This window comes from Tenrec ecaudatus, chromosome 10 (assembly GCF_050624435.1).
Source record: "Tenrec ecaudatus isolate mTenEca1 chromosome 10, mTenEca1.hap1, whole genome shotgun sequence".
In the NCBI taxonomy this organism is placed as follows: Eukaryota; Metazoa; Chordata; class Mammalia; order Afrosoricida; family Tenrecidae; genus Tenrec; species Tenrec ecaudatus.
In genome coordinates, this window is record NC_134539.1 from 146,313,588 (window position 1) to 146,457,766 (window position 144,179).

General features: G+C 51.1%; 1 protein-coding gene across 1 annotated transcript; it reads right to left on the reverse strand.

Moving 5' to 3' along the window:
- Positions 1–30,014: 30,014 nt before the first annotated feature.
- Positions 30,015–96,381, reverse strand: RGS9 (regulator of G protein signaling 9). Its single transcript, XM_075559430.1, has 19 exons — positions 96,325–96,381; positions 82,265–82,361; positions 76,607–76,657; positions 75,795–75,901; positions 75,533–75,584; positions 75,205–75,263; positions 74,786–74,862; positions 71,408–71,489; positions 67,011–67,073; positions 58,153–58,182; positions 57,035–57,096; positions 55,638–55,751; positions 53,433–53,548; positions 48,351–48,438; positions 45,628–45,766; positions 44,905–44,990; positions 41,325–41,442; positions 32,391–32,866; positions 30,015–30,156 (listed from the first exon to the last, which is right to left on the reverse strand). Exons 1-19 carry the CDS (start codon positions 96,379–96,381, stop codon positions 30,015–30,017), a joined length of 2,016 nt encoding a protein of 671 aa, XP_075415545.1.
- Between the last annotated feature and the right edge of the window lie 47,798 nt (positions 96,382–144,179).

Below are 144,179 nucleotides of genomic sequence, written 5' to 3' on the forward strand. Positions count from 1 at the left end.
GATTTCTGGGGAGGGCCCGATGAAGAATTGTGTAAGATCGCATTGTCTGAAGATTGTGCAATGTATTCTTTCCCATATGCTCTTCTAGAATCTAGCCATTCCTTCTCCTCTTGAACGTTGGTGGGCCTGGTGACTGGCCCACCCATAGAACGCATCAGCAGGGATGCCATGTGACTTTGAAGGTCATACCTTAAAAATGCTCGTACTTCTGCCTTAGTCTCTGGGGACGCTCACCCTTAAAGCCTGTCCAGCGACATCCATGAGTGTGGCATGCCCATTGCTGCACTTCAATTGCTGTGAAATGAGTTATTTGGTCGGAAGCAATGTTGCATGGGATACCACAGTGGTGATGGTAAGGAATCGTGAATGTCCATAGTTGGCAGATTGGGCAGAAACTTTGCGTTCTGAGAATACAAATCCATACCAGTAAGTGTCTCACCCCACCATCCACTGGCCACTCATATCAACCCTATAGAAGACCCAAAAAGAGTAGAATTGCCTTTGGGGGATTCTCAAGGCTGTAAATCTTTTCGGGAGCAGAAAGCCTCATATTTCTCCCCTGGAATGACTGGTGGGCTCAAACTGCTTGTAGCCCAGTATGTCATCAGAGTTCCCAGTGTCTATCCCAGGAAGAACAAATGGTGCTCTTTTCATGAGGGAAGCGGTCCAATATAATCAGCCTGCCATGGGGAGGGAGGAGCGGGGCTGACTGATTGGCCTGAAAAATGGCGCCATATTAGAGATTCAGCGTTGGTCGCCTCCGCTAGCAGTTTAGGCACTCCACAGTGAATGTAGTCAAGCCATCCTGCATTAGCAGAAATCCATGTTCCTGGGCCCATACATCACCTCCATCTCTGCCTCCACAACCACTCACTTCTTGAGTCCATTGGGAAATAAAGGTTGGTGTGGCAGTCAACTTGATAGAGTGACGGGATGAAGTTTAGCCTGTCAATCAGGTCACAGCCTGATGATGCCTCCTGGTGGACATGACCTTCTCATGAGGATTCTGGAAACTTCCCCCATACTCGCTCTCTGCCTTGGTCTTCCTGCTGACAAGTTACACTGATGGCAGGCAGAGCCCTGGAGATGCATCCACCACCTTTGGATCCACAAGACTTCACCCACCAACCTGTGATCTTCCTGGATTCGGCATCATTACATGTGCTACATGAGTCTGAAGAAGAATTTATAGACTAGCCTCCATGGTGGTCTAATTATGTCAATAATTTTGTGCCCAAAGAGGTACATTGTTTGCATAAAATTTATTGTTTTATATTGTAGGCCTATAATTATTAAGAAATTACTCATTTTAATCTCTCTAATAGGCATTCCAGGTATGATAAACTTTAATACACAAAATCATAAATTATAATGTAATAAATATAAAAATAATATATTTTCAATAATATAATCAAATAAAAAACATTTCAATCTTTCAAAAAGGGTGCAACATCAAGAGTGCATTCAATAAAAATCCTGGGTGTGAAAAATTTTGAAACACAGACTGCACAAAGTCCGACGTCACAATCAGGACAGTGGAGCCTGGTTTCCTCTCGTGTTCTCTTTCCATGGCCATCTCGCTTTGAGCAACAAACCACACACCCTTGAATGTGCTGACTTTTTTTCGGTTGGTGGGATATAGTCCATGAAGTGACGACCAGTCAGGCGTCTGGATTGGCAACATCAACAGCGCGACGTCCAGGTCTATTCACAGCCACTGATGGTGTTTGGTGGTTCACAGAGAGCCGTTCAGCAACTTTCCAAATGAAGTCAGAATGAACCACAGGCTTGTCACTCTTTGCTCTGTGCAGAATGTAAGCATTCCACAAGCACTGCTCGAGAAGACACCTGAAGAGCTTCTTGCAGAGGTTCTTTTGCTGTTTCCGCGTTGCTGGGCAGAATGTGAGTGGTTGGCCGGCTCTGTCGACACCTCCCCTGGTTTGATTGTAGTCGCTACTTGTGGCTTCATGACTTCTTTCCCACCTTCCGTGTGCACCATAGCAGTTGAGATATTATCAACTGTACTCATTAGGCACACATCATTCTTGTCACTCCATCTCAGGACCATCACCTTGCCTTTCTGCCAGGCAACCATTTCTCCAGATTTTATCTTCTTCTTGCCAAACATTGCTGGCATGTCATGCCGGTTAGCCCTGACGGTTCCATAGGCATTGGTTTTGCTTTTTATAAGAAACTCATAAAGTTCAGGGGATGTATAAAAGTTGTCGGTTGTAACGCAATAGCCCTGCTTTAGCAATGGCTCAATGAGTGTTAGAACAGAAGATGTTGCCATTCCATAGTCGCTGTACTTTGGATTGAATTTTGTGCCTTTTCCAGTGTATATGACCGAATTCCAAATGTAGGCAGTTGACGATGCACAGAGCATGTAGGATTTTATGCCAAATCGTGCTCTCTTTGATGCAATGTGTTGTGTCCAGCTGAGCTGTCCCTTACAGGCCATTAGACTTTCATCTCTGCTGATGTCTCTTTCTGGCACATAGGTCTGCTAGAAGTTCTTGACAATCATTTGAGATACTTCCCCAATTTTCTTTAATTTTGGTGCAAGATGGCTAATTTCATCAAATTCTTCATTGTTTGTGAAGTTAAAAAATTTCATAATCAGGGAAAATCTGTATTCTGACATGACGGTGCCAAAAATGGAGTTGCAAGTAATTTATTGGTGCTCCAATACCATTTCCACAGAGGTTCCCCCACCACTCCCTAAAGTATTATTAGGCCCAGCAATTTCCAAATGTCATCTTTGGTCCCTGGTTCCCACTTTCTGCTTCTTGAAAACTTATGAAGCAGAGTAGCGGATTATTGATCTTTGTACCGGTTTGTCTCCGTAACAATTTTTTCAATGACCTCATCGGTCAGAAATAATTGTAGCAACACCAAAGGGTTGTTGTGGTCAACGTCTGCTTTCCTACCAGGTGCTCCAGTCAACGGGAATCTTGGGGGAGCTGCCTGATCCATACCACAGACCAAGTTCACACATCGCTGAGCTCAGGTGCGGAATCGTCACTGTCGTCACTTATCTGATCAATGTCAGTGTCAGATGATGAATTTCCCCATGAACCGCTACTGCTCTATTCTTCAAGTAATTCTAAGTCGCTGTCGCTGTCATTTATCTGGCCGAAAACTCCTTTAGTGTTAAAGTGACACTTTCTTGATGCCATGGACAAAAAATTCCAGGCAAAAAATTTTCCAAATGACAGTAAAAGGGCAAGCAGGACACTGGAGACTGCTCTAGGGACAGATATGAGGTGATTTGCTTTGATACAATGTAATCTTCAGAGGTTACACTGTATCACTGTGTTTGTGTATGTCTTTTTTTATCGTTTTATCAAGGGCTCATACAACTCTTATGACAATACATACATACATCAATTGTGTAAAGCACATTTATACATTCATTGCCCTCATCATTCTCAAAATATTTACTCTCCACTTAAGCCCTCCCTCCCCACTCCCCTCTCCCTCATGAACCCTTGATAATTTATAAATTATTATTTTGTCATATCTTTCCCTGTCCAACATCTCCCTTCACCCACTTTTCTAGTCTCTGTCCTGAAACTCTTGAAATGCCTGCTTCTTGAACTGGGACCTGCTCTCCTGAGTGTATTCACCTGGTGAAAGTGCACCAGGAGGTACCCTGGCTGCTGGCTGCTTTTCCATGACATTGTCCCTGCTAAAATACGCCCTGACCCAGAGAGCCCATGCCCAGGTACGTGCTCAAAAGGCAGGACCACCAAGGGAAGCCAACACACCACATTATTCACAACACCTCCGTATGATCTATCCGTCCGGGGGAGGAGGATCACAGCACAACGTGGTATACCATCCACTGGAATCCTGGTCCACTCTGAAAGAGCCAATGTCTCGACATAGATGCTGACACGGATGAGCCCGGACAGTAATCAAACTGAATGAAGTCAGTCCATCCAGGAGCACAGAGAGTACACGTTCCCCCTTACATGAACAAAAAGGCAAACACCCAGAGACCAAGGCTTCCAGAAGTGGGAGGCAGGGATGGGGATCCTCACTTCAGGGAGCCCCGAGTCTCCATGAACGGCGGTGGGATCACGTGAAAAGATCCCAGTGATGGCCGCATGTGAGGGATGTAGCCAATGGCACATGGAAAATTTGTTTTGTTTTATGTGCTTTCACCAAATTAAAAAAAAATAGTACTGCCCAGTTCAGAAATTAATCTGAGTAGGAGCCCTAGTGGCACTGCAGTTAAGTGCTTGGCTGCAAACCAACAGGGTGGCTCTGAACGCCCCCCCCCATTTGCTCTGCGGGAGAAAGGGGGGGGCAATCTGCTTACACACAGATTACCGCTTTGGGAACTCTCCCGGGCAGTTCTACTCTGTCCATAGGGTTGTGTTGAGTTGGAATCGACGTGGGCAACAGCTTTTAAAACCAATCGATGTTGGTGCCATTCACGTGCCTCTGTCTTTCAGCAGTTTGATTTTTTTTTTTCACAAACACTTCCTTCATCGTGGCATCAGCGTAGTTCATCCCAGAGCCCATTGTTTTCCTTCACACTGCACAGACAGCCGTGGCCCTCGGACCACACACTGGCCAGCCTTGGGTCCGGGACTCTTTTGCTTAGTGGCAAGATCAGGTCTGCTCCTTGACCGTTCAGGTAGCGTTTCTAACCACATCCCTAGATGCTTCACTAAGTTTGTGTTTAGCGGAGAATTCCCCTAATGGCAACGGGGTCAGGTGCAAAGAACATAGCTTTGGAATCCAGCTGGATAAACCTGTCCTACAATCACACGTCCCTGATAGATAAGTTGCTTCGCTTGGCTGATCCCCAAGGGCACTTACAAAGGATCCATGAGATCACTGAGGTAGTTAGTTTATTGTACCAACCTGGCCTATAAACACATGTGGGGTTAATCGAAGGGCGGAGGAATAAATGGCTTAGTGAGCCTCGCCTTTGTAGTTTTTGGGTCTCTTGCTTTCTGATGGTTGGACCGGGGTGCAGCTGCCTGAGCCAGTTCCCTGCTTCAGCTGGCAAGGCTCACTTCCTGCAAGACATCCCTGAGGAGAAGCCACATGGGCCTATCCCAATGCAGCCCTGGGTGCTGGAGCACCCGTGTGGAGACCCCTGCCAGCGCTGAGATGCTTACACATTCACTTTCCTCCTGCAGTCGGCATCATTGGGTCTGTTTTGTGAGATGGAGGAGAACTTTGTGGATTGGGGTCAGACAGATGGGTTAATGTTGGACTTGTGGGCTTGGGCAGCCCTGGGTTGGAATGTTTTCTTAATGTGCACCGAACCTTTATATAAAACTCTCTTATACATGAGTTTCTGTGGATTTGTTTCTCTAAAGTACCCAGACGAACACAATCATATAAAACAGAGCCCAGTGCCTGGCTTATATGTGGAGCAGTGGGTGAAGCCCTAGGCTGCTAACCAAAAGGTTGGTGGTTCAAACCCACCAATGACTCTGTAAGTGAAAGTGGAGGCTGTCTGCTCCATAAAGATCTACAGCCTTGGAAAGCCTCTTTCCCCTTGGTCACCATGAGTCAGACGGATGGCAGTGGTTTGGGTCACCCATGCAAGCTGCACTTGTTGAAGACTCCTGGTGGGGCAATGGACAAGGGCTTGGCTGCAAACTGGAAGGTCGGCGGTGGGACCCCACCCGTGGCTTTGCAGGAAAAAAGGCCTGGCGGTCTCCTGGGAAGAGGAAGCCTGGGAAGCCCGCTGGGACGAGTCTACTCTCTCCTCCGGCTAGAGCATTGCTATGGACATCGACTGGACAAATTATTGTTGTTGGAGGAGGAAGAGGAAGATCTTTAAATAGCGTGATCTTTTTAGTTTTTTTTCCTCCTACTTTCAAAATTAGTGAATACCCCCCCCCCACCACCACCACTCCGCCCTGAAAAGCATCAGAAAGCAGCTAGTAGGAAACAGAAAATCATTGAGCAGTCACCACCGGGCCAGGATCTTGCGGTGTGCCCGGGTGCCCGACCGGTGTGAGAGTCTCGGGCACCAGTGCCCGTCCACAGCTTCACATGGGTGGGCAAGACGTCGAGCTCACTCTCCCCTCGCTCAGCTACACTCCAGTGGGGTCCTCACTGTGCGCTGCAGGCAGAAACTCAGCCTCCATCCGCATAACCCTCTCTCCTGGAACTGTGTCCACATTCCCATGGAGGGCTGGGGAGAGGGGAAGAAAGTTTGGGAGAAGTTGGAGCAGAGGGATCTGCAGGCCCTGGGGCTCTGACTCTTGGCCTCCTGGGAGCTCCTGGAATGCAGGAAGAATGTTCTGGCTGGGGTGCCACAGGGGAGTCCTCACATAGCCCTCCAACCCCTCTGGAACTGGGCTCAGGCCTCTCTGCTCTCAGGAGCCCTCTCCTGTCTTTGACACACACCCCCACCCTATCTCGGGCTTAGCCAACTAATGGACAAGGCCTTGAATGCTTTTCTCAGGGACCCCGCAGCCTCTCAGCCTGCCTCAACTCACCTCCATCTTCCCTCTCAACCCCAGGGCATCTTTTTATGCGGTGGAGCTGCCAGAAGGCCAAGCTGTTATCTCAGGCTTAACCCCTCGCTGCTTGTCAACCTCAAGTCCTGACATCTGCTGGCTAGTTCACAGCCCTGCTTTGAGGCCAGAGCGCCAAAGCACCGAGGTTGAATACAGAGGGTGGATTACAGGAGACACGCGTTTCTGGAAGCTCTCTCGTAGTGTCAATCTGCCCTCCGTGGGAGCCAGACAGGTGCCGCTATCTCCCATCAGCTGTGAGAGTTGACCAAAGGAGGTGCTGGTTGCTCCTCCTCTGGAAGCCACCAGGCTGGAGGGCTCTGGAAGGCTTGCTCACCCCCCAGAGGCAGGACACTGCCAATGGCTGACCGAGACAGGGTACCAGGGTCCATCCCCTCACCTGAAGGTGTCATCCATCTTCCAGAGCTCCCCCCAGGATCCGCTAAGCCTGGACTGCAGCTGGGCCCCCAGCTGTGCTTCACTCTACCTCTCATCGTCCCTCCTTCATTTCCACATGGATTTTTGGGGGGTCTCAAGAACCTCCCTCCATATACCACCTCTGTGGAAATCCTTGTCCCTAGCAAATTCATTCTAAGAAGACCCCCCGATGGAGACCCAATGCCCATCTGTAGACAACTGGACATCCCTGGCAGAGGGGTAGTGGGGAGGAGATGAGTCACTCAGGGTTCAGTATAGCAATAATGAAACTCACAACCTTCCTCTAGTTCTTAAACGCTTCCTCCCCCCAACTATCATGATCCCAGTTCTACCTTGCAAACCTGGTTAGACCAGAGGATGCACAGCGGTACAGATAGGAACTGGAAACGCAGGGAATCTAGGACGGATGAACCCCTCAGGACCAGCAGTGAGAGTGGCGATACTGGGAGGGAAGGTGGGGTAGAAAGGGCGAAGTGATCTTGGGGATCTACATATAACCTCCTCTCTGAGGGATGGGCAACAGGAAAGTGGGTGAAGGGAGATGCCGGGCAGTGTAAGATAAGATAAAATAATAATTTATAAATTATTAAGGATTCATGAGGGAGGGGAGAGCAGGGAGGAAGGGGGAGGGAAAAATGGAAAATGAGGAGCTGATTCCAGGAACCCAAGCGGAAGGCAAATGTTGAGAATGATGAGGGCAACGAATGTATAAGTGTGCTTTACACAATTGATGTATGGATTGTGATAAGAGTTGTATGAGCCCCAATAAAATGATTTAAAGAAAAAACCCCTACAGCAGTGGGTGAGGGGTCTTGCGTGCTTCTTCGTGCCCCCAAAGTAGGGGGGGGCGGGTTGCTGCTGCTGCTGTTGTTGAGGCTCCACAGGACCAGCAGAACCGACACCAATACAACAGTGCGGACATGCCCAGTTCCTCAACTTCGATGACATTGTTCAAGTTGGGCCACAGTTCTCACCCTCCATGAACATGCTAACACACACTCCCTGCCCCGCCCCTTGGGTTCCTACTCTGGCCATCCTAGAACTCTCTTGCTCAGAATCGTGGCATCTGACACACACACACACACACACACACACACACACTCACTCACTCACTCACTCACTCACTCACTCACTCACTCACCCAGCAAGCCGCTGGCTCCTCAGGGGCAAATGGGCCTGGGGCTGCTCGGAGGTTCATTGGCCAACAAGCCGGTGAAGACGAGGCTTCCCGTCCTTCGCAGAGAGAGGCGATGGGAACCGTGACAACAGGACCAGGGACACCAGAGGTGGGCAGGGGTGGGCAGGCTGACGGTGAACAGACAGGTCATTGCCCTTTCAACCAGTTCACAATAGAAAGGCTTAATCAATACATAAAAGTAGCTTTTAAAAGGTTTGTTTGTCATCGTTGTGATTGTTAGGTGCCATTGAGTCCATCCTGACTCACAGCGACCCTCTGAATCAACAGAATGAAACACTGGTCCCACGCCATCCTATGATTGTCCTTAGGTTTGAGCCCATGGTGGCCGTCTCTCTGTCCATTCGTCTGGTCCCGGGCCTTCCTCGTTGTCATCGCCCTCACTTTACCAAGCATGAAGTCCTTCTCCAGGACTGGTCTCTCTCGACAACATGTCCAAAGCTGTGAGACAAATCCTTGCCTCTAAGGAGCGTTCTGGCTGTACTTCTTCCGAGACAGGTCTGTTTGTTCTTTTGACCCTCCCCCTGCTCCCAATTGTACATTCAATTTTCTTTGCTGGTAGCATAATTCAAATGCACTGGTTCTTCTTTGGTCTTCCTGTTTCAATGTCCAACTTTCACATGTATAAGAGGTGATTGGGTCGGGGACACGTTTGTTCTCAAAGCAACACCCTTGCTTTTCAACATGTCCAAAGAGGTCTTGGGCAGCAGAGACAGTCCCAACCCAGGAACTAACCTACAAGGCTTTGCTTGTAAGGTCACTATGCATGAGAATTCACTGGACAGCAATGTGTTTGGTTTTCACAGTCTGGGAATCGAACCAGGGTCTCCCACGTGGAAGATAAGAACTCTATGCCTGAACCACCGCTGCCTCCACCAAGGTTGTTCAGACAACGTACAGAGCTGGGTCAGGGTGAAGAGGGACGGTCTGACCTGGTTCGTGTACATCTCTTTAACAAAGGCATGAGATGATAAGCAAACCACCTGATGCTTATAGAATAGGTGGGGAAATAAAATGAAATAAAACACCTGGTACTGCTTTGGGTTGATATGTCAATATCTTTAATCTCAATCTCTCTCTCTCTCTCTCTCTCTCTCTCTCTCTCTCTCTCTCTCTCTCTCTCTCTCCCTTCTCTCCCTCCCTCTCTCCCTCTCTCTCTCTTCCCCCACCCCTCTTGGTGACTGAAGTCCCCACTCTGTGCGGCCTTCTGTTCAATCCAGGCTGGTAATAGTGACAAGACTTTGATGTTGTCCTCATTCAACAGAATGTTGTTTAGTTCAAAGTGAAGAACAGAGGCAATTCGTGGCTTTTAAATGATTAGCTCCCTAAGTCTTCTGTAATGATATAGTTTGACTGAAGTGTGCAGTTTATTAACTACATAAAGACGACATTATCAGAGCTGAGAAAGGCCGCTGTGAGTTTTGCCTTTCAGCCTAGCAGCAGGGGTTCCTGATACTTTGATCTCAATCAGTGCTAAATGTCTTTGTGTGATAGAGGGAGAGCCGAAATTATCTTTGGCATGGAAGCAGCATCAATTATTCAAGCCCTTTTACTGATGAATAGAAGTGTTCTTCAACTTCTACCCCACTTGTGGCTTGGGGTTCTTTTTTTCTTTCTTTCTCTCTTATTGTTGTTTTTCCAGTCAGGAAAAGGCTCTTGGAATCAATCTGTAAGTGTTCGCTAATCATATACTCCGGCTGACCTTTGAAAATCCACAGCCACTCCTCCTCTTCCTCCTCCCTAATTACTCTCTCCACCCTCGCTCCCAGCGCTGGTCTCCTCCGAGGTGACCCGAAGGCTCCTTCAGAGAAAAGAGGGCATTGTTTCTATTCGACTCTCTGCCAAAGTGGTCAACAGAGGCCAGTGAAATAGCCCCTTGACAAGCAGTGTCCGTTTGAAATCGGTCAAAATGGAGGCACCGACGGGCTGTTAAACACCGCCCCAGCTGGCCTAGCTGCTGCCCATGCCTCTCCAGAAGCAGCGTCCCTATCCCGTCGCCCAAGCGGCCAAGACGCCGTTCTTCTTAACAGTGCGACCTGCTAGGCTGAGACCACCAGTCTTTGGTCACGATCCATGAAGGGATGTCGGGAAGACTAGAGGAGAGTGCATTTGCAGTCTGAAGGGTCAGTATTGGTTCTGGAGCGTTCTTCTTCACTTTGGGGTGCATTGGGTGCTCACCAACCTCTGTACTCCCAGGGAGACATCAAGACAAGGATGTCAGGGCAAGCCCTTGGGTCGTACACACAGGGAATGTGCTTGGTTGCCAACCAAGAGGCTGGAGGTTCAAGTCCACCTAGAAGAGACCCCCCCACACACACACACACTCTTCGCCAGAAGTGTTCTGCCTCCAACACTCTACGGAGCTCTGTTCTATCCCGGCGCACGTGGGGTCCCCATGAGTTAGAATTTTCTTGATGGCAACTAGTCCTTATTTTGCCTTTCGATGGAAATCTATTTTTCATGCAGCAAGTGGTCCACGTAAAGGTGGCATCCGCGAAACACGAGGATGAAGGTAACGAGACTTTGGGAGCCTGAAGATTCCCAAGTTTCAAGGTGTGGATTCTTGGATCTAATTGAGTTCGGTTTTCCTTGGCTTGGGTAGATGTTGACGAGCTTTTAAGGGGGCCTGTGGCACAGTGGGTTAAGCATTTGGCTGCTAGCCACAAGGCCAATGGTTCAAACTCACTATCCACTCCACAGGAGAAATATGAGGCCGTCTATTCCCTTATAGATTTACAGTCTCAGAAGCCGTAAGTGGCAGGTCAACTCTGTCCCGTGTAGAGCTGTATGGGTTGGGATCTACTCAGTGGTGCCGGTTCTACTAGCTTTGACTTCCTAGATTAAGCTATTCCCTTCAACAGTGGGAGAAAGAAGAGAGGCAGCTGGTTCGGTTAGATGAGTACCGAGTGATTGCCAATGGGCAGCTCTGCAGCAAAATACTACTTTGCAGTGTTAAAACACACACACACACACAAAACACTTGGGTGAAGGGAAAGACAAATAAATAAGCAGATCTCGGAGAAGAGAGTAAACACATAAATTAAAATATGTCACCGCACGTTCCTGGAAGAGGCTATTATGTTTGGCACAGTAGAGGGTCAGTGAGAAAGAGGAAGACCCTCGGTGGGGTGGATTGACCCAGCAGCTGCCGCAATTGGCTCAATCACAGGAATGATTGTGAGGATCGGGACTGGACAGTGTCAAGGCATCAGAGCTGACTCAATGGCCTATCAACAACACAATCCATAACACTGCCTCAGCCTCGTGGAATTTTGTTGACTTAGGCACCAAGCCCTTTGACTTCGCCTCTTTCATGCCTCCAGAGTGATTCCTCCTTTCCATATTACCTTGCCTAGACACATCTAGACATCTAGACAAACTAGACACATCGCTGAATTCCCGCCCACCCCCTTAATGATCATCTTCCCACATTGTCAAACCAAAGACCTGACCATGTTAATTCCCTGCTTGAGACCCCTCTATGGTTCCACATGAACTCCACCCCAAACTCTTGGGATGACATTGGAGACCCTCCCTAGCCAATCCCTTCCCCGAATTCCAGCATCCACTCTTTCTTTTTTTTCTTTTTTTTAAAATCATTTTATTAGGGGCTCATACAACTCTTATCACCATCCATATATACATCAATTGTGTCAAGCACATTTGTACATTCATTGCCCTCATCATTCTCAAAGCACCCACTCTTTCTATAGCTCTCTATTTAGGCAACTGCTCGCATTCCCTAACTCCATCCTGGCCACTTCCTCGTTCCAGAGGTTTCCTTTTATTTTTGTTTAGTAATCGATGGGTTCTCTTTTCCTAGAGCTAAAGTTGTCTACAGTTCTCTCAGCACTAAACTTCTTCAAAGCTACAGTCAGCCAGTGTAGGACAGAGTCCAGGGGAGAGGGCCATGAGTGAATGGGACTGGAGATACAAGATAGGCAGAGAAAGTCCACTAGGAAGATGCTGGGAGAGGGCACTTGTTTCCCCCTGTGCCCTCAGAGGACGTTACGAGTGGATCTGTGGACAACCCAGAGGCAACCAGGTTGGGGATGTGGATGGGGAATGACACTAGATGGAACACCAAAGCCCCCACTAGAAGAAAAAGCTATCAAACCCCAAACAGACCGGGAGCCTCTCTCCTGGCACCTTAGAAATGGGGCGATAGTAAGGGAGATAGGAGCAGAGTGGAGACACGTGAGAGGGTGTTTGGGGTCTTTTTTTTTTTTAATTAAAAATATTTCCTTTTTGAGGCGAGCCAGTCAGGGTGCAGTAGAGCACCAATGAAACATACAACTTTCCTCTAGTTCATTAATGCTCCCCCCACACACCCACTATCATGACTCCAATTCTACCTTACAAATCCAGCTAGACTAGAGCACATACACCAGTACAGATAAGAGCTGGAAACACAGGGAATCCAGGACAGATAAACCCCCAGGACCAATAATGAGAGTAGCAATACCAGGAGGGGAAGGGGAAGGTGGGGGTGGAGGGAGAAAGGGGGGACTGATCACAATGATAGACATATAATCCCCTCCCAAGGAAATGGACAACAGAAAAGTGAATGAAGGGAGACATCGGTCAGTATAGGACATGAGAAAATAGTAATAATTTATAAGTTATCAAAATTTCAAAAGGGAGGGAGAGTGGGAGGGAGGAGAAAACATGAAGAGCTGATACCAAGGGCTCGAGTATAAAGAAAATGTCTTAAAAATGATGCTGGCAACAAATGTACAAATGTACTTGACACAATGGATGGATGGATGGATGGATGGATGGATGGATGGATGGATGGATGGATGGATGGTGATGAGAGCTGTATGAACCCCCAATAAAATGATTTTTTAAAAAACAAAAGAAAAGAAAGATTCTTTGTGCCAATGAATGTAAACTTCTCCTTTTGACTTTGTCAATATCAGCATAGTAAACCATAAGACTGTGTGATTATAATATATATATGCATATATATATATTTCCTTTTTTTTAATGTGTCTTTTCCTTTGTATCTGGATGGTTTATATCACTATAGGCTAGCCTGGAGTCCTTGTTTAGAGAGGGCAGAGGGAAGCTAAGTTCCCCCCAGGGTCTCCTATCTCTGGCCCAAAAGAGTAAAAGGAGACAATCTCTTCACTATTACCCAACTTGAGTGAAGTCAGTCATTCAGATCTCAGATTCTTGGCCCAAACACTTGAAAGCCCTCAAATCTTTGGATGATAAACTGCAACTCTCAAGGCTCCCTGGGTCAGCCAAAAGAAGATTGATGATTGTCCACTGAAAGGGAGCCGATCCCCCATAAGCTGTTTCACCAGTTTCCTCAGGTTCTCCATCCTACCCGACTGGCCAACACTCATCTATTTACTGCAAGCATGCCATTTTCTGGAAAGATTTTATATGCCCGTCTTTTCTTCTCCCCACCCTCCTACTTGGCCTACCTGATATCTCCTTCATGCCCAGATCTCAAGGTCAACCAAGGCAAGCCTGTCATTCCTAGTTGGCCATCAATATTAAGTGGGCCTTCTCTGTAAGATTTATACATTTTGTGGCATGTGCATCTTGCTTTAAAAAAATCATTGAAAACATTGATGTTGTTTTGTCAGGTGCCATGGAGTCAGTTCCAACTTACAGTGACCCAATGTGCAACAGAAGGAAACACTGCCCAGTCCTGCGTCACCCTCACAATTGTTGATTTTAAACCCTCAGTTGCAGCCATAATGTCACTCCATCTCATTGACGGTCTTACTTTTTCTCATGACCCTCTACCAAGAATGCCATCCTTTTCCAAGCACTGGCTTCACCTGATAACGTGTCCAAATTATATAAGATGAGGTCTCACCATTTTTGCTTCTAAGGAGCATTCTGACTTCTTCCAAGACAGCTTTGTTTGTTCTTCTGTCAGTCCATACTACTTTCAGTATGCAGAGGCATCCATTTCCCCACAGTCTTCTTATTCATTCTCCAACTTTCACATCGATATGAGGTGACTGAAAATGCCATGGCTTGGATCAGGCTTACCTTAGTCTACAAAGTGATATCCATACTAGTCAACTTTAGGGAGGTCTTGTGCAGCAGATTAGCCCAATACAATATGTTGCTTGATTTCTTGACTCCTGCTTCCATGATCATTGATTATGGATCTGGGTAAAATGAAATCTTTGACAACTTCAATCTTTTCTGTGTTTATTATGATGCTGTCCGTTGGTCCAGTTGGGTTTTCTTTACATTGGACTATAGTCCCTATGAAGGCTGTAGGCCTTGATCTTGATCTGCAGATGATTCAAGTCTTCCTTTCAGCAAGCATAGCTGTATCATCAGCATATCCTGCATTGATAATAATAATGTTAACTATAGAATCCAAGTTGTGGGGGTGTGCATATTTGCTATAAACTTCTTTCCACCTTTACGTTTGAAAGTTTTCACAACAAAATATTGGGGGAGGCATTTCTAATGCCATTGGACCTGGTTCTTGATCTTAAAATAAAGGGGATGGATGTTTCTGTACCTACTGACCGCTCAGATTCACCTCCACACCAACATTTTATGATGGAGTGATTCTATCATTAAAAGGTCTCTTCTTGGCCTATGTTCATAAGATTACAGTTCAGTCACACTTGTGACTTTATAAACTGTGGCTTTCTGATGACACTTTAAGTATATATGTTATTAATTAAACCCCTGTGTGTAACACTGTAGCGGCCCTTCATTCATTAAAAAAAGGCTGTGTACATGGTTGTGTGGTTGTGGTAGTTATGTAATCTGTTGTCAATTTGAGACTATTAAGAGCGAAGGGGTGTGGTGTGGTCTATCAATCAGGTCGCAGCTTGATGACCTCATTTAGAGGCATGACAGAGATAAATAGCTCACCAGAGCCGGGACACACTCAGTCCCTGTAAGACATTCCTGTTTACAAGACATATGGAGCTATGCTAGAGCCCTGAAACTGGAGAAGCCATGTGGAGACCTTTTCCAGTGCTGAGATGCTTCCACTGCCACTGGATCCACAAGACTCTCCACCCAATGGCCTTGATCTTCCTGCATCCGGCATCATTGCATGTGTTGCGTGAGTCTGAAGAGGAATTTATAGATTGGTATCAGACATATAGGCTGATCTCGGACTTAAGGACTTGATCTGAACTGGGCTGAGATGTTTTCTCAATATACAATTACTCCTTATATATTAGGCTTTTTCTTGTTCACGTATGAGTATCTATGAATTTTGTTTCTCTAGTCAACCTGGACTAACACAATGTTGGTAAGCTTTTGAGTCACCCATTTATGAGCTTCAGTGGTGGCACCACCACTTACAAACTGGGAGATCTTGGGGAAATGTCCTATTCTAGCTCAGCCTAGCAGTCGCTCCCGTACCTGTATCACTGGGAATCTCGACCATAATCACAGAATCCTGTCACGATTAGGTGATATTTCCGTATTAAGCACTGACCACAGTGCCAGCCCTACATCCAAGTCCGTTTATGAACCTTGACTTCTTGAATATCTTGTCTGGGCTGAATGCTGTGAACACTGTGAGACATGTAGCTTACCTGTTGTATTGGGGTCAGGTCCCATTGAGTCTGTTCTGACCCTTACGATGCGATGCACAACAGAACGAAACACTGCTTGGTCCTGGGCCATCTTCACAACGGTTCCGAGCCACTGTGTTCCAGCCACTGTGTCAATCCATCTCCTCGAGGGCCTTCCTCTTTTCTGTTGCCCCTCTAGTTTACTAAGCATGACGTCCTTCTCTGGGGACTGGTCTTTCCTTGCATGTCCAAAGTGTGTACGACAAAGTCTCGCCGTCTCTCAGGAGCATTCTCACTGTACTTCTTCCAAGACAGATTTTGTTTGTCCTTTTGGCAGTCCACAAGGACTTTCAATATCCTTCGCCAACACCACAGTTCAGTGTATCAAGTTTTCTTTGGTCTTCCTTATTCCATGTCCAACGTTCACATGCATATGAGGCAATAGAAAACGTCATGGCTTGGGTCAGTTATACTTTGGTCCTCAAAGTGACATCCTTGCTTTTCAATACTCTAAAGAGGTCTTGTGCCGCAGACTTACCCAATGCAATGCATTGTTTGATCTCTTGATGGCTGCTTCCGTGAGCATTGATTGTGAATACAAACAAAACAAAATCCTTCAACGTTTTCTCCATTTATCACGATGTTACCTCTTGGTCCAGATGTGAGGACTTGGGTCTTCTTTACAATGAGTTGTAATCCATCCTAAAGGCTGCACGCCTAGTTCTGCACCAGTAAGTGCTTCAGTGCCTCCTCACTTTCACCAAACAAGCTCGTACCACCTGCATACCACAGCTGTGAATAAGCCTTTCTCCAATCCTGATGCCACATTCTTCTTCATACAATCCAGCTTCTCTGATGATTTGCTCAGCATGCAGATTGCATAAGTATGGCGAGAGGATTAGACTCTGATGCACACCTTTCCTGATTTTAAACCATGCGGTTTTCCCTTGTTCCAGTCACACAACTGCCTCTTGATCCTTGACAAGTTCCACAGGGCACAGTGAAGTGTTCTGGAAGTCCCATTCCCCTTACGGTTATCTAGAGTTTGTTATAATCCACACAACTGGATGTCTTGACGTAGTCTATGAAACACAAGTGACTGTCTTTCTAGTATTCTCTGCTTTCAGCAAAAATCCATTTGATATCAATAATGCTATCCCTTGTTCCAAGTCTTCTCCTGAATCTGCCCTGAAGCTCCCCGTCAATGTATTGCTGCAACCATCGTTGGCTGATCTTCAGCAACATTTTATCTGCCTTTTCAGAGCTTCCAGCCTGGTGGATGAGGCACCTAAATGAATAATTACAGGAAATGTGTTGAGTATCATGGGAAAGAAAATCGAGCGTGTCCTTGGATGACTAGAAGAACAAGCGAATCTGTTTGGGACGAAGCCCACCAGAATGCTTCTCATCAGCATGGATGGTAAGACTTCCTCTCGAGTTTTTTGGGCATATTATCAAGAGAGACCAGTCCCTAGAAAAGGACATCGGGCTCAGTAAAGTAGAGAGTGGCTATGAAAAGGAGGAAGATCGTCAAGGAAAATGGATTGACCCAGTGGCTGCAACAATGGGGTCGAACATAACGATTGTGAGCATGGTCCAGATCTGGGCTGCATTTCATTCGATTGCCCATAGGGTTGCTGTGACTCGGAACCGACGCCATGACACCTAATGAGAACAGTGGGTAGTTGGCCAGGGAATGCTGAACCTGGTCCCAAGAGTCAGAAAAAAAGTGATGTTTACATGGAAGCTAGAAGGGAAGGCAGCAAGGGGCCTTGGGAAGGGAAGTGGAGAGACCTTCCAGGCCTAAAGAATCATTCAGCAGTCCAGAAACGGAAAGTATAGCAAGAGATGGAGCTGAGAAATGTGCTTGTGGACCAGGTGCCAGAAGACCTGGTGATGATGATGTTTATGGAGCCGTTGCTATGGGCTGAGCTCTGTGCTCAGCCCTTCATGTAACGGAACCCCAATATAATTGCTGCAACAGCTCTATGAGATAGATGAGATTATTCTCCCAACTTGACAACTGAGGAAACTGAGACACAGAAGTAATGAGTTGAAAGGCACACAAGTAGCTCAAGTCACTCAAGTCCCCCAGCTCTTACATCGAGTCATTTCGGCCGCTGCGCTCTTCTGCTGCGCTGCCGCTAGCTGGCGTCGAGTCAGCTCTGGCTCCTGGCAGTCCTTCTTACCACAGAACAAAGTGTCAGCCAGTCCGGTGCCGTCGTCACAATCCGGGGTACGCTCAAGTCCATTGTTTCAGATACTGTGTATTTTGGATCCCTCTGAACTGAGAGGACTCGTTTTCCAGTGCTTTATTGAACAATGCTCTGTTGTGGTCCATGGGGTTTCCTCTGGTTCGTTTTTGGAAGTAGATCGCCAGGCCTTTCTTCCTAGCCCGTCTTAATCTGTAACCTCCATTGAAACCTGTCTACCACCGATAACCCTGTTGGTATTTAAAATTCCAAGGGCATAGCTTTCAGCATGATCGCAACACAGCTCAACCACCTGACAGACAGGTAGTAGGCTGACAAACCTGAGTGTGAGATTTATCCTAAAAGGAAAGGAGACTTACTGGGGATCTGAACATGCTCAGGTCTGTCTCTTTTAACACTGGGGCTGGAGACATTGTCCAGAATGGCAGGGAGGGAGCAGGGCTTGCTGCAAGGAGCCCACACGGTAGGCAGTGGCTGTGGGTTTGATCTCAGATGGCAGTGAGTTCTAAGAAGACCATGGGAACCGAGTTGAAGAGAGTCCTTCCTGCCTCTCTCTCTTTTCACTGCAATACCCAGATGGCTTTGTTCTCCGGAGCTGCTCTATCAGAATCACCATGAGTGGGCGGCTTTAGCAAACAGAGCATCTCTTTTCTCACAGTTTAAGAGGCTGGAAGTCCAAATGCAGCGTGTCAGCTTGAAGGGAAGGCTTTCTGTCTGTGAGCATTTCCAAAGGAAGGTCCTTGTCTCTTTGAGTTTCTGCTTCCTATTTCCATGAGAGTCTCTCTTCTCTCTCTCTCTCTCTCTCTCTCTCTCTCTCTCTCTCTCTCTCTCTCTCTCTCTCTCTCTCTCTCTCTCTCTCTCTCTCTCTCTCTCTCCAGGTTTGTTGAATCTCTTGTTATATCCAGCACCCGCTAGCTCGACTTTATTAGCATAACAAAGAGAAACCCAGTCCCAACCAGGATTAGAACCACAGGCATAAAGGTCGGGATTGACAACACATATTTTTAGGGGACATAATTCCATCCGTAAGACTGATTAAACACGGAACTTAATCCCAGGATTAGATGAAACCATCTGAGAGCTCTTCCGTCCGACCACATTGCCCTGGCTGTGTGCCACCCACTTATGGAGTTCATTAAGACGATCCTTTCTGGGCAGCTGTGGAGGAGGTGGCTCTCTACCATCCACAGAACAAATGTCTCTTTGCACTCAGTGCCATGGCCTCTTCACCATCATGATGGTTCTTGTCTTTTCTTAAATCTCACGCACACCGTGAATCATACAGCCGGTCGTGGCTCTCATTTCACATCGACTTCTGGGGAGATTAGAACCAAATCTTCCATGAAGTGCAGGGCCCCTTATAACTCTAGAAAAGAGAGTGAAAGGAGGTGGGTTTTCATATCAGCAGCAATGGCTTAAGTGGGTTTTCCAAAAGCAGACCCTGAGATGAGGATTTGCTTGCAAGCAAGTTGTTAATAACCAGGGGTGGGGTGGAGAAGGCAGGACATTAATTACATAGCCAGTCATGAAGGGGAGGAAGCCACGTGGGATGGGATCAGAGGCTACAGTACAAAGAGTACCTTCAGTCCCCTTTCCCAGGGTAACTGGAGTGCAACTGAAGCCTCACTGGGTTTCAGATGGGTGTGTAACATCCCAGTCATTGTCAGCACTCTACGCATTTGGGCAAAGCCGCCCCCCTAGCCTGAGGTCAGGCCGCTAACAGGAGTCACAGGGATGGCCATTAGACACAACTGGTGAGAGGGGTCCGAAGAATGATTCTCAGTGGGATGCCCCAGCACCCACTACCCAGGGATGCCGTCTGAGAAGTAGGCTTGTATTCGACTATATTAGCCACATTTGCAATGTAATTTGAATAGATGATTTTATAAACAGCCTGAAGACAACGAGAAAAAAGCAACAAAGCTAAACCATATTCTTCTCCCGACCTTTTTTTTTTGGCTAAGCTTCTTTTAAACGAAAGTCTACTTGTTACAATGATAATGAATACACATTGTCCATGAATCTCATTCTCCCCTAAGGCGATGCTGACTCATAGTGACCCAACAGGACAGGGTAGAAGTGCCCCATGAGCTTCTGAGACGGTAACTGTTTTCAGGAGTAGAAAGCCCCGTTTCTCGGGAGGAGTGACTGGTAGTTTTGAACTGCGAACCTTGCAGTTAGCAGCCTGATGTGTAACCACTATGCCACCCTGAATTGTGTATGCAAAAATGTTGAAAGGGCAACTGCCTTGTTACACATACATCCACCACAATAAGAAGTAATTGTTTTCATTGTAGAAAGGATAGAAATACAGACGCATGAGAAGTAGAAAACCAGCACACTTTTAATCCCGCCTCCCAGAAATATCCACTGGAAACACCATGGAGTAAAAATCTCAGAAGCATGTGCATCTATGTGTGAGAGAAAGAAAGGAGTCGTGGAAATCTTTGGGTTTTAAAATATCTAGATAAACTTTTATATGCTTTGATACTTGTTTGGGGGAATTTTTTTTTTCATTTGCCCTGCCATGCATACTTTTCCATGCCAATCACTATTCATCTCAACATCTTTTATTTTTTAATGAAATTGTGTTTAATTGTAGATCTAGACTATAACTTATTTAAGCAATCTCATTTTGTTGGATATTTGGGATGTTTCGTGTGTGTGTGTGTGTGTGTGTGTGAGTGTGTGTGTGTGTGTGTGTCTTTCTAGGTTGCTTCCTTAGGAAAAATCCCTAGCAGTACAACTGCTTGGTCAAATGTGAGGGAAATTCCGTGCTGGCCATTTGCTTTCCAGGAAGGTTGTAGACATTGACAGTACCCACTTTATCCACTCTGGTTTTATTGATTGAATTTAGTCCCTTCAAAATACGTGTTGTAATTCTCTAGACTGTGGTTGGAGACCTGGTAGTGCAGTGGTTACCCACTGGGTTGGGATGCATATAGCTGGCAGCTTGAAATCGCCAGCAGCTCCTCCAGAGAAAAGCTGGACCTTTCTACTCCCGTAAAGAGTTACAGTATCAGCAACCCACAGGGGTCACTATGAGTCAGCATTGACTTGATGACCAAGAGTTATACTGTGCTTATAAACCTATTTGGGAATGTATTGTCTTGGTTATGCTAATACAGCAGGCTCAGTTGGAGCTTCTGTCTTGAGACCATCTGTTTTGAATTCTGAAATAAGATAAAACAGCCTCTTTGGCTCCAGAAAGTCTAATCTAGGAGAATTTGAAATTCTGTTCTACATTTCCCCCTTTTGATAAGGTGATGTTGTTGGGGAACTCTTTGATCAGAATGTTCAGTAACGGCAGCTGGGCACCATCCAGCTCTTCTGGTCTCAAGGCACAGGAAGCACACTTTGCATATCCCCCTCCTATTGCAAATCCTTGGTCCTCTGCTGTTCCAGACAAAGAGAGACCAATTGCTGTGCCTTGGATGGGCACTTGCAAGCTTTTAAGACCCCAGCACGACCCATCAAACTGGAGCTCGAACAGAAACATTAACCATACTATTGGGCCAATTAAACTAGGATGGACCATGAAACTGTGGTACTAAATTGCCAAACCAAGGAGCCAATTCCCAGGAGTAATGTGGTTGTACATAAACAACCTCAACAGCTGTTCTTCTCATCACTTTTTTATATGTGTCTGTGCCAAGTCAACCTTTAGCAATTGATAACTTACTGACAGCAATTACAGTAACCAGCTGTGAAAAATCGGTCCTTTATGTCATTCTTCCAGGACCACTAGCCTGCCTTTTCTCTCCTGTCCCTGGTGGCCGTTAATAGACTGGGTCTCCACACGTGTGCCATTTCTTGAGCTGTCATATTAGCAAAGCCAGTCAATATTTTCCCTTTGTGATAACTTATTTTGCTCAACATAGCATCTTCAAGCTCCATCCCTCTTATTGCACGTAACAAGACTTCATTTCCACTGGCCGTTTAGTGTATGTATGCACCGTATGCATATACCATGTTTGCATGTACCATATTTCATTTGTGCACTCTTCTGTTGATGAGCATGTAGGCTGTTTCCAGCTTTGGGCTATTGTGAATGGTGCTGCAAGGAACATTGGTGCACAAGTATCTTTTGGGGTCTCTGTGTTTGGAGTCTTTGGGGTATAAACCTCAGTATGGAATTGCTGGTCATATGGTAGATCTATTTTTGGTTCCTATAGAATCCATCCCTCTGTTTTCCATTTTGCATTTCTACCAGCAATGTCCCCGCCTCCTCACCCACATCCATTATTTTCTGGTTTGAGTTTTGCTTTGTAGGCTTAGCCATCTCATTGGGGGGAAAGTGGTACCTCCTTGTAGTTTTGATTTGCATCTCTCAGATGGCTAACAACACTGTGAAGGTTTTCAAGTGCTTGGTGGCCATTTAAATCCCCTCTGCCCATTTTATGACCGGGCCATTTGTCTTTTTATTCGTTAAGTTGTCAAAATTCTACATATTTTTCAATTATTAGATTCTTGTTGGATGTGTGGTTTCTAAAGATGTTCTCCGGTTCAGTTGTTTATTTTTTTCACTTTACTTGGTAGTCTTTTGATGAACAAAAGTTCTTGACCTTTTATGAGGTCCCATGTACTTATTTTGTTTTTAGCTATTTGTGCTTTTGTTATTATGTTAGACAATCCAATGTTGAAAGCTAAACCCAGCAGAGTTGACCCCTGTTTATTCTTCGAAGAATGTTATGGTTTTTCACTTGCACATTTATTTAAGTCCTTAATCCATTTTGAATTTGCTTTAATGTGTGGTGTGAAACATGAGTCCTGTTTTATTTCCCTGCATGTGGAAATCTAATTTTCCCTGCGACATTTATTGAAGAAACTGCTCTTTCCCCATCTAAAAAACTTAGCACCCTTGTCAAGAATCAGTTCACCATAGATGTGTGGGTTTCTTATTGGATTCTACTGCCTATCCACTGGTTTATGCGTGTTATTATACCAGTGCCAGACTGTTTTGATTACTGTAGTTATATAGCGTGCTTTAAAATCAGGAAATGTGAGTACTATTATTTCATTCTTCTCTTTCAACATTTCATTAGCTATTTGGGGCCTCTTGCCATAAAGTTAAGGATTTTTTTTTCTATTTTTATAAAGTCGGCTGCTGTTGAAATTTTTATCAGAACTGCATTGAATCTATAGATCACTTTGGCTACTCAAAAATTATATCTTAATAATGTTAAGTTTCCCAATCCATGAACATGGAACATCCATCTATTTATGTAAGTCACCTTTTAAATCTCTCAGCATTGTTTTGTAGTTTTCGTTGCTAAGTTCTTAGCATCCCACATTGGATTTATTCCTGGCTATCTTATTCTTCACCATGAGCCTTGGCTACGTAGTGGGTTACACAATGGGCTACTAACCATAAGGTCAGCAGTTCAAAGCCACCAGCCACTCCAAGGTAAAAAGAAGTTCTCAGAAATTCACAGGGCCAATTTTACTCTGTCTGGTTGGGTCATTAGGAGTGGGAATTGACTTGGGGGCAGATATTACTCGCCTAGATGCTATTGTTTCCCTGATTTCCTTTACATAATTCCCATGTCTGGTGTACAGAAACCCAACTGCTGTTTGTTTGTTGATCTTGTACCCTATAATTTTCTATTTGTTTTCCTGAGTTTTATAGTTTTTTTTAAATCCAATTTATCAATTATGTCTTTTATTGTTTGTTTTCTATGTATTCTCTAAGAAATATTCGCTTACCTCAAAGTCACAAACAGTTTCCTGTGCTTTCTTCTAGTAGCTTTATGGTCTGGCTTTTATGTTTGGGTCTCTGTTCCACCTTGAAATAAATTTGTGTATGATGTTAGGTTGGGTTTAAATTTGGTTTTCAAATAAATAACAATTGCTTGTGCATCATTTATCTTACATAGTTTTCATTTGTTTGTTTGTTGTTTTGTTTTTTTAATCTTACATAAATTAAACCATTTTTTAAACCCTCTTTTTCCCACCTAAGAATTTTTTTTTTACTTTTTTTTTTATCCTGAGACTTTAAAAAATTTTACGGATAGTTTCTTCTATTTTAATTTCCACATTGACCTGCTTTATTAATGCAGTTTTAGTTTTATTTGGTTGAGATGACTACATAAACAGGTGTTTTTCTTCTTCAAATTATTAATCATTCTAGCACCATTGGTTGAATATCCATCCTTTCCTTGAATTTTTAAATAAGTAACTGGATTACACATTAACTGCTTACCTGTTCCAGTAGTAGTGTTTCGGCTATTCTTTATTCTCACAAGTACCGCAGCATTTTCCAAGTTGTATCTTGATGGGATGCATTAGTCTGTGTACTACAACTCCCAACTGTCATGTCTTCCTTTAAACATATTTTAATAACTCTTATCCATGCGTTCGCGTTTTGTTATTTGTAAGTACCACTCCCATTTGCCATTCCTTTTGAAACATTTTAATAATTCTGATCATGTGTTGTTATTGTTGTCGTGATGCCATCAAGTCCGTTCCGAATCATGGCAGCCCGATGTACAACAGAAAGAAACGCTGCCCCGTTGCGCACCATCCTCCCAATTGTTCTTGTGTTTGAGACCACTGTTGCAGCCACTGTGTCCATGCATCTCATCAATGAACTTGGTACTTGTTCTTCGTATACAATGAAACCTGTGAGAGCCGGAACTCGGTGGGACTGCCTTGCATTTCCAGGTCTTACAAGTTTCCTGCCTTTGGCCATGTGCGACTTACCACCTTTCCATTGCTTTCTCTTCATGGGAAATATTTGGCTGGTCCCTCTCTGACAGCTTTCCACCTCATACAAGTTCTGGCTCCCACAGGTTTTGCAGCATTGCATTGGGTAGGTTTGCTGGGCCAGACCTCCCTAACTTGTCGAAAAGCAAGGATATTACTTTGAGGACAAAGGTGCATCTGACCCAACCCATGGCATTTTCAATGGCCTCATATGCTTGCGAGAGCTGGACACCCACTCGGCTGCTCGCCTAGAGGCTGGGGGTTCGAACTCAGCCTGAGGCACCCCAGAAAAAAAGTCCTGGCGGTCTACTTCAGAAAAACCAGTCATTGGAAACCCTGCTGTCACAGCTCTGCTCCAACACACTCATGGGTCCCCTTGAGTCCAAACAGACTAGAGGCAACTGAGCTGTTTGTTTTGTTTTGCCTCCTGATTTGGAAATTCCTTGGGGAGTTGGGGGAAGTGTGACTCCTCATGAGCCTGTCTTATGTCTCCCAGCATCAACATGTAGTAGGTTCTCAATAAACGCTTATGTGATACATGCTGCTGGGACTTCCTGAGCTCGACCACATCTCTTTATGAGCCGGCTGGCATCTGAGTTCGGCTGGTGAAAGCACATCCAGGCCCTCTGGTTCACTCTTTTCATGCAAATCCAGGCAGCACACGGGTCCCCTCAGTACAGACCCAGCCTCTGCTCCCTGCTCTCTCTAGACCCCAGATCTCTCACCCTGAGGGGCTCAAGCTGCCGCCCTCAGACTTCTAAGAAGCTCATCCTCTATCTTCCTGTCCTCTGCTCTCCACTTGTGGGACTGGCCCCAGGCCTGGGAGCAAAGCCAAAGCTTCCTCCCAAGGCAGTGTCTCTCCCAGAACCAGGTAAAACCAACAGCAGCCCTGCTTTCACCCAGATCAAAGCCCTGTGTGGCAGGATCACCCGGCTGACTGCCACACTGCTATGGCAACGTGCATTTTAAGCAGTGTCGGCAGAACCAGCCTCTTCCCATAGCCCGGGAGTCAGCATCTCCAGGCTGCCCTGAAGGGAGAGGGCAGGATCTGCCAGAGAGCCCCAGACCACTTTCTGGAGTCAGGACGGTCCTCCCAAAGTCTTGGGAGACAGGATGCATTACTGGGAAAGAGGTGGCGGCCCCAGCAGAGCATAAGGCTGAAGCAGAAGCCCATAGAACAAAATCAGCCTGGTTCTGCACGGCCCTCAAATTTTTTTTAAAAAGTACTTGTTTTGTTTTTCACACTTTTTGAGGGTTATAAACAAAGAAGGTCCCAAAGGAGAAGAATGTACGGCCCAGAGCATTCACTCCCCCAGAGTGTCATATATTTGCTCCCTGGCTCGGTTGGAAAATATTGCTGCCCAACTCCCACCCCCAACACCATGTGGAAGACGGGAGAAAAAGAGGAGAGGAAAGAGGTGTTGTTTGATCTTTCGAGACAAGGGAAGAAGCATTAGAAGTAATTACAGCCAAACACGAAAATTAGTCCGTTGTAAGGGACTTCAAATCTTAGTTATATTTGTTGTATCGTTCCTTGAACTTTTCTTGTGTAATTTTAAATTCCAAGATTTAAATCTCTAGCTATCAAGAAAATAATATTCCTTCCACTGGGGATTCAAAAACCTGGGCTGGAACCGAACGGGGTTGTCCCACCACTTAGAAGCAATGGAACCACATCTGCACAATGAGGAGGGTGATCTTCCCAAATCCACACCACACCCCATCCACAACCACCACCCACCACCCACCTCCACTCCGCAGCAGCCCCAGACTCCCTGCCAATTGAGTCCATTAGAACAACCCTAAACAGCAGGATAGACAGTAGAAATCCTCACATTTCTCCCTTGGAGTGGCTGGTGGTTTTGCAGCCCCCCAGCACTATAAAATCAAATGGAACCCAATGCCCTTGAGTTGCTTCCCCTCATAGCGAGCCTGTGGGACAGAGCAGAGAGGCCCCGTGGGGTTTCCAGGGCTCTCATCTCGACAGAAGCAGATTCACCTGTCTCCCGTGGAGTGGCCCCCGCCTTTCCATTAACAGCCGGACGCTTCACCACTGTGCCAACCCCACTGCCCTCAAGTCACTTCCCCCTCGGAGCGACCCTGCAGCACTTCTGAGACGGCCCGTCTTGGAAGGGGCAGCCAGCTTCCTCATGTCCCGCAGAGCAGCTGATGGGTTTGCGCTTCCAACCTGGTGGTTGGCCGCCCAACACCTAGTCCGCTGAGCCACAAGGGTTCCTTATTGAGTCCCATCCAAAGACTGAAATGCAAGAGAATTGCACTCTGTACAAGGAGGGGGAGGCAGGAGAGGGGGGTGGAGGAGGGGGTGCTCTTTAAAGCATGTCCGTTCGGGTTGCCAGAATCTCAAACTCCCCGAGATATGGTCCTTCGGGCTGAGGTGATTTAATGCCAACTTACAGATCAGAGGCTGAGACTGAATGGCTGGTTAGACTTCAGACCATGAACTTCGGCTTTTGTTCTCAGTAAAGCTCTATAGTAAAGATGCTGTCATTCTCTCCAAGGTCCGCCCGACACATCACCTTGGCCTCGTCCACCTTGGACCCTGATGGTTCTCGAGCCGGTTGGGACCACTTCTCCCTACACATTATGGGCTCAATGTGCTTCATTCACATTGAGCTTCGGGTCTGCTAGGTGACAGTTGTCTGTAGGCATGGGGGTTTCCCAGCCCACCTCGGAGTCACTGTGGTTGCTGGTTGCTGTTTGATTGCATGTGACCCCCATGTGCATGGCGTTGACCCCCATGTGCACAGCGTCGACCCCATGTGCACGGCGTTGACCCCCGTGTGTACGGTGTTGACCCCCACGTGCACGGCGTCGACCCCCAAGTGCACGGCGTCAACCCCCACATGCACAGTGTCAACCCCCATGTGCACCGAATCGACCCGTTCCACAGGCTCTCAAGGCAGTGATCTTCCAGAAGCACATCACCCAGATGGCTGCCCAGACTCCTCTGGGTGGATTTGTACAACGAACCTTTCTCGTTGTCAAGAACTTAACAATTCTGCCCCACCAGAGACTGCTGTCTGGGGGATGTCCCCTCCCACCACCACCACAGTCAGCACCGGGCAAACCCCACACAGACATACCACACCTGGACAGACCAAAGCATGCCCATGGGGCTGGATGCTTCCACTCCCACCCCCACCTCTGCTCCACACTAGAGGAGCTGTCCGGCCACCTGGGGGGAGACCAGGAGGCTGTTGGCTTCTGTTCCCAGCAGGCAGAGGTGGGCCCAGAAGGGGATGATCTAAGGGTAGGAAGGGGATTTCAGGAGTTTGGGGCAGAGTTCCCACCAGGAACCACTGAGCACAGGGCTCCCCCGCTTCTTGCCCCATCTGGCACAGGAGCCAGGAGAGCCTGCAGGATCCACAGGGACAAGGGCACCGAGCGAACAGTGAGACTTCCTCCCCCATCCCTGCCCTGGCAGGACAGGAGCACTCCTTTCTCTCCTCCGTGTCTCTCTCTCGGGGAGAAGCCCAGAGCCTCTCTTTGGGGATCCATGGGCCTCGGACTCCCTCTCCTGGTGAAGTGTGAGGAGATGCTGCTCAGCCAGGAGAAGGGGGCGGCGGGAGGCCAGGGCACCCCTCTGAACCCCAGCTCGTCTTCAGCACTCAGGGTCTCCTTGAGTGAGTGGCTGCCACACTCTCATTCGGGGATCCTCGCCCTTGGACGCCAAGCAAGGACACAGGGGGACACTCTCGGTGAACTCACAGCCTTCAGAAGCTACCAGGGGTCCTCTTCCTGCCAGGCAGAGGGGCAACCACCCTTGGACCCCTGGAGAAGCTTGCTTTCATGCACGCTCTCCAGAAGCAAAGTGACCAGGGTCTCCAGCCTGGACAATTGTAAACCCTCTGCCATGGAGGAGATTCCGACACGCAGGGAGCAGGACTGCCCCACGGGATTTCTGAGACGGTACGTCTTTCCGGGGGCAGACGGCCTCATCAGCCCCCTCAGAGTGACTCAAACCACCGATCCTGCCACTGGCCGTATTGATCCCACGTTGGGCTTCAAACCACAAGGTCAGTAGTTCAAAGCTACCAGCCACTCCGTGGGAGAGAGATGACACTTTCTACTCCTACAAGGACTATCTGGGGTTGTGTTGCTTGGTTTGATTTTTGATTGGGCACGTTAGGGGACATCTCAGGAATGTCATGTCATTGGGGGGTCACCCTCTTAAAGTTATGGAGTATGTTTTGGGGGGGTTGGGGGGAATGAAAACCAGAACCGATGAACCTATAGAGTCAGCAAATGGGGTACAGGTTTTGGGGGGAGGGGGACACAGAGGTGGTGGGGTGAAGGGGTGATGACGGCAAGGGGTCCAGGTACAAAAAGAATGTCTGGAAACTGGTTGTGGTAGCAAATGTACTGCCGGACATGACTGAGCTGTGGAATGATTTGATATATGTATTAATCCCAATAAATAACTAAGTTACCGTCTCAGAAACCCACAGGGACTGTTCTACCCTGCTCTGCAGGGTTGCTGTGAGCCCTTTGGAGAAGTGTCCCGGGAGACAGATTCCTTCTGTGTCCCTGTGTGCTGCTGCCCAGTGGCTGGGAACCAAAGGCCCTGTCCGCCACCTCCACACCAGGAGCTCTTGGTCAGCCCGACCCACAGCACCACCAGGAGCGTCGGAGCCAAACTGCGTCCCACTGGGTTTCCGATGGCCGGGGTTTCCAGAAGTAGATCCCCTGTCTCTGGGTACCTCAAACCTCCAGCCTTTTGGGTTAACAGCCAAGTGTGATAACCTCCCCCCACCTCCCACCCCCATCCCCCATGGGACAGGATGACGTAAATGTTCAAGGCCTCTTCTACCTAGAGCATTTCATCTCTCGTCTTCCCAGTGGTCAGCCCTGCGCTGTGGTCAGAACACCCAGCCTTCCCCTCTTAAAGAGGACCCCCACCCCCACCCCCATCTGACTTGGCCTTGCTTCTCACAGGATGCACACTGGACACCCTGGATACGAGCCTCCCTCCCCAGCCGCCCCGCCCCATCACACACTGCACCCCCCTCCCGCCCCCAGAGACCCCACTTGAGAAAAGCATCGTGTGCAAAGTGACTCAGAGAGGGAGGGGGCTCCAGGGAGGGGCCGCGCATCCCTTTAATCCAGAAAACCGAACATAATCACACCAGAAGCACACTGCCAGTCCAGTCAAAGAGACGCTTCCAAGGTAACCTTTTATCGGTTTTAAGGCAGCAAATAAGGCCTTCCGGTTCACAGGTCCTTCTTCTGCCCCAGGGAAGAGAGGTCGGGAGTGAGGGAAGGAGGTGGCCATGGGGACCCAGCCCAAGCAGCCTCCCCAAAGCCCACCTTGTCTCTCCGGCCCCCAAATGCGATCTGAATGCACTTGGGTTTGAGAACAAGCATGCCATGCCCCAGCCAGCCTCGGTGGACTGGGCACCAGCGGGAACTTCTGGCCAGTGGCCTTGGGTCAGCCTGCTTTCCCTTCGGCCATGCTCTCCCAGGGGCAGATGACTTCCCGGTCGCCCCCCACGCCGGCGGCGCCGTCCTCCTCCGAGTCCATGAGACAGGTGCCGCTCCCCGTGGGCACATCCATTTTGATCTGGAAAAAGCTTCAGGGGCAAGAGGAGTGTGGTGTGTGGGGTCAGGGGGGGAAGCACACCCCAAGCTTATGCCCCCCCACACCCCTCCCTCCCCTCCAGAGGGCTGGCAGCACAGGGAACTGGGAGCTAATAATGTTGAGTACAAGAATGAAGAAAATGTTCTAAAGCTGATCATGGTGGTGATTGTACAACGCTTCTTGATGGGATTGAACTGCTGACTTGTATGATATGTGTTGATACAACTGGTTTAAAACGTGTTTCTAAGTCTTGCTTTCATATTCTACGGCCTGGAACCTGTATATGCAAACGCCAAACTCACTGCCCCTGTGAATTTCTGAGACTGTAACCCTTTTACGAGAGTAGAAAGCCCCATCATTCGCCCATGGAGCGGCTGGTGGTTTCGAACTGCCGACCTTATGGATCACAGCCCACTGTGTAACCTCGGCTTGGATAAATGTCCTTTGAGCTCCTTTCAGCTAACACCAAGTCAAGTCGGACTCGGGGTGGTCCAGGAGGATGGTGCTCCCTCCAAAAGATTCTCAGTGGCCGACTTTTCAGAAGTGGATTGTCAAGATATTTTGGGGGTGCTCCAGCCTCCAACCTTACAGTGCCCAGCTGAGTGTGTTAACTACCCAAAGAAATGCATGGCCACTAAAGGCCAGTCTGACCCCTAGCAACCCACTAAGACAGAGCAGAACTGCCCCACAGAGTTCTCAAGGCTGTAGTTTTTTATGGGGGAAGACAGCCTCTTCTTTCTCCTGTGCAGCAGCTGGTGGCCTTGAACCGAGGATCTTGGGTTATCAGCCAAATGCAATTGCCAGGCTTTATCATAGGATATACCTGTAGCCGATTTGTTTTCACCCCTTAAGCGGTCTTCCCATGAAAGCCACTGCCCCTGAGCCCATTCTGACCCCCAGTGACTCTGTGTAAGGTTTCTGAGTCTGTAAGTCTTCATGGGAATAGACAGCCTCGTAATCCCCTGAAGATGAGGCTGGTGGGTTTGAACCAACAATGTTGTGGTGAATAGCTCAATGCTTATCCTGCAGAAGAGGATGCAGGAAAAAAGAAGATGGAAAAGGACACCTTTTCCCATTCTGGTGACGTCGTGGTTACATGTTGGGCTGCTCTTGGCAGTTCATTGTCAGCAGCTCGAACCCACTGGTCACTTCGAGGGAGAAAGAGATGCTTTCTATTCCCGTAAAGAGTTACAGTTTCAGAAACCCACAGGGGCCATTCTACCCTGTCATATAGGGTCTCTAAGAATTGGAATCAATTGATGGCAGTGAGTTTGGTTTTGCAAGTGATTCGAACAGCCTGTTCCCAGTCTGAGGTATACCAGCAGTTCCAGCTCCGACACACCTCCCTATAGAGTAAGTTAGAAAGAGTTGTTGCCTACCCACCCAGGGCCTAACCTCTCCCTCATCTCCTTGGACAGATGTGGACCAGAGGGGAGGCCTTGATCCTCGGGTCTCTGTGGCAACATAGGGTCTCCTTCTCAAGACCAGCCAGGCACCTCTGACTGCCTCTCCCAAGCCAGAAAAGGTGGGTTGATGCTCCTCTATGGCTTCCTGCTCTTTCCCGGTCCCAGGGGCTATCAAGGGCTAGTCCGTGCTGTGTGCTCAGCCAGCTGCCCAGGCTGGGCATCTTCCACAGGACAAGGATCCCGGCACACAGGCCAGGCAGTGGGTGTCTGGAGAGGGAGGTGGGAAAAGGTGTTGGGGGCTGGAGCCCCTGGAATTAGGCCCCTGCATGTCATCACCAGAATGGGACATACGGACACATGTACATGCACATGCACACAAACACATTCACAGACACACATGCACACACATACGAGGGACTTCATAAAGCCCATGGGAAATGAGATTAAAATAGAATGTGTCCAAAAATATATATTATTGAAAAAAAATAGACTGTTTCCAGGAACTTTTTGAAGCCCCCTTGCCTATGAACAGACACCCAAATGCATTCACAGACAGATACACACAGGCATATATGCACACATGGAGAGACACATGCTTTGCACACGCAGACATGCCTGCACAGATGTACATGCATCTAGACACACAGGCACACACAGGGACAGACAGCACATACACAGATATGTGTGTACATGGACAGAGATGTGCATACAGAGACATGAATACACAGTCATACATGCACAGAAAGCCAGGTAGACAGACACATGCACCCAGGCATATATGCACACACACACACAGAGCACAGCCCCTCCTGCTGCTTACTTAGCCACTTTCTTGGGTCTCAGCCGTGGTCGCTGCTGGTCCCCATCGCCCAGAGGTTGTACCTTGCCGTGGGGCACAGGGGGGCACTTGGGTGAGAGCCTGGCAAAGGCAGGCGAGCTCAGGCAGCCGCGCCCCAGGAACCTTCGAAAGGACAGGGCCCCAAGGGCCTTGGGTGGCGCCCTGGGCGGAGCGCGCAGTGGGGGGCGGACGGCGCTCAGCTCCGAGTCCACGGAGGTCTGGCTGCCCCCGACCACTGAGGGTCCGTGGCGCCCGCTGGCCCCGCTGGCCTCCCCCTCCTGCTCCACGGCCACCCTGATGGGCGACGGGCAGACGGTGCTGCTGGGCCTTCGGAAGCGGCCGGGCGAGGGGAAGGGCCTTCTCGGGGAGCGGCAGGACGCAGAGAAGGAAGGCGAGGGGGGCACGCACGTCCCCGTGTACACGGCCAGGTGCGGGCTGGGCGCCGTGGGCTGGCGCCGCTGCAGAGAGGAAGGAGAGAGCCCGGTGGTAAGTCATGGGGGCCTGGCCGGCGACTCCAGGGGCATGGCCCAGGGTGCCCAGAGCCGCCTGTGACAGTGGCATGGTCACAGGGAGCCTCCTGCCGGGGGACCTACCTGCTGTCCCCAGGAAGGACCACAAGTGGGCCTCCCACTAGTCCTGGGCCTGGGGTATGGTCAAGCTGAGTCTCTGACAGCCCCACCCCTGGCCCCCCAAATGATCCATGCTTAGCCACGCCCCTATCTGATCGTTCCCACTCTCTGTCCCACCTGAGGAATGAGAAAAATCGAAGGCTTGAGACCACCCACCCTGCCCAGGTCAGCACAGACCACCACCCCTGGAGGGTGGCCCGAGACCTTCCAGTGCCCTCCCACCTGCCCCCAGACCCAGCAGAAAGCCAGGCTGGAAGTAGAAGCAGGAGGGTATTGGGGGAGGAGGCTAAGGACAGACAGGGATAAGGGGGTTCCGTGGAGGAAGACGGGAGTGTGTCATGCCCCCAAGCCACCAGACCCCAGACCTCAGAGTTGGCGCGGCTTTGTCTGACCTGACAGGGAAAGTTAACATCAGAATTTTCCTGAGATTCTCTGCTCTCTGCCTCTCTTCCCCTCTCAGAGGATAGGGGCCCACTGGCTGGGTTGTCCGCCCTGTCCAGGAGGCCTGCTGTGGCCACATCAAAGCCCGGCCTGAGGATGCTGAGGGCCACAGGTGGGCCTGGGGGCTTGGGGACAGTCTGCCCACATGCAGCCTCCAAGAGAGAATTGGAAATGACTTCAGTGAAGAACAAACCCTCTTTGAAACGGAATCCTGCTCAGAAGGACCCGCCTCTCCCCAGGCCCGCGCCCAGCCTGAGGCCGCCTGCTCCTGCAGAGCCTGCCTGATGCCCAAGGCAGCTGTGGGCAAGGCCAGACACACCTAAGGAGGGCCTCCAAGGGAGCCAAGGCGAGGGGGCCACGGAGGGCTGCAGCTAGAGGGGGCCCCTGTCCGCCAGCAGCTCCGAAAACTCCCCACAAGAGCCTGTCTGAAAGAGCAGCTCAGAACCCGGTTCTGACACACTCCTTCAGCCGCAGACTGGAACGGAGCCCGGGGCTGACTGGTCTTTGAGGACAATGACCGGTGTTCAGACACAGCGAGAATGGAGCCGACACAGATGAGTCCTTTGATAAAGATGATTGCAGTCACTCCTCAGCACCGTTGGGCGAAGCAAAGATCACGATCCCATTTTACAGATATGAAAACCAATGCTTCCAGAGGCCAAGCGACTCTCCCTGCCCCCGAGCGTCCTTGCTGGGTGTCTCAGAGTGATGGGCAGGCCATCAGAGAAACCAGTCAGGATACTTGTTAGCAGCACAGCTTTGGGCCTCTCGCCCCAAATCCCATGAAGAGAAATGGTGGGATACACTTCAAGGAAAGCGGTTCTAGGCAACCCCAACCGTCATGGCGGTGCCTTATCAGTTGAGGCAGTTCTGCCTGTGCTTCTGAGTGCAGCCCAAACAATAGGAGGGTGTCTGTCTCCTCCAGGACACCGTCTAAGGGGACCCATTGCCCTATCGTGCTGGGAGGAGAGCCAGACCCTGAGGAAGGGCTTGAACAATAGCTGGTAGGTGAAGGAGGAGATCATCTCATGAATTAAACTCTATGAAGCATGGACTAAGGACGACTGAAGACAACTTGGTGCATTGGAATTGTGGTTATATATCTACATATAACCTCCTCCCTGGGGGATGGACAACAGAAAAGTGGGTGAAGGGAGATGTCGGACAAAATAACAATTTATAAATTATCAAGGGTTCATGAGGGAAGGGGAGTGGGGAGAGGGAGGAAATGAGGAGCTGATATCAAGGGCTCAAGTAGAAAGCACATGTTCTGAGAATGATGAGGGCAGCAAATGTACACATGTGCTTGACACAATGGATGGATGGATGGATTGTGATGAGTTGTACAAACCCCCAATAAAGTGATTTAATTTTTTTAAAAAAAGAATACAGTCTTCAGAATGGATTAAAGCTCAACGTAAAAAATATCCTCAGAACTAGGCCAATAAACAATATCATAATAAACAAACAAACAAAAAAGAATTGTGGTGGTGGCAGACTATTGAAAGTACCATGGACTGCCCAAAGGCCAATCCGATCTGTCTTGGAAGAAGTACGACCAGAGTGCTCCTGAGAGGCAAGGAGGGAAGGACTTCATCTCGCATACTTTGGACATGTGGTCAGGAGAGTCCAGCCCCTGGACAGGGACGTCATTTTCGGTAGAAGGGCAACAAAAAAGGAGACGACCTTCCACGAGATGGGGTGACACAGTGGCTACAAGGGGCTCAAGTACAGGAAGCACTGTGAGGATGGCACAGGACCGGGCAATGCTTGCTTCTGTCGTGCACGGGGTTGCTGTGGGCTGGAACCAGCTGGCGGACACCTGATGACAACAGGCACAGGTGGCCTAGTATAGAGAAGAAACGGAAATGGAGGTGGCCTGTCACCAGACCAAGGCTCTCCCAACAGGAGTGATGAGATTGTGTTGACTTTTAAAGGGGCGATCACCCAGGTGGGCCCAACCTCACCCCATGAGCCGAATAGATCTGGAGCCAGAGGTCAAAGACAGAAGGCACCAGAGAGATTAAAAACATGAGCGGAAGAAATATTCCCTTGGTGGCGGTGGAGATGGGCCACACAGCCAGGGAGGGAAGAGGGCCGTCAATTCTAAAACCACAAGGAAGAGACATGGGCCAACAATGTGAATGAGCTTGAAAGTGGATTCCTCCCAACTGTCCCAGATAAAAAAGTACCGGCAGTCTGGTCACAGCTATCACAGATCCGGCCTCAATCTTACCTGGACTGCTGTGAGCACCTAAACACGTGGGGCCCCAAGTTCCTGTGAGTGACGTGATCTGTGACTCCACAACCGATCACGAACAGCCCCAGTGGGAATCTGACCCCGGGTCTGAGTTACCCCAAAGCGCCTGCTCTTTCCACCGGCCCACCTGGCCATCCCCTTGCCTCTGGGGTTCAGAAAGGACATTGGGGTCCTAGAGATTGGCTACAGTATCAACAATAATCATGGGGGGACATAAAAGTCCTCCTCTATCCCCAAACTGAAGACCCCTGGTTCATGAACTGAACCCCACGGACTCAGTCCCTGTTCTCATGCCCACTCACTCCCCTGGCTCATGATCTGGAGCCCCAGGAACTCAGAATTCCTGGCAGCAGCCCCACTTCCATGGAAACGAGGACTCTGGGAGAGGACGCAAGTCATCCAAGATTGCTAGACACATTCATGACTGGACATGTCACTCTGCAAACCCAAACTGCCAAACGCACTGCCATCCAGTCAATCCCTGCTCACAGTGCCGTGAAGGCAGGGCAGACTGGCCCTCTATGGCCCCCAAGGTTGTGTCTGTACAAGAGCAGACTGTGGAGCAGGGCGTGGGGACATGGCACGCTCACGCTCACGCTGCCAACCTTCTGAGTGCTTCCCTGTGCCACCAGGCTCCAGTGCTCCCTACCTGTGCTTCTCAGTGCACACCACACTATAGGGAGATCTATCTCCTCCAGGACACAGCCCCTAAATCTGTGTCCTCCTTCCACCCTCGTCTCCCCACCAACTCCTCCACCAGAACGTGTTCTTTTCCAGACAGGCTTTCCCAGGAGCCACGACAGGTGAGTCACTTACCTGCCCTAAGACAAGCCCTTCTTCCAAGCTGATAGCCACTAGCCCAATGGCCCCAGGTGCTCTGAGCAAAATGTGCTTGCTAGCCCCTTCCACCAGGGCCCCAGGAGCCCCAGCCTCCGGCCCTCCCACAGAGGCCTGGAGCTTGCAGTGGGAGACCCAGTCCCTCCAGCCCCCACCCCACCCACCACCTGTACGAAGCAGCAAAGCAGTGGCATGCATAGTGTGCGTCAAAGAAAGGTGACACGACAGAGACACGGTGGCAGGGGACATGGTTTGGGGGTTAGGAGATTTTAATGTTCTGCCTTTTTATTGAGCAAGGGGGCGAGAGCATGCAATGGGGGGGCATGTTGACATGAGATGATAATTACGGGCTTTGTAATGGAAGGCAAAGCCAAGGAGCCCCTCCCACCCCACCCCAACCTGAGGTGCAATCCGTGACCCAGCACAGACAACAGCGGGGAATTCACAGGAGACCTGGCGGCCACCTGAACTCTCATTTCCTGGGAGATGGCGGCCTTCATGCGGGCAGGCAGGGTGCACAGTACCTCTATCCAGTCCCTTTCCCCAATGACCCATCATAGTCCCTCTCCTCCCCCACGAGATAAGGCTTCTGCCCTCACAGCTCCACCGTCTCCAGTGCCCCCCTAGCTGCTAACTCCGGTGGACACTCAACCCCTGCAGTCCTCAATGTTTCTTTCTGGGGTCAGGATGAGCTGTGCTTCCGGGACTCCAAGCTCTCCCGCCTCTCATGCAGAAGTGGTCCCTGGTTTGGTCACACAAAAGCCAATGTCAAGGGCTTCCTCCAGTTGTGGGTGTGCAGAGTGGGGGGTGATATGGATGCCAAAGGCTCCCCAGAGCAACGGAAGAGAGAGATGGAGATGGGCCACCAAGCTCTTAACAGTCCATTGGCCAGAACGAGTCACAGGACCCTAACCCAACGGCACAGGAGTCTGGGAAATGGAGCAGTCCACATGGAATATTGAATGAACACCATCTATCTCCACGGCCACGTTGCTGGCCACCATTCACAGCCTTGCCTCCCCTTCTCAGAGACAGCTCTCGGCTCTTCTCTTTTCCCTTGAATCCAACGTTCCTCTCTGTTTTCTTCACCCTTTGTTGTCCCACCCCCCTCCTCTAATCTGCCCTCTTTCTCTCTGAAGTTCTTGTCCATGTTCACAGCTTCAACAACCACTTCTGTGTGAGGGAACCTCTAAAATCTCTCCCTTTCCATAACTCAGAATGACTCAAATCTGCTTTTGAACATCAAATCCATGGTATCAGACTGCGACTGTTCGTGTGTGGTTCTATACTCCTGTGCCTAAAACAAGAATAGTTTAGATCTCTCTCTCCTCTCTATCTCTGTCCTTTGCATCGCATTTTCAACTTCCTGTGTTAGGGGCTGGAGGAGGGAAGAGGAGAATTTAAACAAAGAAGAACTTGGCTGTTTTTCTTCATCATACACTAGAACTCTAAGACAAACCCACTTCTCTTTTTTGCTTCATTTGTTGTCAATAAAAACTAACCACCTGCTTTTGTTGACATGCTGTGTGCGCCATTAGGTTGTGGGATCGTTCTGCCTCTCTTGCCATTAATGTTTCGGGAAGATCTACTAGGTGCCTGACATATGAGCACTAAGAACCTGTGGGATATGGGTGGGTGGTTGACCAAAAGATCAGTAAGACATGGTCGAAGACATGACGTATTTAGCATCCACCACCATTAACCTAGGTGTGTGGTCTCAGCTCATACTGGGTAACTAGGAGAGTGTCCACGTATTCTCTGCCTTCATCCTTCCTAAACGTCCCCACTAGAGTAGGCCAACCTGCAGGAGAGCAGGGCAAATAGGTTCCCCCAGGAATCTGAGGGCCAAGCCTGGACCTGTCACAGATAACTCCAATTTTATCATTAAAAAATTCATAGATATTTTACATTCTATTTCATAATATACTCATGACTACTTTCATCTAAAATATTTTTCAACTATGTAACTTGACCCCCACATTCCAAATCTCTAAGCAAAATGATACCCCAGGCTGGGGACCCCCTGGAATTCACAAAGTCCATTGTGAGAAGCAAGGATCTGGTCCCAAGCCTTATTTCCTAACTGAGGAAGCGGAGAGACCACGTGGCTGACCGGAGACAGCATGACTAGGGGTAGGGCCAGCACCAGAGGCCAGGGGCCTTCTCCAAGCCCTGGGCTCGTTCGCTCCCTTCATTCCTTCATGAAGGCATGCAACCCTTGCTTATGGAGAAGCGGCTAGACCTCGGGCTGTAGGCGCCAGGTGGAGAGTGCGTTAGACGTGGTCCATCTCTTCCTGCCACTCACTGGTTGGTTCATGACCTGAAAGGTGTGCTTACAGAATCACCCAGAGTTGGGGGACTCCAACGTTCCCCAAAAGATAGAGGAGTAAAGTGTAGTTCTCTGTGCCCTTCCAGGTGTAACCTCGTGGAGGATTGCTGGGAAATTCAGGAAACTGAATTCTATTTTGAGCTGAGCAGCGTGCTAACATGAAGCCAGTGGCCAGAAACTCCTTACAATGGTCTACAATGACCTGGCCCCTGCCTACCTCTGAGCCTCGTCCTGGACCACAGCGTCCTCATCTGCCAGGCCCTGGGCACCTGGTCTTTCCACTCTCTTTGAATGGCTCCCCACCCCACCCCCGCCCTGGGCCTTCATCCCTCCGCCTGGAGAGCTCTCCCAGTCTGGCCCACGTGCTTTGACCAACTCTTTCTCACCTCCTCAGAGAGAAGGCCTCCTCAGTCCACTCTCCTTCCCACCTCAGCATTGTCAGTCTTCCCTCTCAGACACACTGCTGGCTTTCCGACCCTTGCGTTTGTGTGATTGCTTACAACAATCTCCGCCCTTCCTTGAAGCCGCATGACTTTGTGATTTCTCTCACTGGCAAGCTAGCGAGCATCCCGTTAACCTCCATCCCTTAAATCTAAGCTTTCTTTGTGATTTTTTTTCGGGGGGGGGGGCAATGAAATGAGATGGAAGAGACACACTGTGAGTCTAGACCTCAAGCGCCCTTATGTATTTCCCTTTGCTCCCTTGCAAGCTCTGCCGCTGCCAGGGCGTCACAGCCACACCAGCCTGTTAGCGGATGAGCGCTATGGGGCACGCAGGAGAACCACCCCACTCATCCCTGCCTAAACCACTGTGGGGTGACCAGCAGGAGCCCACCCACAGGCAGGTATGGGAGCCCAGCCAAGATCAACAGAGCCTCCCAGATGCTCCTACAGACCTGGGCAACAAACACTCGTATGCCACTGGACGTGCATGGCTTTGATGTAATACTGACAGAGACGGTTTGCTGACTTAGGATCTGTCAGCCTTAACTGTTAACTCCACAGTTTAGTCACCAATGCCTGACAGGCAGTAGGTGCTTCATAAATGAGCTCCATGAGGGCGACTTCCTGATGCGCAAGGCTGGTCTTGGGCTTACTTCCTTGTTCTACTCTACACACGGTGGAAGAGGCTACTCCTAACTTCCAGGATGGCTTTCCAGGTATGCCCAGGTCAAAGTTTATGCTGTCCTCTGCCTCCACCCTGGGCCCTGGGATGGCCCTGGGCTGCAGCTGCAGCTGCAGAAGAGGGAAGCCTAACATGTAGGGAATTTCCAAGAGAGGGCTGATCACCTTGACAGGGACCCAGAGGTCCACCACTCCTCTTGCCCTGAGTAAGGACATCAGCCTCTTGAAAAGTTGCTCTTCAGACGTCCATTTCCTTTGACCTCTCTAGGGGTGGTAGGCCAAGTTCTCCGTTCCTACCAGCTCCCTATTCCCCCAGAAAGTGAGGGGGGCTCCGGGAAGTTCACGGGAACATTCCATGATCGCTTCATTCCTTTTCCCATGAACACTCGGGAGCCACTGGGAGAAGGAGTTGGGGAGGCCGGAAGGAAGGAGAGAGCCCACCAACCCTCAGGTAACTGATTTGAGAAACCCAGCTCAGCAGCAGAAAGATCCGAGGTGCCACAGCGGAGACCAGAGGAAGTTCTGCTAAAGGGAAGCTCTGTGACCAGCCCACTGTCCTCCAACTTACTTAGTCTAACACCTCCTTTTTAGATGAAAAAAAAAATGACATATGTGTACTCAGCCCGGCTCCTTGGGCAATGGAAACTTTTGTACTACTGCCCCACCATCCAAGAGAAAGTGTCGCATACACTTTTGCAGCCCCCGTCGGATCCTTCTAGCACCAGGCCCCCTTCTGAAGTGGGGGGTGTATCATCCACTTTGGGAAACAGTGAACTCGTCCTTTCAGGGGTCCCTCTAAGAGCATTTTAGAAGTAGAGTCTACGTTGTAAGCATGGAGCAAGGAGCTTCATAAAATTAAACTACACCCACATCCCTTGGGGATGAGGGGATGCCTCTGTTTACTGTCCCCAAATCAGACCAGCCTGCTTCCAGTTCTCACTACAAGGAAGTAGGATTGGCTGCCACCAGCACCTGAGCCAGGTGACACTCCCTCCCTGAGCAGCCCTGCCCCTCATGCATGCGTGGACGTGTGAACCCCAGCTCTGGGGGCTGGGCTGGGAAGTCAAGCCAATACGGGCTGTGACAGAATGTAGGATGAATCTGATGGCCTCACTGCCCCACGAGCGGGGAAGTTGGAGAAAGGACCTCCCCCATGACGCTGACCCTACCTTTCTTGACTTGCCTTCCCCACGGGTCTGCACCCCGACCCCCACCCCACCAACTGCCAGGGCTGCACAGTTATTGAGGAGGCGGCTCCTTTCTGAGTTGGCTCCTCCGGTCCAGCTTGCTCATGACCTGGGTGATGTCCACGGTGTTGGCCGCTTCTCGAGCCTTGGCTTCTTCTTCCAGCTGCCTCAGGATGACGGGGCTGGGGCTGGAGCGGAGGTGGCGGCGCATGAAAGGGAGGCTCGAGCTGGAACAAAGGGCAGGGTCATGGCTGGCAGAAAGCCCCCACTGCTTACCCAACAGGGATTCGGGGACTCCTGGTGGGGCTGAGGTTGGAAGGTCAGACCTGGAATGGTTCCTCTCTCTCTCTCTCTCTCTTCAGGAGAAACTGGAGGGGGTCTTCAGTGGGTGTGTCCACTCTTTGCTCTCCACCCCACTCCACCCCACCTTGGGGGACTGTGACCGTGACCTGAGTGAGCACCAACTGTCCTCAGATTTTTCCGAGCATTGGGTGGCACATATGATGAACGCCCTCAGTCGGCTGCTAACCAGGAGGTGGCTGGTTTGAGTGCAGCCAGAGGCAGCTCCATAGAAAAGGCCTACAATCAACTTCCGGAAAATCTGCCTCTGGAAATCTATGGAGCACAGGCTCCTCTGAGCCAAATGAGGTCTCCATGAGGCAGGGAGGTAAGACTCTTCTGCTGGGGAAGACTATCAATAGCCCCTGCGCAGGATCAAGACATCACCTCGGTTTCTTAAGTTCCTGTAGGCCGAGGGCACCAGGAGGAAGCAGGTCACTGAAAGCCTAGCGTTTTTGTCTTGGGGAGAAAGTTGGCCTTTGGTTTCCAGAAGGCAGAAGAGGCTTCCCCCCGGGGACCCCGACTGAAGGCTCCAGAAGAAATCAGTCTGAAGACAGGTGAGGAGCTTGACTTGTACCCCACTCACACACCCAGGCTTGGGCCTGATTATCATCCCTGGCTACAAGCAAACAGCTTCCCAGGACCCTTGTCTACACGACCTTAGGAGCCAAGGTCTTGGGGCCTGAGCTCTGCAAGGGCTGTGGGCAGCAGAGCACCCCGTCTCTTTGAAGAACCCCAGACGCTTGGGAAACAAGGCTTGCAATGACAGAATGCAGACCCTGGACCGACAGCCAATCTCCAGGCTCTCAGATCTCCCCAAGAGAGATCCAGTCCTACCTAGTATTGGCTTTGTCCCCAAAGGAGAGGCTTGGAGCTAGAAGTAACTGGCTCTGGGAAACTCCCATACTGCATCCTTACAGCCGAGGCACATGGAACAGATGGACCTGCACTGCCATCCCCCGAGGGGCCCTGATGGCACAGTGGGCTACGCATCCAGCTGCTAACCACAAGGTCAAGGGTGTTAACCCACCAGTCGACACAAGGGAGAAAGAGACTTGAAAGATTTAAAGTCTCAGAAACCCAAAGGGGCTGTTTTATTCTGCCCTATGGGGTCGCGGTGAGTCGGAATCCACTCAATGGGAGGCTGTTTGGGAGCTTAGCAGCCACCACCACAACACCCACCCCCAGGTACAGCCCCCAAGGCTCACACAACACCAGGGTGAATCACCAGCCTTCCATGTCCCAGGCCACGGCCAAGGTTCAAGGGTCCAAGGCCACCCCAATCTGCAAAGCAGCTGGCTGGCAGGGCCCAGGGAAGACCCTAACTGAATCCTCACATCTGCCCCAACATAAAAACTATCTGGAGGGCAGTGTGAGACCCTCCTTCCCCGCAGCTTTCTGACCGAACGTTGGAGCTTCCAGGTCCTGTCCTTCCTCATGATTGAAAGAAGCTTCCAAGTCCCCTGGGGCACTACATGCCCTTCCTTCCTCACAAACGCAGGGGACCGGCCCCACAAAGGCCTCCTTCTCCTCCTCCCCCTCCTCCTAACAGAGCCACTGTGCTCCAGAAAGAGTTGGGTTGGGACGGTAAGTTGTTTTTGTTTGTTTGTTTGTTTCTTAATCATTTTATTGGGGGCTCATACAATTCTTATCACAATCCATACATCCCTCGTGTCAAGCACATTTGTATATTTGTTGCCATCTTCATTTTCAAAACATTTGCCTTCTACTTGAGGCCTTAATATCGACTGCTCATTTTCCCCCTCCCTCCCCACTCCCCCCTACCTCATGAACCCTTCATCATTCACAAATTATTATTATTTTGTCATATGTTACACTGTCCGATGTCTTCCCCCCCGTCCTCTTCTCTGCTGTCCATCCCCCAGGGAGAAGGCTAACGTAGATTCTTGTAATCAGTTCCCCCTTTCTACCCCACATTCCCTCCACCCTCCAGGCATCGCCACTCTCACCATTGGTCCTGAAGGAGTCGTCTATCCTGAATTCCCTGTCTCCAGTTGATATCTGTACCTATATACATCCTCTGGTCTAACCAGATTTGTAAGGTAGAATTGGGATCATGAGAGTGGGGGGGGGGAAGCATTTAAGAACTAGAGGAGAGCAGCAGATATCAAGGGTTCAAGTAGAAGGCAAATGTTTTGAGAATGATGAGGGCAATAAATGTACACATGTTCTTGACACAATGGATGGATGTGTGGATTGTGATAAGAATTGTATGAGCCCTTAATAAAATGATTTTTTTTAAAGAACTAGAGGAAAGTTATATGTTTCATTGTTGCTACCCTGCACCCTGACTGGCTCATCTCCTCCCCACAACCCTTCAGTAAGGGGGTGTCCAGTTGGCTACCAATGGGCTTTGAGTCTCCACTCTGTACTCACCCACATTTACAAGGATATGAGTTTTTGTTCCTTGATGCTTGGTACCTGATCCCTTCAACAGCTCGTGGTCACACAGGCTGGTGTGTTTCTTCCATGTGGGCTTTTTTGCTTCTGAACTAGATGGATTTTTTTTTTTAAGATCCTCTGAGAAAGGCTCTGGTCCAGCCATTCTCCCCTCTTTTGAACAGACTAAAGGCACTGGCAAAGGGCCCAGCGTGGGCTGAGTCAGCTTACGGAGGGACATGTACCAAACACTGGGCGCGAGCACGCAGCCTGCGCATGAAGGAAGACCTCTGCCAGAGCCCCTCATCTTTGTTCAAGCTGTCATTTGGTTACTCTTTTGAATCCTCAGCCCCCGTGGAGATTTTTGGTTGGCTGGTTGGCTCGTTTTCAAAACAAGGAAGACCTCAAACTGCCCCGTGGAATATGATTTCATCCACTGCTCGAGTGGTTCTGCAAGGTGGGAAGATTGCCATCCAGTGGGGAAACCTAAGACTGGTCGAGTGAACAGCCTTCTGAAAGGTGGGGCAACAGGTGTACTTAGGCTGCTGCTGCTGGTTTAAGTGCTAGGAATGGTCTAGCGTTTTCTCTAGGAGCACCTGTGTGCTGTTCTCCCTAAGAGCTCAAAACACGACCAGGCTACGAGGAGGATGTGAACTCAAACTCCATGAATCTGCTGGGCGTGGAAACGGGGTGGTCACTGAGATGCTGCTGTTTGTGACCAGGCCACTGATCAGCCTGATCCGCCTGCCCCGCAGCATGAGGGAAACCAAAGGTTTGGGCAGGAAGGACGTGGGGAGTCTTGCTGGAGTGAGACAGGGCATTCTGAAGCAAAGCGGCCACTCACTTCCAGTCCCCATTAAGGGCCTCCAGCTAAGGCCTCCATCATGGTCCCCTGATGGTCCTCTGTGAGCAGCCAGCGGGCAGCCAGCCACCCCCGGTACTCCACTCACCTTCTCTTGGAACTGCCCTGCGGCTCAATCGCCTTGGCCAACATCTCCTTGTAGATCGGAGACTTTAAGTAGCGTGCATAGGAATCCTAGGGGAGTTTGAAAGAAAAAAAACACAAAACAAAAACAGAAACAATCATGACAAGGGGGAAGGTGTTTACTTACACGCCCTGGCAACAGAAGAGAAAAAGTGGCTCCTCCTGCGAAGGGCATTTCTGCTGGACCCCGGGCAGCGGTTCTCAGGAGTGGTCCCTGGACCGTTTCACCTGGGAACACCTTAGAATCCAAAACGCTAGGGATACAACCCCTGGGTGGTGTGAGCAACTAAGCTTTCAGCTGGCTGAAAGGTTGGTGATTCTAGTCCATCCCGGGGCACCTCGGAAGAAAGGCCTGGCTCTCTTAAAGAGGACTCGAACCTCTCACCGATCTTGAAGACGGAGCAGCGCATGGACATGGGCTCTGCAGCAACTATTACCTAACCACCATTGAACCCCCAAACCCTGACTCATAGCGACCCTACAGGACTGGATGCCACTGCCCCCCGAGTCCCCACGGCCGTCCTCTCCACAGAAGCACACAGCCACATCGTTCCAAACTGCCAAACTCGGAAACTCCTGTGGGTTCCAGCTAGGTAGCTGGTGGAAGGCAGCTCACTAGGACGCCGTGTGCGCCCCGGGCAGGAGGGAGGGGCTTCCTGGCACGCACGTCCCGATGGGCCCCGCCTACCTTCTTCATGAGCATGTAGATGTGAGTCTGCGCAGCATCCAGCACGTAGCGGTGGGGATGCCGCAGCCCCTTGACCGTGATGTCCATGGTCTTGCCGTCTATGTTTATCCATCGTCTCGCCCCTGGGGCCAGGAAGAGCCTGGGGGCGGGGCAGGACAATGTTAGCCAACGTGGCTAAATCCAAGTGGCTTCATGAAAAGCGGCTTGGAAGGGAAGGGGTCGACGTGGTCCAGATCAGCCAGGGAGGGGCCCTTCTTAGGTAATACACCGGTTTGCTAACCGCAAGATCAGCTGCTCAAAACCACCAGCCGCTCCATGGTTGAAAGATGAGGCATTCCACTCCGATACAGTAACGTGCTCAGAAACTCACAGGGCCCGTTCAACCCTGTCCTGTAGGGTCGCTGTGAGTCAGGCTCGACTCAATGGCAGGGGGCTGGTCTGAGACTGATTTTGAAGGAGCCCTGGTCGGGTAAATGGGTAGCAAGTTGGGCTGTGAGCCCCAGGGCCAGCAGTTGGCACTGTCATCAGGAGGTCCTGGGCACCACCTGGTGAACTGGCGATTGGATTGAAACCAACATCCCTCAACGGCACCTTCTGTAAACTGAGGAGCCCTGATGGTGTAATGGATTGCTGACTAGGTTGCAGACCCCACGGTCAGCAGTTCTCAACCACCAGCCCCATCCTTGGGAGAAAGACGAAACCTTCTTTTCCCATCAAGGTTTGCAATCTCAGAAACCCACAGGGGCAGTTCTACGCTGTCCTATGGGGTCACTGTGAGTCGGAACCCACACCAGGACAGTGGGCTCGGGTGGTCTTTGTTTTGTTTTGAAACATTTTTGCAGACGGTTTACATGCTTGGCTGCGCACTTAAAGTTTCGAGGTTCAAGTCCACACAGGGCTGCTGCCTCTGAAGAAAGGCCTAGTGGCCTGCTTCCAACCCTCGGTCACCCAAAACCCTACCGAAGATAGGTCTACTCGGATACACATGCAGACGCCACAGGATGAGCTGCCTCGATGGCCGTGGGTGGCGGTGGGAACATGTTGAACACACTCAAACACAGCCTTGCTGGTCTGCGAGTGTGAATTGTTTAGCCTGGCTGTTCCCAGCCTGTAGGAGGGAGAGCAAGAAGGGGTGGTGCATCCAGGCTGGCCAATAAGGGGGAAAATTCCGCCTCCATTTGATTATTTTCCGTCTCCTTTCTCACCGGCCTTCCAGGGACCAACCCAGCACTCCCTCCCTCCCTCACTGCCATCCAGTTGATTCCAGCTCACAGCGACCTTATAGGACAGAGGAGGACTGCCCCTTGGGGTTTCCGAGACTGAAAGTCCTTGCAGGTATAGAAAGCCCCATCTCTGTCCCGTGGAGTGTCTGGTGGTTAGCAGCCCAAGCCACCACCCACTCCGCCATTGGGAGGCTAGCCGTCTGAATTCAGGCGTCCGCTGTGGGGGAGGTTTCGGAAGAAGGTCCTTGTCCCTTCAACACCTGTGGGCTGTCATTTCTTGGAGATCTCCATGTGTGTTGGTACCCACCGAGCAGGTAGGGGACCTACTGCCACCAAGAAAGAAGATCCCGGAGAAGAGCTCATCCTTCGTTTGTTGGAGTCCCAGCACTGAGAGCCTCCTACACCCCGGCAAGATGGATACCAAGACACAAACTGGAACGGGGTCACGGTCTCTGCTCCCCTGGGCCCACTCCAAAGATGGTTAGTGACCAGTCTGAAACACTGACGCGGGAGGCATCTCATGGCCCCAGCGCATGGATGTTTGGGAAGCCAGGTCAATGTCCCCAATGAGGGCCCAATATGGACTGCCCTTCCCAAGTCCTCGGCATTCTGGGATTCCAGGCACTAGCACGTCTCCCAGTACTTTCACTCTGGCTCGTTGGAGGTTAGAAATAGTCACTTGGATGCACATCTTTGGACCTCAAAAGACAGTTTGCATAACCATGATGAGGAAGGAGGCTGTAGAGATGGAGGCGGCGTGGTCCTTGCAGCCAAAACCTCACTGCCATTGAGTCAACTCTGACTCGCAGCAACGTTGCGGGAGCAGCAACCGTGTAGGGGTGGGGAGAACTGCCCCTGTGGGTTTCCAAGACTGTAACTCTTTACAGGATTAGAATGCCTCCTCTTTCTCCTGGGGAGCTGCTGGTGGTTTCAAACTGCTGACCTTGCCGTTTGCAGCCCAGTGCATACACACTATGCCACTGGGGCTGCTCTGGTCCTGACAGCAGACTTTGGGAATTAGAAGGTGTGCATGCGTCTTTGTGGGCAAGGCAGTCGGGCACCCATTACTCTGGGAAGGACATCAAGGGAGCTTCCTGAGTCCACAGAATCCTCCCTAACGTTGAGGTCTTGGTGTGCAGTCATCCGTCCCCATACCCGCCCCAGCGTCCACCCCCAGGAAGGAGGTGATCAAATTTACAAACAAGAAGGCAAGTGAGAATACTGGCCTCTTACTTTGAGACTGTGAGCTCCTCCCAGCAAATGGGAGTAGTCGACCTGGGTCTGACCTCAGGAAGAACTCCCCAAATCCCAAGGAACAGGACAGGTCTCACCAGGTTTTCTTCAGAGGATCAGGGATGTGCTTCAAGCCTGGCCAGCAGCTGAACAATGCTGCCGAAGCTCAGGCCCCCCCCCCACTTCTATCCCCAACCATAAACAAAACCCAAGGGTTGGATGGGGACCCACAGGGGGAGCTTCCCCAACCGGCTGGTCGGTCCTCACTTGTAGATCTCCTCCGCCTTCTCCTTGACCTTGGACTGATCTCCATACTTCAGGTCCTCACAGGCTTCCCAGAATCCCAGGTTCTCCCCTGCACAGAGAGCAGGGGCCCACAGAGATAAAAAACCAGCCAGGAAGCAAGCAGGGAGAAGAAAAGAGGAAAGAAAGGGTCAGTATGGGGGGGCTTCTGCTCTCCGGGAAGGTACACACTCCTTAGAACAAGCCACCACTGGAGGCCCCGTGGGCCAGCGCTGGCCCGGAGACCCACCTCCAAAGGCAGGAAGGGGTAGGAGGGAAGGACAGAGTGGGACTGGTGCACTCGGTGAGGGAGGGGCCCGGGGGCTGTTCGACTACAGCAGTGGGTCTCAACCTTCCTAACACAGTTCCTCCTGTTGTAGTGACCCCCAACCACACAATTATTTCCATTACTACTTCAACACTGTAATCTTGCTACTGTTATGAATTCTCATGTCAATCTGATAGGTAGGATGTATTTCTGTTGTTACAAATTGAACATAAACATAAGTCAAGCATAGCGATGAATCACAAAACAACATGTAATTATATATTATGAAATGTTTAGGTGTTTTCCGATGGTCTTAGGCAACCCCTGTGAAAGGGTCGTTCGACCCCAAAGGGGTCGTGACCCACAGGTTGAGAACTGCTGCACTACAGGGATCCCAAGCAATCCCACCCCACACAGTGCAAATGAACTGCTGCATAGGAAAGCCCGGCACCTCTGCCAAATTTCACTCTGATCCCAAAATAAACCAACAGCCTGGTGAGATTAGGCAGGACACTGCTGGAGGGAAGGAGGCACAGAATTTGGTTTCGGTTTTTGTTTTGTTTTGTTTTGGTTTTTTTAAAGCTTCTTATATTTCAGACTGGAGAAGACTTAACCTTGACACAAACTTGCTTGCGGAAATCGAGGACTGGAAGCCCTTGCTGATGAAGAACAAGGACTGCAGCCTTCGGTGTGGACTACAATTCAAGGACAAGAAGACCAAACGCCTTGCAACTGGACCCGTGGGTGACCTCACGGTCCATGGAGAAAAGATGGGAGTTGTCCAGGATGTTGTCCGCTTGGATCCACCAGCAGCGCTCATGGAAGCAGCAGGCATTGGGTGTATCTGTTGCACAAGGTCTCTTTAACGTCTTGAAAAGCAAGGTCGTTATGTGCAAGACCAAGGTGCTGCTGACCCCAGCCGCGGTGTTTTCGATCACCTCATAGGCAGGTAAGAGTTGGACATCGAATCAGGAAGACCAAAGAAGAATCGAGCCATTTGAATGACGGTGTGTTGAAAGCGCCGTGGCCAGCCCAAAGAACCGACAGCTCTGTCTTGGAAGAAGTCCAGCCAGAGTGCTCTTTAGAAGCCAGGATGGGAGAGACTTTGTCTCACATACTTTGGACAAGTTATCGGCAGAGACCACTTGGTCAAGTGGAGGGACAGGGAGAAAGAGAAAGACTCCCGACAAGATGGATCGACGGCGGCTGCAATCACGGGCTCCAACATAAGAACGGCGGTAGGACGGCGCGGGAGCGGGCAGTGTGCCAGTCTCTTGAACAGAGTCGCTATGAGTGACTCACTAGCACCTAACAGCAGCAGGCAATGCTAAACCAGTGCACATCTCTCAGTCACTTCAAAAAGGCTCCTCTCCACGAACTTCCAGGCATTCACAGCCCTGCGATCCCTGACGTGACTCAACGGACAACCGGCTGCCCGCCAAGTGCAAGGCAGTCCGTCTGACCTCTAGCCAAAGGCAGTTGCTTGCTATGTGTTGAACTGAAAGGCGCCCATTAGAAGGTGTGCACCAGTGTTTACGGCAGCATCGTTCAGATGGTCAAAACCACCCCACCACCCACCACCTGATGAATGGAGAAGCAAGCGTGATGTACCGTAGTCTTGGGTCCCAAAAGGTATGGAGTGCGGCTACCTGGGATGAACCAGGAGGACGTTATGTTGTGACACATGAATATTGTAATACAAGATGAAGACAAGAGGCCACGGGTGGATGCGCCCGTGTATGTGAACAATGGGCTCGTACACAGCCCCTGTGAGGAAGGCACTGGACTGGGCAGCATTCCCTTCGGTTGTACCAAAGGTCACTAGGAGTCTGGACCAACTGGATGACACCTGAGGCAGTTAAAGTTTATTGTGTCAACCTGGCCGATAAACACAAGTAGGGTTAACTGAAGGGCAGAGAGATAAATGGCTCGGTGAGCCTTGTCTTTTTAGTTCTCAGGTCTCTTGTTCTCTGATGGTCAGACCAGGCTGCAGCTGCCTTAGCCAGTTCTCTGCTTCAGCTGGCAAGGCTCACTTCCTGCAAGACATCCCTGAGGAGAAGCCACATGGACCTACCCCGATGGAGCCCTGGGTGCTGGAGCAGCCGTGTGGAGACCCCTGCCAGCACTGAGATGTTTACACGTTCACTGATTTGGCTTTCCTCCTGCAGTCGACATCATTACATCTGTTTCGTGAGATGGAGGAGGACTTTGTGGATTGGAGTTGGACATATGGGTTAATGTTGGACTTGTGGGCTTGGGCAGCACTGGGTTGGGATGTTTTCTTAATGTGCACCAAACCTTTATATAAAACTTTCTCTTATACATATGAGGTTCTGTGGATTTGTTTTTCTAATGTACCCAGACTAACACAGCACCTAACAACAACAATGAGGACAGAAGGGTGTGGTGTGGTGGAGAGTCACTTCCCGATGGATACAGGCTCATCTTTGAAGGGGAGTGGGCAGTGAGGGTGAAAAAAAATGTTCTTGAACTATAATTGCCCGACTTTATGAGTATGCTATAAAACTCTTGAATTGTGTATTTTAAAGGGGTGAGTTTTGTGGTCAGTGAATTACATTTTATATAATAAAAACAATTATTCTTGTGTTCCAGATTTTATCAGCAAGCTAGTTATTTGTCTGCCTCACACCCGAAACTTTGGGAGTCTTGGGGAAAGGTTGACATGAGTATGATTTTAATGATCTAGGGATTGTCTGTTCTTAATTATTCGGAAGGCTACTCTTTTTTTAATTAAAAAATTTAAATTTAAAGAACAAAATGCAAAACATAGGCATAGATATGGAGCAATTAGAACTGACCTTTATTTATGGGAATGTAATTTGGTACAACTACATTGCCCAATGGGTGTTATTTACTAAAATTGGACTTAAGCATTTTCCAAAATAAGCCCTGAGCATTCCAAAATAAATCCCAAGAGAAATCTACATAAATTTGCTTACATACTGAAGACATGGACATAAACGTTCATAACAGCATAATTTATAAAAGACAAAACTTAGAAATAATCTAAATGCCTATCAACACTATAATAGATAAATAAATGGTAACATATTTATACACTACAAATAAAATACAAAAATAAAATTTGTAAAAAATATATGGGTGCTCTCTGGGTGGGTGGAATAAATGCAACATCGATGCGGGAGCAGAAGCCATGTGTGTCTCTTGAGGAATCGCTGGTGTTGATTTTGAACTGCCGACCTTGTGGTTTGCAGATCAACATGTCCCCCACTACACCAGAAGGGCTCCTTAGCAGGTAGTGCACGCGGCTGTTAACCCAGAGTTACCTTGGAAGAAGGTCTCTCCATTTACGTCCACTGAAAGCTCAGCAGAGCCCATGCTGCTCTAGCACACTTGGGGCCACTGGGAGTGGAAGGGACTGACATTGATGCTTCAGCCAGGGTGGGTGAGGAAAGCTCAGGGTGTCATTCGCCAAGTGGCCACTAGATGGAACCCACGCTCTTTGCTGCCGTCTGCTTCCAGCCCATCCAGGTTCCATCTTTTCTGGGGTTTATGAGATCCTGGCAAGGCTTGATTAGGGCGCAGGCCTTTCAGCCATCCATATCATAATGTAATATTCTGCAACAAGCAGTCAAACAGGCTAATGGCATGTCAAATCCAATTAGCCTCAGGGACAACCCACTCCATAGACAAGAGGCTGTTGGCTGGTAGGCGGCTGAGTATCAAGGTTCAGAGGCAACGCAGTGCCCCACCCCGCCCATGGCTGGGGACTCAGTGGGAATTTTAATGAGCCCCATGAAAGCAAAGATCTCCATGCAGGTGGCAAGCTGACTGAGGGTCCAGCCCAATGAACTTGATGGGCGCCGTGTCATTAAGAAGTCGCAAGTGCCCGCCCCAGTGAAACATCCAGGGCCCTGCCCATTCATGATGGCTCTCACAGTCCCGAGGCCCAGAGGAAATAAGGGTTAAAATGAAACGAACGTGCCCAACGGCGTGGACGGACACCCACAGCAGCTCAGCTCACAGCAGCCAAGCCATGGGAACACACCAAATGCCCACCGACAGACAGATGGAGGAATAAGACACACAATCCGTGACCCCTTCATCTGCATCTCCTCAGGGCAACTGGTTTGGTTTGGCTATCCAGTCAATGGGCAGAAGCAGTGGCCCTTAATTAACCCTGGCTATGCATTAGAATGCCCCATGGAACACTCCACATGACAGCTCCCCACACACCCCCCATGAAAAAAGAATGGGCTGCGGTCAAACCGACATTTTAAAATGTCCCAGGATGAAATAATAGTAATTGATTAAGGATACATGTGGGCGGGGAGGTAGGGGGGGAAAGAGCTGATCCCAAGGGTTCAAGTAGAAAATGATGGCAACATATATACAAACATGCTTGATACAAATGATATATGGAATATTGTAGGAACCCCCAATAAAATGAGTTTAATAAAATAAAATGTGTCCAGGCAGATGGTACGTGGTGGTCTAAGGATGGAGCTGACACAGTGGAGGCTGCACAGAGGGGGTGGAGCCCCAAAAATGCAAGGGTGTTGGTGAGTTGGAAACGCAGCCAATGCCCTGGTGGGGTTTGTAAGTCGGTCAGGGGGAGAAGGGGTGTGCTGGCCCCCCCTGGCACCGATCTGAACCCACGGATGGCATGGCTAGGATTCTTGAGGTCCCCACAACCCAGAGACGACATCTGCAGGGAAAGCTCCAAAGGCCCAGACTGGCGGGAAGAGGAGCTTCTGAGAACGCAGGCCGAAAAGGCTCCATGCATAAGTTCCCCTCGGAACAAAACGCAGACTCACCGCTGAATTCTTTCTTGAGGAAATGCTGGAAGCTCTGCCGGCCCTTGGGATCGCGGATCAATTCGCTGAAGTTGAAGGCCCATCGTTCCACCCGCATCTTGGTCGGGACTTCCACCCTGCAAGAAGGGGAGACGGCGGCTTGTATTTGCAGCGGACACTCGGTGGACAGGCGGGCCGTGCAGGGCAACTGGTCTCCCATCCTCCATCCTTCCCGTGATCCAGGGGAGCTATGGGGCCTCCGGCCCTCCTGACAACCCACGTTATCACTTCACTGGGAAAATGTCAAGGAGTCCCCTGGCCTCGCTTCAACGAGACTGCCATCGCACAGGGGAGGACCAGGCCTGCGGTGGTGGTGGGTGGTGGTGTCAGACTCACCACCCCACTCCCACATACTCACTCGGTCTTCAGGGCAGCACCGTTGACAATGCCACGTGTGGTACGTTCACACGCGGAACCAAGGAGGGAGCAAGATGACTCCCGAGGCAGGGTGTGTCCCTGTCCTCCCAGCACATCATTTTACTCTAACTAGATACCAGATATGACAAGCTATAAAGACAATTTTTCTGATTTTCACAAAGAAACGGGGAGGGATTATTAGGGCCAGAAATGCCACTCCCCGGTGTCTATTCAAGAGAAATGAAAAAATCTGTCCAGGCAAAAAGCTGAGCCCAGATAATAGGATGGAACAATTCGAAGTAGCAAAAGTAGAATCAACCCAAATGTCAATCAAGGACAATCAATGAGTAGATATACAAAATGCCATGTGGGGCCTATCCTCCCAATGGGATATCACGCAACTATCAAAAGGAATCAAAAACATAACACAAGGACTGGACCTCGACAACACGAGGCACATGTAAAATGATTGATCTATGTTAAGTGGGGCGTGTGGAGAGCTAGTCCTCAAAAGACCACATCTGGGCACCCGGCTATCAAAAGATAGAGCGTCTGGGGTCTTGCTTGAAGACAAACAAGTGTCCATCTAGGTGAGAAGCAACAAAGTCCACATGGAAGAAGCACACCAGCCTGTGTGATCATGAGGTGTTGATGGGATCAGGTATCAAAGATGCAGAAGAAAAAAATCATATCAATGTGAATAAAGGGGAGTGCAGAGTGACCCAAAGCCCAACTGTAGACAATTGGACATCCCCTTACAGAAGGGTCACAAGGAATTGATGAGCCAGTCAGGGTGCAGTATAGTCTCAATGAAACATACAACTTTCCTCTAGTTCTTTAATGCTTCCTCTCCCCCCACTATCATGATCCCAATTCTACCTTACAAATGCGGCTAGACCAGAGCATGTACACAGGTACAGATCTGAGCTGGAAACATAGGGAATCCAGGACAGGTGAACATCCTCAGGACCAATAATGAGAGTAGCAATACAGTAGGGGAAGGTGGCAGGAGAAAGGGGGAACTGATCACAATGATCTACATATAACCCCTTCCCTGGGGGACAGACAACAGAAAAGTGGGTGAAGAGAGACATCAAACAGTGTAAGTCATGAAAAAATATTGATTTATAAGTTAATCAAGGATTCGTGAGGGAGAGAGGGGAGAGGGAAAAAAATAAGGAGCTGATGCCAAGGGATCAGAAAGAAAATGTTTTGAGAATGATGATGGCAACAAATGTACAGGTGTGCTTGACACAATGGATGCATGAAGGGATAAGAGCTGTATGAGCCCCCCATTAAATGATTTTTTTAAACCCACATCTGGTCGCTTACACTCGTATTATATTAAATGTCCCGAACAAGAAACGATGGCAGAGAGAGAGAGCAGATGAGCGGGTATCAGGGGCTGGAGGGCGGAGGGGTAATCACTCTAGGATGCAGGGTAGCATGTTGGGGTGACAGGGATGTTCCAGATTAAGATAATGGGATGGTTACACAAGGAGATCTGGTAGCGCTGTGGTTAAAGTGCCCCACTGCCCAACGAAAGGTCGGTAGTTCAACCCCACTGGCCACTCCGCAGGAGAAAGACGTGGCAGTCTACCCCGGCGCAGACCACAGTCTTGGACATCGTATGGGCGGGCGTTCTACTCTGTCCTGCATGGTCACTAGGCGGGGGTTTGGTTTGGGTTTGGCTAGTTGCCCAGCTTTGTGAATATACTAAGAACCACTGGATTGTATAAATCCAATATATGGCATGTGGATGACATATCAATAAAGCAGGGTTTTTTTTTTAAATCAATCAACACATACAATTTGGCGTTTAGGTCCCAGAACTGCGTGTCATCTGTTATCCAAGGGTTGCTGGGGAGGCAGCCTGACATGATGGCATCGTTGGACGAGAACTGCTCGCTGTACTTGACAATCCTGGAAAAAGCAAGCAAAACGTGACTCCCCCCAGGTCAACTCCCAAGGGCCCAAGTCAACAGTCAGGCTGATGGACCCACCAGGTGTTTTCCTTGACGCATTCCATGATCGCTATTACTATCTTCTTAGACTATCTTACTCTCTTCTCTAATCTCCCTTGGGGTTGGCAGGCATTTGACAAGATCTGTGGTATAGCGGTTACGTGCCGGGCTGCTAGGCGGCAAGGTCGGGCGTTCGAAAGCACCAGCCTCTCCATGGAAGAAAGATGAGGCTTTCTACCACCGGTAAAGAGCGACCATCTCAGAAACCCACAGGGGCAGTTCTATCCTGTCCTAAAGGGTCACTAGGGGTCAGAATCGGCTAGATGGCGATCAGTCTGGTCTGGGGTGGGGGAGCCCTGCTGGGACAGTCATTCAATGCTCTACTGCTGGTGGAAGGGTCAGCTTCAACCCCACCAGCCTCTCTGAGAGAGAAGGCGGCAGTCTACTTCTGTAAAGATGTGAAGCTTGGGAGTGCAGTGGGGGCAGTTAAATGCTGGTTTGGTCCCACTTGTGACACTGATCATTGTCCCCAAGTCGGTCCCTTTGCAGTTTACCCTCCCAAATCATGTCCTGTTGGGATCAGGACCGTAGGTTTCCAGCTGATCCTAAACTGGCTGTTAAGTCTGAGGCTAGCGGTGGATATTCGGTGAGGAAGCACAGAGCATCTGTCCCTAATAAACTGGAAAGGTTCCTGATGGGAACAAAGCCGAGCTTGGAGTCATGCAGGATACAACCTAGGGAATTCTGATTCTTCCCCATCCCCATCCACATCCCCAAAAAGCACTCCAAGGAAGAGCTCTAGAACCCCACTCCCCCCTGGTTTTGCCTAACCAAGCGGTTCTCAACCTTCCTCATGCCGCGACCCTTTCATACAGTCCCTCATGTTGTGGTGACCCCCCAACCATAGCATTATTTTCATTGCTACTTCATCACTGTCATTTTGCTACTGTTATGAATCATAATGTAAATATCTAATTTGCAGGATGTATTAGGCGACCGCTGTGAAAGGGTCATTCGACCCCCCAAAGGGGTCTCGACCCACAGGTTGAGAACCGCTGGCCTAACCTAAGATGAGAACCTGGCGCCAGATTTGGAGAGGAGACCTAGGATCTAAGTACACAAGAACCTAGCCTTGTCATTAAGATCCTCAGTCAGTCCATGAGTCAACTTTGCCTTTGAGCAAAGGTTCTCCTCTTGCCTAGGTACTGCTCAAAACTCGTTACCATGAAATGGGGGACATACCCTCCAAGGGACACAGAGGACTTCACCGTGGACCTCATCAAGGCCTGTTGGTAATACATGATCTGGAAAGGACACGGTCATTAGAAGATGTCCAACCCCCCGCCCCCTTGAGTGTCCCTGACCCTGAAATTTACATATGGCTTCCAAAATGAAGGACCCTTTCCCCATCACAACACTGCCTGCCCCCACCCCAAACCAGCCATCCTAGGACCAACAGGTCTACCCTGTCCTATCGGGTCACTATGAGTCAATATTGACTCGAAGGCAGTGAGTTTGGGAACCCATCCCACCATGAGCTGGGGAAGACCCCGGCTAATTACAAATGTTCTCATACACACTGGGTCGCTGAGTGGTCAATAGTTAACATGTTTGGCTGTAAACCCAATGGATGGATGTTTGAGTGTACCCAGAGGCACCTTGGAAGAAAGACCTAGTGCTCTACTTCGGGGGGAGGGATTTTCCATTGAAATCCCTGTGGGGCATAGTTCTACTCCGACACCCAGAGAGTTACAATCGGTCCCACAGCAGTTGGAAACCAGCGAGTATTAACCCAAGACGTGGAAGCAAAGGTTTGGCTTTTCTTTCAGGTGCTTGTATCAGGGAGAAGGTGACATCCTCACCTTCCTGGTTCCGTAGCTTCTGAAGGAGCCAGGCATCCCCCTGTCCAACCACCTGCCTCCAGGTCGCTGTCCACTGACATAGCCCATCTCGATGGCCCACCCTCCCCAGGTTTCTATCTTGACACTCAGGTCCGAGAGGGGCCAACACATTTGCCACCCTGCACAGCTACTGCCAGATCTTTGTTGTGTGAGCAGGGACCAGGGTGGGGACTGGACACGCTGTAGCAATAAGGCCCATGACCCCTCGGGCCACCCCTCTGCTTTGTGTTCCAGGGGCGTGCGGCCCATCCTGGTCTCCGCGTCAGCCCCATTCAAGTCACCAAGACTTGAATTCTTTGCCTGTCATTCTTTGCTGCTGCCAATCAGTTGGGAAGCAGGTGTTGGCACATCTCACAGGGCTTTCATTTCACCACAGGGTGCGCAGCATTGGCCCGACGTCTATATAATTTGTCCACAGACTCGGGATCAAACTTAGCTGGCATTCGGGAGCCTAATTACCTCTTTTTTGACAGCCGTGATGGTTTGTTTCTGCAAAACAAAAAGCAAGAGCCATTAAACAGTTCCCAGTGAGTCGCTACGGTTCAAATGCCCACTCGGGAAACCAAAGATCCAATCCCCATGAGAAGACAGTCCAGCTTTTCCTACTTAGGAGGCAAGATTTCCCCTCACTGCTACCAGACACCACCCCCTCCCTAACCTCCTCTCCAACCCCGCCACTGGAGGCTCTCAATTCAGAGACCACATGGTTTGTTCTCATCCTTTCCCAACGTAAGGCACCGCTTTAGCAGACACTCGGTTTGGGGGGAGAACAATCCGGAGTCCGGAAGGCATTTGTCTCCAAATCCCTAACACCACTCTACTCGCCTAACTGTCAAGATGCATGAAAGACTGATGTCTGGGGACAGTTGCACTTGACCGTGCTGCCTGGGCTGTGGCTGTCGGGTGCCACCACCAAGCGGGCGCTGACCCACAGCGAGCCTACGCACAACCGAGCGAAACGCAGCCTGGTCCTACACCAGCCTCGCAATTGGTGTTCTGTTGGCACCCACTGGGGCCTCCATGGTGCCAATCCAGCTCACTGGGGCCCTTGCTCTCGTCCGCTGACCCTGCACTTTAACACTTTACGGGACTGAAGGACCATCTTCAATGGGATGAGGGATGAAGTGAGGACCAGCGGAGTCCTGGGGCTGAGTCCCCAGGTGCACAGTCAAGCTCATGCTGGGAGCGGAAGCAGGATGCTCTCCCTCCGCGTCCTTGAAGTTGCAGCAGAATATGGACGGTCACAAGATGGACTTCAAGTTCAGGCTCTTGGAAACCCCTGGCAACTCTTTGGATCCCAGAGGGACCTACCCCTTGGCATCATGTTTCTGCTCCATGTAGCCCTTTGCAGTCAGACAAGGTGCTTTCTTAGGGGGCTGCTTGTGTCCAGGGGGCTGCTTGGTGCTCACTCTCACACTACAGACTCAGCCTCTTCATTCCTGACGGCTAATGTCCATGAAGAGTGTCCTTGGATGGTACAGCCATTCACATGCTGGGCCGTTAACCCAAAGGTTGGCAGAGGCGTCTACCCAGAGATAGATGCCTTGGAAGAAAGCCCTATCTGTCTACTGCTGACAGACCAATGGAGCACCGTCTACTCTGACCCCAGCAGGTTCACCATACTACTCTGACCGCATCGGGTCACTCGGAATCCACTTGACAGCAACTGGGCGGCCCAGCTCGTGGGCATATTCAGGCTAGTTCGTGCAAGCAGGTCTTCCCTGGAACGGAGTCAGAAGCCAGAGGTGGGCACAGCTTGCCAGGAACATAGGCGCGGGCCCAGGTCGACTGGCAAGAAACAGAGGAGGGTGGCATAGTGCTCACAGATCACGTGCTGGCCTCGCCTCTCTAGTCCCTGCCTCGCCGGGTTGCTTGCAGGTAACCGCTTCTCACGGGGACTCTTAATCCGGAGGCAGGGGAGTGAGAGAAACTGTCTCAGACAGGCCAAGCTCAGGTCAAGCTCCCTGCCTGGGACAGTCCCATGCCCTGCCTGCCTCCCCAGCGCTGAGCACACGGCCATCATGTCTGCCTTCCTGTGGCTCTCTCCTAAACGTGTGTGTTACTCCCGGGGCCTCTGTTAGGCCAGGAGGATTGCATGCCTCTCGCTGGTTCCCCATCCCCTAGCCTCGAGCCTCGGGCGGAGTGGGTGCTCAACAAACACTGAAGGAATGATAGTGTTGCGCCCCAGGGGGGTCTCAGAAAAATGGAATGCTTCCTAAGCTGAATAGCATTCTTTTTCTAGTCTACAAGATTAAAGTGTCGAGCACATACCCAAGGGAGCCCATTGTTTCAAAAACCACATGGGTCCTTTGTTCCTGCTCTCTCCCAACCAGCAGGCACTGCTGTCTCAGAGGCGTGTTGGGTTGAAAAGGATCCTGGACCAGAGTGGACTTGCATTCAAATCTAACTCGTATAATGAGATCCTTCTGTTCGTGCCACGGAGCCCTGACAGCACAGTGCTCAGTGGTCGGGCTGCTAGCTGCAAGGCTGCCAGTTCAAAGCCACCAGCTGCTCTGAGGGAGAAAGATGGGGCTCTCTACTCCCTTACCGTCTCAGAAACTCACAGGGGCAGTTCTACCCTGTCCTGTAGGGTCACTCTTAGTCGGCATCGACTGGAAGGCCATGAGCCTGGGTCTTTGGCTGCTTAGTGCCCTGCTGGGGTAGGTTATTCAGGAAAACACCTACTAACCTCTGCCCTCAGCTGAGAGGGACAGCTGGCTTCTTGCATGGTAATAACTGCCTACACCCTGGTGGTCTTCTCTCAGGAAGGTCACAGCCTACAGAAGCCTAGGAAGCAGATCTCCTCTGTCAGTGCCGCGTGGGGCCCTGCATGGCTCAAATGGTTAAGAACTGGACTAGTCACCAAAAGGTCGGCAGTTCAAACCCACCCAGAGAATCCCATGGGGAGGAGTGTTACTCTGCACACGTGGGGCCGCTGAGAGTCGGGATTGACTAGACGTCGTGGTAAGTAATGGCGCCTCTTTCATCTCTGAACGAGACCTGACAAGCGAAATGCTTTTGGTTACAGTTCCCCTCGGAGGAAACCAAGGCACTGAGAGGTTGTGGGAGCTTTCCCAGAATCTCCTGGTCGGCATCCGGCTGAACCAGGATTCAACCCCAGCTCTGCCTGATCCCCGTACCCTTGCCCTTGAACCCAATGATCAGTCTCTCTTCCTCAAAGCTGAGGACTGCCGCAGGAGACGCCTCAGCCAGCCAAAGCTCCTCACTGTCCAGCCTAGCCTGTTTTCCTCCCTCTTCCTTGCTTGGCCTGAGGCTGAGATGCGTCTGTCCCATCATTAAATGTCCAAACAGAGGAGGAGAGCCCCAATCACAAGATGGGACGCAAGTGTGGGACCCACACTCTCAAGAACACGCTACACAGTGAAGATGGCCAACAGCACAGACACTCTCCTTCAACGTGCCCGGGACCCAAGCTCCCCGCGGATCACGCTTCCTGTGGATTCCCACATGACTTCTAACTGTGAGGCTCCTCCATCGACATCCACAGATGACCAATGACCCTCATCTGTCCCAGACGATGCTCCCTAAGAGACAAACACCAAGTAGGGAGGCCCCTCACCCCCGGGCTCCAGGGGGCACCCTGACACTCAGTGATGCTCCGCCTCTCCCGGCTTTAGGGAGCCCTGCTGGCCGAGTGGGTTAAGTACTGGGCCGCTGTGAGCAAGGTGAGTGGTTCAAATCCAGCAGCCGCTCCACAGGAGAAAGAGGAGGCTGTCTACTCCAGGAACGACTGAACCCTAAGGAGGAATTCTACCCTGTCCGCCTGTCCATGATGAGGTGGATTCCACTCAGTGGCGGAGAAGGTCTCTCCTTGTTTGTCTTTGTCTGGTCGAGAGTGTCTGCTTCTGGGGCCATGAACTCCACCGCCTGAATTTGTTTGATTTTGACTCCTCGTTTCTTTTCATTTGAGGCTGTGCGCCTTCGGAGTTTGGCTTCTTCTTCCGGACGCTTCCACCCGGGAACCAGGCTGATGAACGGGCTCTCCAGCAATGGGGTCCCATGAAGCCTTCATCTCCCCCACCCCTACCTTGGGTTATCCATGTGAACTTTAGCTCATCTGACCCCTAGAAATCACTGTCCCTGGGACCAACTTCATCAAAATCAATGCCTGGGACATCTCTGTCCTTCTGGGAAGGTTCTGGGAGGTGGAGAGGAGGTTCTGGACTTTTCTACAAGTCGGGGAGACCGTTTCATCTCAGAGGGGAGAGTGGTATAGGGAACAGTGGACTTGGGGATCAGACCCAAGAATATATATATATATTCTACTAGGTCCCAGAGGGTCAGTGTGAGTCGAAATCGACACGAAGACAGGGGGCTTATTAATTAGTGTTGTTGTGCTGCTGCTGCTGCTGCTGGGCACGTGGGCTGGGGAATTGCAACATACAAGGTCTCTGAGGCAGATTTATGCTAGAGAATGTCTTCACTATTTACCGACAATTCAAACTTAATTGGATATTCTGTCTTTTCATTTGCTGCATCTGTCAACTAGGACGTTTACTCAGCCAAAGGGCACAGCAAACATTCATCTAAAATAAAAGTATTTTACCACATATATACATGAGCATATGTGTGTATACCTACTAAAGGAAATAAGCACAGGTGAAGTCACAGATATCGCGCGCGCACACACACACACACACACACACACACACACACACACACAGAGCTTCTAAGCAGTTCCAAGAAAACCACCTTCCAGATCAAATAAGCAGCCTTGCCCTGGAATTCACGCACGACCCCCTTCCCTTCTCCACACTCAACCCTCCTGGGGGAACCCACCCCATTACTCAGGGTGGCACCCTCAGCCACAGCAGGGAGATCCTGCCTAAGGCTGCTTAGGGTGCCCTGCATTCTTGGCATTCTGAGAAGGCACTGTTTCCCCTTGCAGAGCTGCCCAAATAGGGGCATGTCCTGAGCTTGTTTACACAGCTCTGTGGCTGCCCTGCTGCCCAACCCCAGCAGGAGGCTGGCTGCAGACAGGGGAGGCGATGAATGATGGCCCAAGGGGGCCCTGGGGTCCCCATCAGACAGCCAGCCAGGAGGCCAGCCAGGAGGCCAGCAAAGGGCTACAGCAGGAACCCTGGAGGCTGGCAGGCAGGAGTCTGAATGAAGGGCAGTGGACAATGCGGACAAGCAGAGGTGTGAGGGCCCCAGGCAGGGGGTCAGCTTGAAGCGGGTCCAAAGTCAGGACTCGGAAGCCCAGAAACGGAAGTGGTCAATGTGAAGCAAACAGGTGAGAGGCACCTGTCCATGGGATGAGGTGAGGTCAGAGTCACCTGCAGAAAGACCCTAGACTTGCCTGGGCCTTCCTCCAGACCAGGTGGAGGTGGGAGGGTCCAGGGCAAACCCATGAACACCTGGCTGGGCCTCCCTCACACCCCAAGGCAGCGGGTGGCAGAGGCAGGCCTCGCTCCGATCCCAACGCTCTTTTCAGAACACCAAAGGGCTTCTGCTCATTAAGTGGCAACCAGACCCTCGCCCTGAATGCCCTGCCTCCATCACCCTGGCCACCCTCTTGTCTCAGCCCCGAGATGAGGCCTCAGTGGGTGCTCTGTGGTTCGGGGGACCCTCTCCATTTGGGTGGAGACACGTGGGAAAATGGGACACAGAGCCCTGATCCTCAGTCGCTCGGTGGCAAGGCTGTGACCAAGTAAAGCACACCAGCAGCCTCCATGCCCCTGAGCTGCTGGAGCTGACAGGACGACTGGGGCTGGCCAAGGGCTGGGGGACGGGGCGGGGGAGGGGGGCGGGGGAGTCAGAAGCACGGCTCTTTATTCTTCATAAGACTCCACAGCAGCCAGACCAGACAGCCAGACAGGAGAGAGAGAGCTGAGGGGGAGAGAGAGAAGGGAAGACAATGCGTCACAAACCAATGCACCTCCACGTCACAAGTCAGCAGTGAGTCCCCGCTCTGGTGGGGACAGGTTCTACCTCCGGCTCAGGGAGTGCTGGCTTCTGGCAAGAGATGGCTTCTGAAAGCCAGAGGCAGGCAACCCTCCCAGAGGACAAGGGGGGGCTGTCTCCCAGGGCCCCTTAGAAGGTCCCAGGAGGATGCGGCTCTGCTCCCCGACTGGCCTCCCAGAGAACTGGTTACAGGAACACCCCTCACTTCCATCCACCACACACACACACACACACACTCTCAGGCGCCACTAACATCTTACACACACACACTCACGTTCTCACAAGTACACCCTAACACACACACACACACCACTGCACACATACCCTGCATACGCACATGCTGTTACACATCACACACACCTACTCTCACACTCTCTCTCACTGCCATCCACATCTGTTCACACTCACACACACTCCCACGATACACTCACCCAGCTCACATAAATTCACACCTATCATCACTCTCACACTGACCTTTACAAACTCGCATTGACCCGCGTTTCCCTGGGTGCTCACACACAGCACGCGCATACACGCACACCCATCACTGGCACGCACGTGTGCCACAGACACACACTGCCCCCTCACAAGCACGTGCACTCACACACAGACTCTCCTGCCCTCACCTAGGCACTCCACACACCTTCTCACTCTCCCTCACATTCCCATGCTCAGTCACAGCCACACACCTCTTCCCACACACGTGTGCACTCACACACACACACACACAGAACCCAGGCCGCCCTGAGAAACAAGAGGGTCACAGAACCGAACCTCCCCCAGGCCAGAGTGGGGGATAGGTTCCCCCCTCCCCCCCTTCTCCCACTCTACCCCCTCCCCCCCTTCTCCCACTCTACCCCCACCCACTCAAGAGATTTCTAGAGCTGCCAGTTATCCATAAAAAAGCAAATCTTCCACCCGGGGTTCAGCGGTTTCCTTAATGACTCTGTTCCCATGGCAACCAACCCACCAAGGCCTCCTATCATCTGTTATCTGAGCAGGGGAAGAGGACAGGGCAGGCCGTGGGAACCCCCACAGTGTGGGGCTGAGAGAAGGATGCTCCATGCCCTGGGGGAACACCCTCTGGAGACCAGATGTCCCTCTCCTCGTGATGCCCACCGCACTGCCCGCCCCAGACAACAGGAGAGCTGCCGGGCACCTTTGTCCTGCCCACTTCTGGGCCAGGCCCCACCCCCGTGACCTCCTTCTTCCTCTTTCCCACTCATCCTGCCTCGCCCCCACTCAGGCCTTAGGCACTCCCAGGTCTTTCAGAGGACGCACAGACCAACGAGGTCACAGGCCCCTGGCTGCCCCAGGTCCAGTGCTCCAAGCCACTTCTTCCCACTTCAGTTGTGGCCGACAAAGCAAAACGGAATGAGCACAAATTAGGAAAACGTGGATCGGAAAGCTCAGTGAGACAGAAGACCTCAGACTGGGCGCCCTGTTCAAAACTTCATCCCTCTCTTCGCAAACAAGGATGGTGTGCACACTGCACAGCAACCAAATCTCTTGACAGACAGAGTCTTCAACAACGGTGCCCAGCTCCGAGACGGCTGCAGCCATGCTGTGCTGCTCTCCGCCGTCCGTCCTGGCAATGATCCGATGGCCCGCATCGATCGGGCTCCTGAAAGGGCTCCACGGGTCTCTTCCGAGCTTCCCGTTCCTGTTCCCGTCTCATTCCGGTATGCCCATATTCCATAAAATTGGGTCTGTTCCTGTTTGACTGCCCGGGTTATGACGACCCAGCGCAACATTAAGGCAGAAAACAATCAACCCAGCTAGTGGAGTTTTAGGCTGGTTGATAACGCACTCGGTTGCTAACGGGAAGGTTGGAGGGTCAAGTCCACCCAGAGGCACCTCAAAAGAAAGGCCCGATGATCGCCCTCCATAAAGCCCTTAAAAGCACCACAGGGGATCAGTTCTACTCCGACACACATGCAGTCGCTAGGAGCTGAAGTGACTCCTTGGCAGCTGGTTGGTCGGCTGGTTGGTTGATGACTTGTATTAGTGGATCTCCACTAATTGTATTAATCGCCACTTGTATTAGTAGTTTTGTCTCCTGGGGAGACAAGTCTTATTATCAGAACCCAGGGGGAAGGCATGGAAAGACTGGCACTTAGCACAGAGAGCTCAAGGAGGCTGCCACACAGCCTACAGTACCCCGGACAGCCCCCTCCCCCGACGTACAACGGTCCAACCAACATGCCAGTCATGGCAAGATTGAGAAATGCTGAGTGGATGCTCACTGTCTCCACAGCGTGGGGACTGCATTGCTTTACTTTAAAGAAAAATGATGCAGAAAATTGGACTTTTGTTGGGAAGGGTAGCCTACATGAACAAGGTCCTTTTGAAACAAAACGTACAAGGGAATCTTTGCAAAGACAAGTAAGAAATGAACCCCATTGAGATGCAAGAGTATGGCATGTCCCAGGGCTAAAGTTTAAATGCAACAGAGGTGATCGGCCAGGGCTTTTAAACCCGGGGCCTATAGTCTCCTAGGAGTCGGGGATCCAGCTGATATTGTGAGCAAGATGCCTGGGCACCTCTGGGTGCCTTCCCAAAGTCGTCAGATTGTCAAAGGGCAGGTGACTCAGGAAGCTTGAAAACCAGGCTCTCATCTGCTCTGACCACATCTACAGCTTCTCCTCCTCCACTTACAGCCTCTGGTCACCCATGCTTTTTGTCTGGCCTCTCCCCACTCTGGTCCCTGACACCTCAGAGCCTGTGGTAGTTACATAATCTGTTGTCAATTTGAGAAGATTAAGAGTGAAGGGGAGGAGTGTAGCCTGTCTATCAGGTGGCAGCTTGATGACTTCATTTGGAGGTGCTAAGAAGATAAATAGCTCACTGGAGGTGGGACACACACTCACTCCCTGGAAGACATTGCAGCTGACGAGACACATGGAACCACTCTAGTGTCCTGAGCTGGAGGAGCCACGTGGAGACCCCAGCCAGAGCTGAGATGCTTACACCACCACTGGATCCACAAGACTTCCCACCCATTGGCCTGTGATCTTCCTGGATTCGACGCCATTGCATGTGTTTCATGCATCTGAAGAGGGCTTTATAGATTGGTATTGGACATATGGACTAATACCAGACTTTATCTGCACTAGGCTGGGATATTTTCTCAGTATTCAATGGCTCTTGTATATAAAGTTCTTTCTTATACACATATGAGTCTCCTTGGATCTGTTTCTCTAGTCTACCCGGACTAACACAGAGTCCACAACCCTCTTCCCACTGACAGTGTCTAAGAAGAGAGAGAGGTGCCCCAACAGAGACAAACAGGTAGGTGGACACCCTTCTAGCCTCAGAACCTGGTCCAAGCTCCGTTCAACATACACAGCTTCCACTAAGCACCTCTGGGTGCCAAGACATACCTGGTTTACCTTAACTTCATTTGGGTCGGTCACTCGGTCCAAGCCGTAGTCCAACACGTTGTTCACTCCCGGCTGGATGGAAGAAAGACGGCATAAGAACCAAGAAGAGTATCCACACTCAAACCTCCGGCCCTACAACCCTGAAACCAGAAGAACTAGATGGTGCCCAGCTACCACAACCAACTGCTTTGCAAGGTCCCAGATAGAGTGGAAGAAAAAGGTGGAATAAAACTCAAAATCATGGGGGTGGCGGGGGGTGGAGACCAGGTTTACTGAAAAGACAGAGACTTGAGGAGTCCATGAGACTGTGGCCCTCAGCCACCCTGCAGATCTGGTCCTGGACTCACCCCGCGTGGTTCACCTTCCAGCCAAACAACAGGCAGGTCTATACAGGGAACAATAACACTAGGGAGATACATATGGCTTCGACCAATCAACTCTTTGAGAACAAAAGAGCAGCACTAACCCAAGGAAGAAGTTCTGGGGGTTGCAAAAGAAGGAGGGATGGAGATGGGAAACATGGGCAGAAAGCGGGATAAGTGCCGGGTCAGTGTGAGGGTTGAAACAAACCTGTGGGGATTGTTGAAGGTAAAAGTGATGTGCTACACAAACCTTCCCCCAATTCACACACATACAACCCCAAAAGGGTCTAGTTCTGATTAACTTCAGGTCTTGGCCAAGCTGCCAATCTTGAGACTGAAGTGAGAGGGTTGGTGCTGAGCCCACAAGCAGTGAAGACAGTGTGTATGAGACACCCACTGAGCTGATGAGGCTTGCAAGGGGTGGTCTGCACCATGGCATGGTGGTGATGGGCCAAACATAGGTAGATAGATAAATGATGAACAGGTGGATAATTTCATGGCACTTAAAACACTAAACATAGGAATGGATGGATGGATGGATGCACAGCTGGATGGATATTGACATTTATAATACCAAATAAAGGAATGAGTGGATGGCTAGATAGATGGGCAGATGAATGGAGGGATGGACAGAGGACTTTATAGCAGCAAACATAGTGGGATAGATGGGTGGATAAAAGTATGGGTAAATGGATAGAAGAATGGCTAAGTAGAGGGATGGACAGAAATATGAATACAATACAAATGGATGGATGGATGGATGGATGGATGGAGAGATGGAAGGTTTAATAAGAATCAAGTTCATTAAGAGTTTGGTGGCATTAAAATAAAGGCGCCCCAAGTCCTCCGGTGATATGCTTTCCTCGTCCTACTTGGCTCTTGTCCTGGGTCTACAGGGAAGCAGATGGCACAGTGCAGCACTTGGGGACAGTGCACGTTGCCATCAGGCACTTCTGGGCTCCAGCCCTGCCTCGGCCACTTCCCATCTATGCAAAAGATGTCCTTCCTGTACTCCTGACCCTTCTGTGCCATGCTCCCAGGCAGATAAGAGGGGAGGTTTAGTGCATTGGACTAGGAAGCTCTCAGCAGAGGGAAGCTACCCCAGGCAAGGAGAGTGCTCCCAGACACGACAGGCGCTAGACCAACCATCTTTTCAGTCTCTTCTCCATGGGGCTCCATCTTGTTTGCTCTCTCTCGATTTCTTTCAGCCAGAAAGTGGAGTCTTTCACTTTGTTCTAGGATGGTTTGTTGCCAGGCACCCATCAAATGCTCAAGAATCCATGCTGTTACCAAGGCTGGCTGCCCTGGAGCAGAGGCGGGGAGTCGGGGAGCAGGGCGTCCAGGAAGGGTGATGGGCTTTCCTCCCATCATATTCAGTCTCCTCAAAAGGGCCAGAGCCCCTTCTACCATTCTGATGGAGGAGTGTCCAATAACGAGGAATCATTTTACTGGCTAATTGTATATGAAATGTTTTCTCTAACAACGGCTCACTGACGTATCCTTTTCTGCTTTCTCTAAGGCTTGCTTGACGGGTCATCTCAGTACACATCATATAACACGTCCACAACATGGGAACACAGATCACTCACTGGGTATGTAGGAAAGTTGAATTTAACAGGGTGTCCCGCATTCTTAGGGGATCCCGAGCTCCCGTGAGGAAACTGCTGGACAGATGCCACCACCAGAAGCAAAAGCCAGAAGGAGGGCACTGGAGAGGGGCAGGGCAACAGACAGGAAAGGGGGCCCTTCCTGCTTCTCATCAGGCTCTCTCTGCACTGGGCATCGTGCTCCGCCGTGGGCAGCCCCCGGAGATATAGAGATAGATTCATCACCTGTCTGTCGGTCTGCCATCCATGCAGTGGTCTGCATGTTGCTCTCAACAGCGGTGACTAGAACAAGGCCTAGTGAGCCTGACTCTCACACAGTGGCCCCTAGGCCCCAGGTCGAGGCAGTTGGCTCAGAAGTCCTGATGGCACAGACAAGAGGGAAGGGTGTCCCAGCGATGGCCTCTCTCAGGGAATCATGCCTTCCCCTGCTCAGTCACACACCAAGGGGCCGCTGTCTACCCTGTGCGCCGACTGGCCCTTTGGGGAGCCAATGGGAAAAGAACTTAATTTGCCATCAGAGGATTCTGATCCGTGACATCATATGGGCTCAGGACCCACTGGGATCTGGGATCAAACCACTCAGACACTATTACCTCCATCTGATCTTGGCCTCTGCCAGTGACAATGCCCGTTCTACCACCTGGCATGGCACGCCTTCCTCCCGTCTTCCTAAACCAGGTGTCCCTCCCTCGGGCACTCAGTCCTGGGACCTTATTTCTGGCAAGCACAATTCCCTGGAGTTAAGGTAAGTCCTCAAGCTGCGGAGACGGGGCTTGTGTTTGTCCTCTACCCACACCCTGTCCCATCAGGCATAGCAGTCAGGCAGAGGCAGCACCAGGCAAGCTCTTGCCCCCTTTGAACAGTGGGGCTGACGGAATTCCCCATGCCCAGGGCCGTAGGCATGCTTGAGGCAGATAATCCGTAGCAAGCGAGTGGGCCCAGGGTCAATGTTCAAAAGCTTCCAAGCGGCCCTATCGGACAAGGAAGAACTCCCCCTGTGAGTTTCTGAGATTGTAACTCTTTTTACGCGAGTCCAAAGCCAGGGTGGCCTCCCGAGGAACGGCTGGTGGTTTTGAACTCCTGGCCTTATGGTTAGCAGCCCAATGCATAAGCACGAAGCCACGGGGTTCCTCTGAGAGCCCAGGCTGCAGACCCGGCTCGACAACGGGGTCACTGATGAACGACAGGCCAGTGAGCAAGCAGGTGAACACCCAGATGCAAGCACCACGGCTGAGTCACTCACGACACCCGTCGGCGACAGTCCCCACACAGGCTGCTTCACACGTCCCAGGCCAAGTGCCTTATTTGCTTTGGCTGGCTTTGTTCCCACTCGGCTGACAGCTTGTTTAGGGTTCTTGGAGACAGGCTGACAGCTCACTAGCTCCCGGGTTTCCCAGCCTGTCAGATTGCTCCATTGCAGGCAGAGCTGTTCGCAAGCAGAGGGCCCTTCCCGCGGAGCCCCTAGCACCCTGCCCTGGCCAACCCCAGGCTGAGAGCAGGGTTTGGCATGCCCCCGGGGACACAGCGTCTGCGTGCATGCTGCCTCTTCGTGCTATTGGTTGCCAATGGCTCTGACTGCTGGCGGCCTCACGGGCAGCCCAGCACGGCCAAGCACTGACGGGCTCGACGCCGTCTTCCCAATCTTGACGATGCTGATGCCCATGTTCACCACCACCGGAAGTCCACCGGCCGCTCCTCGGGAGACAGAGGAGACTTCCTGTTCCGGTATAGATGCGCAGCCGCGGGGATCGGCCGGGACAGTTCTGCCCGGCTCTGGAAGGATGCTCGGAGTCAGAGTGGGCTCCGTGGCAGGGCCTGGTTCTCTGTGCTGGGGACAGAGACTTCTTCTTTCCAGTGGCGCGTTGTGACAAGTTACACTCCGTCACCCGTGTACAGCTTGCTCTTCCAGACAACAGAAAGCACTCAAGGCCCAGATGCTCAGTGCTCCAGGCATGAGAAGCTTCGAGCGCACTTCTCTCCGCCTCCCTCCTCAGAACTCCGGGGCTGTAGCCCAGGAGAAGAAGACGGGAGGGAGCCAGAGGCTTGAAGCACCGCTTCTGGTTCTGTGGAGTTTCCGTTTTCTACAGCATTTTCTTCTGCTGCTTTGAAGTCTGAGCTCTGGTTTTTTCTTCTTCTGTTCCTTTTCCAGGGCACGATGTGCTGGCCAGTAAAAAGTTCCAGCCTTCATAAGAGACAGACTCATTCAGTCCCTCCCTTGGGCAACCCCACTGACCCCTAACACCAACGGAAGGGCCACGGGTGGATCCCAGCCAGACCACGTACCGGCTGGCCCGGCCAGTGGCACTGGGACACTAAGCCATCACTGGGCAGCTCCTTGTGCTGGTCCGATTCCAGCCTGAGGGAGATGAGCTGACAGAGGGACAATGGTGGCGAGAGGAAGGGACATTGAGGGGAAGGCAGGCAGGCTGATACTCACAGGGCAGCGGTGCACCAGCCAATACGCCTTCTCCTGGCCATCCAGGGCGTACCTGTCGGCTTTGTTCCTCTCCTTGCCAGCTCTGAAACACCAGAAGCGCGTTTAAGGCTGGTGATGCTTTGCTTCTCTTGACCAGCGATGTGCCCTCGCCCTAATCACCTGGACCACCCCGCCCCCAACCTGCCCAAATAACCCTGCTTTGCCATGACAATAAAAATGGAAAACTCTTAGTCTCCCTTCTGGGTCAGGTCCCCTTCTAACTACCTTTGCAGGTATGAATTCACGTAGCCCTCCCAAGGGCCCTTCCTCACACCACAGAGCAGGGGACCAAAGCCCAGAGAGACCGTCCCCCTGGGAGGAAGTGGGAGAAGTGGTGATGGAGGTGGGGAACAGGGAGGTGGCAGAGGTGATGGGGGCTGGAGGTGCAGAAATGGAGGTAAGGAAGAGGTAGGCTACAGTGGTGGAGGTGGGAGATGGTGGTAGAAATGGGGGTGGGGTAGTGAAAGTGGTCGGGGGAGAGGGTAGTGTGGGTGGAGGTCACAGAAGTAATGGAGCAGTGGGGTGATGGGAAGTGGCTGAGGTGAAGGAGGTAGAGTTGGGGCGATGGAGGTGGTGGGTGGTGGTGGGGAATGATGGCAGCCATGAAAGTCGTGGGGACAATGGAGAGTAGACGCAGTGGAAGTGCTGGGGGTGATGGAGTGGGAGAGGAGGTGAGGGGGGTGAAGGTGCTGGGGTGAGGGTTGGTGGAGTGGGTGGGATTAGGGGATGTTTGAGAGTGGTAGGGGGGTTGGGGCAATGGGAAGTCAAGGTGGTAGATGTGATGGAGGTGGTAGGGTTGAAGGTGTGGTGGTTAGAGAAGAGAGGAGGGTGACGGAAGTGGTGGAGGTGCTGAAAGTGGTGGGGATGATGGGGGGGCCAGGGTTGGAAGGGGTAAAGGCATTGGGGGTGGCAGAGACTGCAGAGGTCTTGCTCAGTATCCACACTGTCCTGGACAGCACTGAGCTGTTAAGCAGCCATGCCCTGCGGCTAACTCTAGAATCAAATCAACTCCACGGGCTTCACAACTCCCTCCCAGAGAACGGGATGAAATTCCCGGCTGCCATTTGAACAGCTGGCCTTGTCATTTCCCCTGGTTTGTTTGGTTTGGGGTTTGGGGGTGGGGGGTGAGGGTGACAGACAACATCATCAACATCTGACCTAGTAGACCGCGATCAAAACCAGAACTTGAGACGGAGGGAAAGCTGGGCCCCTGTGGCCTCTCTCCTCCTGACTTGCCCGGTCCACTCGACCACTCTCAAGAGCTCACGCCCATTCAGGCATTCAAGGCTCTTGTCTGTGCCCAACATACAACCCTCAGAGGCTCCCTTTCCTCCCTCTCCTCTCCCATCCAGATAGGGGTAGGGATTGGTGCTGGGCTCCCTTCGGCAGTAGAAAGGAGCACTAACAATTTCCCCGGGAGCCTCGCGCAGCACCGTTTCCACAACGACCTCAGCTGGCACTCAGCAGTGCCTGTTTTCCGGGGAACGTGGGATGATGCGCAGGGCCTCTCTAAGGCAGAGCCGGCCCATTTGTTTTCCAGCTAATGTTGGGTGAATCACACCCAGAGGGCCAGAGCAGGGCCATTCCAGTGGGGCGTCTGACCAACCTCGTCTAGAAATTAAATATAAACAAGGTCACGTCAACATCCCCGGGCCAACCTAACTGGATTCTCTTCCAGGCTAACAAGCCCCTGTCTTCAGGAGAATGAGCCACAGAGGACCGGGGGCCACTCTGCGGCGTCTCCATAGCACCACCCAGCTTAGTAAACAGAGTCCATGGAAAAATTACTGTCCTGTCCCCCCCCCCGCCCCCCGAGTTCTTTCTAGTTTTTATTTTATGCTTTTCTGGGATTTGAGTCATTGGGAGAGAGCTGCGACGAATGGACTCTGAGAGCCCGTGAACAAGGGATGCCTTCCGTGGACTGCCTTATGTACTGTCTGAGATTCACTTATGTTCCAGACCCTGAGAAGATACTGTTGATCCAAAGAGATAAGCGTCCCTGTCTTAGAAGAACATGTGGTCTAAACCTTACACAACTCGCCAAGATGTAGAGAATGATAAACTGCCCTCTGGGTGATAAGGAAATGTCCGTGGTCCTGTACTGTAGAATCCGGGAGACCCTTGTGGCGATTTTTAAATTGGTCGACAAATCGTTGACACTCTTTCCACTGAGATGTACACCTGTGTCCCCCGTCTCCTTGAAACTGGGTTGGCTTTGGTGGCTGTTTCAGATGACAGCAGATGACAAATGGGCACTATGTGACTTGTGAGGGGGCCCAGCAAAGATGGGGCATCACCGCCTTCTTCCCTGGAATCTTGGCTCTTGGGAGATGGGTTCAGCTCCGTGCAACCAACCCAACTGCCGCGGTGCCGCCATGCTGCACAGAAGCCCAAGCTAATGCATGAGGAGAGGCTGAGGAGCTACAAGGGGGGAGGGGAAATGCCCAGCCAGCCCTCCAGCTGCACCAGACCCCCAGCTCCAGCTGTTGATTCGCCACCACTTTGAGACCCTGAGTCAGGCCTTCCCTGCTCAGCCTTTCAGGAATCCCGGGCCCAGAGAAAGGGAGGGATCATAAACAATGGTTGCCATTTTGGGGGTCACTTCGTTTGTGGGTGAGCTATCTTCGGCGAGAAGAGCCTCTTGGAGGCTGGGACCCTGGAAGGGGACACTCCTTGGTTGCTTCTGTGAAGAGAGGAATGTGATCCTAGTTTTGCGTGGAAAACGGAGGGAAAATGGGAACGATGGAGGCCAGTCGAGAAGATATCCAACTGATGGTCCAACTGCAAGTGAGGTTGGCTCACCTGGGCTAAGAGCGGTGGAGTCAGGCAGAGGGGTCAGGTGACCCACTCACTACCATCAAGTCCATTCTGACTGACGGCGACACTATGGGACAGAGGAGAACTGGCTTCTTTGAGTTTCTGAGGCTGTCGGTCTTTACCGAAGCAGACAGCCTCACCTGTCTCCCAGAGAGCACCTGGGGGGCGCAAACTACTGACTTTTCGGTTAGCCGCTCGACACATAATCCACCACCTCACTCGAAGGGGTTTCACTAGCTGTGATAACCGGCTGGAATGGCTGACAGAACCCCAGAGCAGAACATGGAGGTGGACGGTGGTTCCCTGTGCTGCTGTGGACAGTCCTGAGAGGAGAAAAGGTTTGCAGGGTGGAGGGAAGATTTGATCAAATATGGACCATGCCGTTCTCTTCCCTAAGCCCCTGTGGTTGGCACACAAATGCCCCATAAAGATTTCTTCTAATAGCAGCAAACAAAGAAGGGAGGGAAGGGGCCAAGACCAGGAGGACGCCCCCCCCCCCCGCCCCCGGCTCCGCTCACTCACCTGTACTGCTCCTTGGCCTGCATTATGACAAAGTCCCACTTGTAATTGATCTTTTTGTTCAGGAAATTGTAATTTTCCTAGAGAAGGGAACACAAAAGGCAGAGCTGAGCCCCAGAACAGCGTATGCACAGCTAAGCAGGCCCCCCTCACCCAGGACAAGTCCCCGGCTTCACAGCAACACCAGCCCAGACCAATCGCCTCCCCCCTCTCCCCCGCCTGCCCGCCACACTGGTGTGCATGCCAGGGGTGGCCCAGGGCCATCGGAAAGCCTCCACAGCGTGGCTTCGTTTGCTGGGATTCTTTTTTTAATATAATAACTCTATCTCCAATCTGATTAGGAAGACAGGCTTGGGGATGATGAAGAATCTAGTAAGACAAGATTCTCCACAGAGCCACCAAGACCAGCATCATCTTCGTACCTTTTCATATTCTTCCAAAATCCCCTTCTTCTTGATATTGCGCTTGGTCAGATAGATGGCTGGGAGAGAAAACAGTGGCATTTTCCATCATCATCATGATCATTCAAAACGGCGTCTGCAGCCTCCGGAAGCAAGCTGGCTGCTATGCTCAGCTGAGTAACGGCAATGCTCCGCAGACCAGCCCCCTCCTCCCTGGGAGCACTCCCCACACAGATGGGAACTGACATGAAGGTCATGAGGACAGCAAGACAAATGCCACCAGGAAACAGCAAGCAAATAAACAGCCTGCTTAGCACGACTCCAGGCAGATCCAGGGACCAAGATTTACCATAGTCTGTATCTTCAGCCGGCCACTGCTGGGTGGGCCAGAAATATGGGGTCTACAAGAGAAACCAGGGAAGCCATGCTTAGACCCGTGGTTAAGACTCTGGGCACCCCCAGCGCTGTGACCTAGGAGGCAAATCTATACCTTAGCCCCGCCCCACCATTTCCAAAGTCCCTAATCCCTGAAGACTAAGAAGTCAACCACTTATCTTTGCAGTAAGATGACTTCTCGTGGGAGGGAACCAAAGGGTAAGCCCAAGACTCACCTGAAATCGGTAAAGGCTGCCGTCGGGCTTCAGAACCAGGTTCTTCGGATCTTGCAGGGGGTAAATGTAGCCGTATTTGACAATGAAGTTGCCCAAATTCTGGGCCTCTGGGAAGAAGCAGTTCAGACATGAAAGATAAGAGGCGGGGCCCAAAGACAGAAGCTTTGTTGCCTGGAGATAGTCCCCTCCTTTCCCATTGCATCTCTGGGCCTTACTCATTGTGAGGGGGTCTCGGCTGGGTCCAGACACAAAGGAGGACGTCAGCCACAGCCCAGCATGACAACTGGGCCATTGGTGGGCCTATAACGGTGGTTTGTGGGGGCCCTTTAGGGTCTTTCCTGATGAACTCTCCCCAGTGACAACCTTCTTTCACATTCTCTCAGTACTTTTTGGTCCCCAAATGAATTGGTTTTTCGTTCTGATGGTTTCGTCCATGAAGGTCTTGTCTCAACAAGGAAAATGTAGATTTCTCAGAGACAAAGGCTCAGCCTCTCCAGTGTGGGCAAGGGCCGCCCAGCTGACTTCCACACACCGGGCCCCTAGGACTGACCAAGTATCACTCGGCCCCAGAGAGTTTTCAAGGGCAATCAAATTTGGGAGTCGGTTGGCAGGCGTCCATCGCTCTTAACCCAGTTGAGCCAACCTCACTTGTGGCTGGATCATCCCACTAGCCCCCAATTGGCCTCCCAGTTCCCATTTTGCCTCCTTTTTTCACACCCACGTGGGACTCAAACTTCATCCCTTGGATCACCAGTTGAGTGTGTAACTGCTTGACCACTCAGCACCATCCTAGAGAGGGGGCAGACTCTCACCCAGATTGGAGATCCACAGCCGTTGGGTGATCCACTGAAGAAGGTCACTTCCTGTAAAGCAAGCGTCTTTGATCATCATACAGCACCTGGATCCAGGTCCAGCCTCACACCTTCCTCTGCACGATAGCCTCCCATGGTCCTCCTCACCCCTTCCACCTTATCCCTGTCCTGCTACAAACCTTCGGGAACTCTCCAAGATTCCCAGTCCAAACTCCAGAGCCTGTCACCAAGGCCACCTGGGACCTGGCTCTGGGCAGATTCTCAGCTTTGTCTCCCTGCCACCTACCCAATCTTGTCCTGTCGGACTTGTTGTCTCCCTACGGTGATTCCAGCGTAGACCACTGTGAATCAGCCAGAAAGCTAGCAGACAAAGTCTTAACCATGAGACTACACAGATGCAGGGGGCCATCCCGGGGGCTCCACGTGGAGCTTGGTCACAAGGAAGTAAAAGGGGGCAGCTGGGGCAAGGGAGAGGGGTGGGAAGGGGAGTCAGAGAACCCTGAATTCAAACCTGGACTCCGAGGGCTCTCTTTATGAAGGTGGGAGGCTGGGGTGTATTTAGGTAGCATGTTGTAGGTTGCGGAGTCCTCTGGTAGCGCCAAGGGTTAAGCCTTGGTGTGCTAACCAAGACGCTGGTAGTTCAAATCTACCAGCTACCCTGCAGGAGAAAGATGAGGCACACTGTTTTGCTAAGAATTTCCAGCCTCGGAAACCCTGTGGAATAGTTCTATGCTGTGCTACGTGGTCACGATCCATTGGAAAAGATTCTGCAGCAGTGGGTTGGTTTTGGGTCTTGTAGGTTGATGTGTAACCTTAGACCTACAAGGAGACATCAGAAAGTCTGTGGAGAAATGGCCTTACAAGATAATGGCACGTGGGCCTCCATTTGTACCCTGGCCTGGGCATAGCCACAGGGCATAAAAAGGGATGGGTAGGCATGGCAGCAGAGGGTGGAGCCCATCCCCCTCCCCTCCTTCAAGGGTCCAGATGTTGTCTAGAGTCCAAGGCAAGCCACGTTCTGCCAACCAGCAGTCTACAGCGGCCACAGAATACCTTGGGGCTCTGCCCTTTCCCGTGCAAACCCCACGATCAGTTAGGGTTTGGCCCACAGTGGCCCATGCTGATTTTTCACAGGAAATCCTAGTCTATCGTAGTCTGGAAGCTCAGCTTACTCTGGAAACATTACAGCACCCTGTCCGCCTCCACTGACAGCCAAGAGGGCGCACACAAGGTGCACTGGCCGGGAGGGAATTGGGTCCACAAGCAGAGGGTGTCCTCATAGGAGACACCTTGAGGTGCCCTGGAATCGAGCACCCAATTCAGATGCCACCTCACAAATGACAACACCTCATTTTCCTGAAGCTGGTCTGCCAGGCCACGTGGTACCCCCTGCCTGCATGAGGACCAACCCATGAACCATACCACGGAAGGGAGGCAGCCCAAAGGGGAGGCCCAGGTCCCCAACGTCTGAGCCCTTGTGGCTGGACAGTCACAAATGACAGTCCCCACCGGGGAGGTGGCGAAGGGTGTTCTGGAACCCTCTGGAGAGTCCCAGGAGGGCCACCCACATACCCTCTGGTCTAGTTCCTTGCCTGCAGCCGTGGCTGGGCGTGAACAATCTATCATTCTTCCCGCCGGTGCCACATCGGGGCCCAGATGCCCAGCCGTTCCCTCTGTCCCTGCCCAGGGCGTTCAAGACCTTCTCTGCTGTTCTCAGCTGTGCCAGTCCCTGGCTGACAGAGCATAAAGGGCCCTGCGAGGTAGAGAGAGCCCAGTGCTAGGTCACTAACTGATGACAGGTCACTAACTGATAGGTTGGCAGTCGGAGGCCACCCGGAAGTGCCTCAGAAACAAGAGCCGGCAGTCTGCTTCCAAAATCCCACAGCCAGGAAAGCCCCATGGACGGAGGGTCAGGTGTGTCAGAGTCCACAAGCCAACAGCTGATTTGGAGGTGGGGAGTTTGGGAATCTGATGTTTGTGTGTTATTATCTTTTGTTTCGGCAGCTCAGAAGCAAACGTCTCCATGTCTCCACTCCTACTTTTAAGGCTAGGACAGGATGTTTCAGACCTGCCCCTCCCAGTCTCGCTGTAAATGACACGCCACGGTGTGCAGCCAGGCAGGGACCCAGACAGACGGGAGAGTGATGAGCTGTCTTGCAAGGAGCCAAGTGTTTTCCATCCACTCGACTGCTTCGTGAAAGATCGAATGCGATTCCGGTGCCACGGCATCTGCACCGCGGGGCCTGGGCACTCAGCACACAAGCTACTCAGGCCCCCACCTCAGTCACCTTTCTCCCCAGGCAGCCCGGGTCCCCTGTCCCCCTAAGGAGCCAGACGGCGGATTACCCAGCAGGCTTTGTTTCATTGGCGCTGGTATTGCAGGCTCTGTCCGAATGCGCCGTGAGCCTGCAGCAACTGCCATTCACCGGAACAGGCAGGACATGTGCCCTGTCCCCATCCGAGGGCCAAATGAGCCCAGGGGACCAGGAAAGGAAGCAGCTCTTGCCTTGGGACTCTGTCGGAGGCGAGTGCGGAGTCTGGGGTGATGTGCAGTGGTTGCTAACTGCTGGAAAGTCTGCCCCCCACACAATGGTACAACATGCTGCTGGACCTGAGTCATCCTCAGGCTTGGGTGCCTATTGGGCCACTGTGAATAACAGGGGTGTTGTTGGCTAATTCTTGAGAGTAACCCCCCAGGCCTTTGACCGCAGTGCCACTCCAGGCTCCAGCCCAGACGCGTGAGCCTGATGGCAGGCGGCAGGTTGCTGAGCCTCACTGCATCCCCACTACCCCGTCAGCACACCGCCTGGTCACAGCAGCTGAGGTAGTTAGTTTATTGTGCCAACCTGGCCAATAAACACATGTGGGGTTAATTGAAGGGCGGAGGGATAAATGGCTCGGTAAGCCTCGCCTATCTAGTTCTCGGGTCTCTTGCTTTCTGATGGTCGGACCAGGGTGCAGCTGCCTTAGCCAGTTTCCTGCTTTAGTTGGCAAGGCTCACTTCCTGCAAGACAACCCTGAGGAGAAGCCACATAGACCTAGCCCGATGCAGCCCTGGGTGCTGGGGCAGCCGTGTGGAGACCCCTGCCAGCGCTGAGATGCTTACACACTCACTGACTCGGCTTTTCTCCTGCAGTCAGTGTCATAGTGTGTGTTTTGTGAGATGGAAGAGGACTTTGTGGATTGGTGACGGACATATGAGTTAATATTGGACTTGTGGGCTTGGGCAGCACTGGGTTGGGATCTTTTCTTGATGTGCACTTACCCTTTATATAAAACTCTCTCTTATACATGAGTTTCTGTGGATTTGTTTCTCTAAAGTACCTAGACTAACACAGCAGCACCCAAGCTTACTGGGAGTGTCCGCTGGGACTCTCACCATCCATGGGGAGGGGGGGGCGGGCAGGGCTGCACACTTGCACAGGGTCACCCCACTTAGACCCAGCAATGGTCCCCTGAGGCAGAGGTTACTGCTCCCCCCTGAAGCTGCACTGCCTTATCATCTAGTTGAGACTGCCCAGACTGTCGGTCTTTATGGGAGCAGACAGCCTCATCTTTCTCCTGAAAAGAGGCTGGTGGGTTTGAACCGCTAATCTTGCAGTTGTGCGGTCCAGCATCTAGTGCACAAGGCCACCAAGGCTGGGACACTCGGGCTGATGGGAGGCACAGCAAGGACCCTGCTGTGTAGACCAGATGGACTCGTGCGCTCCGTAACCCTTGGCTGAACACCCACCTGGAAGCAGCAGCCTGCTAGCCTCAGGGACTACCCATGCGCAGACTACCACGAGACGTCTCTCCACTCAAATGCAGTGGCACATCCAGGCCAGAATCAATCAGGGCCAGGGCCAGGGAGGTGGGAATCTTAAATGCGGGCAAAGGCATCCAGAAATGGCTGCCCGTGCTCTAGTTTTCCCAAGCCAGGCTCACCAGCCTCCCCTTCATGCGCGTGAACAGCCTGGAGCATCTCGCCCCATGCTGCTGTTGCTTCACCGAGCCAGTTTGGCTTTCTGCTGCTCACACCCAAGGAACCCTGGGACACTGTGCAGGTGGGAGCACCCCTTCTTCCACGCGGTCAATAAAGGACGGCCAGCTTGTCCCTGCAGAGACACGGGGACCTTGAGTGAAGAGCTAACAGCCAGACCACGAGGGGCGCTGAGCGTGACAGCTCACCAGCACAGACGGGTGGTGAATCCTGGACCTGATCTTTGTTCGAGAAGCCGTCGGCTTCTGCGGGCACCATGCCCTGGTACATGATACACGAAGGAGCTTCAAAACCTCCCAGGAAAATGTCGTTACCTTTTCACTTCAATTTTTCTATGATCGTGGGTGAAGCCTCCTTGTACGTGCTACTACAAATCCATCTGACGCCGCCCAGAGAGTGAGGACAGTGGGGCTCCAGGGTACATAATGGGTTATGCGTTAGGCTGCTAATCACAAAGCCAATGGTTTGAAACCACCAGCCGCTCTGTGGGCGAAAGCTGAGGCTGTCTGCTCCCCGTAAAGATTTACAGCCTCGGAAGCTCTCAGGAGCAGTTCTATCCTGTCCCACAAGATGGGTGTAAGCTGTGATCGACTCGACCGCAACGAGTGTGAGTTTCTGGAACTATGAATTAGAAGGCAGGGGAGGATGGAGAAAGACAAGGGCTGGGGGTTGTTTTCGTCTGTGTTTTCCAAATAGGAGGCCTTGGTTTGGTTTGCTCAACACCCTGGCTGGTTTGGTTTTTCACTATCTGATTTTATCAAACACAAAACATGCAAAAGTCAACAATAGTAGAGGATTTCTCACTAAGACCTCCAGGGAGGAGATTCAGCAGTGACCTATGGAGTCTTTGCCACTTTCCTCCCTGGTCTCTCCCTCCGGAAGAGACAATAGTCCCAGGTCAGTGGACTGATTCAATAAAGGGACTAAACAGCTTCCACCTTATGGGGTATCAGGTCTCTGTCACAGCTACTAGTTCTATGAAAGAAGCCATAGGCAATATGTGCCAACAAAACTTTATTTACCCACAGAGACTGTGGCCAGAGACCAGGGTAGCTCCCCAAAGAGTGGAGCTTTTCAGGGACCCTTTGTTCTGTCCAGTGCGGCTACAACAGAAATGGCCAATGGGAAGCTTTAATAAGCAGAAATGTATTCTCTCACAGGTTAGGAGACTAGAAGCCCGAATTCAGACCATCAGCTCCGGGGGATCCTTTCTCTCTATGGGGCCCCAGGGAAGGTCCCTGCCCACAGCGTTTCCCAGCGCAGGGACCCTGGTTCCCAGGGGCTCACTCACTTCAGCCTCTTCTTTCTTAGTGATCTCTGCCCACTTGGCTGATCTCTTTTAGATTCAGAAGAGATTGATTTAAGATAAAAGCTCATCCTACTTCGTAAACATAGCTGCCTCCAATCGTGTCTCATTAACATCATAGAAGTAGGGTTGACAACACAATGGATAATTACATCAGATGAGGAAAATGGACAATAATTTAAAAATTCTGAGAATCATGATCCAATCACATTGACACTTATATTGGAGGCACACAATTTAACTCATAACACCCCTCCCCCCACTTAAGATGCAGCTGTGGCCAACCTTCCTGTGGTCCCTACGTGGCCCGTAGTCGTTCTGCCACGGCGTGGTCTGTGCCCGGCCAGGGCTGTGTCTCAGGATACATCACCTGTCATGGCGTGAGGGACGCTGGTGACCAGGACCCTCTGGTTCTGCATTCGGACCCCCGTCTCGGAGTTCTGCATGTCCTTCACTATTGCTTCGATCTGAAAGACAGCAGAAGCGGTTGGCTGCGGCCCTTTCAGGAGGACAAATACAGGTACAGGTGCGTACAACCTGGTGCAGAAGAAGATGGACACTGGACTGCCCTGCGTATAACTTCCTGTGAGTACTTCCCAGGCGTGTTTCCTGGGTGTATTTCCCATGTGCCCTTCACATGTGTTGCATGCATGCAGTTCATATGTGTATTTCATGCGTGTTTCACATGTATGCTTTGTGTGTATGCTTCATGACCATAGAGACCTTGTCTGTGTGTGACACTCAAAGAGATTGATCCTGACTCAGAGAGTCTGGGGGAGCGTTTAAGAAGGGATTTCATGAAACAAGATTTTGCTGGGAAAGGAGCAGTGTGAAGAAGAGGCGAGAAGGACCCCTGGATCATCCAAAGCCTGCACACAGCTGCACCCCCACGTCCAGCGCCTGTGCCCCACACCATCTTGAGAATGGCTGAAGGGGATGCTGAGGGAGACAAAGCCAAGGTGAAGGCCGAACTCTGGGGAGCTCGGCAAGGTTATCTGCTAAACCTACTTCTCCTACAACGGCCCCTGCCGAGACGAGAGAGAAGGTGCCCAAAGGGAAAGCCGATGTTGGCAAGGATGGGAACAGCCCTGCAGAGCGGAGATGCCAACACGACCCAGGCACAGAGAGCTGACGGTGCTGGAGACGCCAAGTGCAGGACGTGCGTTTGCTATCATTGTGCACCGCTGGTGACTGTGCAGTCGGAAACACGACTGGGGCTCACGTTTTATCAAAATGCAGAATTTTGTTTCACTTTTTTAAAAGCTATCTTGTTAGCACACAGAACACTTCATTGTTGTGGGCAGCGGGGCGGGTGCCGATACGTCTAACAGGATGTCTCTAAGCTGAACTGATGTGGAAGACAGCACCTTGTCCTGCTGGTTTTCAGACTCCCTCTGGGTTCCCAGGAGGAGGGATTCCCTGACTGACGCTGGCACAGTTGAGCCACCGTGGCACGAACCCCTTGTGATGGGGAAACCGTACAATTGGTTTTACATCCTCCAGACCCTGTCCACCCTCTCGGCCTTCAGCATAGACTTGACTTTCACTAGCCCGAGACCTGTTGGGACCTGACCTCAAGTCATTGGTGGTTAGCCCGTTGGGCAATCTGGACTGTCCGGGGACACCATCCTAACAACATCTCTCAAAAGGGGCAGCGGTCCCTTTGTTCAGAGTGTGGCTCTTCGGATGGGTAATTCTGCCAGGTTTATTTCATTTTCTGAATGTCAGGGTCGGCTTGCGAAGAGACCCAAGCACCACGCCGCGTGTGAAACGTCAGCCCTCTAAACTCTAAACTGTCCCTGTTCAGAGTGTCGGCCGAAGACCCCGGTGGGTTTGAGAGTGGCTCTCTGATCTGGGTGGTCCACTGAAGAAGGGAGTTTGAACGTTGTTGTACGTTGTTGGCGACCGGCCGCCCATGTCCTGCCTGAATACCATGATCGTTTATGAAAAGTGTCTTTAATGAAGCTGGATACCGCTTGGCTTGGGGGGGGGGCGGATTTTGCTGGGAAAAGTGACGCCACAGCGCGGGCAAAGGCATAGCAGGACCCCGATGTTGTGTGAGCACGAGGGAGGAACAGGACACAGGAGAGAGGACGCTGCAAGACCACGCCCGGGTCTGGGGGTTTATTCCAGTGCCGACCGCAGGACAGTAGCCCGACCTGGCCTGCGTTTTGAAAAGGTGGCTGATGGCCGAGAGAAGAATGCTGAGGTGTGGTTCTGAGCTGGATTGTGTCACCTCCCAAAAGTTATGTTGAAGTCTTAACCCCTGACCCTGTCGTTCAGGCTCTGTTTGGAAACGGCAGGTTTTCTTCCCAAGATGCGAACGAGACCCTACCAGAGTAAACTCACTGCCCTTGACCCTATAGGACAGGGTAGAACTGCCTCAGTGGGGTTGCCAGACTGTAACTCATTGAGGGAGTAGAAAGCCTGCCATCTCTCACTAGGAGCGACTGGTGGTTTCAAACAGCCAACTTTGTGATTAGCAGCTCAATCTTTGGCCTACTATGTCCCCGGGGCTCTCAGATACGAGAGTGAGGTGGGCCCTAATCCTGGTCACTTCTGAGTTTCACGGAAATTAGAACAGACACGAGATTCACGGGGTGAAGACAGATCCATGTGGGAATGCCCAGACAAGCCAAGAGGCCCCGGAGCAAAGCCCACACACAAGGAGTGGGATTCAGAGATGGAAGCAACATGGCCCAGAGCTTTGTTGGGACAACTGTGGTTGTTAGGTTCCATCGAGTCGGTTCCTGTCCATAGCAACCCCGTACACAACAGAACAAACCCTGCCCGGACCTACGCCGTCCTCACAACTGTCCCCACACGTAAGCGGTTGTGGCCGCACCATGTCAATCTACGTCCTTGGGGGCCTTCCCATTTTGCTGCCCTCTACTTTACCAAGCTTGATGTCCTTCTCCAGGGACTGGTCTCTCCTGACAACCTGTCCAAAGTATGTAAGAGGATGTCTCACCATCCTTGCCTCTAAGAGCATTCTGGTTGTATTTCTCCCAAGACAGATCCGTCTGTCCTTTGAGCTAGCAGTCCAGGTACTTTCAATATTCTTCTCCAGCACCACAATTCAAATGCATCGATTCTTCTTCGGTCTTCCATATTCCATGTCCAACGTTCACATGCCTATGAGGCGACTGAAAATGCCATGGCTTGGGGCAGGCTCACCTTTGTCCTCAAAGTCACACCCTTGTTTTTCAATGCACTGAAGAGGTCTCGTGCAGATTTACCCAATGCAAGGCATAGTTTGATCTCTTGACTGCTGATTGCATGAGCTTTGATTGTGGATCCAGCAAAACAAAATCTTTGACAACTTCAACATTCATTTTCTCCATTTATTTTGATGTTACTTATTGGTCCATTTGTGAGGACTTTGGTCTTCTTTCCATGGAGTTGTAATCCACCCTGAAGGCTGCAATTCTTGATCTTCATCAGCAAGTGCTTCAAGTCCTCTCACATTTAGCAAACAGGTGTATCATCTGCATTGTTAATAAGCCTTCCTCCAATCCTGATGCCACATTCTTCATATAATCCAGCTTCTCTGATGATTTGCTCAGCATGCAGATTGCATAAGTATGGCGAGAGGATAAGGCTCTGATGCACACCTTTCCTGATTTTAAACCATGCAGTTTTCCCTTGTTCCAGTTACACAACTGCCTCTTGATCCTTGACAAGTTCCACAGGGGCACAGTGAAGTGTTCTGGAAGTCCCATTCTTCTCAAGGTTAGCCATGGTTTGCTATGATCCACCCACTCAAACGCCTTGTAAAGTCAAACACAAGTGGGCATCTTTCTGATGCTCTCTGCTTTTAGCCAAGAAAAACTATGAGCAACTCACTCAGCATCTCTGAATGCATTCAACCATCTGATCCTAGAATGGGGATAATCCTTATATGGGCTATGATTCCAAACAAAACAAAACTCGCTACTATGGAGTTGATTCTGACTCACAGTGACCCTGTAGGATTGAGTAGAACTGCTCCTGTGGGTTTCCCTGGCTGTCACCTTTACAAGAGTAGAAAGCCTCATCTTTTAAAATCATTTTAGTGGGGGCTCATACAGATCTTATCACAATCCATCCATCCATTGTGTCAAGCACATTTGTACATTTGTTGCCATGATCATTTTTCAAAACATTCTCTTTCTACTTGAGCCCTTGGTATCAGCTCCTCACTTTTCCCCTTCCTCCCCTTCCCTCCCTCCCTCATGAACCCTTGATAATTTATTAATTTTTTTTCATGTCTTACACTGACCGATGTCTCCCTTCACACACTTTTCTGTTCTTTGTCCGTCCGCAAGGGAGGGGGTTATATGTAGATCATCGTGATCAGTTCCCCCTTTCTCCCCCCACCTTTCCCTTACTCTACTGATATTGCTACTCTCATTATTGGTCCTGAGGGGTTATCTATCCTGGATTCCTAGCTCTTATCTGTAACCGTGTACATGCTCTGGTCTAGCTGGATTTGTAAGGTAGAATTGCGATCATGATAGTAGGGGTGGGGGGGAGGAAGCATTAAAGAACTAGAGGAAAGTTGTATGTTTCATCGGTGCTACACTGCACCCTGACTAGCTCATCTCCTCCCCGAGACCCTTCTGTAAGGGGATGTCCAGTTGCCTACAGATGGGCTTTGGGTCTCCACTCCGCACTCCCCCAGCTTCATCTCTCTCCAGAGAAATGGTGGGTAGTGTGAACTGCAGCCTTTTTGATTAGCCCACTACACCACCAAGGCTCCTCTACCAACCAACATGGTTCCTTTTATAGTTGAGTTAAATCATCATGGAAAGTCCTTTATAAAGAGAGCTGAAAATGCTTGTCCTTAAGATTATAACCAATAGTGCTAGTAGCATTTGCACAACTGGGGAATCTTTGGAACTGTGCGTGAAGAGCTGTTTAGACACCTGTAAATAAAAGCCTAGCTCTACTAAGGCAAGCAGATGTATATGATTATATATAATATATTATATATATATGATTATATAATAATATATTATATATGATTATATATATATTTAACTGAGCATATATTAAGTGTTCAGTACTCTAGGGAATAGAAAATGACAAAATGCATAGGCCCAGTCCTGAGAATTGGACAAACAAGTTGTGAGAGACACACATTAATATAACACCTTGAGACCCAGAGAACTCAGTGTCCAGCCTCCACTACCAAGAACTCTGAAAGGAATCACATTAGAAGGTCCTGGACAGAGTGAAAAGAAAATGTGGAATAAAACTCAAAATCATTAAAAACAAAAAAACACGAGGCTCCCTGGTCTGACAGAGACTGGTGCTTCCTGGAGACTATGGCCTTCAACAGTGAAATTGATCCCCACAACCCTTCCCGCCCCCATGGCTCAACATTCAGCCTATGACAAGCAGGTCTACAAGGTCAACAGTGACACCAGGGAGAAACCCAGTCTTACGACAATCAGCCCTTCGTGACCCAAAGGGCAGCATGGGCCCCAGGATCATGTTCAGAAGGCAGGAAGGGACAGCAAAGAAGGAGCAATAGAAACCGGAAACAGGGAGGAAGTGGGACCCGTGAGGCTACATCATGGGGTGCCAGTCAATGGCGTGAAACAAAATGCGCGTGACTTGTTGAACCAAATCACGACACAAATTTTAAAAAGAAAGAAAGAAAAGTTCATTCAAGACCTCGGGCTTCAGGTGCAGAGGAAGCTCAATTCAACTTCCTCGCTCCGATTTCTAAACCAGAGGCTTTAGGCAGATGAATCAATGTCATTGTATTCTTGGTAAAACACGGATGATAAAAACACCTTCACCAGGTTCGATTCCCAGCCAATGCATCTCACACTCAGCCACGACCCTCGGCCAGTGGAGGTCTGTGTGTTGCCTTGATGCTGTAGGGGTTTCCGCAGAGCTGGACGGTCTCAGAAGAAAGGCCTGGTGATCCTCTCTAGATTGTCACGGTCTCATCCATGGCTGCTCATGGGGACAGCCCGCAGGATCCAGCATGCTTTCACTGTGTCACACAGGGGGTTGCCATGAGTTGGGGGCCTACCAACCAGCAGCCAACGCCAGCAGCAGCCCAACCAGAAATCGGGACGATTCAGAGCATTCAAAGTACTCAGTGGAGTGCTGTGCCTAGGTAGCATGTAGTCGAGTGCCGAGTGAATGGTGCATCAGAAACTAGGGAATGGGTTCATTGCAACATGAGTCAAGAGAAGGCCAAGGAGGCCAGGCAGGCCAGGGGTGGGTGGGTGCTAAGAGGATCAAAACTGTGTGATCAGAGAATGAGCAGAATCTCCTGATGGAGGAGGGAGCTGCACTCCCAGGGAGGGCTGACCTGAGAAGGCCAGGGCCTCACTCAGCAGGAGAGCAGACAGACAACCTGACTGTTGGGAGCAACACCGGCCACCACCAGGGGTCCATTCCGACTCACAGTGACCTAGAGAACACAGCGGGGCTGCTTCCTGGTGCTTCTGAGCCTGGGAATCTCCCCAGAGCAGATGGCCTCGCTGTCATTGCCCAGAGGAGCTCAGGGAACTTCCTGTTGGCAGCCCTCTGTGCCTCCAGGGCCTCCAGGAAGGGACACAGGAGAGCCCAAACTGCCCAGGCCCACTCAGCCCACCCACTCCTGAAGCTGAACACCTCCCATCTCTTGCCTGAAAAGGAGCATGGGAGGGACAGTGTCCTAATTCAACGTGTTGGGCTGGGCAGCACCAGGTTAATGGATCAACCCCACCAGTCACTCCTCTGTCTGGAAGGGCAGCAGTGAGCGGTGTTCTCACCACTTCGGTGCCCCCACCCCACCCCCACCCCACGCCCAAAGCATTTGGGAGTAGAAACCATTCACTCTGGCCCCCTGCAGAGCGGGGTGCCTTAGCTTTCTGTGCGGTGTGGTGTCAGGACGCGCCAACGACTGGGGACTGGGCCGAAGGGTCGGCTGGCCACATAGTCCACACAGAACAAAGGGACAGCCGCAGGGAGGGTGCTGAGGGAACGCTGGGGGGCAGCCTGACTTCTCTGGGGGTGGGCAGCGACAGAGCATGGGAGTCAGCCCTTCCAGACCCTCCTGACCCCCAATTCCCTGCCACTTTCGAAGCGGCCAATGGACCGTCACACACAGGAAGGGTTTGAAATGCTCTTAGTTAAAACCTCAGTGCACCCCAGCAACCGGGCGTGGGGGACGAGGGGGTGGGGGCCCCGAGCCTCGGAGAAGAGAGAGAAACTGCCCTGACAAGTTAGAAAGTTGAGCTTCTCCGATGGAAAGTCATAGACTTAATCCCCCTTCATATTGAAAAACAAAGAAAAGAATCTAGTCATAAAGAGTTCGAAAATAACCTCCCGGGGTGGAATAATGAGAGTTATTTTAAAAACACAATGCCAAGATTCGGGTTTCTTTCTAACAGGTGGGTCTCCCTTCAAGACAGGTAGGGGCGGGTGGGAGGAGGGAACATGGCGTGTCCCTCGCCCACCAGCGCCCTGAGGCTGCGAAGCCCACCAGCCTTTCAGCTTGTTCTCCTGAGACTTCTCGCCCCCGCCAGCACCCAGGGAGGACCCCACAGGAGCCAGGCCGGGACACTTTCTGAGAGACGGTGTGTCCCGGGCATCCCTGGGTGCTGCCAACGGTCAAGGCGCTCAGCTACTGACCCAAAGGCTGGTGGTTCGACTTCACCCAGGGGCACCTCGCAAGGCAAGCCAGGCTCGTCTGCCTCAGAAAGGCCACCACCCTCTGAACGCATGGGGTCGCTGCCTGTCCCGTCGCAGTGGGCGTGGCCACGGCCCCTGGTAACTGTGTGTCCTCTCTCCTCCAGCAGAAAAGCTCCACGCCCACCATCTAGCAGAGGGGGTCTGCAGGGTGGGGGGGTTCCTAAGTTCCCCAGAGAGTGAGAGGCCCTGGCTTTTCTGCCCCAATGGGTTTCAACTCTCTCTCCCTCCAAAGCTGCTGCAGAGTGACCGCTGCCCCATCCAGCTGACACCAGTGTCCCCACTCCGCGTCGCACCGGCGTCCCGGCTGAAGGAGCGGCCATCTCACCTGGCTGGGTGGCCACCCCACCACTGCGTCCTGTCTGACCCCATGGTGGGGACATGTCAGCGCTCCCTTCCCCACCATCCTGGGTCCCCTCTCAGATGCAGAGGTGTGTCAGGGAACCCCGCCGCCATCACTGCAGGATCAGACGTGATGGCTTTGATGGCTTCGGCATCCCACCTTGCACACCCACGATGCTCCACCTCACACGAAGGCGCTGTCACTCACAGCTCGGATCTCGGGGCTGGAATTTTCCTTGAAGCCAGGGAAGGTTCCCAGGGGTGCAGTCATAACTAGCGGCCTCAAACGACCAGGAGCCGAGAAAAGACTCCGTTAATAAGCCTGGTCGCAGGGGGCCAGTGACCTCCGGGCATCTGCAGGTGTCCCATGGAGCCTTCCCTGACCGCGCCTTCATCAGAGGTGCGTGGCCTTTTCCTAGATCCTATTCCCCCTCCCTGGACACAACCTCACGGGGCAGCCAGATGCCCTGGCCACACCGGGGCCAGCCTCGATGGCTATTTCTGAAGCGTCCCTTTCTCGCCTGCTCATGCAATCCCACCTCCCTGGCAGGCCCTCTCACCTCCCCCTGGACGCTGCCTCTTGGGCACTGCCTCTCTGGGCTCTGCCATCTGTCCCCAGCCTCCTGGTGGTCTCCAGCCTAGGGTTCGCACCAGGGTAATTCGTGGTGGTGTTTGGGGCTGTCCTGGGCCTTGGAAGGGGTCAGCAGCACCACTGGCCTCCGCCCACTCAATGCCAGTAGAATCCCCCGCCCCAGCGTGACAAGCAAAACTGTCTCCAGATATCTGACTACTGCCCTGAGGCATGTCCATCCGGCTGCACATTCAAACCACTGAGCTCTGTGTTGTGTGCCTGCTGGCTTGCTTTCTTAAAGCCTCTGGTCCCACCCAGGCTAATGGACAGGGACAGAATTTCACCTCCTTCCCACGAGTTGGGATCTGGTGATGTGATCGAATCGCCTGTCCTGGGATCAGCAGCCATTGTTCGGCCTGTGATTGTTGATAGGTGCTGTCCAGTCGGTTCTGAATGATCGGGAGCTTACGCACCACAGAGCCACGCGCTGCCTGGTCTGTGCCATCCTCACTGGTGCTCCGGGTTGGAGCCCATGGTCACAGCCACGGTGTCAAGCCACCTCCCCGAGGGCCTTCCTCTCGGTCGCTGCCCCTCTACTTTACCAAGCGTGTTGTCCTTCTACGTGAGACCAAGCCTCACCATCCTGGCCTCCAAGGAGACTCGGCCGTGCTTGTTCTGGGAGATTTGTTCGCGCTCTGGGCAGTCCGTGGGACTTTCCATGTTCTCACCAGCACCGTCATTCAACGCACCAGCGCTTCGGTCTTCCTCATTCGGTTCCCAACTTTCACGTACATAGGAAGCAACTGAAAAGCCTGGGGCACCTTGATCCTCCAAATAAACTTCTTGCTTTTCAACACTTTAAAGAGGTCTTGTGCAAAACGTGTGCTGAGTGCAATGCTTCCTTGGGTCCCGGGACTGCTGCTCTCATGAGCACTGACTGGTGCAAGCAAGGCGAGATCCTTGACAACTCCAGCCTTGTCTCCATTTACCGTTTATGGGTCCAGTGTGGAGGATTTGGGTCCACCGCTTGTCTGTCAGTCTGTTGTGCTGTGGTGGCTTGTGTGTTGCTATGATGCTGGAAGCTAGGTCACTGGCAGAAATAAAAATGCCAGCCGGGTCACCCAAAGGGAACAGGCTTCAGTGGAGCTTCCAGACTAAGAAGAGGCAGCAAGGAAGGACTCAGCGCCCCACTGCAGAGGAAGGAACCGCTGAAGACCCTGTGCCTGGCATGGTAACGGTGTGAGATAATGAAGCCCAATTCCATCCAATGTCATATCATCTGAGACAGCTGGGTGTTTTGTGCCAACATGGCTCCCATAGGAACATGTGGGCAGAGTTCAGGCGGCTCTCGCTCTCTCTCTCTCTCTCTCTCTCTCTCTCTCTCTCTCTCTCTCTCTCTCTCTCATTCTCTTTGCCTTCACCTTCCTGTTGATGAGCCATGCGGAGACCCGTGATGCAGCCACAACCATCGGATCCACACAACTCTGCACCCATCAGCCTGTGATCTTCCTGCATTCTGCATCATTGCATGTGACTGCGTGAGTCTGAAGGGGACTTATGGACTAGTATTGGATTTATGGACTTGTTCTGGACTGGGATGTCTGCTTGATACATAAATACCTTGCTTGATATAGAAATACCTCTTGATATAAAGCTCTCTCTTACACATATATGAGTGTCACTGGATTTGTTTCCATCAATTAAGGTGGATAAGGCAAGGGTGGATCCTAACCCTAATCACTTCTGAGTTAAACGAGAAGTATAGACCCAGATAGGAGGAGAGTGAGAAGGAGAGAATGCAACAGAGACAGAAAGAGATAGAGCTGGAGAGATGATAGCTAGATTGATTGATATAGATAGATAGATAGATAGATAGATAGATAGATGAGACAGACCATGTAAAGCTGTCTACAAACCAAACAACCAAGGTAAGTCTAGAGCCCCCAAGCAGGGTGGGCACAGTCAAGACTCTGCTTGTCTCTCAGCCTCCGGGAGTGTGCCCCTCAGTGGCATTTGCATGCCAGCAGCCCTCAGTGGCTCTGAGGACATCAGAAATGTGGGGGGCTGCCCTGACACCAATCCTGTGAAGGGCAGCCCAGTCTGAGAACCAGTGTCACCCTCTAGTAGGAATCATCTTCCCAGCATCTAAGCCAGCTCCTTGTCACATGCATGGGGGTGAAGCATCCCGCAGAACAATCCATCCATCTCCCATCTCTGGAGCAGGGCGCGCTCCCGACACCCTCCCCTTCCTTCCGGGCCCTGCTCACCTGCTAGCTTTTCCATCCACCAACCCCTGCCCAGCTCTGGCCCGCTCCGGACCAGCCATCATGGTCTGTCCTATGCCCCCGCCCCTCAGGAAGCCTTTTCCACAGCCCCTACAGCAAGGAAACCGATTATCCCTGGTTCTCATGATATGAAAGCCAACATCCAAGTACAAAGTTACATGCCGCCCAGACAATTCCCACCGTCGTTGACCTATGTGCTGCAGGTCACTTCTAAAATCACCTACCACCCCTACAGAACATCTTCATGCATGGCCAGCCCATCCCCACAGCCTGGAAGCTCCCTGAGGACAGGGGCTGTCTTGAATGATCCCCAGGCATCCCCAGCACCCCCCATCTGTCTGTACTCATGGACGAATTGTATGAAAGAATGGGACCAGAGGCAGAGGGCCCTCGTGGTCCTGGCTGCTCCGTCTTCCTGTTTCTGGACTCCATTGACGGGAAGCATGGCATTCTAACTAAGAGCTGCCCCAAGAAAGTCACAGCCATGTGCCAGCCCATGGGCAGTGGCCACAGGTGCTGGTTGCCTTGGGGATCTGAGAATCGAAGAGGGTGGGTGGCCAGAACCAGAACCCCTTCCCCACATGCCCACCCAACACCCCTCCTCCACTGTGGCCCACCCACAGGAGGCCGCCCACACGCATGCCCTCAGGCCACTGTATAGCATCAGCCAAATCCCAAGTCCTGCCCAGAGGTCCTCTGACCCCTGTCCCTGACAGTACTCCCCAAGGCCGGTCCAGCAGGAACTAAGGCCCCAGAGGACTGAAGAACTGGCTCTGTCCATCCAGGGGGCAGGGGAAGCCATGAGAATCAGATGAGGGGGCCCCTACATAGCCTGGCCCCCTGCCCCTCCCTACATAGTGGCCAGCAGACTCGCTGGACTCTCTTTCTCCCTGACACTGTACATGAGCCCAGGGCCCCTCCCTCAGGGAGCCAAGTTACCAGACCTCTCAAGGAGACCAGAGGTGAGCATCCCAGGGCCGGTGGGCTTCTCTCATCTATGTGTGAAGGCCTTGGAGCCCAGGGAAAGGAAAGACCCTCACCAGCCCCCTCCCTGCCAGCTCCCTCACTCCTCCCTTTCTTCTTCCCTCCCCTCTCTTCCCTCCCTCCTTGGCCCCTCCGCTGGGACAAGCCTACCCAGAGCCCTAAGGGAGCTCTCTTCCCAGGGAAAGGACAGCAAGGACCCACTTCCTGGGCTCACACCAACCACGTTGGTCAGTGGGAAACCTCGGAGCTTCGGGACAGAGCTGAATCCAAACAACTCCCCCAAGTTCCAAAGGCTGGTAGTGAGGCCACCTGACCCCACCCACCTTCCCAGCCTCCCACTCCCCCAACTCCAACCCCACACCCACCTGACCCCAGCCCCTGGCCTCTGCCGGGAGCACCCACCCCCGGCAGTGCTCTGGTCTGCATGGGGTGGAGACAGGGAGGGGGAGCAGACACACCACACTCAGCTCGCCTCTTTACAGCCTCCACGGGGGCTGACACATGAGGGGACACGCCAGGGCCAGACCAGTGGGTGTTTCGCTGTGGCTGTGTGACTGGGGCAAGCTGCTGGTTCTCACGGAGCGTAAGTATGGCTTCCCACAAAATCACCCTGCTCTGAGGGAACCCGTGGGACAGTGGGACAAGGCAGGGCTCCTCAGTGCACAGCATGCATCACAGATTGTCACTGGAGGAGGGGGGTGGGCACAGGCTTTGGCCCACGCTCCTCTCCATAAAGTTGGACACCTCGCTCTGTTGGATTACCTTACAGAAGCGGGCTGGGTGGAGGGGAGGGGTTGGTGGAAGGAATGGAGGCTAAATGGAAAGGAAGGCTGGGTGGAAGGGAGGGGGCTGGGTGGAGAGGAGGGAGGCTGGGTGGGAGGGATGGAGACTGGGTGGAGTGGGAGGCTGGGTGGAGAGGGAGGCTCGGTAGAGAGGGAAGTTGGGGTAAAAGAGAGGAGGTTGGGTAGAGGAGAGGAGGCTGGGGTGAAAGAGAAGAGGCTGGAGTGGAGGAGGGGGAGGCTGGGTGGAAGGGATGGAGACTGGGTAGAGAGGGGAGCTGGGGTAAAAGAGAGGAGGCTGGAGTGGAGGGGAGGAAGGCTAGGTAGAGAGGAAAGCTTGGGTGGAAGAAAGGGAGGCTAGGGGGAGAGGGAAGCTTGGGTGGAGAAGAGGGAGGCTGGGGTGGAGGGGAGGGAGGCTGAGGTGGAGGAGATGAGGCTGGGGTGGAGAGGGAGGCTTGGTGGAGGGAAGGGGGGCTGGGGTAGAGAAGGGGAAGCTGGGTTGGAGAGGGAGGCTGGGTTGGAGGAGAGGAGACCAGGGTGGAGGAGAGGAGGCCGGGGTTAAGGGGAGGAGGCTGGGTGGAGAGGGCAGAGGCTGACTGGAGGGGATGGAGGCTAGAATGGAAGAAGGCTGGAGACCAAGGCACAGTTCTGATGGTGGAGACCAAGAAAGGCCAATGGACTTTCCAGCACTCCTGGTGAGATAGGAAGCCTGTGATTCCAGCATGGGGCAGAAAGCCTCCGGCTCGGAGGCACCAGCCCACCATCATCCTGCCCGGAATGAACGGGCAGCTCTGCCTCCGCCCTGGAAGACAGTGTGTGTGTGACTTTCAGAGAGTGGGGTTGACAGCTTGAGCCTTGGGGAGCTGATGTTTGCAAGGAAGCTCTTGGGGGTTCTCCCAAGCGAGGCCACCTCTGTCTGTACAACTCTGTGCCTCTGCGCTCCCAGACACCAACATGAGCATCTTTCAGTAGATGGGCCCAGTGACCAGCCATTCTGTATGCCCCAGGGCAGTCCCAGTTTTAGCCAGTTCTGGGAAAATCCGTCCCAGGCAAGGCAGGCGACCTGGTCCCCAACTGGCCTAATTTGCAGAGCTCTGGCTGGCCAGGCTGCCACGGGGCATGTAGCTAATTCCATTTGACAAGGTAAGCCTAAGAGGCCATGGCCGGGAGGAAGGACAGACAAGTGACTGAGACCTTACCCTCTGTGGACTCTCCTCTCACACCTTCAGAACAAAGGAGGGGCTTCGGGTCTCTGAAGGCAACCCAGCCAGAATGGACATCCCGGGCCGCAGTGTCTGGGCCATTGTGTCTAAGAGGTGGGGAGGTCCTGAAGTGCCCGAGGGTCCCCTAGCCTAGAAACCTCATGCGTTTCCGGGGCGCTGTGTACACACCCACCCACAGACACACTACTCTAAACCCTGCGGTTTGCGCCCGAGCGCTGCCCCTGCGCACTGGCTTGTTGAAGGACTGAGGGCAGTCTGTCGCTCAGACTGTCTGGGCGGAACAGGGTAACAGGTGGTTTTCACGGGCTGCCGAGCACCCCGGCGTCCCCTGTGCCGCCACCGTCTCCCCCATAAGCAGGCTACTTCAGAAAACGAACAGGGACCGTCTTTAAAAGACACAAACACGCGGCAAATCCATCATTCTTGCGCAAATAGCACTCACAGGGGAGCCCCCCCACCTCAGACTGCCCACGCGCCCCCCGTGTCCCCCCCACGACATGTCCTGGGCCACTTCCCACTCTGAGATCCGTGCCCCCCACTCCTCCCTGCCCAGGTGAGGTCGGGGTTACCTTCTGGAGAAAGGCCATCCTGGGCCTGTACTGCTGGCCCTGGTGTCGGATTGTCATCCTGGACCCTGGCCGAATTCAGATCCAGACAACAAAGGGGACGAACACGGCAAGATCCCCGATGCACACCGGCCAGCGGGGCTCGCACGCGCCCCGGGGCGTCGAAGCTTTGCAGGAGGGCTGGGGGCGCTGCTGCCTGGGGCGCCCCTCCACTCCCTGTCCGCGCCAGCCCCCTTGGGAGGCAGCTGGAACCGCGCCAGCCAATCAGCGAGCGGCTCAGCGGGATCATTAGCATGCGCTGCGCTGACGCCCACCTGCCACCAGAGGGCGGCGTCCGGCTCCGCCGGGCCCTCGGAGCCTCAGGTGAGAGCCGTGTCTCAGGGAGCTGGGAGCCTGTGCTTTTGCCCTGCAGCAGAATGATGGGCAGAAATAAGACCAGGTGGCCTCCCTCACAAAGCACAGTGGGAAACGTCCCAGCTCTGCCCCTAGCCAGCTGGGCGACATGGAGAAAGCTCCTTCAAATCCTGACATCTCAATAGGTTGCCTTACCTTAAAAAGTGCAAACGAAAAGTAGAGTCATTAAAAAAAAATTTTTTTTAACTACCATTGAGTCTATTCTGACTCATGGCGACCCTCCAGGACAGGGTAGAACTGCCCCCTGTGGGTTTCTGTACTGGAGCAGAAAGCCCCATCTTTCTCCCACAGAGCGGCTGGTGGTTTCAGATTGACGGCCTTGCAGATCGCAGCCCAGTGCATGACCACTGCACCGCCAGGGCATCACAGGGACCAGCAGTGTCCCACAAGGGGGCTGCCATCATCCTGTAAGGGGAGATGCAGACCACAGGACTTGACCCACAATAGATGCTCAGAGAGAGAGAGAGAGAGAGAATCGGGTGTCAAGTGTTAGTGCTGTAATTGGCTGAATAACAAAAGGAATGAGTGAGTGGCTGGTTAAAAAGAAGAAAAGCAGGTTGGTAGGAGGGAAAATGGAGCTTGTAGTCTCCTCCCAGAGGACTGGGCTAGGGAGACAAGGGGAGGACTGAGAGAGAAGCTCGCTCAAAGAAACTGCAGCCGGCTCTCTAGGAAAGGCAAGCCTCTGCAGGGATGGGACGGCTGTCCCAGAGTTCCTGGAAAGCTGTCACCTGGCAGAGCTCTCTAGCGTTATCCTGTTGGCAGAAATAAAACTAGAACCCTGAGATAAAATGTGATTCACTGTGAAGGCGGAGGGACCCTACTCTGAAAGTCTTCAAGCAGAAACTAGGTGGCCCTTCGTTGAGGATGCACAGGGGCCACAGGCCTGGCTGGTGGGTCGGGGGTGGGAGCACCTGCAGTGTGGCTGAAAAGGTGTGGCTTTGAGTGCCTGGGTTGCTAGGCGTTAACGCTAACCTGCCTGTAACACCTATTCTACTGTGATGCTGGATGAGGAGAGTTCTCGCGTGGTTCCTTAACTGTTGACACTCTTTTGCTTATTTTTGCACACTATTTGGTGTAGCCAATCCTGATGGGGCGGCACTGCTCTGTCATACACGGGTGCCACGAGTCTGAATCAGCCTGTGAGCAATGAACTACAACAACAAGGGAGGCTGGAGAACCCCAAATAGCAACGGGGGTGGGGGGAGCCCCTGCACTTGTCTCCTCCTCAAAGGACAGGAAGCCCTGAGGGTAGGAGGAGGCCGTTGTCTTGGGACACAGTCATTGCCAGAGGGGCAGCCGGAAGAATACATACCCTGACTCTCTCCTCCTGGCCCCTGTCTCTGGTTGCTACCTCCCAGTGTCCAGTCCTGACCCAAAGTCAAAGGGCCGGGGCTGGTGCAGCCCCTTGTGGGTAGAGGAGAGTAGAGATAGGCCAGGGACCGTGTGAGGGGCTGACAGAAATGGAGACGCAGCAGCTCCTCAGGGAGTGAGGAGACCATACGCCCTGTGTCCCCTATGGTCAGCTCTCTGAGGGCCCGGTCCACACCTCAATGGTGGGGACAGGAATCCTACTGCTGGGACTGGACTCCTGGGCTGCCTGCCGCTTGGGCCTCTGCCCTGCTCTCTGTCATTCTGCCTTGTCTCCATGGATTACAAGGGTGTTTGACATTTTCTATTTTTAAAAAGCCACCGAGAGGGTGTCTGCCTGTCTTCGTGCTGCTGCTTGGGCAGAAATACCACAAGTATTTAAAGAACAGAAACGAGAGCATAGTTTAGGCTGGAACTCCGCAGTCAAGTGCCGGCGCTCCACAGGCCTCTCCCTGTGTCCACTCCTGGGGGAGAAGGCTCTTGTCTCCCGTGAGCTCCGGTCCTCGGCTCTGTGGTGGGCTCGACGCGGCATCAACATCAGCCCCCTCCCATTGGTCTTGGTTGGATTCTGTGGCTAACTTAGGAGCCCAGGTGGCATAGTGGTTACCAGTTGGGCTGCTAGCCACAAGGTGGGCGGTTCAAAGCCAGCAGCCGCTCCCCTGGAGAAAGATGGGGCTTTCTACTCCTGCAGATGGTTACCGTCTCAGAAACACACAGAAGCAGTCTGCCCTGCCCTGCCCTGCCCTGCCCTACAGGGTCCTGTGCATCCGCATCAGCTCTGTGGCGGAGTTTCGGGGTTTGGTGCCTAATGTGTTCACTAATTCCATCTCAAAGGTGAGCTCTTTAAAGACACGCCTGATACTGGTATCACCACCACGTGTCTCTGAAACTTGCTCTTCGCCGTGGATACGGCAAGTGGAAGAAAGGATGAGGACAAAGAACCGAACAGAAACTATCAGAGGGCAGCTCGAGAAGACAAATTCACGGAGAATGGGGGACAGTGCAAAGACCTAGAGGTAGAAAACCAAAACGGAAGAACACGCCCGGCTTAGTTTAGACAGGAGAAATAAAAAGTCAAGCATAATACTGAATAATGTGGGAGGCATCCAAGGAGGATGGAAAGAATCCACAGGATCACTGCACCAAGAAGAACCTGTTGACGCTCCACCATGTCAGCAGGCGCAGATAAGCAAGAACCAGGGGAGCTGGAGGGAGACGTTCCAAGGACACTGAAAACAGGGGCCAAAAAGCAGGCTCCAGGAATGGATGGAATCCCAGCTGAAGTGTCTCAACAAGCTGCTGAAGCACCGGAAGCACCCGCTCTTCTCCGCTGGGGAATTTGCCAGACAGCTCCTGGGCCAACTGACTGGGAGAGATCTATATTTGTACCCCTTCTAAAGACAGGTGACCCCACAGAACGCTCAAATTAGAGAACAAGGTCCTTGATGGCGCACGGAGGTAAACTTCTGCTGCAGATCGTCCAACACGGATGGCAATGGTGCATTAACAGGGAGCTGCCAAGGTTCCGGGTGGATTCAAAAGAGGACGGAAAACAAGGGACATCGTTGCTGACGTCAGATATCCCTTGGCGGAAAGCCGAGGATGCCAGGAAGATGTTTACTTGTGTTTAATGGACGATGAAAAGGCCTTCCATTGTGTAGGTCATAAACTATGGACAGCCTGGCGAAGAACCGGGAATTCCAGATCCTTCATTGTGTTCACGTAGAGCCTGTGCGTGGATCAAGGAGCAGTTGTGCAGGGGAAGCCCTGGCAGAGTAGCGACTGCAACCCACATGGAGGGCAGTTCGAAACCACCAGCAGCTCCGCAGGAGAAAGACTGGGCTTTCTACTCGCATACACAGTTACAATTTCAGAAATCCGCCTTGGGGTCCTTAGGAGTCAGCATTGTTGACGGCAGTGAGTTTGGTTTTAAAAAAAGAAGCAGCAGCAGTTGTGAAAACACAACAGGGGGATGTGGAATGGTTCCGGTGGGATCCTTTCACCATACTTATTCCATCTGTATGCTGAGCAAGGCATCAGAGACGCTGGCGTGTTGTCAGGAGAAGGACATCATGCCTGGGAGAGTAGAGGGGCAGCGAAAACGAGGAAGGCTGTCCAGGAGATGGACAGATGGCTTCTAACCTAAGAACAGTGGTGAGGGCGGTGCAGGAGCAAGCAGGTGTTTTATTCTGTTGTGCATGGGGCGGGATGGGTCAGAACCGACTTTGTGGCACCTCATAAGCCCCACCTGTTCAGATCAAGTCGTGAAGATCGTAAAGCAGCCTCATTCCCGGAGGAGATGTGGAAAAACTAAAATCAAACCAAGTTCACTGTCACAGAGTCCATGCCGATGCATGGGGACCCTGCAGTGGATTTCTCAGGCTATGAATCCCTACGAGGAGCCCTGGCTGAGGAGGGGGCTGCACATGGGCTGCTAACGACAAGGTAGCCGTTCGAAACCACCAGCCGCTCCTGGGGAGATGAGGCGGTCTCCTCCCCAGTCCTTGAAAGGATTTGGGGAGTCAGCAATGAAGGGGACGGGCGTAGTGGGTACTATGACTGAATGTGATTACAACATTTTAAAGGTGATTTAATCATGGGGGCGGGGGAGGGGAGAAAGAAAATGTTCTGAAATTGATGGTGGTAATGATTGTATAATTTCTTATTGATATCGCTGAACTATTGGATTGTATGCTGTGTGGATTACATGTCAATAAAACTGTTTTTTGAAAAGAAAATAAGATTCCCTGTCATGGAAACCCACAAGGCCAGTTCTACCCTGTCCTACGGGGTTAGAATTGACTCCGTAACCGTGAGTTTGGAAATCATTACAGGAACAGACAACCTCACCCTTCTCCCTGGTGGGCTTGAACCTCCAACCTCATGATTCAACACCCAATGCTTACGCCACAGCACCACCAGGTCCTGCGTCCCACGTATAAAACTGCCTGTCTTTACGGGAACAGACAGCCTCAGCTTGCTCCCTTGGAGCGACAGGTGGGTCTGAAACAGCTGACCCTGTGGTGACCCCCCCCCCCGCCCCCAGCGCTTCACCCACTGCACCACGGAGGCCATTGCTCGCTAACCTGTTCTGGTGGGAAAGCTGGAAGGGTTTATTGTCAGCAGACACAGTGAGGTAGCAGGCCGACAGGGGGCCGCTCCCTGTGTGCCCTCCTGGGTCAGCCGTCCACTCCACAGCCGTGTCCGTGGGGCACACCCGCTCCCCGCCCTGCACTTTCACTTGATGGCACTGGGGCCACCTCGAGAGGGACCCAAGGAAGACCTGGGACGTCTTCTGTCTCGTCCTGGTTTCAGGGTCGCTCGGAAACTGTTGTGGCCCCGTGATGGCCACCAGCCGCCACCCCAAAGTGCAGCCCTGCGAGGACCCCCCTCGCGTCATCTTCACCCTAAATCAAGTTCATTAGATGGAGCCAGAGAAGGCACTGCCCACAGTGCTCAGGGAAGGGACTGCAGGGGCGCCGTGCCTCTCTCCACGGTATTCGAAAAACGAAACAAAACGCCTGGTCCGCCCCAAAGGATGCATGCTGGGGGGTCAAAGGGTACAGAGCGCGACGGAATCCTCTGTAGGCTCTCACTGAGTGGCACGAAAGGCCATTCACAGCCCCGGAAGAAAGGCCTGGCGAACTGCGTCTGAAAGGGCACAGCCAGGTAAACCCTAAGGAGCCCCATTCGACTCTGCGACACGGGAGGTTGACATGGCAACTGCTTTTTGTTTTGGTCTCTCTGGACTGGGACTCAACCCAGTTGAGTTGACGCACAACACCCCCACTTGGGGTTTACAGCAGCAGACAGACTCATCTTTCTCCCACGGAGCAGCTGGGGGGGGGTGACCTGAGACCTTGTGATTAGCAGCCGAACGTCTAACTCATAGTGCCAACGGGGCTCCTGGGACCCAGACCGGCCACCTCAATGGGATTCCATGTGGCAGACGTTCAGCAGAGCTGAATGCCACCATCCACGCGCCCCACCAACTGAGTGACCAGAGTGAAGAGGAACAAGAGGAACTCACTTTAGGAGAAGAAACCCCAGAGAACTGCACTACTTGGGGAACCCCAAGCATAGTAGGCTTACTGAACAGCCCCTACACACACACACACACACACACACACACACACACACAAGTAGGGCAGACACTCATCCTGCAAATGATGCTTCAACAGGATGCGTGCCAGCTCAGGGCTCCAAGAGCTCCGGCCACCAAGCCCTTCCGTGGTGGCTGTGGCTTCCTCGGGGCTTCTGCGAATCGCAGCCACTCCCCTGTGCTGTCCCACACCCTGGGGACCCAGCTCTTCCTCCCCTGGCAGCCGCCCCACCACCACTTGGGAGGAGCTGCGAGGGGCGCTGTGAGCAAGCTGTCTTTCTGGAGATTTTCCCAAGCAAGGGATTTTCCAAAACCCTGACCCCTGCTCCTCCTCTCCCTGGACTTCCCCAGGAATGGCTCTCTTTCGAGACTGGCTGACCAAGAAGATACAAAAGAAAGAAAATCATTAGTCCCTGCACGTTAAAAATAGATCAATAAATAACATGTACCAACCGAGCAAACCAAACTTCCAGCCACTAAATAGATTCTGACTCATAGCCGCAACCTTACAGGACGGAGTCGAACGGCCCTGTGGGTTTCCAAAACAGCAAATTGCTTCTCTTTCTCCTGTGGAATGGGGCTGGTGGCTTCGAACCACTGACCTGGTGGTGAACAGGTCCAACGGGTCCTCCACCCCTACACCGGGGTTCCTGGACATCCACAGCTCCTCCTCCATTGGAATATTGGGTTTAGGATCCACTGGGCTGCGTGCTCATTTCTCCTAGTTCTCATGTGGTTCGGATCTTGTATCTTCTCTTCTCCCCCCGCCCCCTCGCCCCCACTCTGTGACCTCCGTTGGACCTTGGGAGAGTCTGCTCTGTTCTTTTCTCATCTCTCTTTGACTTGGATTCAAAACTCAAATCACTGGGTAGACACCAGTGTTTTGTAACAGGTAGGGGCCCCTGAGGAAGGAGGTCAGAGGAGGAAGCAGGGCTTCTGTGTGGGCGATGGGGATGCTCAGGATGTCCAGAATGACTGTGGTTGTTTGCCCTCCAGTTTGTGCTGACTCGGACACAACCGATCCCTGCTGGTCCTTAGGTCTTTGGGTCTTGACAAAATCATCTGAGCTCGTTCTTGCAGCCACTGAGGCCATCCGTGTGGTCGAAGGTCTTCCTCTTTTTCACTGATCCTCTACCAAATGTGATGGGTTCAGCAGGGGCCTCTAGAGAGGCAAGCCCAGGGACATATGTGTGTTAGAAAGAAATCTTTATCAAGGGAGGGGACCACACAGTCAGACTGACCAAGGCCTGTCCAGCTCAGACGCTAAGCCAGAACCCCTTCCCATCTCCTGCAACTGCCAGAGCTAATGACGAACCAGAAAGCAGGAAGACCATAAGCCGATGGCAGGAGCATCAGGTGAATTCAAGGTCAGTGGGCAGCATGACAGGTCACCCACAACTCTCAGGGCCAGCAGGCAACATGGTGGGCTGCTGGCCCAAGTCGCAAGAAGGCAGATGCAAGATCCAGGCCAGCAGGAAGAAGGAAAAGGGAGTTCTCAGTGGTGCCTATTTTTTTTGTTTTGTTTTGAGAATAACTATAGATTTATTATCAGAATCTTTGCAAACAATAAGGGTTTTTTTAATCACTTTATTGGGGGCTCGTACAATTCTTATCACAATCCCTACATACATCCATTGTGTCAAAAACATATGTACACTTGTTGCCATCATCATTCTCAAAACATTTGCCTTCTTCTTGAGCCCTTAATATCTGCTGCTCATATTCCCCCTCCCTCCCCACTCCCCCCACCTCGTGAACCCTTCATCGTTCATAAATTATTATTATTTTGTCATATGTTACACTATCTGACGTCTCCCCCCGCCTTCTTCTCTGCTGTCCCTCCCCCAGGGATGAGGCTATATGTAGATTCCTGTAATCAGTTCCCCCTTTCTACCCCACATTCTCTCCACCCTCCAGGCATCGCCACTCTCATCACTGGTTCTGGAGGAGTCATCTTGGATTCCCTGTGTTTCCAGTTGCTATTTGTACCAATGTACATCCTCTGGTCTAGCCAGATTTGCAAGGTAGTATTGGGATCATGATAGTGGAGTGGGGGAGGAAGTATTCAAGGACTAGAGGAAAGTTATATGTTTCATTGTTGCTACCCTGCACCCTGCCTGGTTCATCTCTTCCCCACAGCCCCTCAGCAAGGGGTGTCCGGTTGGCTACATTTGGGCTTTGAGTCTCCACTCTGCATTCACCCACCTTTTCAATGATATGATTTTATGTTCCTTGATGCGTAATACCTGATCCCTTCTACAGGTCGTGGTCACACAGGCTGGTGTGTTTCTTCCATGTGGGCTGTGTTGCTTCTGAGCTCGATGGCTGTGGTGTCTATTTTTATGTATGGAGTACTACACTTGCCCAAAGCCGTGACCTACATAATGGCTTGAACACCATCCTGGTTCAACTGCTTGGCTCCCCACGGGTCCCATCATGGAGTTAGTCACCTTTTGTTAAGTCATAGTACGAAGGAGGCCTTCGTGTTAAACTTCTGAGGATCCTGGCCCAGTGGAGTTGATGCAAAACCTAACCAACACACACGATGTCCCTTTCTGGGATTTTGATCTTAGAGTCAATGGTTGTACACCAGGATCCCTGGTGGTGTAGTGGGTTACAAGTTGGGCTGCTAACCTTGAGATCAGCAGTTCAAAACCACCAGCCCCTCCATGAGAGGAAGATGAAGTTTTCTATTCCCATGAAGAGTTACAGTCTCAGGCGCCCACAAGGGCAGTTCTACCCTGTCTTATAGAGCCAAGCTGAGTCAGAATCCACTCAATGGCAGTGAGTTTGAAAGACTGTAGTCTTTTGAATTAGTTAACACTACTAATCAAATGGGTGTATTTCAAATGGATGTGTTTTGTGGTATGTGAATTATATCTAAATTTTTTTAATGGACAACTCCAGAGAATTGGGTAAGGAGCCCTGGTGGTGTAGTGGGTTACACACAGGGCTGCTAATGGCAAGGTCAGCAGTTGGAACCCACCAGCTGCCCCACCCGAGAAAGATGAGGCTCTCTGCTCCTTTAAAGATAATCTCAGAAACCCAGAGAAGTAGTTCTCGGCCCTATGGGGTCACCATGAGTCAGAATCTACTTGACGGCAGTGGGCTTTGAAGTGGGGGGGCGTGGATGACAATGTTCCTCAGGGACTCCTAGGCTTTTCCCTAACAAAGCCCATTCTTCTTTGTCCTTCATGGTCTGGGCCAATCTGATCCTTCTGCTGAACTCTCGCTCTCTGACCCCAACATGAACTCTCTTCACCACCAGACCAGGATTGACGACTTCTGCCCAACCTACCGTGCTTCTCTTAGGACAGCTGTTCTGTTCCACACCCCAGCCAGAAGACGGCTCCCCTCCCCTCCTCACTTCCCTGGCTCTGAGTCACACGTGGCATGCTCCGTCGGAAGGAGCAGCTGCCTGGTCCTGTGCCATTCCTGGGCTGCGTTAGGGATGCGACCATTGTGATCCACAGCGTTTTCGTGGGCTGATTGTCAGAAGCTGTTCTCCAGGCCTTTCTTCCTAGTCTGTGTTAGTCTGGAAGCTCCACTGAAATCTGTTCAGCATTGTGACAGCACACAGCCTCTGTGGAGGGGTGGGTGGTGGCTGTGGGCAAGGTGTACTGGCTGGGAATCAAACTTGGGTCTTCCCCACAAAGGTGAGAATCCCTCCAAGGAACCACCATGCCCTCTCTAGGTTGCAGAGAATGTGGTCTATATCTTCTATCTCCTCCTCCGAGGCCGGCAGCTGCATCAATAGTAAGGCCAATCAGTGATCTGAGCAAGCAAACGCGTTAGATAAATTTCTAAGGCTGTCAATCTTTATAGAGTAGATCACCTCATCGCTCTCCCATGGAGCTATTGGTGGTTTTGAACAAGCAGCCTTGTGGTCAGCGGTTCACAGTTACCCAAGTTCAAAAGGGACTTCAAATATAAAAACTCATTTAAAAATTACTTAGGGACGTTTCAGCTGTATTGTTGCCTGATAGTTAGACTTCGTGGCAATAAAAAACGCAAGTGGGTACATAAGCAAAAGTTGGGAACAAAGCTGATGGTGCCTGGCTATCAAATGATATAGTATCAGGGGTCTTAAAGGCTTGAAGACAATCAGACGGCCATCTAACTAAGAACCAACAAAGCCTACACCGAAGAAGCACACCAGCCTACCCCGACACGAATGCTGAAGACAAAGAGGGTGCAAGGGAAAGTGCGGTGAAGAAAGCTATTGGTGGCCAGTTGTCAAAATATATAGAATCTGGGGTCCCATAGGCTGGAAGATAAACAAGGGGCCATCTAACTGAAAAACAACAAAGCCCACATGGAAAATGCACACCAGCCTGTGAGATGACAAGGCATCGAAGGGATCAGGTATCAGGCATCAAAGACAAAAAAAAAGCATAGCATTGTGAATGAGGGGGAGTGCAGAGTGGGGACCCAGGGCCCATCTGTGGGCAATTGGACATCCCCTTGCAGAAGGGCTGTGGGGAGGTGACGAGCCAATCAGAGTGCAGTGTAGCCACGATGAAACATACAATTTTCCTCTGGTTCTTGAATGCTTCCTCCCCGCACTATCATGATCCTAATTCTACCTTACATAACCGGCTGGACCGGGAGATGTACACTGGCACGGATGGGAGCTGGAAATATGGGAATCCAGGATAGATGAGCCCCTCAGGACCAGTGGTGAGAGTGGCGATATCAGGAAGGTGGAGGGAGGGTGAGGGAGAAAGGGAAACAGATGACAAGATCTACATATAACCTCCTCCCTGGAGGATGGACAACGGAGAACTGGATGAGGAAGACATCGGATGGTGTAAGATATGATAAAATAATATTTATAAATTATCAAGGGTTTGGGGGGAGGAGGAGGGAGGAGAAAATGAGGAGCTGGTGCCAGGAGCTCAGGTGGAGAGTGGGTGTTTTGAGAATGATGATGGCAGCAAATGTACAAATGTGCTGGACACAAATGATGTATGTACGGAGTGTAAAAATTGTTGTATGAGGCCCTAATAAAATAATTTAAAAAATTAAAAACGCATGCACATATCCACTAGAGGGGGGAACGGCTGTATTTTCATGTTAAACCCCATGGCGACGGTAATTTCCAGCTCCGCGGGAGAAAGACGGGGCTCTTCACGGTCTCGGAAGCCCACAAGGGGTCGCTATGAGTCAGCACTGACTCCCCGGAAGCAAGTTCCCAGAGTTGGTGGCGCCCCGAAGTGTGGGCGGGGCGACGCTCTTTCCCGCCTCGCCTTGGCCCCACCTCTCATCTCCGCGAAGCACCGCCCCGGCGCCGGACCATAGAGCTGTGGAAACCTCCCGGCCTCCTAGAGAGGACGCGCGAGGCGGGCTTCCCGCGGCGCTTCCAGGAGGCGGCCCACTTCCGGAGACGGCCCTCGCGCGGCGTGGGCGGCGGGCGGAAGAAGGCGGCTCTTGTGTCTTCTTGTCCCGTGATCCCAGCGGACGGGACGGCGTGGGGCCCGGGCGCGCGCCCCTCTAGGCCCTGTAGGGACTGCGGGCGGGACGGAAGGCTTCTTGGAGGGACGGGGCTCGGATTCTCGGGAGAGACGCTTCCGGGAGCATCCCTGGTGGCGCAGTGGCTGATGCGCTGGGCGATCCTCGGAGGGAGGAAGATGTGGCCGTCGGCTTCAGTGGGACTCAGCGTGAGGAGCCACGCGGGCAGTTGTGCTCTTCCGTCGGTCGCGATGGATGGGACTCAATGGGTAGACCGTGGGCTTGCTCTGGGAGACCACTGGACTGGCCCCCCTCTAGGAGCTGGAGCCGTGAACTCTTTCCCTTTCATACCCACTGAGGCCAGCCGGCTCACGGGGAGGAAATGACCTCCGTTTAAAATATATATAATTTAGGGCCCATTTCCGTGTGTCTTAACCAGAGAAGTCCAGCTTGCCTATTTTTAAAAGGCAACAAGACACAAATATATATATATATATATATATATATATATATATATATATATATATATATATATATATATATATATATATATATATATATTACTGTTCATGGCCAGATATGGGAGGGAATTGGGGTAAAAACCATAAGGTACCTTCCACGGGCCCCGAAGAACTAGGCAAAAGGGGAGTGAGCAGAATGAGGCTGAGACCTGAAGCCGACTCCAGGACCAGGTGTCCCAGGATTGACCGGTTAGGCGTACCCCACCTCCCTGTGGGAAAGGAAGGTGGGGGTGAAGGCTTATGGGGACGTGCAAACTTGCTCCCCAAACTTACACTTCAGAGGGTGTTCAATTTTACAGAGAACGGTCGCTGCAGGCTTCTCAAACCAAAAACAAACCCACTGCCACCAAAGTGGGTGCTGAGTCATTGCCACCCCATAGGCCTGCCCCTCGGAGTTTCCAGGACTGGGACTGTGAAGGACTGGATTATAGTTTATATTCCTTTGTGAACCAGGTACCCCTTTACAGACGCTTTCTTCCAACACTGAGGTTATCCTGAATTTTTTTAATCAACCTGAGTTTGGGGCTGGGGGGATAAAAGATGAGTACGTTGGGGACTTCAAGTATAGTCTCCTTGTGACCGTTAATACTAGGATGTGACATTGTTCAGATAGCCCTGGAGTGCGGACTAAGAGAGCATGCCTAACTGTTTAACCTGGTGTGTCTCAACCATTGTGATTGGAAGAAACTATTAGTAAGATGCTCTTGAGATCTTTCCAGCATGGTTTTTCCCAGAACACATCTTAGGAAAGGCTGGCATAAAGAATCCTTCACCCGGACACAGGCCTGTTCACGTGTCATTTCAGATTGACTTTGTGAAAGGGAAAAATGACAAGTCAGAATATCTTTAAAAGGAACAAACAATGTCTAACCACCTTGCCTTCCCTCCTTTATACATACCGTATATACTCAAATATAAGACGAGCCAAGTATAAGCCGAGGTACCTAATTATTACCTGGGAAACCAGAAACACTGATTGACTAGTATAAGCCTAGGGTGGGAAATGCAGGATGTGAATTAACACAGACCAGAGGGGAGAAACAGAGCGCAGCCACAGACACATCCTTACCAGTTCAGCTGCCTGGGTAAGTGAATCACTACGGGTGCTTCTGCAAATTGGAGCCGTCCACGTCATGGGACGGCTCTGATTGGTTAGATGTGAGTAAACAAACATTCAAAGCCCTGAAGTGTCAGCGGGGCTTTGAACAGCGGAAGAACGGCAATCACCCGTGAGATGTTACACCTCGCTGGGGTACCACTGACCCGTGTATAAGCCGAACCCGAGTATATAAGGTAGATTACACCCTCAATGTCCTTGGGCCTTGAGCTCGACAAAGCCCATCTGTGACAAGTGAACAATGGCCACAGCATGATAGGACCCAAGAACTTTGACTCCCCGTGTTCCACTTGAGTTAGAGGGGTTTGGGGGTGGATTCCGTGGAAAAGAAGACAGCGGGAGCAAGAAGAGCAGCCGAGACAAGACCACCAGCCCAGAGGTCTCATGCCAAGACTTTGGAGAATTCTACACCAAATGGTGCCAATAGCCGGTGAGATCTGAGCACAGCCCCAAAGAGCTTTGCCATAATTGACCGAGTCTAGTTGTGGCCAGAAGGGCAGCTCACGACCACTCAACGAGAGGTACACCGACTCCTGGGGGAACACCATTCATCAAGGGGAGGAGACACAGATTATGTGGAAGGGAGCCGGACAGAGCATGACAAAGTGCAAGGCAGAAGGTTAGGGAGGGAAGACCGTGTCCTTGACCCCTCAATCTCCAATAGGCAGTCGCCCAGCAGTGGGAAAAGAGGCTACCTTTAGTCTTTGGAGCCAGGCCAGGGCTGAAATGTTACACTGTCTTGATCTGAGTCAGAGCTTGCCCTATCACTTCCTGTCCTTGTAAGTTACAGACGACCCTGGCTTCTGTTTCATGTGCCCTTACAGATCCTGTGTTTTCTTGCGTTTTCACTCCCAGTTTGAACCCGATTTCTTCACAAGCCCAACAACACATCCTGTTTACAAGTCTCCTCCCATATACCTGGATGAAGAAGCCAGTGCTTCTAGAATCTCTGGGTGACCAAGGAGATAGCTCAGGCCAGTGGAGTCTTGGCTCCGACTGGAACCCAGGACCCCCTCCTCTGGCTCCCTGTCTATGTCTCAGCCTGACAGGCAAGACGCAAGATTCGCTTTCAAAGGAGAGTTTAGGTGAGAAGCTCATTTTCCATCTGGGTTCATCAAGCGTTTTGTGAAGTAACCGAATGGGCAGAGGGTTAACAAGTGACTTTCTCTTAACAAATGTTTGGCATTCCATTTCTGTGGGGGATCCGGCAGCAGCTTAGCCGATGCTTCAGCTTTCGGGTCTCTCATGGGACTGGCCTCAAGATGTCTATGAAATACCATTCTTCTATAGCCTGGTGGGCATAGAGGACCCACATCTGCTGCTTCACCTGCATGGCTGTCACAGGAGGCCTCAGTCCCTGACCACATAGGCCCTTCCATGGGGCTATGTGAGTGTCCTCACAACATGGCTGCTGGCTTCTCCCAGAGCAGGTGACTCAAGAAAGCAAGGCCAGAATAGCCTAAGCTTAGACGTCATGGGCCACCATTTTCCCATGGTGCCTGTGCCACGTGCCTCATCTTCCTGCTTCATCCTCCGCATCCGACTTTGGCGGCCCAGCAGCCCTGTGAGTCAGTAAAGGCCTCCAGATTAGCTGCTAGCCCACAGACTTGAGCCAGACGGGGTTTGCCCCCTTTGTGGCTGTGTGGGCCACTCTCTGGATATAAATTTCTTCCTTATACATATGTAAATGTCACTGGTTTTGTTTCTCTAGAAAACCCAGCCTACCACACTTGTGGCAGCGGGCAGCTGTCCCTGCCCCAGCACAGTGTCACACAGACACGCTAGTTTCCGATGACGAGCTTCAGCTTCCTCCTTCTTTCACTCATAAATTTCCAGAGTCAAGATAGTGTTGGCTGAAAATACTGGGTGAAATCACTGTTCTTTTTCTACAGCTTGGGAGGGGGCCCGGGGGCACATTGTGGGGGTGTTGGGGGAGCGGCGCTCTGGACAGTTGCTGGAAGTACTGTGCTTGCTTTACCAGTGAGAAATCTGAACTCCTGATAACACTATCAGCAGACCCCCTCCTTGCCCTCTTGTTAAAAAAAATAGATTCTAGTTTCATGTAATGAAACTTAGGTTCAAAGGGGATTCGTAAGAGCTTTGGGCTTTCCTGGAATGAGGGGATGTGTGTGCATCAGAATATTCTTAGGGGCTGATCAATTAGGGTACAGACGAATTTGTCTAAGCCTTTCCCCCAGTAAATCTATTTAAGGGGCTCCCTAAAAGAATGATAAATGCAAAAACTTATGAGTCATTTTTGTTTTGTTTTTTAATGTGGATTGACCCCATTAAAGATCTCTTCTATGAGATCTTTTCCATCTTGTCTCTTGTGGAAAATCTACCTTGATTTGAAACGGGTCTGCGTCATGGAGTCCTGTCTGTCCCCTTCCTGAGGTGTCTGTTCTCGGCAAACCATTGAAGATGCCCTGGCTTCCACCCATCGTCAACAGCCCCTGGTTACCAGACTTCCCAGCTCTCAGAATCCCGAGTTCTCCAAAACTCTTTCCTGAGGCCACACAGCTATGGTGAAGAGGTCATCGTGAGACCCTATCTGACCCCAAATGGGCTTCCAGTGTCCCAGATTCCAGCTGCCGGAGGTGTGACAGAAGGCATTTCCAAGAGCCCAGATCCGTCACCAAAACCTCAGAAAATGCTGACTTCCCTGTCCCATCAAGTCATGCCTGTAGCTGCCTCTCCCTTAACATAGCTGTCACCCTCAAGAGACCAGCCCCACTTCATTCCCTCCTCCAGCAAGGAAGCCAAGCCTCTGGGGACTCTGGCCGTCACTGACACAGACAGTGTTGGCTTGGCCTTTGCTAGCCTCTCCTTATAAAACGGGGCTACTCATCACTGCGCAAGCAGGGCACTGGGGAAGTGAGGCAGGGTTCCCCATGGGCCAATTGGGGCTCCATCCCTCGGAGAGTCTCTGGAAGAAGCCCTGGAGAACACCTCTCAGAATGCCCCCCCACCCCCGTGCGCAGCCCCACAGGGGGAGAACTGGGTTTTTATCTACCAATTCCTCTGCACAGCCAATTGCAGGCTGCTCCGGGGTTCTCACTCCACGGCACCGTGGCCACATGTGCCAAGTCTTGTTCATATGACCAGAGAAAGCCCTTGGGCAGAGTCTCAGGTACTTGCAGTAGAAGTTACCAACTGGTACTGGGCTTGGGCGGGCCACCCACAGTATCTGCCTTGGGCTGGCTGAGCGAACTTGACTCCTGCAGAGGCGTGCATTTGACAAAGGGCCCCTGTGGTAGGTGTGCCCAGTCGGCCCATGTCCCCCACAGCTGGGCACTGGCAAGCTGCCCTTGGGTGGGTTATGTGGTCTCAGAGCTCTTCCAGAATGGAGGTCAGGCCTGTTTTTTCCCCCCAGATCCCTGATTGGCGCAGTGCGCAAATGTACACCGTGTGACGCGGAGTCCCTGGTCGTTACAGACAGCACTCTACAGCTAGCCAAAAACCCTTGCCCAGATGCACCGCAGAAGAAAGGCCTGGAGATCTACCTGCGTAAACAGGCGGCAGTGAAACCGGGATGGCAGACAGTGCTCCCCTGACACGCCTGGCGTCAGAAGGTTGGTAAGCCCTGCTGCTAACTGGATGGGAGGGGGTATCTGATGAGGCTACAGGGCAGAGACATGACACTTCCTTCCACTGAAACCCCACTCAGGGGCCCCCGAGAGAAGGGACACATGGTAGCCACTGCCTTCCAATGTATGTTTGTTGTGGTCTGTGTGTGCAAGGCATGTTTACACTAAAACGTGGTGCTTCAGAAGCGGGCGTGACCATCTGTAGGGGCAATTGAAGTGAATAGTGGGTGTGGCTCGGGCAGGGCGGCCTCTTGCTGCAGCTCCAGGAACTGGCTGTTTGTCCCTGCAGCATTCTGCCCAAGCCATGCTGAGCCTCTCCGGAACCTGAGCAGACGTCCTGTGATAACACACACCATTAAACAAACTCTAACCGCCCTGACTCCTACCCACACACCTTCATGTCCTCCAAGTCCTCAGGCACTCCCCACACTGGGCTCAGTCTCCACTCCCTGGTGACATCGGTTATGTTCTAGAGAAAGGCCATCCTGCAGGCCTTGTGTCAGATTGCCATCAGGTTAATTCAGACTCTTAGAGACCCAAGAGGATAGGGTAGAACTGTCCTTGTGGATTTCCGAGACTGTAACGCGTTATGAGAGTAGAATGCTTCATCTGTCGCCCAAGAGGGAGTGGTGGTTTCGAACCGCTGACCTGTGGTTAGCAGCCCAAGGTGTAACCCACGATGCCTCTAGGGGTCCCTTGGAGGCTGCTGAAATCCTCCCCAGCCAATCATCCAGTGACTCATTAACATGCGCTGCGCCGACGCCTGCCTGCCACCAGGGGGCGGCGTCTGACTCCTCAGAAGCTTCAGGTGAAACTTGCATTTCAAGGAACTGGGAGCCCAGGATCTGTCGCCAAGGAGGGACCCCGGACTAAAGGCCAAGCAAGTAAAGACCAAAGGACTTAGGATCCTAATCCAAATTGCCACCAGTCCACTGAATGGCCTTCAGCAGGTTATTCAAACTTTCTAAGGGTCAATGTCCTTATCTTACAGGAGAAAAACGAGAGAAGGTATCAGGACACCTGCCTGTCAGGTGCTATCACGACGGGGTGAAGAATGGAGTTAACCCAGGGCAGTGGGCTGAGGTAGTGGTGGGAAAGGATGCTGTTACTGCCAGGTGGGCCAACTCTGAACTTGACTTTGCCACTTACCTGTAGGATCTCAAGGGATTTAGAGGCTCTCTGACAACTGGACCAATAGACAATATCATGCTAAACACAGAAAATATCAAACGTTCTTGTTTTACTTGGACCCACATTTCATTCCATCTTGCTTGGCTCCACAATCAGTTGATCATTGGAAGCAGCTGTCAAGAAGCCACATGACATACTGTTTGTTACATTGGGCAAATCTGCTACACCGACTTCTTTAAGGCGTTAAAAAGCCAAGATGTCACTTTGAGAGCTAAGATGTGCCTGCCCTGAGCCATGGTGTTTTCAATAGCCTCATATGCATGGGAAAGTTGGACGATGAATGAGGACAAGGGAAGAAAAACCAATGCATTGAATGACGAAGAAGACTGACAATCCCTTGAACCCCCAGAAGGACAACTGAATCTGTCTTGGAAGATGTCCAGCCAGAATGTTCTTTAGCAGCAAGCGTGGTGAGACTTGGTGTCACATACTTTGGGCATGTTATCAAGAGGAGTGAGTTCCTGAAACAGACATCATGCTTCGCCAAGTGTGTATGGGGGGTGAGTGAAAAAGAGGAAGAACCACTGGGAGATGGAGTGACATAGTAACCGGGACAAAGGGCTCAAACAGCAACAGCTGTGCGAATGGCTCAGGCCAGACCAGTGTTTCTTTATGTTGTGCAGAGAGGGTTGTTAGGGTCGTGTGAGTCAGAAGCGACTGGACAGCAACCTCACAACATCTCTGGACTTCATTTTCCTTACCCAGCCTGCGGATGGGGCTGTTATTTTTTTTTTAATTTGAGGATTACGTAATAACTCTTAGAACCATGCCCAACACAAGGTGAGTGAGTGGCCCGGCAGAATAGCATCTCTCTCTCTTGAGGCACATTCAAGTCAGCGTCCCTGTGTATCGATGTGTGCCTGTGTCCCCAAAGGGGGCTTCTAAAAGTTGGTGAGAAGACTGCCCTTTTCATTCCATTTTTCCATGCACTTTTTAAAGCCCCCTGGAAGGTACATGGGCTGGTGCCATACTGACTACACTCTGGACTCCTCCCTGCAAGGTCAGAGGTTCAAAACCACCAGTTGCTCCTCAGGAGAAAGACGAGGCTTTCTACACCCATAAAGAGTTACTGTCAAAAAAAGAGTTACTGTCTTGAAAACCCACAGGGGCAGCTCTACCTCTCCTCTCAGGCTGCTGTGACTCAGCACTGACTCAATGTCAGGGAGAGTGAAAGAGAGAGGTGGTGATGTGTATACCCATGTGGGTATATTCTAAATATAGATACATGTTATATGACTCGATGATCTACCTGCAAAAAAATCAGGCAACACAAATCCTATGGGTCCCAATACTCCCCTCCACAACCCACCATGGGGATGATGACGCAGGTCCAGGCTGCCTCTCACGCCGTGGTACGTGGAGCATGTTAGGAAACTAGGCAGCACCTAACAAAAACAACAACACAGGCAGACAACCGTTAAAGCTCAGTGTGCCGGTTTGGGTACTTTAGAGAAACAAATCCACAGAAACTCATATGTTTAAGAGAGAGTTTCATATAAAGGTTAAGTGCATATCAAGAAAACATCCCAGCCCAGTGCTGCCCAAACCCACAAGTCCAACATTAACCCATATGTCCGTCACCAATCCACAAAGTCCTCCTCCATCTCACAAAACACACACATTGATGCCGACTGCAAGAGGCAAACAGAACAGTGAGCGTGTCAGCATCTCAGCGCTGGCAGGGGTCTCCACACGGCTGCTCCAGCACTCAAGGCTGCATCGGGGTAGGTCCATTGGCTTCCCCTCAGAGATGTCTTGCAGGAAGTGAGCCTTGCCAGCTGAAGCAGGGAACTGGCTGAGGCAACTGCACCTTGGTCCGACCATCAGAAAGCAAGAGACCAGAGAACTAGAAAGGCGAGACTCACCAAGCCATTTATCTCTCCACCCTTCAATTAACCCCACATGGGTTTATCCCTCAGATCGGCACAATAAACTTTAACTATCTCATTCAGTAAGACACTTGTGGTCCAAAGAGGACAGACGAACGTTGCCCCTGCCCTTCGGGAAGCTCTAAACCATTTGTAACCCCTCTGCTGCAATGTTGGGAGGTGCCCTCAAGTCGGGGACACGTAGCAACCCCGTGTACGAGGGAACAAAGCACCATACCGGGCTGCCCCACCTCACAGTTGTCGTTCTGTTTGCTGCAGCCACTGTGCAACCTGCCTCGTCCATGGATTTTCAGGAGAGATCTGTCCCCGGCAAAGGACATCACACTTCGTACTAATAGTAGTCATGTGCCTTCATGCGCTCTGACCTCACCCTATGCCCACTTGCAAGAAAGTTCTATCATGCTCTCATCACTTGGTCTGGTCAGGACGCCATAGTTAATTATTCCCTAGGTTCTGGTTGATTTATTATCACTGTATTGTGTTTTCAGGGAAGGTTTACGCAGTGAACCCAAGTTGTCAAGTGATGCTGGGGCCACGCTCCGCTTGCCTTCACTGCGTTCCCCTGCCCCCTTAGCAATCTCGCCTCAGTTTCAAAGTAAGTGTTGCCTGTGCTGGTCCCATAGCTTGATATTTTAAAGGCGCACAGTGCTTAGTCTTTTTTGTGTGTGTGTGTGTGTTTGGGGCCAGTTTGGTATTTAGCCACAAGTTGATCTCGGGTTAGTGTCAGTTCTGGGTTTGGAGATGATCTTGAGATAAAAGTCTTGGGGAATCCTCCAGTCTCAACTAGACCAATAGGTCTGACTTCTCTGCCTTTTCTTCCTTCTCTGCTTTAGAAGTTTGAGGTTCTGTTCCACACTTCTCTCCCATCCTATCGGGAGCCGTCCTTTGTGGCCTTAATTAGGTCAGCCAAGCAGCCAAACAAACCAAGCTCACTGCCATGGAGGCGATGCTGACTCATAGCAAACCTATAGGACAGGGTAGAACTGCCCCCTGTGGATTCCAAGACTGTCACTCTGTACGGGAGTAGAAAGTCATATTTCTCCTAAGAGGTGGCTGGTGGTTTTGAACTGGGAAACTTGCAGTTAGCAACTCATAACCACCAGGGCTCCACAGACAGGCCTAGACGAGGACCAGTCACACTAGGGAGGTGTGTACACATCATATAGTGTTGTTGTTGTTAAGTGCCATTGGGACAGCTCCAACCCATAGCAACCCTATCCACAACGGAAGGAAACACTGCACGGTCCTACACCATCCTCAACTGTCCCTAAGCCTGAGTCCATTGATGGCAACCACTGTATCAATGCCTCTGCTCGAGGGCCTGCCTCATTTTCACCGCCTCTCCACTTTACCAGCCATGATGTCCTTCTCCAGAGACTGATGTCGCCCAACAATATGCCCAAAGTGTGTAGGACTAAATCTCGCCATCCTTGCCTCTAAGGCACACTCTAGCCTGCTCCTTCCAACACAGGTGGGTTTGTCCTTTTAGCAGTCCATGCTACTTTCAATATTCCTCTCCAGAGCCATAATTCAAATGCATCGATCCTTCTGTGGTCTTCTGTATTGAATGTTCAACTTTCCCATGCATAGATGATGCAGTGGAGAGGGTGGCGTGGGTGAGGTGCACCTTAGTCCTCCGAGAACCGTCTTTGCTCTTCAAGACTCAAAAGAGGTCTTGTGCAGCAGATTTACCTAACGCAATACATCTTTTGATCTCTTGACTTCTATTTTCATGAGCATTGATTATAGATCCAAATAAGACAAAATATTTGAATACTTCAACCTTTTCTCCATTTATCATGATGTTACCTATTGGTCCACTTGTGAGGATTTGGGTCCTGTCTTACATTGAGTTGTAATCCATACTGAAGCCGACAATCCTTAATCTTCATCAGAAAGTGCTTCAAGTCCTCCTCGTTTTCAGCAAGCAAGGTTGTGTCATCTGCATACTGCAGGTTGTAAATAAGCCTTCCTCCAATTCTGGTGCCACACTCTTCTTCATAAAATCCAGTTTCTCTGATTATTTGCTCAGCTACAAATTGAACAAGTATGGTGCAAGGTTACAAGATTACAACAAGTATGGTGCTCACCTTTCCTGGTCTTTAAACCAGGCAGTATTTCCTTGTTTTGTTTGCACAGTGCCTCCTGATCCATGTAGAAGTTCCAAGTGAGCTCAGTGAAGTGTTCCAGAATTCCCATACTTCTCAAGGTGATCCATAGTTTCTTGTGGTTCACGCAATCCAATGCCTTTGCATAGTCAATGAAACATCTCTTCTTGGAGCTATCTGACATTGCCATCTGACATTGGCAATGATAACTCTTGTTCCATGTCCTCTTCTTAATCTGGCCCAGATTTTTGGTGGTTCCTTGTCAACATGCTGCTGCAAATGTTGTTGGATGATCATGCTACCCTTTGCACTTTGTATTCAGCTCCTTGACTTCATCCTTTCTTCCATTTGCTTCAGCTACTCTACAAATAATATCAAGTTTCAGAGTCTCTTCCGACATCCACTTTGATCTTTTCTTTCTTTCCTGTGTTTTGAATGACCATTTGTTTTCTTCATCAGTGATGGTCTTGATGTCCTCCCGTAGCTCATCAGGTCTTCTGTCATTAGTGTTTAATGCGGCAAGTCTGTTCTTGAGATGTTCTTGAGATTCAGGTGGGATAGATCCAAGGTCGGACTTTGGCTCCAGTGAACTTGTTTTAATTTTCTTCAGCTTTATCTTGAGCTTACTTGAGCAATTGATGGTCTGCTCCACAGTCGGGTCCTGGTCTGGTATTAGCTGCTGATGCGGAGCTCCTCCATAGCATCTTCTCACAGATGTAGCCAGTTTGATTTCTGTGCATTCCATCTGGGGAAGTCCATGTGTACAGGTCCCTTTTTTGTTGTTGCAAAAAGGTATTTGTGATGAACAAGTACACTAGTCAACCGTGTACAACCAAAAGGACAGCATTGACCGCAGGACAAAGTTCAGAAGGGCAAGAAAAGAGGGAGGGAAGGATACAGGAAATGCAGGGAAGAAGAAGTGGGGTCGGTGGGATGAATTCCACAGAGAAGATTGTGATCAGTGCCATGAAACAAAGTGAGTATGAATTGCGGAATGGAAAATGGATGGTCTGGTCTATGAAACTTCACCCCTCCAAAAAAACTCTTCAGCGTTAAAAAGTCTTTTTATGGCAACATATGTAAAAATATGTTTGATACAATTGATGTATGGATTGTAGCAAGAGTTGTAAGAGTCCCAATAAGATGTTCTTTTAATTAAAACAATAAAAGGTTTTTTAGAACAAAGTGTTCTTGCGTTGAGGGAGGACTTGAATAGAGGCCCAATGTCCATCTGAAACCTTGATACTTAGCATATAAATATATGTACATAGAACTATATCCCTATTGTTATATGTTAATATACTTACATATATATGTGCCTATATTTATACCTCTATAAATGTCTTTTGCCTCTAGTTCTTTCCTTTATTTCTTTTTACTTTTCTCCTGTCCCACTATCATGTTCAACCTTCATTTGGTTCACAGTAATTCCTCTCAGCTACATTGCACTTGATCAAACTTCACCGGGCTTTCTACACCCTCCTCGCCATCTATTTTAGATCTCTCTTATGCACATATAAGTTTCTATGAATTTATTTCTCTAGTCTACCCAGACTAACACATTATGGTACCTTGAGGGTACTAGAGAAACAAATCATAAAGATGGAGAATGGGTGTTTCTTTGGCTTCTTGCTTATGGTAGTGTTTCTTCTTAGGCTAGACAGAAGTCAGAAATGTCCATGCAGTTTACTGGGTTGTTTTCTGGAAAGAATATGGGAAGTTAAAGTTTTGATTATTTTGGTTGGTTGTAGGCTTGGGTTATTCCTGTGTGAAATGGCAAAAATGAATGTTAATATATATTTTGAGCTCAGGGGTAGAAATCGCTGTTTGAGTTTCTCAGAAACCATGCTGCTTATGGGAAATGATTGACAGAGGTCAAAATGGATGACAGAAAGCCTGGGTCTGATTTAATGCTCTCAAAGACCTAATCCCTTATTTTTGTATCAATAGAATAGTTTAGATAAGAGTTTAGATAAGCTAAATAAGGATTGAACTTGACTGTTTAAAGAATTGAATTTAGTATCTGATTCTACTTTGTTTATACTGATTTCTTCTGATTATTGATATAATGATTGATAGAAATATTTATTGTGAAATAGGAAAATAAAGAGCGTGTAAGCCCATTTATCTCAAACCATTAATTTGATCTTTAAATGGGTTGAGGAGACTCATGCAAAGAAGTCTCTGAGAAGATAAACCCTAGTCAATGATTTGTAGTACTCAGGATGTTTGCATTCCAAGAGATCTGCCTAAGGGCAAGATTGACAGATTGAACAAAGAGGAACTCTTCAATTGTTTGGAAATCTTGAACTAGTTTTTGTCAGAAGCTGGAACAAATCTGGAACCATGAGGAAAAAAACTCCTCTCTAGGACTGAACATTAAAGGGAGCCTGTGACAGCCTGAAATGCTTGCTAGGTGACCACCTGGATCCACTTGTTGAGTGGAAGTGGGAGAAAAGCAGCAGTAGAGAGACGGGTGGAGTCTGGCCACTGACACCCATGGACCTAGTTTACAGGGACTAGAGGGGAAGACGAGAGTGGGTTAACTTGTCTGAGGTTCATGACCTAGCACAAGGGGGCTAGGCTTGTTGAGAATTTGTGATGGGGCCATGGTCCAAGGCAAGGTGACCAATGGACACCCAGGTGGGGCTAAGCGAGGCAGCCCACATTGAGTTGACCAGAACCCAACTAGTTGAAGAGAAGATGTTTGAGTCTGTGAACTGGTGCATGTTCCTGCTGACTTTATGGATGGCCTGCCCTGATTTGACTTTCTTTATGGATGCAGATTTCACAAGCTTCCAAGTGGAATGAAGATTCTTGACATCAAAGAATATGATTGTCTCCTGAGAGCACTGGGTTGATGTAAGTGAGCAGTATAGAAATTGGATACCCAAAATGGGGTGAATAAAGGCATGAAGTAGCTGGCTTACAAGCTTTCATAGGTGGGGGAATATATTCATAGGATTAAGGTGAAGTGTTACTTAACTGTAATTGTTAGGCATTGGATATTTTTGTTTGGTCATTTGTGGAATATAATGTTTAAATGAGGGTGGCACATATTGAATTGTGTGCATCTTACTTTTATCCTGTTAGGTCCAAATATGATTGTACTACTGTTTGTTTGAAAATTACATATGACTAAAGGGTTGTGTGAAAGTGTCAAGTTGACAAGGGGTAGTCTGTGATAGTTACATCATCTGATGCCAATTTGAGGATTAAGAGTTTAGGGTGAAGTCTAGGCTGTCAATCAGAATATAGCCAATGAGATTTCTGTGTGGGCATGGCCTTCCCTAAGGATTCCGGGAATTCCTGAATTTTCCTTCTTGCAGGCGGCAGACATCACTCGCAGAATACCCACTCCCTTGTAGACTCTACTAACAAGCCTGACTCCCTGCGAGACATTCCTGAGGAGAAGACACATGGACATACCCTGATGCCGCCCTGGGTGCTGGAGAAGCCATGTGGAGACCCCTGCCAGCGCTGAGATGCTTACAATGCCACCGGATCTACAAAACTTTCACTGGCCTTTGATCTGCCTGCATTCAGCATCATTGCATGTGTTTCATGAGCTTGAAGAGGACTTTATAGATTGGTATTGGACATATGGGCTAATATCGATCTTATGGACTTGATCTGGATTAAGCTGGGATGTTTTCATAATGTAAAATTACCCTTTATATAAAACTCTCTCTTATATACATACAAGTTTCTATGGATTTGTTTCTCTAGTCTACCCAGACTAACACAGCTCCCCCCTTTCTTTCCCCAACTTCCCCTTCCTGACATGATGTTTGAAGTCAAAATGGGTGCATAAGCAAATGTGGTGAAGAAAGTTGATGGTGCCTGGCTATAAGGAGATATAGCATCTAGGGTCTTAAAGGCTTGAAGTTAAACAAACAGTCATCTGTCATGGAAGCAATAAAGCCCATATGGAAGAAGCACACCAGCCTGTGTGATCATGAGGTGTCGCTGGGATCGGGTATCAGGCATCAGAAGACCCAAAACAAACAATCACATGGATACGAACAAGGGGGGGTCAAAGTAGAGACCCAACATCCATCTGTAGACAATTGGACATCCCCTCACAGAAAGGTCACAAGGAAGGGACAAGCCGGCCAGGGTGCAGGATAGCACCCCGTGATGGCACACACAACATTCCTCTAGCTCTCTAATGCTCCCTCCCCCTGCTACCAGGACCCCAGTTCTACCTTACAGATCCAGCTAAACTGGAGCATGTACACTGGTACGGATAAGACCTCTTGACACACAGAATCCAGAACAGATAAACCCCTCAGGAACAAATGGGAGCAAACATTCTGAGAGTAGGGGGAAGGTGGGGGGGGGCGAAAGGAAATGAAGGGGGAACCGATTGCAATGATCGACGCATAACACCCCTCCCCCCAGGGAGATGAACAATAGAAATGTGGGTGAAGGGAGACAGTGGATGGTGTAAGATATGAAAATAATTCATAATTTGTCAAGGGTTCACCCGGGTGGGTAAGGGAGGGGGAAAAGAGGAGCCGATACCAAGGGTTCAAGTAGAAAGAAATATTTTGAAACTGATGATGGCAACATATGTACAAATGTGCTTGATACAATTGATGTATGGATTGTAAGAGCTGTCAGAGCCCTCAATGGAATGATTTATTACTTTTAAAAAAAGGTCATAAAAATGGACGAAATCCCACATAGAATTGGATGTCAGTGTTTGTTTTCAACACACTGAATGGCGGATTAGAAAGTGGCATTTGCTCCCTCAAGCTTCTGCCAGAACAAGGTCCATGTGGGGTGCCTTTGAGGTCTGATGGGTCTCTGCACGGAATCAGCATCTCTCTATTCAAGGCCCGATGAGGTCTGTGCTCTGAAAGCACCTCTCTGCATCCAGTATCAGGGTTAGAACCCCAGACTGCTGTCGGAGCCATGGGCAAACTAGCTGCTGTGTGCATCTCTCCTTGAAAAATGTGTGTGCCGGATCTCAGATGGGTGTGCGGGGACAGTCCACTGTGCTCCACAAACGCGGTTTCTTTTGTTGTTGTTATTATTAATGCTATGCATATTTATTAGCAGAAAGAACATTTGGTTACAGAAGTCTGTAAAATGGCTCATAAAGGGCATTCGTTACTGTTAAAAATTTTACATACGTTAACATGCTGAATACATGAATATTTGGGGTTCCTCTATAATCATCATTCTCATTTCACAGATGAAGAAACTGAGGCACATGAAAACGTTGCTGTTCTTGGCACACACACATACACACACACACATCCTTAGCCCCTACAAAACACACATCCCAAGTCATGCAGAAACATTTTGTACCATCTACAGCAGTTTAGCAATAACTAAACTTTTGTGGTGATCTGGTGGGTGTCTTGTAAAGATGACTCCAAAACCCCTAGCAGGCAATCCAGTGTCCCTTTCAAAAATCCCAGAGCTTAACGTACCCCCATTCAGTAAGACCTTGCTCTTTATTTCAGCCCTTTCTGTGTGGAAACAAATCTGAGCCATCTGCTCAGTATTTCTGATATCCAAACTGGACTTTCATCGGTTCCAACCACTGGTATGTTGACTTACACAATTTTTATAGGCTCAGGACCCTCTATGTCATAATCTTCGGGGAAAGCTTCTCTGTCCTCATGCCCCTACTGTGATGGCTGGAACTGATTCTCTTCGGTGAGGCTTTCGATGTTAACTGATATTGATGTTCTGTATGCTTTCTACTTCTCCGCTCCTCTTGGTGGTCCATGTGGAGGTGGGAGATGAGAGGAGGAGAGAGTAAGAGTATAGTCCTAATCAAGGCTTACACACACACACACACACACACACACACACACACACACACACACACACCAGGCTTATATACACTTAAGGAGCCGTCTCCCACAAGTGAGGTTTCTTTCAGAGTTTAGGGCCCAGAAATAGTCAATCTTCCTTTAAAAACAAAACAAAAACCACTGTCCTTTTTCCAGGTCAAGAGAGAGACGTATCTTATTTCTTTCTTCACCTTGGTCACCAGGACTTGTTGAATCTGGCATGAGGCTGCCTTCAGTAGCTGGAAAGACACATGTCTATTTTTCCCCGCCCTCTGTTGCTATTTGAATTCATATGTCATTGGTCTTTTATGGGAGGTGGGGTTGACTTCAGGTGACGACAGCAATTCCTTTTAGGAATGAACTGGAAACCGATGTCGCTGGTGGGGCTCATTCCACTCATAATGGCTCCATGTCACAGGGTAGAAACCCCCCCTCTCCAAATCGGGTTCTCTTAAATGTGACCTTTATGGGAGCAGATTGTATCTGTGTCTGAAAACATACACACGTCCAGCCTCCAAGTCCATTGACTTGACCGTGAAGCTGCGGTTGCAGCCCATGCCATGAGTGTGACTCAGAGACTAGGGGAGCAACAGCTGTCTGCCTCCAGTCTAACTCCTAGGGCGTGGCCTCCCAGCCTCGCCCCACCCTTTCCCTGGAGGAGGTGGCTGAGAACTGATCCCACACATTGGGGCAGAGAGGCCTCCCTTTTTGCCCGGGCAGCTCGGAGCTCCCCTCCCTGCAGGCAGTGTCCATCCAGCCCCACGTGGCCCTAAGTACCCCAGTGTTAACCAAGTCAGGTAGCCCTACTATGCTGCTTTGCAGAGAGGGAAGACCTGGCCACCTGCCCCTGGAAGACCCTCCTGGCCAAGAGAAGTTCTTCGAGGTCACATGAGGTCACTGTGAGTAGCAAATCCACCCAGTGACACCTCACAGGGACAATGAAGGAGTCCCTCCTCCCCCCACCCCCAATCCTGCTTTGATGGGACAGGTGGGTTCTGTCCGGTTGAAATTAAAAGAGAATGGAACAATTTCCACTCCACGACACGTTGAAGCCCTTGTGCGTGTGGATTTTTCACTTATCCTGTGGAGCCTAGGGAAAGGGGCACTGTGAGATGTCCCATCAGAGACCCCATATGCTAGGGTCTTATGGGAGTCCTTGGCTATCTGAGTGGGAGAGCAGGCTTTAGCACTGGCCTCTCTGAATGTAGGTGAGACACCCCTCCACCCCACCCCACCAGCTGAATTCCCAGTGGTGAGCATGCTAGACAGGCTCTTCCATCAGGCCACTGCCCCGCTCCTGCTACTGCTCCAGCATGGGAGGTCAAAGGGCCTCATTCCACACAGCTGTGTCCCTGCTTCCCCTGGACGGAGTGGGGGTGGGAGGCACTCTCTGCTTTGTCGGGGCTCCCAGGCACGGAGGATGCTGAAGGAACCTGACCAACCTCTGTTTACTGGGTGTCTAGGTAAGGGGGGTGAGACGTCACGTACATTGGGCATGTTTTCCGGTGTCCCTGGAGAAGGACACCGTGCCCTGGAAGGCATGGGGTCATTGAAAACAAAGAGGACCCTCAACAGGATGGATGGACACAATGATACGAGGCTGTGCTAGGACCAGGCAGGGGCTCTTTCTGTTGTACATAGGGTTGCTTTGGATCAGCACCCATTCTACAGCCCCTGACTACACCAACTGGGTGTCCACAGGGTGCATGGTCTACAGGGTGTGTTGGAGCACTTAGCCTTTCTCCACCAAGGCTTCCCCGGCCGTGGGGTGCAGGGCAGACGCCGCTGCCTGCAGGGAGGGGGATCTCCATGCTTCTAAGGCAGAGGGGAGGCTGCTCCCACCCAACATGCCAGATCAGTTCTCACTCACCCACTCCAGGAAAGGGTGGGGCGAGGCGGGGAGGGCTAACACCAACACCCCTAGAAGGACAGTGGACACGCTACCCATTGTGCAGGTGGGAAAACCCAAGTCCGAGAGGCCCTCAGTTACTTGCCCAGGGGGCAGGGGCGTGGCCGATAAGGGGCAGTGTGCCAGAGTCTACCCTTTTAACCCCCACCCTGGGTGACCTCAGCAAAACCGACCAGGGACACTGGCCACCAGGATGCCCCATGGTGTTTGGCTCCAGCTCAGCCACCCTGGACCCCCAGCACCCTGGATCCCCAGCACCTTTCCAGGAGGGAAGCAGCAGGGAACAAGTGTGTCCGACTTAGGACATCCCAGAGGAAGGGACTTTCCAGCGTGGCCGCCCCTTGTGTACTCAGGCCCTGCGTTTCCAGGGAACGGGCTGACTGGAAGGGGCCCGGAAGATGCCTGATGACCAACCTGCCTCGGAGGGAGACCCAGATGGGAGTGCGTGCTAGACTTCTATGTGCCGGATTTCAACTAGAAGCTCCAGATGGAATCTCTGTGGCTGTTCCTCTCTCTGGACCCATGTGGGTCTACTATAGCTTGTCTCTTCTTCTCCCCCACCCGGCCCTCCCCTCCTCTACCCCCTGGGAAGCCGTCCTGCTCTCTCTCCCCGACTCTCTGTGTGTGCTTTGGTGAACACCTGTCTAGAGGTTCAAAGCCAGGGGCTCCCTGGGCTGCCTGTCAGAGTAGAGTGCTCCACAGACCGCGATCTTTCCAGAGCAGGGCGCTAGGCCTTTCTTCCCAGGTCCCTTGAACCGTCTGATTCGCCACAGAGCCCTTAGTGTGTTCCGAACCCAGAGAAGATTTCTTCTAGAGCAGTGGTTCTCAGCCTTCCTAGTGCCTCGACCCTTTAATACAGTTTCTCCTGTTGTGGTGACCCCCCCAAATGTAACATTATTTTCGTTGCTACTTCATAACTGTCATTTTGTTACTGTTATGAATCAGGCAGCCCCTGTGAAAGGGTCGTTTGACACCCCCAAAGGGGTCGCGACCCACAGGTTGAAAACCGCTGCTCTAGCAGCATCTGCCATTGCTCCCAGGTGCCACCTAGCTGAAGGCCGCGCCCCTCTCACCCTGGCATTCCCAGGCTGGCCCTGATCTCATGGCCCCGCCGTTGTTTCTCCTCCCCACCTCTCCCCCAAGCCATCTCCAGGGACTAGCTTTTCTCCAGCCCAGGCACAAGCGCAGGCCACTGATTTTTCCCACGGTTTGCTCTTTCTGTGGAGAATCCCCTCCTCCGCATCCTGGACAGGGGGGTGTGGTCCCCGGCCCCCTCCCCCTTCCGGAACGTCTCCCTGCGCCCATCAGAGAGCCTGGCTTCCTTCCTCTCCCTTCTTCAGCCCGGACACTTCCTCGCTGGCTCTTGACGTTCACCACTCCGCTGGGGCTGCACGTCCCTCGGAGCTCTGAGTATTCGCCAGGACACATCACCGGCTGGGACAGCTTCCGCAGTCCCCGCCCCCTGAGTCTGCCCTGGTCACCTCACCTGCCCGTTGTGCACCCGGAAGCTTCCTAGAACTCTGCCCAGCAACGCTGAGGGTTCCGCAGCCCTGGGGGGTACCTCCTCCCTAGCCCCTCAGCATCCCTGCCCCATGCACCCAAGACGGCACAGCTTTCTCTACCTTTTCCGACTCACCCAGCCCTGCCACCTTCCACTCAGTCTGCACTGGGTCTCTGGACCTCATCGCCAACTTCCCAATCTCCCAGATCCTTGACTTTTCCTGCAAGATCCATGGCTACCTCTTACCTGGAGCCCACAGCCACACCTGAACTTGTCCTCACCCAGGAACAAGCCTCCTCCAAGACCTGGAATCCAACCACTGCCCTGCAAGTCAGTGCCCTGGGCACCAGTCCTCGCGCCCCCCGCAACACCCCCCCAGCCACTCTCCACTGCCCAGCCTAACCCTGCCCCTATGCCCATGCCTCCTGGGCACCAGTCCTCGTGCCCCCTCCCCCCCCAGCCACTCTCCACTGCCCAGCCTAACCCTGCCCCTACGCCCATGCCTCCTGGGCACCAGTCCTCGCGCCCCCTGCCCCCCCTAGCCACTCTCCACTGCCCAGCCTAACCCTGCCCCTACCCCCATGCCTCCTGGATACCAGTCACTGACTGACTGGCCTCCTTGCTGCCTGGCCTCTAGGTTCCCTCTGATCCCCTGGCCAGGTGGGTTCTATAAGCTAGAAAGTAAGAGAAGAGGCAGGACAACACACACCTGGGACATCCCACCTGTTTGATCTGAAAGGCATTCTGGTGGCACGAACAAGTGGTTTTGAACCAAATTGAAGGTTCAAACCCACCAGCTGGTCCATGAGAGGAAGATGTGGCAGGCTGCTTCCATAAAGATTCCAGCCTTGGAAACCCTCAGAAGCAGTTCCAGTCTGGTCCCCAAGGCCAGTGGTATGTGCAGGGCTCAGCTCAATGGCAACAGGGTGGGACTTGGGTCCCCAAATGAACCTGGTGGCTCCCTCTGCCTTCCCTGAGCAGCTGTTCCATATGCCAGCCCCTCCCCTCAGTCCACCAGCCCTCCTCTCTCCCCTGCTCTGCTGGCCCCACAGGCTGCCTCCTGGCTAAGCAGCCTGAATCTACTCTCTCCTGCCACCAAGTCCTCTTCCTCTGTCCTTTCTTTGGGCATCCTTTCCCTGCTCAGGGCCACCCCTCCAGCTGTGAGGGCTCTTGGTTCTGTTTCCTTACATCCTCCTTGACCTTGGAGCTCCCTCTCCAGAATCCTTTCTCGCTGTATCTCTATCTCTATCCCCTCTCCTCTCCCCTCCCGTCCTCTTCTCTCTTCTCTCCTCTCTTCTCCCTCTCTCCTTCCCTCCCTCTGCTGGCTCTCTCATCCTCTCTGCCATCTCCTAACACCCTTCCTGTTCTTCTTAACAGATACATGTGACCCTCCCTTCCTTGTCCCCCTCTTCCCACTACCTCTCTCATCACTCTCTTGCAAACTTTCTGGGAAGAAGTGTACTCAGCTGCCATCCCCACATCCTCTCCTCCCATTTATTCCCTGACCTGCTTCCTGCAGCTCAGTCTCCACCATCCCGCTTACCGATTCCCTCCACAAATGGCCTCCCAACCGCCAAGCCCACAGCTGTCCTTCATCCCCTTTCTGGAACACCCCCCCCCCCCGCCCCGAGCCTGCCACCCATTTCTTCAGGCTCTCCCTCGATTACTGGATGTGACATCTTCTAGTTCTTCCTCGACATCCAACTAATGCTTCTTGGTCTCTTTTGCTAGATCCTCAAGCCGCTCGTCCCCAGCGCGTGTTTTCTAAGATCTCATCCCTAACGGATTTCTCATGTCAACCTCCATGCTATCCCGGTGGGTCTCACCCATCCCGTGATGGTTGGCCATCCTCCCGTCTCTGTGGATCGTCTCCAGGTCTCCATGGCTCTAGACCAGCACTGTTCAATAGAACCATCTGTGATGGGGAAAGCGTTTTAGAGACCGTGCTGTTCAGCATGGCAGCCCCCAGTCGGATGGGCTATTGAATACTTCGTGAGTGACTACTACGTCTGAGACACTGGATTTTAAATGGTATTGCATTTTAATTCATTTTGATCTAAACAGCCAAGCATATGATTTGGGCTAAGCATTGGACAAGGGAGTGCTAGACCCATATCACTAACTACCTGTAGCTATCTGGCCTAGAATTCCCCTCGCTCTCAGTGTGTCCAAAGCTTAGCTACCAAGTACCACACAATCCCTCCTTCAAACGAGACGAAACCCCGCTCTTTCTGAATTGATAACACCAGCAGGCGTGCACTTACCCAAGACCGACACTTCCTGGATTTTCCTTCTTGCTCATCCTCCACAACGTTGTGGTTACCAAGAGTGGTCAGTTCTCCCTTCTAACGTTCTGCCAGTTCTGTCCCAGCCTTTTCAATCGGGGTCCAGTCATCCTTTGCCAGCGATTACCAGTTCGCTGCCCCGATCACCCCTCCTCGCAGCCATCTGCTCACTCGTGCTCTGGGATGGCCGGCTCTCAGTTGCTTGTCTACGTTCTCTCTCCGGCTTCTCCACAATGGGACGTCCAGGACGTCTGTGCTGACTTCCACCGGTGGCATGGCCTGCGCTTACTTCCCTTCCATGTGGGCCAGGAGATTGGAGGGTGGGAAGAGGTCAGCAGACTTAATCCCTGGGCTCCACGGGTTTCCAGTGGTGGCTCTCAAAGCCCACGCCTCTGCCAGGCGCCCCTGCTACAGTGACCACCGATCCCAGCTATCAATCACTCCTCTTGGCTCTTCTGGTCTGGTAACACCGGCGGTTCTCAACCTGTGGGTCGCGACCCCTTTGGAGGTCGAATGACCCTTTCACAGGGGTCGCCGGATTCATCACAGGAGCAAAATTACACTTATGAAGTAGCAATGAAAATAATGTTATGGTTGGGGGGGACACCACAATATGAGGAGCTGTATGAAAGAGTCGCAGCATGAGAAAGATTCAGAACCGCTGGATTACACTGACCGTTTCCTGTTACTGCTGCCCGAGGACACCACACCACCCTTGGTTGGGTCCCTAAGGCCTTCTTAAACCTTTGTGCCTAGTTCCTTTCCTACATAGAAGACGATGCCAATTGCTTCTCCCTACCGCCCTTGCCCCCCAATCTTTCGGTGTCTCCCAATCAATGATGGGATGTAAACACAGTCTTGTGGCAAGCTCAACGCACCATTCATGAAGCTGGTACTGCCTCTGCCTCTGGGAGTCCTGGGGGAGCAGTGTGCTACTTGGTGGCCTGCTAACCCCAAGGCCAGCGATTTGAGACCACCAGCCCCTCCTCAAGCGAGGAGGCGGCTTTTACTCCCGTGGAGATTTATCGTCTCAGGAGTCCACAAGGGCTGTCCTACTCTGTCCATAGGGAGGCTATTAGTCAGAATCACTCAGTGGCAGTGAGTTTGGTTTATTGAGGATTTTTTTTTTCTGCCTCACCTCCCACCCCTTCTTCCCCGTTCAGTCCTGTCCTCCTTGCCTGTGCCTGTCAAACTCATTTATGATTTTTTTATTTTAATGAATCATTTTACTAGGGGCTCTTACAACTCTTATAAAAATCCATATATTAATTGTATCAAGCACACTTGTACATATGTTGCCATCATCATTTCCAAAACATTTTCTCTCTACTTGAGTCCTTGGTATCAGCTCCTCTTTTTTCCCCTCCCTCCCCAAGCCTCCCACCCTCATAAATGGATAATTTTTATCGATATAATAATTTATATTTAATTAAAATTATAATATCTATAACAATTATTGATATACTAATTTATAAATTGATAATTTATACATTATTTTGATTCTCCTATTTTACACCATCTGCTGCCTCCCTTCACCCACATTTCTGTTTTTCTTCCCCTTGGGGGTGGGGGGGAGTTGTACGTGGATCATTGTAATTGGTTCCCCGTTTCTCCCCCTCCTCCCCCCCCCACCTTCCCCCAACCCTCATGGTATCACTACTCTTTTTATTGGTCCTGAAGGGTTATCTGTCCTGGATTGTGTGTGTCAAGAGCTCTTATCTGTACCAGTCTAGCCAGATTTGTAAGATAGAACTGAAGTCGTGATAGTGGGGGAGTGGGGAGCATTAAAGAACTAGAGGAATGTTGTGTGTTTATTCTGTGCTACACTGCACCCTGGCTGGCTCGTCTCTTCCTTGTGACCCTTCTGTGAGGGGATGTCCAACTGTCTACAGAAGGGTTTGGGTCTCCATTCCGACCTCCCTCGTTCACGTTGAAATGATTGTTTATGACTGTCAAACTCTTGCTCAGCCTGTGAGTCCTGTCCCAGGCGTCCTATCCTCCAGCAAGCCTCCAAGGCCTTCTTACCTGCCTCTCCTGAGCCTTATACATCGCCCCATTACCTCGGCATCACACTGCTCCCGTGGGAGTCTTCATTAGGCCGATCTCTTCTAATTAGGGTGCTTCTCAAGGGCAAGGAATATAGGAGGGGGCTTCAAATGGAATGAAAAGATAATGAGATTTTTCCACCAACGTTTTGAAGCTCCCTCCTAGGTACACACACACACACACACACACATACACACACGCGCACTTTTTAAATTAACAGAACAGATGTTGATGTGGGTGTTCTGGGAGCTGAGTATGGCATAGTGGTTATGTGTTGGGCTACTTACCCCACAACGTTAGCAGTTTGAAACCACCAGCCACTCCTTGGTTTAAAGGCATCCTTCTACTCCCATAAAGCCTGACTGTCTGGGAGACCCAGAGGAGTCGGCAGGGACTTGAAGGCAGTGCGTTTGGTTTGGGAGGTGCTAGATACCCCAGCAGTGACTCCTTTCCCCCACAAACACTGTGAGCTGAGTAATACTCTCCCTGAGGAGGATGAGGAGGCAAACTGGCACTCAGGAAGTTCAAGCTGCAGTGCCAATTCAGAGAAAGGATAAGAGGTTTGGCTTAGAGGTCAAAGCTAAGTCCTGCTAGCTCCACCATTCATGCTCGTAATGGCCCCATTGTGCTGTTCTGGGTCACACTCACAGGCAAGGGGGCTGACCTAGGGAGTGGTGCCCAGTCCCTTTGCACGATGGATCAAAGACCTGAAATAAACTGCACAACCATAAAGACCAGCAATGGAAAAATAGGGACAAAACTTAAGGTCCCTCCTACCAGACATAAACACACTACTGAACACAATGGAAAAATACTTACATCATGGAAGACAAGATAAAGGACTGGAGCCTTCTAAAACTATGATATTTATGCTCAGCAAAGAAAACATCAAAAGAGTTTAAAGAGAACCCAGAGGTTGGGGGAAAATATTTAGTAATAATGCATCAGATCAGGGGCTCATCTCCAACCTCTATAGAAAAGTATGAATCTTAACAAGAAAAATACAAATAACCCAATCAAGACAAAGGGTACAAAACATGAATAGACAGTTTACCAAAGACGACATCCAGGCAGTCAACAACGATGTGAAGAAATATCTGCATCGTTAGCAATAAGAGAAATACGAATTAAAACAGCAGCGAGATACTACCCATTGTCGTTACGTCATTGCATGTCAACTTGAAGATATATAAAAGGTGAGGGGTGGAGTCTAGTCTGTCAATCAGGTACTGCCTGATGGTGACTCCTGTGTGTGTGATCTTCTCATAGGAAGAAGGCCTCTTCTCCTTCTCTCTCTCTGCCTTGCCCTTCCTGCTGGCTGCCCCTGGTTGCTGCCCGAGCCTTGGAGATGTGTGCATCACCGCTGGATCCACAATCTTTGCACCCACCAGCCTGTGATCTTCCTGAATTCTGCATCATTGCACGTGCTGTGTGAGTGTGAAGAGGGACTCATGGACTACTATCAGACTATGAACTTGCGTTGAACTGGGCTGGGATGTTTTCCTGCCACACAACTGCTTCTCGTTACGAAGCTCTTTATAGGAGCGTCACTACCCACGTTTCTCCAGTCAGTCTGGCCTCACACACCGCCTCACACAGACATGTTTAGCAAAACACAATAAAACATAATAAATTATAAATAATAAATGTATTATAAATAAATAGTAAATACTGGAGAGGCTGTGGAGAGACTGGAACGCTCTTACCTTACTGGTGAGACTGTAGAACTGTACCACTACGGAAATCAAGATGGCACATCCTTAAACAGATGCAAATACAAGTACCTTACGATCTAGTAATTTCTCTACTGGGTGTGTACGCCAGAGAAATAAAGACTACAACACACGCAGACACGTATATTGCAGCAATTTCCATAATTTAAAAAACCGGAAACAAGCAAAAACCCTGATCAGAGAGGAATGGATAAACAAACTGCTACATTCACACAGTGGAATATTATGTATCAACAAAAACAATGACAACTTTCTTAAACACCGTAAGACATGGACAAAAACTAGAGAGTGTTGTGCTTGGGAAACCTAGTCAATCTTATAAAGATAAATATTAAATAGCACCATTATTATAAGGAAAAACAAAGAGAACGAAATAGGCATGTTACACCAAAAGATAAGCCTTTACAGACCACAAGGAGGGTGGGATAAACAATCAGGAGGAGATAACATTGGGACCAACAGGTTGGGGAGGAGGAGGGAGAGGATATGGGAGAAGGGAGGCAGGAAGGTGGGAAAAGGAAGTGGGTGTTAACAAACTCAGGGACAAGAGAACAACAAGTGATCCAAAATTGATGGCGAGGAGAGTGTAGGAGACCTGATAGAGTTTGATCACGGGCAATGCAACCAAGATGAATTACTGAAACCTGAATGAAGGCTGAGCATGATAGTGGGACAAGAGGAAAGTAAAAGGAAATAGAGGAAAGAACTAGGAGAGAAAGGACATTAATAGAGGTCTAAATACAGGCATGCACATATGTAAATACATTATATATAACGATAGGGAAATAGATCTATGTCCATATATTTATTTGTTTTAAGGCAGCAGACATTAGACCTCAACTGAAGTACTCCCTCAACACAAGAACACCTTGTTCTAATAACATTGCCTGAAGCTCACCTTCTCCACAGGATCGCTGAAGACAAAGCAGATGCATACGCAAACGTGGTGAAGAAAGCTGATGGTGCCCGGCTATCAAAAGATATAGCGTCTGGGGTCTTAAAGGCTTGAAGATAAAGAAGCGACCATCTAGCTGAGAAGCAACAAAGCCCACATGGAAGAAGCACACTAGCCTGTGTGATCACTAGATATTGATGGGATCAGGTATCAGGCATCAAAAACCCAGGACAAAAAAATCACAGCAATGTGAATGAGAGGGAGTGCAGAGTGGAAACCCAAGCCCATCTATAGATAAGTGGACGTCCCCTTACAGAAGGGTTACAAGGAAGTGACGAGACAGTCAGGGTGCAGTATAGCAACAATGAAACATACAACTTTCCTCTAATTCTTTTTTTGTTAGTTCAAGGATCGTTTGTTGGATCCTCTAATTCTTTAACGCTTCCTCACCCCACCCCCCATCAAGATCCCAATTCTACCTTACAAATCCGGCTAGACCAGAGCATGTACACAGGTACAGATAAGAGCTGGAAAATCAGGGAAATCAGGGAATACAGGACAGATAAAGCCCTCAGGACCAATAATGAGAGTAGCCATACCAGGAGGGGAAGGGGAAGGTGGTGGTGGTGGTGGGGGGGGCTTAAGGGAGAACTGATCATAATAATCTACATATAAACCTCCTTCCAGGGGGATGGATAATAGAAAAGTGGATGAAGGGAGACATCGGTCAGTGTCAGATATGAAAAAATAATAATAATGTCTAAATTATCTAAAGTTCAAGATGGAGGGAGAGTGGGGAGAAAATGAGGAGCTGATACCAAGGGCTCAAGCGGAAAGAAAATGTTTTGAGAACGATGATGGCAGCAAACATACAAATGTGCTTGACACAAAGGATGAATGGATTGTGATAAGAGCTGTATGAGCCCAAGATAAAATGATTAAAAGAAAAAAAGACCAGGAGGAGGACAGGGGCAAGGGCAGAAACAGGAAGGAGGATTGGAAGTCAGGGGGGGCAGGGAGCATGGAAGGGAAACAAAGGAAGGACAGCTCCATTTATGGGGGGCTTATCGGGTATTACTACTGATTGTACTCGTTGAGATGGGCTATGTCACTACACACAATATGCTTCAAAATAAAATTTTAAGATTAAAAAAAAAACCCCACAAAGTAAAACCTTGCACTTTCACGGATGCTTCAGAACTAAATATTGGTCTGAGTCACTTACAAAAGAAAAAAGGCAGAAGTTAAATTCAGATGGACTTAGAGGCTTTAATCACAAACCAGGCTGGACCATTTCAGACATACGAAAACAGAACATCCCTCCTCGCAGCGACCACTCCTCTGCCGCAGCTGAACTGGAGCCTGCCTGGGGCTCTCCCAGCAAGACAACCAGATCTCCAACAGTCGCACATTTCACACGTAGGCTTCTCGCTCTGTGCCCCTGGGGTTCTGTGACGTGCCTCCTTGCAACCCTGAGGCTTGACCCAAGGATTGTCCATTCAAACCACCAAGGCTCCCGCTGAACCCAACAGCCGCTGGTAGGCTTCCATGGCTGTTTACTGGATCAGCGAATTCTGGTTAACTTAGGTAACAGGAGGAGCCCTGGCTGCAGAGTGGGTTATCTGCTGGGCTGCTAATTGCAAGGTTGGCAATTTGAACCCAACAACCGCTCCGCGGAAGAAAGATAAGGTTTCTGCTACTGTAAAGATTTACAGCCAGAAGAATTCACTGCACAGCACTGAAGCTACAGCTCAGGGAGAGGGACATGTCTGATCAGAGCACACAGGAGCAAATGATGGGAGAGGGAGAGAGAGTGGACCACATCCTGGCCAAGCCCTGAGGACGATATTCCCGCTCAGAGCAGTCAAAGCACAGAGAGGACTATATGGCCGGCCCCACTAAGAGACATAACGTCCCTTACTGACCCATAGCGCTACCAGGGACAACACTGGAGACACAGTGTGCAAATTGTGCCCAATCTGACCCCACCACACTGAGGCAAAACACCAAGGGTGTGCAACAGAACAGCAAGGGGAGCAGAGCAAGGAAGTGACTCCCCATCAGAGTTGACTGGAAAACACTCCTAACAGTCTTGACTGGAAAACAGTCCTAACAGTCAACAAACAGATCTTGAGCTATTTACAGGCTTTTGGGTTTTTGTTGTTGTTGTTTTGTTTTCTTTTGCTGCTTTGTTTTGCTCTGTCTTGGTTTTTGTGCATATTATTATCACTGCAGGTCTTTCTAGATAAGCTAGGCAGGATGAACAATTAGGAGGAGAAAACAATGGGACCAACAGGAATATGGGAGAGGGAGAAACATGGGAAAGGAAATGGGCGTTAACAAACCCAGGGACAGGAGAACAACAAGTGATCCAAAATTGATGGTGAGGAGGATGTAGGCGGTCTGGTAGGGCTTGATCAAGGGCAATGTAACCAAGAGGAATTACTGAAACCCGAATGAAGGCTGAACATGATAGTGGGACAAGAGGAAAGTAAAAGGAAATAGAGAAAAGAACTAGGAGGCAAAAGGTATTTATAGAGGTTTAAATACAGGCATGTACATATGTATATATATTTATGTATGATGATGGGGAAATAGCTCTATATGCATATATTTATAGGTCTAGTTTAAGGTAGCAGATGGACATTGGGCCTCCACTCAAGTACTCCCTCAATGCATGAACACTTTGTTCTATTAAACTGGCATTCCATGATGCTCACCTTCCCGACACGATTGCTGTGAAGACAAAGTGGGTGCATAAGCAAATGTGGTGAAGAAAGTTGATGGTGCCTGGCTATCAAAAGATATAGCGTCAGCTCAAAAGCAACAAAGCCCACATGGAAGACGTATGCCAGCCTGTGTGATAACAGGTGTTGATAGGATCAGGCATCAAAGAACAAAAAATCATATCATTGTGAATGAGGGGGAGTGTGGAGTGGAGACACAAAGCCCATCTGCAGGTAACTGGACACCCCCTTACAGAAGACTCCAGTGGAGGAGATGAACCAATCAGGGTGCAGTATAGACTTTCCTCTAGTTCTCTAATGCTTCCTCCCCAACCCCCTCTATCCTGATTCCAATTCTACCTTACAAATCCGGCTAGACCAGACCATGTACACGGGTACAAATAAGAGCTGGAAACACAGGGAATCCAGGACAGATAAACCCCTTAGGACCAATAATGAGAGTAGCCATACCAGGAGGAGAAAGGGAAGGTGGGGGATAAAGGGGGAACTGATCACAATGATCTGCATATAATCCCCTCCCTGGGGAATGGACAACAGAAAAGTGAGTGAAGGGAGACATCAGACAGTGTAAGACATGAACAAATAATAATTTATAAATTATCAAGGGTTCGGGAAGGTGGTGGAGGGAGGGGGGGAAAGAGGAGCTGATACCAAGGGCTCAAGTAGAAAGCAAATGTTTTGAGAATGATGATGGCAACAGATGTACAAATGTGCTTAACATAATGGATGGATGGATGGATTGTGATAAGAGTTTATGAGCCCCCAATAAAGTAATTTCAAAAAAAAGGATTTACAGTCTTGGAAACCCACAAGGGGCAGTCTGACCCAGAGCTGTAGGCTGCCGCAAGTCCAGGACAGTGAGCCTGTCTCATGAAGACACCAGCGTTTTCCGTCTTAGAAGAAATACAACCGAAATGGCACTTAGAAGCGAGGGCTTCTACCCGCGTGCATTGCACACGTCCTCAGGCAGGCTCCACGTTTGGAAAAGTCCAGGGTCAGCAAAAAGGGGGGAAACCCTTCCTGAGGGGGACTAGCTCCAAAGCCACAGTGATGATGGGCTGGCACATACCAGTCATGGAGCGGTGCAGAAGCAGGCTTCTAAGTCCGCTCAAGTCAGAGCCAGCTGGACCCCCACCACCGTACCACGCAGCAGGAGCCCAGGGAGAGTTCAGGGTCTCCAGGGGTGTCTACATGCCTGGGCCCAACTATCACCCCACGCTTGCTCACACCAGCCAGCCCCTCCAATATGCTGGACCTCGAGCTCTGGTCAACGCCAACAAGGCGTTTCAAGATGTTCTGGTGAGTTCTGCTGCCTCCTTCACAGGGTGACTCACAGCTCCGTGGAGAGAACCAAGCGGGGACGCAAAGCCTGTGCTTTCTGGTGCTTCTTCCGGCTGTTCCAGGCACGCTGTTCCCATTTGAAAGCTGGAGCCCGGCCACTCCCACGTTCACTCAGTTCAGGCCATTACAAGGAACTGAATGAGATGTGACCATCTCACCCCTCTTCCCGGCTAGCAAAATACCGGAGTCTTAGAGGTGGCTCTCGAACTCCAGCTCTGAAGAGGGGAAGGTGTCATGAGTTCCCACCATAAAACCCCAGGCCTCGCCTCCCCCCAGCAGAAAGCACAAGGGCTAGGGGCGTCGTGGCACTGTGAATCGAGTCAGTGGGCTTTGCTTTCTAACCTGCAAAATGGGTATAATCACCTCAGAGCATTTTGGTGGAGCACTGGGAGGTGACAGGGACGACTCCCCATCAGTGCTGCCATGTTTCCTTCTGTCAGGTGATGGCAGGGGTGGAGCAGGGAGGGGGGAGGTCTAGCTCACCAGGTCATGGGCAATTAGGAAGTGAGGAAGGGAATTGTGGGACCATGCCCCCAGGCCAGGAGGTAAGGTCTATAGCTAGCTGGTGGTGGTGTGTGGTGTGTTGTGGATGGTACTATTAAGTGCAACAGAGGCAAGAGGTTCTGCTGAGTCTCTGATGGACATACAAGCGAAGGGATTTTTAACGTCCTCAGGGTTCATGGAGGAGCCCTGGTGGCCTAATGGTTCTGGGTTGGGCTGCTCATTGCAAGGGCAACTGTTCAAGGCCATCCGTAGTCCTCTAAGAGAAAGACTGAGTTTCCCACTCCTGTAAAGAGTTAAAAGTCTCAGAAACCCACAAGGGGCTATCTCCATGAGTCAACGACAACCGAATGGCAGTGAGTTGGGGTTCTGATTTAAAGCCAGGAGGGGGTACGGTACTGAAAATCAACCCGCCGCGACTAGTGTTACACACACCCCGTGTGCATAGTCCATCCAGTCCTTTGGTGGGAGACACAGAGATGTGGGTAGAAGGACCATGTAGGAAATCTCACGCCACCGCATCGACTCATTGCTACAGGCCCCAGGCTTCCATTTGCCACCCAGATGTCTGCAGAGGGCGACTTGAGCACCCAACAAGATGGTGGTTGGATGCTCCCCCAGCAAGGAATCCAACTGAACAGGCGGAAGCCACGATGTCTTTGTGAAGTTACTCAGGGGCACAGCATCGGGCCTACACCAGGACTCCACCAGGTCTACACCAGGACTATCCCAGCCTTATCCCAGGTCTATACCAGGCATACACTAGACTACTACACCAGGACTACTCCAGACCTAAACCAGGACTATCCCAGACCTACCCCAGGCCTACCCAGACCTATACCAGGACTATCCCAGGCCTACACCAGGACTCTACCAGGTCTACACCAGGACTGTCCCAGGTCTATACCAGGCCTACACTAGACTACACCAGGCCTACACCAGGTTACAGCAGGAAGAGCTGCTCATGGAGGCTGCCTTGGCGGCCGGCCACCACAATACTAAACTGTGGGGCAGAGCTGGTGGGCTGTGCAGACAGAGCTGACAGGGAGACAAAAGGTGGCGGGAAAGCATGTTTGCAGTGGTGGGGGGAGTGTTGGGCTTTCTTGGTTTGCTCTTCAGAAACAGCCCCCCCCCCCTCCTGCCTCTTCCTTCCTCCTTCCTCCTTCCTTCCTCCCTTCAGGAGGGCTCCGGCAGGGTGAAGGCAGTCCTTCCAGAGGATGGCAAGGCCGCAGGGAAGGAGGCATGGACAAAATGGGTGCCATCTGAAAGATGCTGATGGAGCGGGGCCTCTGTGAGGGAACGTGGCGGCAGACGGACAGTGGGAGGGAAAGACAGTCTGAAATAAGATGGCAGGGGCCAATGGGCCTGCCCCAGGAGGCCTGGAGAGCAGAGTAAACACGTCTAAACTCGCTGGAAGAGAAAGCAGCTAGATGCAGGCTCCCACTGCAAACATTTCAGCATTCCTGCCGGCCTGTTGAAAGCAGCGGGTGGGGCGGGGGGCTTTGAGACCTGGGGAGCAGAAGTTCCAAGCCTGGAAAACACTGCGTTCCCTGGGGTCAAGGCAATGCCAGGAGGCGGATTTTAATAGCTTCCTGATATCAGGGTAGGAAGCTCACAGAGATAAGAAGGTGGACGAGAGGTCCCGGCTGGAGGAGGGGCAGCCCCAGAGGAAGCTTTAGAGGGGGAGATGGCCGGTGTTTACACAGAGCCCCCGGCAAGCTCTGCAGTTTACACAAACTGCATCCCCAGGATAGGCTGAAGACAGGCCCGGCTGACCTAGAAAAACCCGTCTGGGCTGGGTGCCCAGCAGTGCGGAGGCAGGAAGCAAATGCTTGCCCAGCCCACCCAGCCCGCGGAGCTTGGAAAGTGGGAGCATGCTTGCGAACGCACATGCATGTGTGTGTGTGCGTGCGTGTGCGCATGCATGTGTGTGTGTGTAGGGGTGACCCCTTGCACAACACTGACCTGACACTAACACATAGGACAGTCACTGTCAGAGATCAGCCTCCTCCTCCAGACTGGCTCCCTCGGTGTCCCCAGGATGGAACCAGGTGGTTTGCCAGTCTTGGCATGCACCTCGCTGTTCAAGTGGGCAGAGCAGTCAGACATTTCACACTCAAAACTCACTGCCATTGAGCCGATGCCAACTCATAGTGACTCTCCAGGACAGGGTCGAACTGCCCCATGGGTTTCCGAGGCTGTAACTGTTTATGGGAGTGGAAAGCCCCATCTTTCTCCTGAGGAGCAGCTGGTGGTTTTGAACTGCCGCTCTTGCAGACGGCAGAGTTCAACACCTAAGCACGATGCCATCAGGGCTCCTCAGGCATTTTTGGGACCTTTAAAGGGGGCTTTGGGCCAGTGCACTGCACTGCTTGGACCTCCCATGTCCTCATGGGGAGACGGGGCGATGCTCACGGGGCCCAACCCGCACCGCCGTCATCCTTGACACCAGGATGTGCTACAGATTCAAACTGCTCCATCAGGTTTCCTTGGCGATGATTAACAGCGGGAGATCACCCAGCCTTTCTTCCTCAGTCCTGCGGGGTAATCTCAGACCACAAACTGTTCATTCTCTCAGGGTTACCCCAGGGCTCCTACGTGTCCTGGTGGAGTCACGGGTTATGTGCAGTGAACTGTTGACCACAAGGTCAGTTGTTTAAACACACCAGCCTCTCCTAGGCAGAAAGATGAGGTAAAGATTTCTACTCATGACCGTGGAGTCAATTCTGACTCACAGTGACCCGATAGGACAGGGTAGAATCGCCCCTATGGGTTTTCCCAAGAAGACTATAATTCTTTACCGGAGTAGAAAGCCTCATCTTTTCTCCTGCGGCACCACTGGTGGTTTCGAACTGCTGACTTTGGAGGCTAGCAGCCCACTCTGCCACTCGGGCTCAGCCTGAGAAACCCACCCAAGCAGTTTCATTCTACAGGGTCGCTGTGTGTCGATGCTAGTGAGACTCCAAGCCTCACGCCAATGTCGTTCCCCCCCAGCCCCGGACGCCTTCCTCCCAGTTCTACCCCTCCTCCCAGAGCCACCCACACAGAGCTCCCAAGCTGATGGAGACACTGGGCAGCTGTCCAGGTTGCTCCAGCACAGCCCACTGAGCGCAGCAGCGGTTGGCTACAGGCTATCTGGCCAGGCCCGCCCGGCAGTAACTGTAACCCCCTTGTAAGCTCATTCTCCTGGGTGCTCCCACACCCAGCACAAAGCACACCCTCCCCACGTGCCCAGGCAAGGCCACATTCGGCTCCTGTCGGGCAGTAGGGAGTACAGCTCATTGGCAGGACCCTAAGTGTGTTCGGCAGTCCCCCCGGGAGGCTTGCTTTTGACCTGTGCCATCTGCAGCGGAGACAGACGAGGCGGGGTGGGGGGGTGGGGGGGATGAGAGTGCCTCAGAGTAGAAGATTAACTGAACTGAGGGGAGGCAGGGGAGCAGGCCTCAGCAGAGGTCCCAAGAGCCGTGCACAAGCTTGCTGGGGGGGCAGGGGGCTTGTGGTCCAGCCCCTCCTCTGAGCATTGACAACAGAAGACCCCACGAGTGGCTGGTCCCAGGCCTTCTGGAGAGTTCTCTAGAGCCAAGGAGTGTCTCTCACACTCTCAGAGCCTCTGGGCAAAGTGCAGGGCTCCTCTGTGATTCAGAGGGTGGGGTAGGGTTATAAATGATACAAAACTCCATTAAAAATCCTGGCCTGGGCTTAACTGTCTTTAAGGGGAACTGCTTCCCCCAGGACCGAGGTCACCCTGTTCCGAACATCTCTCGGAGGGTTCCCATCTCCCAGGTGCTCAGGGCCCAGGCTTCCTCTGATCCCTTCTGCCTGGTTCCTCACCTCACTCTAAAGCAGGGGTTCTCACCTGTGGGTCGCGACCCCTTCAGAGGGTGAACGACCCTTTCACAGGGATCGCCCGATTCATCACAGTATCAAAATGACAGTGATGAAGTAGCAACACAAATAATTGTATGGTTGGGGGGGGTCACCACCGCATGAGGAGCTGTACAAAAGGGTCTCATCACTAGGAAGGTTGAGAACCACTGCCCTGAAGACTCTGGTCCATCGGTGGGCATCTGCCTCCTGCAGAGTCTGGTTTTGTAACCTCTCCAGAAGGTTCCATCTGTTCTCCTCCGGCCAGGGCTATCTCCACACAAGAGCCTGACTACAAGAGACTGACTACACCCACCACCCCGTACCTCCACCCTGCCGACAGTCCTCAGACAGGGCGTCACCCACCCACCACCTACTGCTCAGAAAGTTCCCAATCCCTTCTGTTTAACAGCAGAGTAAATTCCCAACCTCATAATGGACCCCTTATCTCACCCTTTCAATCTGACCCCACCCGGCCACCTGAGCCTCAGTGGGCTCTGAGCAAACTGGCTTTCCCATGGTCCTGGGCACGTGCCAGGTATGTGTCTCCCTCAGGCTGTTCCACGTGCCCTTCCCCACATCTTGCCGTTCAGGCTTCCTGTCCCTGGTCCCACGGATGGGGCCAAGAAAGGGCCACTAGCTCAATGTGAAATGTGCAGCGAGTGCCACTGAGGAACTGAATGGTATGTTTTGCATTAATCTTATTCCATTTAAAGCAAAGGATACACTCAAATCCATTATCGCCTAACTTGCAAGTGTGCTGGGAACAATTGGGAATCCTCTTCCAATGCAACGTTCACGCCAGCGAAACCCAGATTGAGCAGTTCCCAGGAAAATGTAGTGCCAGACGTGCTAGAAGCATAAGAGCATCAACAAAGTGGGACAATGAACGAGGAAGGCTGTGGCACTCAAATGATGGTGCGGGAGAAGATGCTTGAAAGTGCCATGGGAGGGCAACAGAAAAGTGGGTGAAGGAGACGTCGGACAGTGTAAGATATGACAAAATAATAGTAATTTATAAATTATCAAGGGTTCATGGGGGGGGGATGAGGAGCGGATACCAAGGACTCTAGTAGAAAGAAAATGTTTTGAGAATGATGATGGCAACAAATGTACAAATGTGTTTGACACCATGGATGGATGGATGGATTGTGATAAGAGTTGTATGAGCTCCCAATAAAATGATTTTAAGGAAAAAGAAAGAAAGAAAGTACCGTGGACTGCCAGAAGAACAAACAATTCTGTCTCGGAAGAAGTACAACCAGAATGCTCCTTCGATGTCCAGATAGCAAGACTTCGTCCCACATGCTTTGGGCGTGTGGGCAGGAGAGACCAGGTCCTGGAAAAGGAGGTGAGGCTTGGTAAAGACGAAGGACAGCGAAGGAGAAGCAAACCCTCAACGAAACAGATTCACCCCGTGGCTGCAGCCGTGGGCCCAAACCGAAGGCTGGTGAGGCTGCTGCAGGGCTGGGCGG

Bases quoted from the DNA above. Each gene is read 5' to 3' on its own strand.
- RGS9 (XM_075559430.1), bottom strand. From the start codon at position 96,381: ATGACAATCCGACACCAGGGCCAGCAGTACAGGCCCAGGATGGCCTTT. The intron at 76,658-82,264 runs GTGATGTATCCT...CTTGCTTTACAG, and splicing joins CGTCCCTCACGCCATGACAG to GAAGTGACCTTCTTCAGTGG. The intron at 32,867-41,324 runs GTCATGAGCAAG...TCCTCTCTGCAG, and splicing joins ACACCGTGGACATCACCCAG to CGGCGCCAGCCCACGGCGCC.